Genomic DNA, 144,179 nt, shown 5'->3' on the forward strand with positions numbered 1-144,179 from the left:
TGTGTGTGTGTGTGTGTGTGTGTGTAAGATTTATTTACTTTTATTATATCTGTATGAGTGCTTGCCTGCATGTAATTGTGTGTACCATGTGTATGCCTGGTACCCATGAAGGCCAGAAGAGGGTGCCAGATCCCCCTGGAACTGGAGTTAAAGATGGTTATGAGTCACCATGTGGCACTGGGAACTGACCATGGGTCCTCTGCAAGAAGAAGAACAGCCAGTGGGTTTTTTTTTTTTTTTTTTTTTTTTTTTTTTTTTTTTTTTCTGAAACAGGGTTTCTCCATGTAGTTTTGGTGCCTGTCCTGGATCTCGCTCTGTAGATCAGGCTGGCCTCGAACTCACAGAGATCCACCTCTGCCTCTTGAGTGCTGGAATTAAAGGCTTGTGCCACCACTGCCCGGCCAGCCAGTGTTCTTAACCACTGAGCCCCTCTGGTGATATTTGGATGTGTTAAGGTTGAGTGGAAGCACTCCAGAGCCTTCCTCCTGAAGTTCGAATCCAGGAGCTTCTCTCCTCCTCTGTAAGAATGGGAGTAACAAGGATATATATCTACTAGGTAGGCTTCCTCAGTGCCAGGAGACAGACTGCGTAATGTATTTGAAATGGTACTGAGAGATGGTAATTGTTCACTGCCAACTGCCTGTTGTTACTACAACCTGTGCATCCAGAGCATCAATTCTTCCTCTGACTAGCATGTGGCGGTGTCTATTGGGTGGTCCTTCTGTATGCAGCAACTAGAGAGTGGACACGGGAAGCCTACTCAAGTATCTACTAAAGTGAAGGCTATCCAGTGTGTACTAAGTGAAACACACCCGGCTTCAGGCCTTAAATATGATTTGTCCTGCTGGGTATCTAGGGACTGTCACAGATACTGGCTTCTGTCTTGGGCTGATTGGCTTCCGAGGGGAGCTAGAGGCACTGTCCTCCCAGGGAGGCATTTTAGGCAGCTAGGAGGGCTGGCGGGATGGAGGAGGGCGGGCGTATGTGAGGCAGTTGCTGAGTGTCCCAGCAGCCTGCCAACTCATTCTCAGATAGGGTCAGGTATCAGAGTTTGATCAAAGGAAACCGCCCCAACTTCAAAAAAATCCAGGTTAGATCATTATTAGAATGAAATTCGGGATCCAGAATTGATGGGGATTGTCAAATCTGTCGCTTAAAAAATTTCCTAAACAACATCTTACCTAAAATATCGTGCTCGAATGTGTGTGTGTGTGTGTGTGTGTGTGTGTGTGTGTGTGTGTGTGTGTGTGTAGTAATCTCTTTTAGGCTATCCCAGGAGTCTGACATAGTATGTCTTATCATCCTGGGGGGTGGGGGTAGGTGGCCTAGACACCCTCCCCAGCCACTAGGGAACTTGGGTTTTCTTTCCCCAACCACTAACCTGGGGGGGGGATGGGAAGGGCAGAGTTTGGGCTAGTATTCAGCACCTGCTTTATTAACCTTAGGAGAAGGTTCACACTGTCTCTTAACACGGCTTTCATTGCCCCTGGGAACCCGCTGATCTGGGCCATGTGACTATACAAGGTGCCAGCTGGGTCTTTCATTACAGTTTACACCAACCATGCATGGAAGGCCTGCTTTACAGACGAAGAAACTGAGGCACGGAGGCGGGAGGCACCTTCCAGTGTAGCTCTCGGTGGCATTTCCCAGTCTATCCTTCTCAGCACGGTTTCATCCAGGCCTTTCTCCCTCTTGACGGCTCTAGAACAAAGGACTTGAGGAGCTTCCGGGTTTGTCCTCTGTTTCTCTGCTACCTGTCAACCCCACTACACCTTAACTTCCTGTACCTTGAGCAGCAGCTGGGGGCGGGGAGGGGGATAGAAGTGAGATTTGGCCCGAGAGAGTGACTTGCCCTTATAGAAGACTCCACGGCATCAAAGAAAGTGCCATCATCTCTACCATGCCCCCTTCCCCATGCCTCTGAATCCGTTCCCTGGTTCACTCACTACTACTGGGCAAGAACTCCCACAATGCCCCTGTAACTGTGGCGTATCTCAGAGAGCCTAAGGATCTGAGAATACCAATTCCACATCCTGGAGCCAGGCTCTGTTTTCTGAGCTGAGAGATCTTTTTGTTTGTTTTAGAGATGGCTCAATCATCTAAAAATGCATGCTTGCACACATAAGCAGGTGCACACACTGGTTCATGTTTGTTCAGCCAATGTGTCCACCCTTCCCCCTCTTCCCGCCCCACCCGCGTCTGCACTGGGTGCCAGGACAGCTTCTCATGGGGATACAGAAAAGACTGACACACAGAAAATGATGCCTGAGTTCGGTAGCGCCCCCATCACGCCCCTGTCCTGAGCGCGGAGCATTTGGCATCGCAGCTGATCACAAGAGATACCGCCTCAAAACAGAAAGCCAGCCTCCCCCATTCACAGAGAGGGGAGGTCACAGAGACCGGGCCACTGACCTGCTGGCCTCTCACTCCCTGGTCTGATCACGTGCAGCTCCCAGGGGACCCCATTGTCTGCAGGGACAAGCCGGGGTTCATTTGGGAAACGGTCCCTGGGAATGGAAAAGGAGACTTCAACCATGGAGTTACACTTTTGTGTTAATACAACTGTGTTTTGTTTGGGGGGTTTTTGTCCTTTTTCAAATAACACTACACAGAGAACCCTAAGAAAGTCCCCAGGCTGCAGCAGACAGACGCATCGTTTCTTTTTATTCTATCACTCTGGGGGGAAAGAGTAAAAAAATAAAAAGAGAAAAGAAAGAAAAGCAAGGAGAAAGAAGCCTCCAGAGCCCCCTCCCCGGTCCTTCCCACCAGCCACGTGGGTTTGCACAATTAAATCTCAATAGCTCCTTCCTGGGCTTTGTGAGAGCTGTGACTGCCCCATAAGGAGGGTCCCTGTGGCTTGCAGAGTGACTTGGCTCTCCACAGTCGTCTCTTGGGTCACACTGTCCCCTGCAGCTCCTTCCGGCCGGCCGCACCTACCCACACAGACTCCTTCCAGGTCTGAGCTGTTCCCAGCAGCAGGGGAGCCCCCTGCCTGGCAGGAAGTGACTTGGGCTCCAGCCATGAAAAAACCTGTCTGGCCATAAAGGACGCCAAGGAAACTGCCTGCCGGCTTCACTTGCCTGCTTTTGTGGTTACGATGAGTTCATTGCGAGGGCTAAATCGGTTTATAGCAGGAGCAGGGAATTCCTCTTCAATTACGGATCCAGTAGGAACTGTGTACATTCTAAAAAATGTAGTATTTTCCATTTAAGAAATCCTAAATTTCTAATTACCTCTTAACAAAATTGCAAGTGCAGAACTCAGTAACAGAGCATCTTGAATCCGAAGTGCTGTGTCGAGCAGAATCCAGATAAGTCGGGGAGGGCAAAGCTCCCCATCTCTCCCCTTCGATGTCCTCATTTCCTCCAGGTGCCCAGGACCACCTCCGACCCCTCCCACTCATCAGCGACTCTCTGGAGAATTTGTCTAGTCCTACCACCTCCACAGCGGTTCTCTGACCCCATCTCGCTGTCCCTGTCTCCCTGTCTGTCCTTTTTTGCTGTGTTCTTTAATGTGGTGTTTTGCCAGTTGGGTTAACCTGCCCACTCTTCCGCTCAGGCAGTGGGTTCTCAACCTTCTAAGGCTTAAACACAGTCCCTCGTGTTGTGGTGACCCCCAGCCATAAAATTATTTTCATTGTTACTTCATAAATATCATTTTGCTACGGTTATGCATTATAATGTAAATATCTGTGTTTTCCAACCATCTTGGTGACCCCTGGGAAAGGGTTGTTGTGACCCAGAGGTTGAGAACCACTCCAAAGGGAATTAGTATCCCTCAGGAGTGATGTCTGAGATGCTTCTGGGTTCTCGCGTACCAGAGCCTAGCATGGTAAGTCCCAAAGACAGGATTCAAGGTTATTAGGCAGGCTAGCTGCCAGCCCATTTTTACTAGGACTGAGGCTAGCTGGTATACTTGGGAGGTTCCTTGAAGGCTCCTTCAGCAGCCTGTACTAACGACATGAGTCTCCCCAACTTTTGTTCTCAGTTGGGTATGTGTGGCATGTGCTGGGCGGGGACTCCGGGTGTGAGTTACAGAGCCTGAACCTGTGCATCTCTGGACATGTCACTTCACCTCCATGGGGACTGCTTTTCCTGAGTGTCTGTGAGGATGGCTTGTCTGTGGAGAACACTATCTAAAATGACAAATATAAGAGCTAGGCATGGTAGCCCACTAGTAATCCCTACTGGTCCCCACTAGTAATCCCCGCCTTTGGGAGGCGGAGGCAGGAAGATGATGAATTTGAGGCCAATATATATATACATATATATATATAGATAGATAGATAGATAGATAGATAGATAGATAGATAGATAGATACAGAACTGGGTGTGATGGCACATATCTTTAATCCCAGCACTTGGGAAGCAGAGGCAGGCAGATCTCTGTGAGTTCCAGGTCAACCTGGTCTACAGACTGAGTTCTAGGCTAGCCAGGGCTATATAATAAGATCCTATAAAAAAATGTGCATATAAATGATGGTGTTGAGAAGTGTGACTTTCTAAGACATTCCTGCCAATAGGTAGGAGCTGATTTGACAATTTACAGAGTAAGATAATGTGTAAACACACACACACACACGCACACACACACACACACACACACACGCACACACACACACGAGTCATGTCTGCATCTACGTAAAGCTATGGTCTTTCTGGTGTCATGGTCAGGGCACAGCCCTGTGAGAAGAGGAGAAACACCTTCTGGAAGGGAACAGAGCACTTCTGAGTGTGAAATTGACAGTTTTACTGGAGGAGGGAGGAAGCAGGTGTAGTCAGTTTGGACGTGAAAGTCAAGCTGGACTTCAGTGGCCATCCTTGGAAGTGGATGCAGCCTTTGAAGTTTTGAAGAAAGAAGTGGATGCTGAGTATTCGGTTGAGTATAGATTCCTGGCATGATTCCTTGCCTTGGGAGGGGTAACCAGGACACGGGCTGGGAATGCAAATACACATTCTTCCATTCTTCCATTCTTCCGGTGGGGACTTAGGCTGAGGCAGCCTGGACCTCCAGCTCTTTGATAATACCAGGTGTGTCCCAGGTCCTCAGAGTGAACTTTGTGGTTCCTGGCTGTCCCCATCCCTGGAAACAAGCAGCTCCGGGATCCCATGGCTCTGCCTCGACTTCTCTCAGCTACTGTGTGCCAGTAAGAACTCCAAGATGTATGCCGTATGAGACCCTGGTGATGTGACTTGCAACTTGTCAGTGGCAGGAACTGAAGCCCAGACAAGCTCAGTGACTTTTCAGATCTTTGTTGACTTTGCAAGCTCCACATGAGGTCAACTACGGTCTCCGCTCCCACCCCACCACAGCCCCAGTGCAACTTAATGCTATTTATTTAAGGCTCTGCTGCCTCCAAAAAGTGGAAACAATGCAGACCTCCCAGCCTTGGTCCATTTGGGAAGCCTTCTCTCTTTTTGCTAGAAGTCCCCGAATGCCAGGCTGCAGTGCTTACAGACATCTGCAGAACTCAGCTCACAGCTCACCAGAGCCCATTCGTGAGCCAGCCCAGCCCCATGGAGACAGCTCTGCCACCTGCCACCAGGAAAATGGGTACCAGATGCTTTAGCAAGCCGCCTTCACAATGAACACACGGACACAGAGCCTGCCACAGCCACCCCACCCAGCCACCACACCATTGGCTCTTCCTGACCATCTATCTATCTCTGTGGGACCAGGAAGAGTAGTTACTCTGACGCATTACTAAAGTTTCAGCCGCTCCGGCCTCACAGAGCAGGCCTTGTTCTGTCACTGGTCTAGTTTTGTTTCAGGACCGCAGGGACATTAGCAGAGTCTTTGTGGCCAAAGAAACCTCCCCGACAATAGGGTTGCCCTCCCCGAAAGTGCTTGCTCTGTGCTGGAGGAAAAGCGGGCTCCAAACCCCAGCTGTTCCGCATTTGTGGATGTGGAAATTTCCCTACAGGAGAAAAAGACCCCAGTCTGTGCTTAGGCCAGTAATAACTCAGAAGGGACCGCCCCAGGCTTTCCCTGGTGGGGTCGACATCAGCCACACATATGCGGGACAAGATGAAGCCTAGTTGCCGCTGAGCTGCCTGCCACATGCAGAACCCAGAGTTTTCTGCATGATGTAGTTGGTGGCTTTTCTACCAAACAGGGGGTTCAGTAGGGGAAGGGAAGGGGGAGGAAGCACACAACTTTACTGAGCATTTTCCTGAGCACAGGAACTGCAGGAGGCACCGCAATAACAGTTATGGTTTGGGAAGTGTGTGTTGTGTCCCAAGCACTTTGCATGTGTTAGATCACCCTACGTACATCACAGTCTCAGAAGTATTACTATTACTGGATTGCCGAGTTTCAGAAGGTAAGTGACTGGACTAAGGTCACACAGTGTGTAAGGGAAATTTAAATGTAGAATTTGAATTCATGTCCGTGTAACATAGAATCCCATCCTTTTAATCGGAATATAAATGACATATAACGCACTACATATATGTAAAGTATCGATAAGTTTCAGCACATGGGAGCTGTTATGAAGATACATTTCAGCTCCAAAATTCCTTTGTACTCTGTGTAATAATATCTTCTTTCCGCATTCAGGTACCCAGAGATCTGCTATCACTATGTATTAGCTTGCAGTTGTGACTCCTAGGACCATGTAATATGTTCTCTTTTATTGTCAAAACTTGTTCTTGGAGCTGGAGAGATGGCTCAGTAGTTAAGAGCACTGGCTGTTGTTCCTACAAAAGACCTGAGTTTGGTTCCCAACACTCACATGGAAGCTCACAACTATTGTAACTCCAGTCCCAGGGGAATCTGACACCCTAATCTGGCCTCCACTGGTACTGCATACCCTGGTACACATACATAACATGCAGGCAAAACATCCATACACATAAAATAAAAATAAATAAATCTTTAAAAAAAACCCTAGTTCTTTATTTGTATTTCTTTTTTGTTTTTCCACACGTAAGTGATTATGTTGCATTTTTGTTTAGTTTCTAGAAGGCACAAGCCACTTGGTGTTCTAATCCCCAAATGATCATCATTCCCCACTCTTAGAATTCCTTGTTTGAGTTTCTATATCTTTTTATTGCCTTATGAATTTTAGAGTCATATTTATTTTTTCAGAAACTTTTAAAAAAGAAACTCATGGTTTTTGTTTTTTTTGTTTTGTTTTAACAAACATCTGAGGGCTGGGTATAAAGCTTGGTTAACGGCGTGCTTGCCTAACACACACCCATCTTTGAGTTTGACTCACGTCACCACGTAAACCACATCGCTACCTACCTGTAATCCCAGTGTTTGGGAGATAGAGACAAGAGGATCAGAAATTTAAATGCATCATCCATCAAATACAGAGTCAAGCCTAGTCCATCATGCACAGACCCTGTTTAAATGTACACGTAACCCCTGCAAACACACCTGGGCTTAGTGAAGAACATTTTCAATCACATTTTACATGCTATCATATTTAACCCTTTCCACAAACCTAAGATTTAGCCATTATTCTTATCTTTTTTTTTTTTTTTTTAAGGTGAAACCAGGTCTCATACAGGTTATAGCATCTCATTAATGACAATAAAACTTGAACAAAGTCAGCTGTAATTTGTGCCACCAACCACCACCACATTGTAGTACTTGAAAGATCTAGCTGGTCACACAGTGTTCCTGTAATACAGCCCCTCTACCTGTCTTTTCCCATACTCCAGGCAGCTAGTGTCCACAGCAGCAGGGCCCTTTTGGCATCTGTCTTGCCCCGCTGTGGTCCCTCTTACAGAGATTTCTTCTTTCTATTTCTTCCCGAAATGCCTCTACTCCTCCCAAGTAGACCGATCTCAAGTGTCACCCCGTCCCCAAAGTCCTCTGTAATTATCTGAGTAGCATGTGGAGGTTCATCATAGGTCTGACTTGAGGCGTGCCGAGATTAATAGCAGATTAATCCAGGGATTTGATAATCTAGAAACAGATGCATAAAATGAAACCCGAAGTCAGGGAGGAAAACATGGACCTGGCTGTTTAATGTCGGTTCTAGGTACCAACTTTATACCCCCATGCTTGCACGGTGTCCAACTTCTTTGTTGCTGTGATAAAACACTGACCAAAACCACCTTGAAGGAAGAAAGGGTTTATTTGGTTTACACTTCCATGTCATAGTCTATCACTGAAGAATGTCAAGGCAGGAACTCGAGCAGGAACCTGGAGGCAGGAACTGAAGTAGAGGCATGGAGAAATGGCTACTTACTGGCTTGCTCAGCTTACTCTCTTCTACAACCCAGGACCATCTCTGCCCGGGGATGGCACCACCCACGGTGCCGGTCTAGTACCTGCCTCTTCATCTCCAAAATGATTTTTGTCTTCATCCTATGGCAAAAACGATGCTGCCATGGTTTTTAAGCACAGTTTTTAAGAGAAATTTCAAAGAAAAAGTAAGGTCATAGATTTCAACACATCTCCTATCCCTGTGCATGTATAAACCTCCTTAGCAACATCCCCACGCATGATGTGTTGTCAGCGTCCACGTGCGTACCCTTGGTATAAGCATTGACTGTGCTTAGACAGGAGTACAATGGCATGTATTCACCGTGGTAGTACCACATATAGTGACTTGACGGCCCTAAAAGCCCTCTGCGCTCTCCCATTCATTACTGTCTCTTCCTTGACTCTGTGGTCCTCTTATTGTCTCTGTAGTTGGGCTTTTTTAGAATGCCACATAATTAGAGTGGTAGAGTATATACCTTTTTTTTTTCTTTTTGGATGATTCCTTTCAGTCAGTAATATACATTTCAGACTCCATGTCTCTTGACAGCTTGTGTGTGTGGTGTTATTACCCATTGTCTGGATGATCTACAGCTCACCTACTCGCTCACTAAAGAGCATCTTGGTTCACGAGAAGTTTGGGCAATTCTTACGAATAAAGCTCCGAGAGATAGCCCTGTTGAGGTTTTCGTGTGAACACAAATTTCAACTCATTCAGGGAAATACCAAATGTTGACAGCTCATGTGATACGTGTGTTTACTCTCATCAGAGCTTCCATTTTGTCCTAGATGCAGTGTTGAGGTGGAGGAGCCCCGGCTGCCCCCTCCTCAACGGCTTTGGCACTGTCGGATTCTCTCTCTCTCTCTCTCATTAAAAAAAGAAAAAACCAAAAGACAAAAAACATTTTAGTCTTCAGTTAAGCACATAAAACTTGATATATTTCTCCTTGAATATTTTACAAAATTCAGATGGAAGTGCATCGTTTCCAAATCTTTTTTTTTTTTTTTTTTTTTTCCTGATCATCGATACTTGTGCACGGTTCTTTAACATCCCACCTTCTTTTAACCCTGAAGCTGGCACGAGGCTGGGATGAGCCGGGGAGATTAAGGAGAGGGTTTCCTCTCAGGGTATTTTCCATGCGAATTCTCACTTCCTCTGCTTTTGTTCTTGGTCCTTCCCTTCTGCTCTTCAACTCTTTCCTTCATGGTTTCTTCTAGGTCTGCAAGAAGAGCCTCCGTATCACCCGCCATCTCTCTCCTCCTCAAAATCCTCACCTTCCTCATCTGTGAGGTTGGTTGGCATCGAGGCTGGCTGCAGGAATCTGGCCTGAGCAGGGACTCTTTGACACTGAAGAGGAAGGTGTATGTTCTTGGATTGGACGATTCCTGTTCCCCCCCCCCCCCCCCCACACACACACACACACACACAGCAGTTTTCTCTCTCTCTTCTAACTCCCTCCTGAAGTCATGGTTTCAGACCTCTTCCAGGGCATCCTGTGTGGGTTGTCTGTATTTTATCTTTATATGAGAGGGAAGGTCTCTGCTTGAACACCTCAGGTTCCAAAGTTGGCCTGGATGCTGTTGTGGTCTTTTATTTCTAGTGGGGGCCCTGTACTAACAAAGGCTATTAGGGTCCAGCCTCTGATAGTCTTTTCCCAGGGTTTCCAGAAGAGATGTTACCAACAGCGAGAAATAATCTGAGGGAACGAATCTAAGTACAGCAAGCTGTTTGGTCCATCCACTTCATTCTTCTGCGACAAAATTCTATCTGCACAGCTTCAGTTCTGTTCGCGCACTTAGCTCCTCTCTGTCCCTTCTCCTCCGGTCCTCTCATAGTTCTAGTTTCTTCCCATCTCGTTCTCGTCTTCGTCTTCGTTCATATCTCCATCTTTGTTCCTTCCTCTCTTCTTCCCCCGGTCCGTGTCCTACACCTCCCAGCAGCCATGCTGTGTGCCCTGCCACTCTCTGTTGGGACAAGGTGAGTCTGCTCGGTAGCTAGGAAGTGTGTGTCATGGCTTGATGCACCTGGTACCTGAATGCTCTTTTGTTCTGAGTTAAAATGTTAAAAGGGGGAGGTCGAGAGATATCACTTGGGCTATGGAAGAAAGGGTTCAGCTTAATTTGTACAAGAAGCCAAGGTTTGTACCTAACATCTTGCCTTGCTCGTCTGGCCTAGGTGGTGTCTCTGTCTGGATATTTACCTTAATTCAGGAGTGTGGTGATATTTTAATCTGTGTCCCCCAGTAAAGTTTATCTGAGGATCAGGTAAATCAGAAAAAATCCAGCCACTACATCAAACCTAGAAGTAAGGCAATGGTAGCACACGCCTTTAATCCTGTTACTCAGGAGGCAGGGTTATGTCTGGATCTCTGCGAGTTCAAGGCCACACTGGGAACAGAGTCAGGTGTGGTGGCACGTGCCTTAAATTCCAACATTAGTTAACCATAACGGTCTGGAGGTCTGTACAGACAGACAGGAAGTGACGGAGCTGGGTTAGAAGAGGAAGTGATGTAGCTGGGCAGAGAGAGCCAATGAGTTAGCAGAACAGAAGGGCATATAGGCGTGGGTATACAGGAAGTAGGTCTCTTTGGAAGTGGAGGGTCAGTGAGGTGAGGTTGGCTTGTGGCTTGTCCTGTTCCTCTGATCTCTCAGCTTTAACCCCAATTTCTGGCTGTGTGTGTGTGTGTGTGTGTGTGTGTGTGTGTGTGTGTGTGTGTGTGTTTTAATTAAGAAGACTGTTTAGCAATTCGTCTACACAAGAGACCAGCAGGTAGTCTGGAATGCTATTTCTGTCTGCCATTTGTCTTTGGATGTTTGAGAGGTAACTCAGATAAAATACATTGTTAGGAGTTCTTAGAAGAAGAATTAATTGGGAAAGCTACTATAAGGCACAAGAAAATCATTGCAGAAACAGGCTAAAATATATTTAAAAGTTTGGCTTGGCTTTTTCCTCTGGAAGAGCCCTGCTTCTTCTAGATATCAGCCTTTGCTACAGTCAGCTGAATTCCTGCTTCATATTTCTGTGGCCCGCAGCACTATACAGCCCCTTCGGAGGCCCATCCGAACACAATTGCTACTCTTAGTATCTCATTGCTTCTAACTTGCCACTGTTACCAAGGACCAAATCATTTTGTCAAACTCCGTCCTTGGCTGGACAGTCACAATTCCAGTAACTACAATAATTTGTTTTCTAGAAGCAGAGTGACTTGTTTCTCTAGATTCTTGACTGCCTGCCCCAGGAACCCCAGCGATAACCCCCCAGGAGAGATGTTTACGGATCACCTAACATTCTCGAACTGACTCATTAGTTACCCCTGACAATGGCCAGCTATGGGCCACACAAGGAACTGTTTTAGCTTCCTTCTCCACCATCTCCTCTCTGCTCTATAAACTACCCTGGCTGGTAAGAGGATGACAGGCTGGCTCCAGTTCTTAAGAGACCCCTTTTGCAAGTTGTCCCCCAAACACAGACCTGTGCCGACAGCAAGTTGCTCATTCCCTTGTCCATTTTCCTTCTCGGGGGCATCTCGGCAGTTCTCTCGTGGCACATGATGTTGAAGCACCATTTTATACGCCAGTGTACCATCTCTGCCTGTCATCTTTGCTGAGATCTTCCCAGGCCTCTTCCCAGCTGCAGACCTCCGGAACCTCAACCTTCCTAATGCTGTGATCCTTATATAGTGGTGTAAAATTACTTTCATTGCAATTTCATAACTGTAATTTTGCTATTGTTATGAATTGTAATGTAAGCACCTGTGTTTTCTGATGGTTTTAGTGATCCCTGTGGAAAGGTTGTTCAACCTGTCCCCAAAGGGGTTGTGACCCGCAGGTTGAGAACATCTGCTCTGGTCACTAGGCTTGTGGTGTTGCAGCTCCGTGGTTTGGAAGGAAGTGAATCAAAGGCCTCAGGACAAAATAATTTATGAATTTTCCACGATTAAAAGGCTATTTGGCATCTGGTGCCACATGTGGAAGCCTGCGGTGGGGATAAGCTTGCCTCTCCATCTCCAGTGGGTGGAGTCTCTTGGCATTCTGGTATTTGAGGACCGGCACCAGAGTGTATGGTCAGGGAGAGGCTCTGGGTCTAGTGTGCAGAAAATCTGAAGGGGTTGCCCATGACCTCCGAGAGCAGAGCAGATGTATCTCCAGGTCCTCTGCAGCTCCAAGCCAGCTTCTGAGCTAAGCTACAGAATTGACGGCCCAGCTCAAATGCAAAGCTGACGTCCTTGCAGTGGAGACCATGATCATAGAGCCTGGGGTATCTGTTGTCCTGGGGTGAGGTGAGTACTGCAGTAGCCTGTGGGATTAAGGGGATACAAGGGAGAATTGGATGAGATGGAAGATTCTGATGAGAGCTATAGAGAGACAGACAGACAGACAGATAGATAGATGATAGAGAGATAGAGAGATGGATAGAGATAGATGATAGATAGATAATAGATAGGTAGATAGATGGATAGATAGATAGATAGATGATAGATAGATAAATAGATAGATAGATGATAGATAGATGGATGGATGGATGGATAGATAGATAGATAGATAGATAGATAGATAGATAGATAGATAGATGAAATTATTAGGGCCACTCCACATAGTTAAAAGGGAGGTTTATTTTGTGGGATAACTTACAAGTGAAGGGATAGTTTACAGGGTTTGAGAAAGATGTGGCGCAGTCCAGCGGTGTTCTCTGGAGAACTCTGCTCGGTCTACCTCCAGCGTCCAGTGTTCAGGAACCAAGAGAGCTGGCGCATTCGGATCTCGGGTCTTCAGCGTCCTCTCTCAGCCCCGCCTTGTAGGCGTGACAGTTACTGAAGCCTCAATGGGGGTTGGAACTTCCAGGTCAAAGCTGGAATGGCTACCCACTACATAGATACATAGATAGATACATAGATAGATAGATGATAGAATGTCCTTGATAAGGAGAGATTGTTTTTGTCCTTTGACAAGACCCACCAGGTCCTTAGTTTGTTGTGTTGCTGATGATGAAACTTGGGCCTCATGTGTACTAGACAAACCCTGTCCCACTGAGCCAATCAGTCCTTTGAACACCTTCTAAGTTGGGTATGGTGATGAGGTAGGCTTGCCTCAGATACTCTGCATAACCTTGAGCAACTCCCTTCCCTTGGAGGCCCCATTCCCCTACATACACATTGGAAGGAGGCTGAACCCCGGGCTGCACCTACTTGCTCTCAGCTGTTCCCCTCTCCTGCCCCTACCCAAGCACAGAAAAGGCTGCTGGCTAAAGGAGTCAGGGAGAAGGCAATATTGTTCGGAAGGACTTCCTTCTCGAATTCGGCCTGAGACGCTTTTGACATAGACTCAGCACTGAGCCTGTCAGATTCCCTCCCATGATGAGGATGTCGCGTGTTTCCTAGAGATGGAAAGTAGTATGGAGGGAAGAGGCAAGCAGGGCACGATGAGAAAGACGCCAGTTATCTTTTCAACATGGCTCCTGAGGCTGTGTGTGTGTGTGTGTGTGTGTGTGTGTGTGTGTGTGTGTGCGCGCACGGACTCAGAGCCAGTCCTTTGTGGTCGGGCCCCTCTGCATCTCTCATGCTGAAAATGGGATAGAGAAGCCAGCCACTGTGTGCTGGCCCCGGTGGGGAGCAGGGAGACAAGTTCTATCCTTTAATCAGTGTGGGTCCTTGTTGCCAGAGATCAGAGGGGGCTCGCTCACACTAGAGGCTGAATTGCGTTAACATTTGCCTGGCTGTGTAGTAACCATGCCCTGCTGGACAAGCATACACCAAGGGAAAAATATCCAAATCTTGGGGCTTCGAACAGAAACAACTCCACGTTATTCCTGACAGAAGCCATCCTTGCTGGAGATAAAAATGAGTGTACAAGTGGACCTGTGGGGTGCTAGGGATGCTCATGTCCTGGGCCTGGGGGCTCAGTGGTCACAGGGTATGGTAGTTTGTGAAGAATTGTCAGGTCATACTAATGGCTTGTGTACATTACACTTTAACAAACAAATATCTCTAAGAAAAAATGAACCAGGGAGAGGGAAAGAGGCATGCGGCTCAGCCACCGCTCAGCAGCCCCACGGGGCATACGCTTCCATCAGCCCTAGCTGTAACCATGGAGGGGAGAATGTTTGAGGGCCGGCTGCTGGCACGTATTGGCAGAGCAAACACACGGGCTTCCTCACACACCGTCCCTTCTATGTACACAGGGTGTTAGGGCAGCCCCTGCGAGCCGCACTTCATGGTCACAAAGACAACAATGTCCACCATCTCATAGTTGTCAACAGCATGGAGGCACTCGAGTCTTTGGCCCAATATTTACGCAGCCAGAGAAGGCATGTCTACTTTGCGATGTTGACTTAGAATCATTACTCTCCAAGAAAAAAAAAAAAAAAAAAAAGCCAGTGCCCAGGCCTGCTTATGCCCTGTGGCCTTTTGGGAATGCCAATCCTAACTATTTGACTTCACAACTGTCTTGTTATCTTGCCTAGAGTTGCCTGGGGGTCAGGAACTTGCCCACTGCTGCTGAAGTCTGGAGTCCTCAGTCGTGCGACCTGTAAAAGAGAGTTAGGAAGACTGAAATGTGTCTGCGTTATTGAAGTTGCCAGGAAATCACCACCAGTAAGTTCTTTTTCATGACAACATTTTTTTTTCCCCAAGAAACGGTGTTTCTGTTTCATAAATGGCAGGCAATGCTAGCCTCCAGTTGGGAGGGTTTTTTTTTTCCCCCACATGTTTCCTGTTGTTTCTGAGTGAGACACTCAACCATTGACAAGCACAAGAGACTGCTTTCCACACGCTGTTGTCAAGGGAAGTGGCTGTGTTCCTTTGTAAGCTCCAGGGTCCTCAGGCCGAGCCACGACCTGTGACCCTCCCTGAACATCAGCTGGAGAAAGTGAGGGGCCCAGCCTGCATCCGCTGGACAAATGAGGGCTTGGACACGCTGTCGTGGGGCTCCGCTTTGGGTGAGGGGCTGACCCCTCACTGCAGGTGCTGTGTCCCCAGGGCATCTTGGACGCCCGGTCAGGTGGCAAGGAGCTGCCACATGCTTGCTCTGAGGGTGTTTCTCTTTGCCCCCTTTCATCAAAAGAGCTTTGAGGAGCCTCCTTGCCCTGCCCTCTCTCTGCCTCCGGGGGCCCACACAGTCAGTCAGCCCTCCATAACCATTAATTTAGCCAATTTCCTGGGCCACACCATCCCCCAGGGACCCCACTTTGGTGGGCAGCACTGGAACAAGACTCCCCGCTGTTTCCATTCCCTTTTAATTACACAGGGACAAGCTTCCTTGGGCTGACTTTGGGAGGCAAGCCCCTGGCCGGCCTGGCTGCCCTCCACCAAACAATGCACACATGTTCCGGAGAATTCCCTCCTCGCTTAATCCGGGCTGGGAAGAAAAGGGCTTTTCTTCTTGTCGTCAAAGGGGATCTTCGATGCTAAGATACCATTTTGTGTCTCAAGTCATGTCACGGGACTTCTGCCTCAGCCTCGCTGCCTGCTCTTTAGAAATGAAAGACACAGTCCTTGATTCACCTCGAGACAAGTGCCCTCCCCTCCACCCCTGAACATAAAAGAAGGCCGGGGAGCGAGAGAAGCAAGGGACGTGGCCCGCTCCCACTGTTCCTTTCTCATCTTGGCAACCTCGGCTTTCTGGACTGTTTGCCCAAAGGATGAGTAGGGAGGCCTGAGCCTCACCTGCTGATCTCAAGGGTCATGAATATTCCTATAATCCCCGAGGAAGAAGGGCCTTTCATTAGAGGGGTCTGTCCAGGAGGCCTTGAGCCACCTCCTCCACCAGCTCAGCCTCCTCTGCTTCCCGGTTCTGTTCTGCAGCCTACCGTCCCTACCCCTGCTTCTCTGTTCTGCAGCCTCCTACCGCGGCTGCCGTCCGGCCCTGGCTTGACTGACTGGAGAATCGGCATTTCTCTAGGCGGGCTGTGCTGGTCTCTGCCACTAGTTCATGTTCCTATTTTATAAACAAATTAAAGGAAATGAAAAGGAAGTCACAGGCTCGCCTAGTCCCTCCCGGGTGCTTGTTCCCAGTCACACTCACATGCTACCTCCAGTGGGGAACAGACCTGAGGGAGATTTTGTAGTAGCAGCGTGAAACCATGCCAGGGAAAGATTTAATACCATATATGCAACGTATAACCATACGGTTCTATATGAAAGCTAAATTGAAAACTTGGTTTCAGGTTTCTTAGCAGCAGAAGAAAAGTGAACAACAGTCAGTTGTAGTGAGGGGCAGTAGAACTCTCCTAGACTGAGGTACCTTTATCCATCTGAAGACTTCCAAAAAAAAGTCAACTCACCATGTTCTGCATTTAAAGTGCCATCCCCAAACTCTTTGAACTAAACACAAGTTTCTTTTAGTCAGAACAGCCTGAATCTAGATTCTCTGCATATATCCTCATGAGAAATGAACACAGATGTGTGGCAGCCCAATTTTTCTTCAGAATCCGTAACTGCAGCCTCTGGGCTGGAGCTACCCATCCTCAGTGGCCATCCTCAACACACGAGGGTGTGAGAGCTGTTTTGTTCACTCTTGGGCCAAGCCCCACGGCGCCTAGCACAGCACAGGTGCAGCCAGAGAGGAGCCACAGAGCCCAGGAGGGGCCACAGCCGCAGAGCAGCCTGACCCAGGCTGGCTCCAGGAAGCAGGGCACCCAAAGCTTAGGCAGGTCCTTTGCTTGGCCCAATGGAAGAAGCATCTTTGGAAAGTGAGTGGCATTCAGTGCCACTGAGTAGACACTACAGGAGGTGGGTAAGATTCCATTAACATTTCTGGCACCATTCTTGTTTGGTTTGAAAACAACTATTGATTGGATCTTGATTTAGACCTACTTAGGATTGTAATCCTAGCTAATGCTTTTGAACACTCATCCTGGACACTTGGAAAGTTACACAGCACCTTGCTTTGGTTAAAAAAAAAAAACTACCTTGAGATACACACACACACACACACACACACACACACACACACACACACACACACACAGACACCACACACGCACACATACAGAGTTCTATTTTTATTTTTTTAATGAAATGAGAAAATCAAGAATTTGAGAGAAGGATTTGGCACTACATAGTGCTGAAATAGCTTTCCAGAATTTAATCCAGTTGGCTTTTCTTGCAGGACCCACCGTCTCCTCATTACACCCTTCTAGGGGGAAATGGTACTAGACACCAGGAAGTCTGGTAGTATGGTTCAGAGACCATTGCTGTAACAAAACAGCATTGCCATATTCTTCAGGAATTCATTTTCTGAGCAGATATCAAATCTCTAAAATCTTTTATAGTTTCTGCATTCAGATAAACACATTCCTACAATAAAAATTTACTGCACTAGCCACTGTGTTTAGGAAAATCAGGAGTCGCTGGCTGTCATAAAATGCAGTCTATAAGACAGACATGAGTGGTGAGGAAGGGATTCTTAGTAGACATCTCAGGACATGATCTTGAAAAGCTACTGCAAAATCCTGACCCCAGTTTTCACGATAAAGCCTCGATGGAAAACAAAACAAAACAAAACACAATAAGGTGTCCTAATTGGCAGACAGTCATGGGTTCAATCATGGGAACTTGAGTAGTCTAAAAAGGCATTCAGATACCACAGCTTGGGGCTGGAGAGATGGCTCAGTGGTTAAGAGCACTGGCTGCTCTTCCAGAGGACCCAGGTTCAATTCCCAGCACCCACAAGGCAGCTCACAGCTGTCTGTAACTCCAGTTCCAGGGTATCCAAAACCTCAAACAGATTTACATGCAGGCAAAATATCAATGCATATACATTTAGAAAGAAAAAAGAAATCCACAGCTATATTGTTGCAGCTACCAATGGTCAGAACTCCCTTGTCCTTGAGGCTGAGGATAACTTGTTTTAGTTATATAAAGTGTAAGGTGTGCTGGGGATATAACTCAGTTGGTGTAGTACTTATGTCTTAGTGACTTTTCTATTGCCATGACAAACACCATGACCAAGGCAACTTATAAAAAAAGTATTTAATTTGGGAGCTCCTGGTTCCAGAGCCTTAGAGTCCATGACTGTTATGGCGGTGAGCATGGCAGCAGGCAGGCAGGCATGGCTCTGGAGCAGTAGCTGAGAGCTCACATCTGATCCACAAGCAGGAGGCAGCAGAGAGAGAGACACTGGGAATGGCATGGACTTTAGAAACCTCATATCCCACCCCTAATGACACACCTCCTCCAGCATGGCCACACCTCCTCATCCTTCCCAAACAGTTCCACCAACTGAGGACCAACTATTCAAATATCTGAGCCTATGGGGTCACTCCCAAACCACCACAGCTTGCCTACCATGCATAAAGTCCTGGGTACCATCTCTGAACCCCATTAAACCAGACTCAGTGGAAATGCTTGTGATCCCATCATTCAGAAGGTGGAGGCAGAAGGATCAGGAACGTTAGCTGCATAACAAGTTCCAGGCCAGCCTGGGCTACATGGTATTCTATTGTTTAGTGAAATAGGAAGAAATGGAGTGACTGCAGTAGTGGAGGGTGGTAGTCAGATTAGCACTGAGGTATCTTTGAATGTAGCCCATTCGAGGACATTTGCTATGCTGCTTCTGGTACTTGTCATTCATAAGATAGACCTTGATTTTAGGTTAATAGACCAAGAGGGATTATTCATGGGGAGTACAGTTCTGTAGCTATTTAAACACAGATTTATTTGTTTGTTTAATGCAAATCATTGTTATGAGGCTTAGTTATAGGATCAGGCCCTATATAATAAAAGCAACAATTTTTACTTTTAGGAATTTTATTTTTTTAAATCAGCATACAATATGCAGCATGAATGAACAAAGCATATGCCCTTTAATGTCATCTCCGTTGTTGTGACAAATCCCAAGACAAACACCAACATAAGGGAGAAAGGATTTTTTTGCTTTACAATTCCAGGTTATAGACCCTGGTTTCAGGGAAGTCACGGCAGGAACTTAAGCAATTGGTAACATCATATCCATGGTCAAAAGCCAAGAGAGACTGTCCCCATCCTTGTGCTTCAGTTAGCTTTCTTCTCTTAGGGAATGGTACTGCCCACGCTGGACTGGGTCTTCCATTAATTAGAGTCAAGACAATACCACAGCATCCTACACGCCCAAAGGCCAGTTTGATCTAGAAAATTCTTCCTTACGATTCTCCCCAGGTGATTCTGGGTTGTGTCATGTTTAAGTTAAAACTACAAATACATGTACGTGTGCAGTAACAACTGGCAAAAGAAGAGGCCACGAATTTGAAGGAGAGTAGAAAGGGTGTATGGGAGAATTTGGAGGGAGGAAAAGGAAGGGAGAAATGTAATTAAAATACAGTCTCAAAACCAACCAACCAAACAACAGAAACTCAACAACAAACTAACCAATACAACAGCCCCAACCGATACATCTACAACATAAGCTCTCGCACCCAAGGCTCAGGGAACATCTAGAAGGGGGCGTGGGAAGCCTGTGAGAGCCAGAGGACCAAGGAAGTCTGCTGTGAGATTTTGTCTTCTAAAGACAAACTATAGCCACAAAGTCCCACCGATGCAGCTGCCTAAACAGGATCTGGACGATGAGGTGATACCAACAGACAGGCTGACATGGAGGGGGGAAGTTCCATGTGTGGATCTGTGTGTCTATAGTGTTAGGATTCTGCTGCCACTCCAGCTGCATGACCGCACATGCGCAGTTCAGTAGCTAAACAAGGGGTCTTATGTCATCAGTGCGTTGTGTGATCGAGCAAATGCGCTCAGCACAGTCACACAATCATGTAGCTCCTTAAGCCCGCCTGCACATGTGCACGGGGATCCTTTAAAAGTTGGACACAGACTCCTCTCTCTTCTCTGCTCTCTCTCCTGTCTCTCCTGTCTCTCTCTCTCTCTCTCTCTCTCTCTCTCTCTCTCTCTCTCTCTCTCTCTCTCTCTCTCTCTCTCTCTCTCTCTCTCTCTCTCTTGCTCTCTCTCTCTCTCTGCACATGCTTCTTCCCAGGCCTGGTCACTCTCTTCTGTCCCCGTCCCCCTCCTCCTAACAAAGCTCTGATACTGGGGTTTTGTCGTGTCTCACGACCTTTTCTCCCAGTAACAGCGCCGCGTGTTACTTTTTAAAACAACACATATGTCACAAACAGTGTGGGAGTGCCCTCTGAGGTTGGAGGAGGGTTGGGATCCCACGGAGCTGGAGTTACAGGTAGCTGGTTGTGAGCTGCCTGACATGGGTGCTGGGAACCCAGGTCCTCTGGAAGAGCAGCGCAGCGTGTGCTCTTAGCTTCTGAGCCATCTCCCCAGCCTCTGAAGCGTGGATTTGGAGGTCAGGGGACAGTCTTCTCTGGAAGCAGGTTCTCTCTGTGTGCCGCGTGTGTCCTGGGGATTGAACTCGGGTTGTCAGGTTCCGCTGCAGGTGGCCTTCACTCCGTGAGTGAGTCATCTTCCTATCCCTGGCACTTTACTCATTTTGTGCGAAGCAGGCTGTTCCGGGACCAAGTGTGAATCACCAGACTGTGTCAGCCACTCATTTAAAGGAAATGGCGGTCCTCACAGAAAATTTTAGTTTCGTTCACGGACCAAACAATGGAATAGGTAAAGACCCTCAAGGTTTCCACCATATCTTGTATGCAAAGTGCTTCATTCAGCTTCCCTAATTTCTCCCCGTGGCCGCTTTTCTCCTTCATGAAAGTTGTGGTCGCGGTGGTGGCCCGCTTCAGGCCGGTGCTGTTGACCCGTTCCCCCGCTAAAGGCTCCAGTGCTCCGCCACGGCTGTTGCTTGGCCAGCAGAAGAGTGAAGCAGACCCTGGCGTTACAAATCCATGTTGCCCTTGGGGTACTGAAAGGATCTGGAAGACCCTGGACCCGCTGCTGGGGCACAAGAGAGTTGGTGTCTGGGCTGGAGAGATGGCTCGGCGGTTAAGAGCACCGGCTGCTCTTCCAGAGGTCCAGAGTTCAGTTTCCAGCAACCACATGGCGGCTCACCACCATCTGTAATGAGATCTGGTGCTTTCTTCCGGCCTGCAGGCGTGCATGCAGAAATAATAAATACATCTTTAAAAAAGAGATCCTTACAATAATATTAATGGTAACAATAATAATAATAAAAACAAAACAAGAGAGTTGGTATCTAAGGGGGCAGTGATTCATGCAGAGACTCTCCTGTGCAAAATGAACTAAAATAAAAAAATGAAGGCACAGTTTTCTTTTTGACGTTTCCTATGTTGAGTGTGGTCGATCGCACACAGGACCAGAAATGTGCTACATTTAGAACCATCTCAAGAAGCTGTAGTGTCAGACTCGAACTGATGGATTAAGGTTTAACTATCTCATTCGATGTTTAATAAGAGAATTGAATCTACTCATTTCCCACAATGACTACCTTATCCACCTGCTTGATATGTCTTGAAGATTACCTGAGATAATAGCGTGAAGGCCACCTGCAGTTTTGTTTACAAAAGGGTGTTTCACAGGAGGCTGATCAAGGCTTCAGCGAGACCAGCAGGACTCTGATTTTTATCAACAGAGGAATAAAGCTATACAGAATCAGATTTTAACAGGCTGGAGGTGGGAGATAAACACAAGGCTTATGGCAACCACAGAGGTGACGTCTATGGGCCACAGTGAGTGTTGAGACAGGAGGCTGGGAATGATTGCCTGGATTCAAAAGGTGAGATAAAAACTGTAGAAACAGGTGACTGGCTTGTTGATTGTACTGAGAGGGACCCTGTCTCGTTTCTCTCTGGTACATAGCGCGGTGCCGGCCTCTAAACAGTACAAGTCAGAGAAGGGACAGTGTCACGGAGAGAGGACTGGTTGTCCTTTGGCTGGGTAAAGTTTAAACCATCTGTGGGATGTGCGAGCAGACTGCTGGAGCCATGGGTTAGGAAGGGAGGGAGAGATGAGTCTGGAGCTGACACAGGGTGGTGACCAGCTGGGGAGGAGATGAGACTGGGGGATTGCCATCCTAGGAGTGCAGACGGCACTATGACATCAGCGGCCACTTTGTCACTCAGGAAGAAACCCAGGCAGAGGTGGCGGCACGGATCCAGGGTGTACAGAAGCAGCCGATCGATTTTTAGGTGTGAGGATTCAGTAACATTTTTAGAAGTTCATTTGCCTTATTTCTGGGTAACTGCATTCACAGTATCCAGGACAGAGAAAGTTAACGTCGTGATAAAGAACCCATCCACATGAAAAAAAAAAAAAAAAGAAAGAAAGAAAAGTAGCTAATGTAACAACTATACTGAATACTCAAGGGCCGCTGAAAGACAAGGCCTCCCCAATACCAAGGCTGTTTGTATAGAGGGGCAGTCTCCTGCTTCTTGGCTATGAACTAAATTTGCTCACACCTCACATGGTGTCTGCACTCAAGGCTGACAGTGCCTTTGGGCCGCTAATCCATGTCTCCTTAGACTCTTCCCTTGGTTTCAGGCCTTTCCACACTTTTCTAGTGTAGACAGCTGAGCCAAGGCTCTCATGCTTTCCCCCTGAGGGGAGGACTCGTCATCTTCAAGCTTGGCATTCATGAGGGACTGGGGGCTCAGTTCTTAGCACTGTGCCCAGAAAAGCTGTGCCAGTGAGTAGGTGAAGGCCCTGCTGCTTCATGGCCCCAGAAGGCAGCCTAACCACAGTCCCATGTGCCTACCTTCTGAACTCCTGACCTCTCCTCACTCTTCTGGACACACTCTTTGCCAATGGCGGCTTCTTCCCCTTGTCTTATAGTGGGTGAGGGTTTTTTTTTTTTTTTTTTTTTTGTGATTAACTGCCTCCAGGTTCTTGCCCTGACTTCCTTTGAGGATGATGAAGTGTCATGTCAAATAAAGCCTTCCTCCCAAACTGTCTTTGGGCATGGTGTTTCGTCACAGCCACAGTAGCCCCAACAAAGCTGACAATCTTCTCCCTAGGCCCGCGGGTTTGAACTGCAGCTCCTGCTGTGATTTGGGAAGGTTGTGGAATCTCTCGGAGGTGGAGCCTCCCTGGAGGAAGGGGCCATCAGGAAGGGGCCTTGGGATTTCCCAGCAGCCCTGCTTCTCCTCCTCCACTCTCTCTTTCCTGACTAGAGGTGTACTATATGACCAGCCGCGTGTCAGGCCTGCTGCAGCTCTGCTCTGTCAGGATGGACCGCGAATCTTCTCACACCTGAGGCGGACGGCGTCTTCCTGTCAGGTACTTGGTCACGGCCATGGTTGGTTTTCTGTGGTGCTCTGACCCTGCGAGGAAAAGTCACGAAACACAACAAAACCCACTCTCAGAGGTTTTATTAGGAGGAGGGAGGGGGATAGGCCAGAATGTGCAATCAGGCCCGCTGAAAAGATGTGTGCTGAGGAGGGAGAGGGGGGACATGGGATCCACCTCTTAAGGACTATGCTGCGCATGCGCACATGGGTCTACGTGGCTACTCCACGCACGCGAGTAGATTATGTGACCACGCTGCATGCAAATTACGTGAGCATGCAGCACATGGTTAACGTAGGACACACGACCCGGAAATGTCTAGGCGGAAATGACTGTCTCTACAGGGCATGTGTGATCATGGGGGCGTGGCTAGAAGTCCTATCAGCCATCAGTTCCTGTTCTTCCTGTTCGTTCTCGCCTCCGGTGTGGAGGAGGAAGGGCTCTCCCAAGGCCTAACCTGACGGTGGAGTCCCAGAACAGGCGCGCTCCCCTCATGTCCTGTGAGCTGCTCTTTTGACCCACAAGTCAGAACTCTGTATGTGCCCACGGTGCTGCCTCTCCCTGCTCAGCAGCAGCCCCTCCTCGCCTACTTTCAGGTCGGCTTGCGCCTTTTAGCACAAGGAGCGAACTCTGTGGTGAGTCCTGATTCCACAGCTACATCCTTCGAGGTTTAAGGGCGACACTGAAGAGGGCTGTCCTTTTGGGTAAGAGATTTATTAGAAGAGCTATTAACACTGTAGGCAAATGGACAGATGGCGTGGTCTGGGCTCTGAGAAGATTTCAGGCCCATGTGGCAGAGTAAGGGTCACCTCTTAAGAGGTTTCAGGAGGGTCTATGCCATGTGATGGATGGGTGATCCATAGAAGGGCTGTCCCTCACTCCAGGGAATGGGTGGCAGGTATTTGGTGGGCACATTTGCAGGAATGTGGCTTTGAGGGTGGTGTGTGTGTGTGTGTGTGTGTGTGTGTGTGTGTGTGTGTGTGTGTGTGTAGGAGTGACTCATTTGGCTAATGTGTATCCATCATACAGCTGTACCACAGGTAGCTCCTGATAGTTTGGAGCTTGTCAGCCTGGGGTCTGTGTGCAGAATCAGCTATTCCAGCTGCAGATGAGCATGACTCAGACAGCAGCTGGGATCTAACACACCCCCACACTGCACAGACAACTGGCTTTATTGGTGGGGTAGTTTTATGTAAGGGGTGCATCAAATATAAAAAAAGAATTCCTAAGATTTTTGGGTTGCCTTTTTCATAGTAACTTATAAAAATGCAACATCCTCTTGACAGAACTTGTTAAAACCAATGAACTGGCATGGTAAGTGCCAATTTTGCCCGCTGAAGCTCACCAGTCTGTCTTTTAGAACCGGAACAGTTGACACCAAGAGCAAAAGGCTTTTTTATACATACCTGTGCGTCTCATCCAATCGAGGTTTTCCCTTAGTACCTGCTGATGTATGTGCTGGAAGCAGCATCTGCAACTTATTCTTACAAATATATGCACTTTAAGCCGGGCAGTGGTGGCGCACGCCTTTAATCCCAGCACTCGGGAGGCAGAGGCAGGCGGATCTCTGTGAGTTCAAGACCAGCCTGGGCTACAGAGCAAGATCCAGGAAAGGCGCAAAGCTACACAGTGAAACCCTGTCTCAAAAAAAACCAAAAATAAATAAATTAACAAATATATGCACTTTAAAAAAAAATGTGTGAGCACTCACTCAACCTTGCGTGAGTCGGCCAGGGGCTGATGATGGACCCATGGGTGCCGTCCTCTGTTGATCTTTGCAGCATGCACTTGATCAGCTGAGCTCTCTCTTCAGCACCCACCACCTTTAAGCTTGCCATAGTGTCTCTCTCTGAACCTGGAGCTTAAAGCCAGCAAGCCCCCAGGGCCTCTCTGGTCCTGCCCTTCCCCAAGTGCTAGGATTGGAAAGGTGACTGGTTATAGCTGGCTTTTTCCAGGGTGCTGGGAATCCAACTTTGCACACCGACCTTCAGAATATACAAACCTCTTTGTTTTTAAATCTAATGGTCTGCCTCATAAAAAGGCACTGATGCCTCAGGAGAGAACAGATTAGGAAGCTCCGAGCACGTGCCCAGTCCTTTCTGCACTTGCTTTTTCAGGGCTTTTCAGCTACATCAGCTCCCACAGATGCCTTGTCAGCTGGCTAGCATGGACTTCATACAGCCCCAGTCAGGCACGCTGGTAAGACACGGGCAATGCCTGCACCAAGAAGTTGTGAAAAGCAGGGCAGTATATCTGGAACACAGCAGTTATTTAATGAATAATCCATCTCCCTCCGGGCCAGCCTCATGAGAAAGCTGCATCTCCAAGAACAACTAGAAGTCGTGTTATTTTCAGGTCCCAGAAGCTCCCGAGTCCACAGACGGACAGACTGCTAGAGCTGAAGGCTTCAGACAGTGACTCATGGGTGGGCAGCACACGGAGTGTCGATACTTCTGACTCATATGTGTCTTGATCTCAAAACTTAGCTTCAAGCATTTAAAAATAAAATGTCACCTGATGATCTCAACCCCCCAACTTCCTTAATAAGCTGCCTGCTTGTGGAGGCATTGTCCTGTGCCCGTGGAAATTCACAGAACAGAGCAGAATTTGCTGGAATCAGGAACCAGCTCTTGCTGTAGCATTAGCTGAGCAAACAGCATCTTTGGGCATTTTCTCTCTCTCTCTCTCTCTCTCTCTCTCTCTCTCTCTCTCTCTCTCTCTCTCTCTCTCTGTGTGTGTGTGTGTAAAATATGAGGTATTGGGGCTCTGAAGCTGTAGTTCATCTTTTAGGTATAAAAAGAAAACCTTTTCTTTCTTTCTTTCTTTTTTTTTTTTTTAAAGAAGTCTTCCATCATACCATACTATATAGCCACTTAGTCAGGTCCTCGGACACACACACATACACACACACACACACACACACACACACACACACACACACACACACACGATTATCCTAACTGTAGGCATCCAAGGCTATGATTTTTCTGGTAAAGAACTTCCCTATGCAGAAACACTGGCAAGACTTAAGCTTTCCAGCAGCAGATGTTGAACATGCCGACGTGTGGCATATCCATCTGCTCTAGAAAGTTCCCCATTTCCATATTCTCATCGTGTTTTTTTTTTTTTTTTTTCCGAGGTTGAACATGCCACGCCTCATCTGCACAGACTTTCTGCTTGGCTGGCCTCAGACAAAGTTACCATTAACTCCCCAACCTGCAAGAAAATGATTTGGCACAAAGGATTCCAAAATGTCCTCCTCTCCCCCTACAAGCCTGCAAACAAATAGTACAGGAATGAGGTCAGAAAGGAAGCCCCCACCCACCAGGCCCTGAATTCATTTACCTACCTCAGTGCCCATTCAGAGAAAGGGGTGGGACAGGGAACAAGGGCTGCTTGGAGGCCAAGCAGAGTTTTGGGGTCGCACTACATTACAAGATTTGACAGGCCTTTGCCAGCCTTCAGCTTCTTTGTATCTTTCACATAATGGAGCAACACAAACTGAGCAGCCGCGATCTGTGGTGCGGCCCTCGCCCAGAGCACCCTCTTTGCAAATGCTAATAGTATTGCAGCATCCTGTCACCCGCTTACACAAAAAAGGATGTTGATTTTCACATGAACCAGAACAGCCTCATTGTACACAAGTTTGTGACCAACTTGTACTATCTGCACATCAAAAGCCCAGCCAATCATACAATACACAGCTGGCGGATCGCACCAAAGGGAGGCGCCCATGGGGAGAACATCCCGGTCCCAGTGCCTCATGCCACATGAATAAAATCACACTCTGTGATCTTGATTCAGCTATGACCATAGTAATTAGTATAATTAGCAAGAATGTAAATGTGTCAAGATGTTTGGAAAGAGGAGTCTTGATGCGTAAGGATGGGAGTGGCTTTGTGTTGATGCTGAGACCCTCTGAAAGTGTCTGAAAGACATACTCTGAAGAGTCTTGGCAGGAAAAGTTGCCATTTCCATATTAAGGCTTGAGAAGCCTGATGTATCTCAGAGCAAGAGAACCAAGGGGCGTATATGAGATTTCTGGAAATAAATTAGTTGAAATTGTACAGGCTTCTGTTAACACCTTTCCTTTCAAAAGTGTTAGATTTGTAAGTAACAAAAAGACAGCCAAAAGGAGAAACTTAGGAAAACTAAATTTGGTACCATGGAAGAGAGAAAAAAAAAGTTTTAAAAGCTCGGGTAAAAATAAGTCTGCATCTTAGGAGATTAACTCAAAAAGATCAATAACCACAAAAGTAAGGGGTGGAAATTCATAAGGTGAAGGGAAACCGCCCAGGAGGCTCAGGGCTCACAGGAGCTCCGAACCCAAGCCCTGCCCACTGCGGCCGCAGCACACCTCTGCTCAGAGCTGTTCCTGCAGCACAGGCAGCCTCATGGGAACTTTCCTGAGCCATTTGTTCCAATGATGAGCTCATCGTGCACTTTTTGGTATATCGAGTACCCAGGACTCCCAATACCACTCAAATCCTCACTTTCCTCAAAGCATTTTGTAGAGAGGTTACTTTGCAAAGTGGCTTGTACCAAGCCTGACTTTGCTACCACAGTGACTTTGTCAAAGTCACTCATAAATTATTCCCCAGCCATAAAATGGAAAGAGTTCTGCTAGTGATAAAAACACAAGGCATACTGGATCTTTTGCTCTGGATTCCGGTTTTCTCAATCAATTCACAGGCACAATCTTTTGGCGAGATAGGATCCTGACCATTAGTGCTTCCGGGGAGTTCTAGACGGATCTCACTATGCTCATGACTAGTTCACAGGGCTCTTTGCAGTACTGAGCCCAGCTCGGACCTTTGATAGGCAGGCCTTCCTCCTAACACACTTCCGGCACCTCACCCTCTTATGCTGTTCAGTGAGGAGGTAGGTTCACTATCGTCTCTGGGTGTGTGTGGTTTGTTGCTGAAGCATTAGTATGGCGACTTCTGGCTATTGCTATCTATAAATAACAGAAAAAAAATCATATGTATTTGGCATTGCAGGGGTCTGGCTGGTAGGTTCATTATTGTCTGTGTGGACATTTTCAATTTACAGCCACTAGACAAACATGTTCTTAACAGAGTCGAGTGAGCCTACTTTGGGCTGGGTGTGGTTCAGTGGTCGAGTCTTCAATCTCCAGCACCATGGAGAAAGAAGTGGGAAAAGAAAAGAGAGAGGGAGAGGTGGGAAGAGGTGGGGGAGGGCACAGAAAATAACAGAGATAGAAGGGGTGGGAAGACCTGGCCAGCTCACTCCTCCAGTTGAGAGGCCATGGATTTGCAGAACTTCTTAGTGGCTGAAGCAGGAGGCTGGTACAGTCTCAGTTCTTGCAGAAACAACAGAATATCCATTGTCTTTATTGGAAGCTTTGCAGGCTCAAAATTATCTAGTGATTCTGACACTGATGATCTCAGGGCAAGAGTGACAAGCACTAGACCTTCGCAGAAGATACTGTCACCTTCCTTGAGCAGACACACATGTATCATCTGCACATGAAAGCCAGGGCGTTCCATTGTGGAGGAAGGTGAGTCATCTAGATAGTACTGCAGGAAGATGGAGCTGACCTCTTCCTTTCCAGTCCCTTCACAAAACCTTCAAGGTCTCACAAGCCTTTGGTATGAGCTACAGTGGATAAAATCCCGACTTCCAGGCTGCTGCTCTGTGACCCAGTGTATGCAAGACCAGCGGTGGACCTGTCCCCAGGAGGAGCAGGGGACCTGTCCCTGGAAGGCTGCTGCCAGCAATACTGTGTGGTGACTGGGTCTTTAGTGGGGTCTCTGGTCTCCGCTTTGATCTCAAATACTTGCACAGGAATCAGTTTACATCTGAATTAGTTTATACTACCAATAAAAATAGCAGCAACAATTCTTTACCACGAAGAGGTACGGAAGAGCTGACTTAAACACTTAAGAGTAGTTACTTCCTTCCAAAAGAATCCTAACACTGGTTTTACAGAACTTGAGTCACTCACTAAAGTCTTTTCACGAGGAATCATGTACGTTTGCCACTCTGTTTTAAGACAGGCGAACATGTTTTAAGACATGTAGCTCAGACTGGCTTTGGACTCCCTTTTTGAGACAGGGTTTCTTTACATATCCTTGGCTGTCCTCGAACTCACTCTGCAGACCAGGTTGGCCTCGAACTCAGAGATCTGTGCTGTGGGATGTTCTGTATGGCAGATGTGTTGCTAATTAGTCAATAAATAAAACACTGATTGGCCATTGGCTAGGCAGGAAGTGTAGGCGGGACAAGGAGGAGAATAAAGCTGGGAAGTGGAAGGCTGAGTCAGAGAGACACTGCCAGCCGCCATGATGAGAAACAGCATGTGAAGATGCCGGTAAGCCACGAGCCATGTGGCAAGGTATAGATTAATGGAAATGGATTAATTTAAGCTATAAGAACAGTTAGCAAGAAGCCTGCCATGGCCATACAGTTTGTAACCAATATAAGTCTCTGTGTTTACTTGGTCGGGTCTGAGTGGCTGTGGGACTAGCAGGTGAGAGAGATTTGTCCTGACTGTGGGCCAGGCAGGAAAACTCTAGCTACAGATCTGCCTGCATCTGCCTCCTGAGTGCTGGGATTCCAGAAGGTACCACCGCATCTGGTCATGTTTCTAATTTTTAAGGTGGTAACTCAATTCTGCCATTTTAGGAAGACAATTGAATGACTTATGAGGAACATTTTTCTTACCCCTAATTTTATGAACTGTGTTCCCCAGGACAAAGGTCATCTAATTAGTCTTTATAATGTTACTTTTTAGCCTCTAACAATTCTGTAGTTCTTGCAGGTTAAGACCTTCCAGTTTTCTGCAAATGTCTAATTAGTCTAATTAATGTACAACCTGTGACCAACATATTTACCACAAGCTGGGTATACATTTTTTCTAATATAATGAAACACACTTGCGTTATCCTTAGCACACTGTAACTATATTAATTCCTTAACTGAATAAATAGGCTAAAAGAAAACAAATTGTTCGACTGAATCTTTAGTAACTAAACTCTTCACTTTTGGATAAAGATTTGGAACTTGAATCACAGAAAGGACAAAAGTTTGAATTACAACAAAGGATCTTATATTTGCTGACTAGAAATAGTCTTTCTGCACCTTCTCCCAGGGTTGACTTCACCGAGCACACAAGTTTGTAGGAGGGTTCAACACTACAGTACTCTGCACAGCTAACCACCAGTGAGTTACTTTACAAGCATCACTCAGGAGCAAAGTGTGGTGGCAATGGGAGATTTTAATCAGGACGGAGAGAAGGGATCTTTACAGCTCCCTCCAGGCCTCAGTTAGTTAAGCCCCTTAGCAAGCCTCCGGTGGGACTGAACTCGTCAGCATCATTAATGGAAGCGAGGGTCACAGCAGCACAGTGTAACTAGAAAACTGTCCTTTTTTATATTTTACCCAAGAAAATACCAAAGTGTTTTGACAAATATCAAGACAGGAAAAGAAGCATCAGCTGAACATGGATTACGACTGTGAAATGCAAGGTCCATGACATTCAAGCCTTCTGAGAAAAGCCACTCTGAAAGCTTCTTAGGTCACGGATTTGGCCATACTATGGGGCCAAATCACGACCCTTGGTACAGAGGCCTCTCTTCCTCATTAAAACAAAGAAAATGGAAAAGATGCTCTCCAATAATAGAATTATAATTTCACTTCAGTATCTTTTAATTACCCATCTACACAAATGACCTTAGATTAAGCACAGGCAAATATAAGTCGAAGTAACATTTACATCCAGTGTACGGTTTAAAAAAATAATACAAAGTCCATTCACAGTGCACATGAAGACATGGTTAAGTTTTAAATATTTAGATATCAAATAGCCATGATGTTTAGAAGGTAAGCATATTTCTAAGCACATTTCTACTTGCTATAGCATTTGACAGTCTACCATATGCCAGCGTAGAGGATGGAGATACGCCAGCACCGTGATTTCATTTACTGGAAAGAAAAGGATACCATGTTCCTTTTATCAGATAAATACATCTGAAATAAATAAATACAAAATTAACTAGAAATTTGACTGTTAAGTCTACACTCTTAATTGTATTATTTTTGTTTTAGAGACAGGGCCTCCCTGCGTAGCTCTGGATTGCCTTTAACTCATGATAGTCCTGCTCTGCCACCCGAGGGCTGCGACTACTGGGGTGTGACATCCCAGAACTGCACAGTTAGGAAGTCCCACTTGCTGTCTCCCCATGCACTTTCACAGCGTCCATTTCCACTTGGTTCCTAGGTCATCCGTGGGCGTCCACTGACTACGGCCTGGAAACCGCAATCCGAGGGACTAGGAGTAAGACCCAGGAGGGCTGGCCGCTCCCCCTGGAGTGGCAGCCTGGTCGCTGGGCGGGGAAAGCAGCAGGCTTGCTTCCTCTGGTTCACGCTGTACACAGGCTGGGGATTTATAATCGACATCCCGACCAATTCGGTTTGCTTATCATCTACTTGAAATCCCTTAGTTCTCCAAACAGAATTTCGTTCACTCCTTCTTTGCAAATTTGGATGTGAAAAACAAATGATTTCTTGTCCAGTTAGACTTTAACTTCTGTACATCAAGCAGCTGAACTAGACAGGACACACAGGGTCGACTGCTGGACTGAACTTCATTTCCTTTCCTAGCTTCTGCATTTGATAAATACCTTGTTTTTGAGAGGTGTGTGTGGAAAGACATGTTTAGCATGAAACCAGATTAAAAATAACCCATGGGGATGTGAAGAATGACAGGGATTTTTGGTAATCTCCTTTTAGGTTGAGGTTACAAATACTGACCCCCTCAAAGAAATAAAAGTTCTCTTTCCCTAAAAAACAAAAACAAACAAATGAAAAAAAAAAAAAAAAAAAAAAACCAAGTATACAAAGGGATACAATGCCTAACATCAGATTTATCCTGCTGGCCTGAGCCAGAGCCTACAGCCACAGTTAGGTTAACATGGCTTAGGGGGACCATTCCCTGACCCCTGCGTGGATCAGCACAGGGCTCTACTTAGCTCCTGTCACTAGGGTCCCACACCTAAAAGAGACACAAGGCACCTCAGCACTCGTGTCCTAGGAAACGGTAGATGCTGCTCTTCACTGCTGAGAAGAGTACCTCAATTTCTTATCTGATAATTTAAATAAAATACTTACTGAATTTACAGTTTTGGGAATATTTTGCCTTCCATTCTGTCAGATTTTCAGAGAATCACAATGATCAGTGTGTGTGTGTGTGTATATATATATATACACATACATATACACACACACATATATATGTATATATATATAAAAAGTATGTGTGTGGGTAGAGAATTGTTACCAAAAAAAATTCCAAGAAAACTGGTTAAAAAATTAACTGTGAAATAAAAACTGCAACACTGGGCATTTTTACCAGCACAATAAAGCCTTAGTTTAAAAAAAAAAAGGTAGCAAATGAAAAAGATGTTTAAGTAAAATATGGCATATTTGTTTCCCTTAAAGTCTTCTAACCAATATAATTTTAACACATGAAAATACTGTGAGGGTTACTACTGTAACTGAACTACAATGAATTAAACAGAATTTTCAGCTTGAAGAGGGGTGGGTCAATATTCTCCCACGTTAGAATAATTTTTATTTAAACTAATGTATGAAAGCCGTGATGCAGTCCTTCCCTGATGCCGTTTGACAGCACTCTAAATGAAACTGGTCAACTGATTACCTTTAATCTTCTCCATCTTGGGTTATAATTCAATGGCTCTGTCAACAGGAGAGCCCCTACTATTACTATAAAGCCTGACGTAAAGCTCACAATAATCAACAAGAATTAATTACAAATGGATACAGAGAGTGTAAAATCAGCAACCGAGGTAAGTTGCTGCTATCGGCTTCCAAGGCGAGTTTTCTAAGCTGGCAATGGAGGGCTGATATTTCTCTCATTGAATACACATTGAATTATCCAACACAAGTTAACCTGTCTGAAGTGTTCTTTTACAAACCAGCTTTCTGTCATGTGGTGAACATAAACTGAATTATTACAGCCAAACAGTCCTGGATACAGAACACTGCAGACAGATGACGGCCTAGCAGGCAACCGTCACCATATACACAATTTATGTCTTTAAAAAAATTACCGTAAGTTTTATTCCAAAGCAACTACCATTATATGTCTGATGACATCCACAATGAATCCCATTGGTGCCACCGTGAATAAGACTCGAGAGATAACCTCCTCATCTTTGAGGAGTAAGTCTAACGGCCATGCCAATTATGTTTTCCCAATCAGTACAAGCACATAGACTGTGGGCGCCATTTTTGCTGTTCTTCTGGGGTTGAAGTGCCTGTGACACACGTATGTTATTTTTACCCTATGACTTTATTTTGCATTGAAAAGGTAGAACAGGAGAAAGGAGGCAGGACAAAGACTCTGAAGTTTTCCTTCTTCGAATGTATGCAGAGGTGATTATGAGCATGATTCTGTAAAAATAAATCCATTAGATAAATTCAGATTTGGCAAGACAAATGAAAAGACTTAACTTTATCATAGCTTAATTGTTCAAATCTGTTAGATTTATTAAAATATATTATGTAAATAAACGTACACTAGAGTTCATTTCTTTTTTTCTTCAAATTTTTTCCCTAACATTTATTTGTGTGTGTGTGTGTGTGTGTGTGTGTGTGTGTGTGTGTGTGTGTGTGTGTGAAAGCCAGAGGACAAGAAGAGTCAGTTCTTGGCTTCTATCTTGTGGGTCCTGCGGACTGAACTCAGATTGTCAGACTTGGTGGCAAGCTCCTTTACCTGCTGACCCATCTTGCCAGCCCCAGAATCCATTTCTTTCTTTTTCTTCTTTTGAGAAGAGCTTCTCTAATGTATCCCTGGCTGGCCTAGAACTTACAGAAAAGTGTCTGTCTCTACCTCCTGAGTGTGTCGCCACACCCAAATCCTAGAATTCTTTCTTAAAACATTGGAACTAATGCACAGAAAAGCAAAACTACTATTCTGAGGTATGCCACACATGCGGAAATTACAATGGAGAATACAGTCTAGTTCTCCTGGTGAAGAGCTTCAATGAGATGGATAAAGAAGCTCTCTAAGTTGAATTAATTACCTACTGTGAGCACAAGGGTAAGACAAAGACAAATGCAGGTCAGTTTTTCAATGTACAAAAGGATTCACCCACGTCAGAAAATCATCATTATAAAATATTTTCATTAACCTTGGTTCTGTCCGAAATGGGTTCTAGAGAACACTTAGTTTAGCCAGAAGGTAATCAAATGATTTAAAGGTGTGGCACAACACAAAGGAGCTGGTCCCGAGAGTCATGCTCACAAGAGGATCACGTCACAGAGAAGCAAGCCGGATGCTGTCACGCAGAACCAGGAATTATTAAGAAAAGCTTCCGAAACATGCTTTGTATTTAGTGCACCCCAGTCTCAGAGTTACTCACGTAGTACAGTCTACTTCTCCTGGTGAAGAGCTTCAATGAAAGCATCAAGTTTTTCTTGAATTTCTCTAACTTTCTCTGTGGAGATAAATACAAACACATTTACTTTTCAATGGCAGCAAAAATTATTAGAGAGAATTATTATTAAATCGTCTATAAAACTTCTTGAACTATTTGAGGAAGAGGAGAAACTCATTCTCATCAAACCCCCCGTAGTTCACGTCCAGGTGGTCAGAAGAGCAGCAAGCAGCCCCTTCCGGGAAGTGGAGGAGGAGGAGAACACTTGCAGACCCGCTGGGAAACTATTAATAAAGCTGTAGATGCTTACACAGAACAATGCCTGTCCGCCTACCCACAGAACTGCTTCACTGCATTCTTAGATTCTTCCAAGCTCTATCAAAAAACGATAAGGCTATTTTTAGGAATTAATAAGCAGAAATGGTGGCTGATGTCTTACCCAGCACGTGGGAGGCTGACTGTGAAAGGAATACCAGCCTGGGTTGCACCGTCAGACCCTACTATCTCAACAACGACAGCGAGAGAACAAAACTGTCCCCTTGTCTGGAAAAGGACCTTTTAAAAGTAATGTGAAGTTACCAGAAGGTCAGGCAACATCACCACGATGAGATGCATACTTCATTTATAACTTCAAAATGCCAAGAAATAAAGGCAAAGGAAACTGGGGAATATTTTTAACATATGAAAATACTTTTCTAGGTATGAATGTGAAAAGTTAAGAAATATAAACAACCACTGAAAGTAGATTTGTATTTATTTGAATTTTTATTTTTTTTGTTTATTGGATTCCACATACCACCTTTAATTTTTCTCTGAAATGTACACTTCTTCCACTAATCTGTATGTATTGCTGCTGACTCAGTCATGGACCTCCTGTCTGAGAATATAGTTACACTAGGCAGTATGAGAAATGCTTCCATCCCTTCAACATAACTTATCAGTGGGAATTACCAATTGATGGGAGCCGTCTAGTTCAAGGCTGGTGACCGAGACGAGAGTCTGGCAAGCATCCTACTCTCTACTCAGAGGAAAGATCATACAAGGCATCTCTAATGGTCAACATTTATATCTTCCGTGATTAAACAAGCTTTATTGGAAGATATAAATTTTACTAGCAGTGTGCACTGGCGATGAGTGCCCAGCCAAAGGAAGGACGGTCCTTCTGCACCTTCCACAGCACTGTAGAACTCCAATGGCGGCTACTACAGTCCCATACAAGGAATGGTGTTTGCAGATGTTCTGTAATTTAGTATTTCTAATTCTTGGTATTATATTAAGAGTAAGAAAGTATGTGGAGAAGAAAGCTCTATTGTTTTGATCAAACCACTGAGACAATCTATTAACAGTTAAGGCAAGGGTGGCATTTCCTCCTTCTACAGATGAGTGAACCAGAGAAGCTAAGACAATACCAATCTCTCTCTTATAATTTTAAATTTTGTGTGTGTGTGTGCATGTGTGTGTTGTTAGGGAGTGTTTAGTTAGCCAGAAGACACAACAAACATTCCATTGAACTAAAGCTCAGTCTTCTCTTGGGCCACTCTGGGCTTCTGATGCCCCTAAGCCAACAGGCTAAGACAGGAATAATAGTGTTAGGAGGAATGATTGATCCGGACGACTGCTGGGGAAGGGGACTGCTTCTCTACAGTGGAGGTAAGGAAGATTATGTCTGGGATACAGGAGATCCTTTAGGACACATCGGTGTTACCATGTCCTCTGAGTAAGAACAATGGGAAACGACAACAACCCAGTCCAAGCAGATGACAAACGGCCCGGACCCTTCAGGGATGAAGGTACTGGTCATTTTTCCAGGGAAAGAATTAGCCCTGCTGACGTACTTGCTGAGGGTGGAGGAAATAAAGAATGAATAGTAGAGGAAGGTAGTTATGAATACCAGACACAAAAATGAAGACGGTAACTGACATTCATGCTTCTGTACTATTCTGTTGGAAGGACTGTGCATGTATGCATGCATATAAGCAGATACTCGTGCTTTCTTCCTCTCTATGTGCTGGAACATCAATGGAGATGATATCAGTGCTTAAGTGTACTACGACATCAACTGAGATATCAATTAGTGTTATCAATCTGTTTTTCATATTTGTTATGAGATACTCAAAGACTAAGCATTCCTCAAGGTGACTTTGCCACCTATTTTAAGAAAAACATAAGTGTGGTTGTAAGTGGGAAAGTTACATCATGTTAGGTAGAATTATAACCTTGTTACCGTCTTAATTTTGAAATTAAGTATGACATAAAGGGATGTGACTGGGTGTCAAGTTGACAAGGGCAGACTTGTGATGGCTAATCTTGGTTGCCAACTGGACACAACCTAGAGTCACATGGGAAGAGGTAACCTCAACTGAAGAATTGCCTTGGTCAGACTGGCTTGTAGAAGATTTCTTGGTTGATGATTGATGTGGGAAGGCCCAGCCTACTGTGGGTGGCACCATCCCTAGTTAGGTAGGCCTGAGCTGAATAAGAAAGGAAGCTGAGCATGAGCCAGTGAGTAAGCCACACGGCAAGCCAGTGAGCAACATTCTGGTCCTTTACGGTTTCTACTTCAGGCTCTCGCCTTGACTCTCAATGATGGACTGTGACCTGGAAGTGTAAGCCAAACAAACTTTTCCTCTCCAAGTTGCTTTTGCTTAGAGTGTTTTAGCACTGAAACAGAGAAGTAGAGTACAATACTTCCTGAGTCACCGTGCAGGCCCTTAGAACTTCAATCTGACTTTTCTGGAAGGCTAGCTTCCATTTCTTAATCAGCAGCCAAACTAGCAAACATATTTGTTTTTCCAAATGAAGACAGTCTTAGTTTTACAACTAATTCATTTAGTTGTTTAAAAACAGGTGATTTACAAAAAAATGAGTATTTTTCAGAGTTTCGTATACATGCAGATCTCTAAATCATTCTTTAAAAGAGTAGAAGAAAAGAGCTTTTCAAATTATCTCACAGCAGTTCTAGAGCAGGTGATCACGGTCTTCATAAAAACCAAAACAATAAAAACCAACCAAAACCCCGCCGAGCTTAAAAAGCATAACACCAGGGAAATCCCACAAAGGCATTTCCAGCCTCGGCAGCCTCTGATCACTCCCTGGTGGGCAGTCTATTTGGGAATGGCATGCCATATGCAGAAAGAATAATCCAATTTTATTCCATACATAATCTGAGTGTAAGTGGGCAGCCACAGGGTTAGTTTGCCAGCCTCTGCCCCACCAGCGGCCTCCATCCTCCGAGGAGCGGACTGACCGGAGGTGTATGGTACAGCGGTGTCACCCGCAGCAGACAGGTCAGAGCAAAGAGCTATTTGTATGAAGAGACAGAGCCCCACTGAGGAAGGTGTCTAATTCTGTCAGGTCTAAAGGGAAGTCCAGTTTTTAGAAAATAAAGAGGTAAGCAATATTTTTTCCCTAAATGAAAGTTATGGCACTATTTAACACAAAAATACAGACAATTCTAAGTTTCCCTTAAAAGGTTACGCTTTTATGAACAGTTTTACAATTGTAATGTCAGGACATGGTATTGCCTTGCCACACCACCTTAAGAATGCCCCAAAGAGCATTTGAGAAGTAATGGAGGTGGGTAGTACGAGGAGAGGGGATGGCTGACACCAGGACAAAGAGCGGTCAGCACCAGCATCGCTCCCACCCTAAAGAACTTCAGCTGACTTTCTCCCCTGTGAGGGGGTGCTGCTAAGTGCAGCTGTGAGCTCTTGGTGGGTCCTCCACTCTTAACTGCTCAGCTGCTTTCCTCCAGTCCCAAGAGATTCCTCCTTAGTCTTTAATCCCAGCACTGGGAGGTAGAGGCAGGCTGATCTCTGTAAGGTTCGGGGCCAGCCTGGTCTATAGAGTGAGTTCTAGGACAGCCAGGGCTACACAGAGAAACCCTGTCTCAAAAATCCAAAAACCCTAAAACCAAACCAAAATGAAACAAATAAACTAAACCCAAAACCAAACCAAAAATCAACCAACCAAACAAAATGCATTCCTTGCTTATTTATTCTCTTACTTTCAATCAAAGAATGTCTACTCTTTTGAAGTGATTTCAAATTTGACATTTTGAAATGTCTCCTTCAGTCCTGTAGGCATCCCTGCTAAGGATGAGCCCCGCTCCCCTTCCTCTGATCTAGAAACACACAGGTCTGCTGCTTCACGCCGAAGCAGAGGAGCAAGAGAGCAAACAGCACTGTCTCAAGTCTACTGGAGTACCGCCTTCTGTGTAAAATAGGATACATTTGGTAAAAATCGGAACCGAGCACAAATCAGCACAGCCAGTTGTAAAGCAAACTCCAGGTTCTCTCCAATATTTGGATTAAATATTCACATAGAGAATTCTTATAAAATCTGTGGCCTCTTTTGATAAATGAAATGGCCTCAGGGAGGGCTTAACTATTCTGTTACACAGTTCTACATGGAGTGAATTCGGAGACTCGCTCCCATTTACCCAATGTTTACTTAAAAGATGAGCCGTCTCAAACATCAATTCATTGTGCATCTTGATTGAGTCATGAATATTCCCATAATCCTCAACTCATAAACCGCCAGTCTCAGTGAATGATGCTCCTTCTCTTTTTTCTTCTCTTCAGATGACTTGACACCCATTCACATTTTAGGTCTCTTTATCCCCACATGAAATGGCACTGCTCTTCTCAGAGCTTTCTGAGTCTTCTGATACTTGCTCTAAGAGTCCCCAGTACAGACTAATCTGTAATTAGGTTTTGAATACACTGACTGCCAAAAGCCCTAACCTGGGAGAGGGTTCACTTCAGTGGCTAATATCAGTTTAGAACACGAACAAAGAGCCACCCACAAAACACTGCGCTGAAACAACCCTTAGGCGTCGTTTGATGTCTTTAAAGAAAGCATGAAGAAATTAGCTGAGGAACTAACACGATGCACTTTAAGTAACCCATGTACCCAAAGATTCAAGCCACCTAACAGCTACCCCGTCAGAGGCTGCACGAGCACTCTAGGCTAGGCTTTAGGACACCTTGTGGGTGAAGTTCTTCAGTAAAGGGCTGTTCAACGAAGGGCTGGGAATTCCTGGAACCTTTCTACCTTGGAGCTCACTTACTGCTTCTGAAAACGTTTTCTGTTTACTGCAGAACTGTACCATGAAATACTGACATAGGCAATTACTTGAGAAGATGGATAAAGTCAGCAAATTATTCTGTTCCAACAAATAAAATATGACTTTAAAAATGTTATAGTTTGTCTTTCCTACTTTTCTATTTTTAAAAGTACATTTTAAAAGGTACATTTTAAAAGGTATTTTTAAAAGGACAACCAGAACTGTGTAGCTCTGGCTGTCCTGGAACTTGCTCTGCAGACTAGGCTGGCCTCGAACTCAGAGATCCTCTTGCTTCTGTCTCCCAGAGTGCTGGGATTAAAGGCGTGCGTCACTACTGCCCAGCACTTTTAAAAACCACTTTAAGGCAAGGTAAACATTCCTATCAGGCTCCTTTGGTGGATACAATAGAACCTATTCATATAATTTCTAAACGTTTTGAAGTCTATTCTCCAAAAGACTTTGGCATGACCACAGAGCAGCCTTGCATTTAGGTCTTATAGCTGTTAGACTCTGGAATCTTCCTAGATGGATGGTAATACTAATTTCAGCGCAGCTACCTATGAATGATTATGGGTCTGTCTTAGTCAACAACAAAGAATAGTATCATTCAGGGTGTGGCCAGTGTCCGTAGGTATAAAACGTTAACTTTTGATTATATCACACTCACTGAAAGGCTGTGCTGCTCAATGAAAGAGCTTGTATGTGGGATGGAAATTCATCTACTTCTTGAGATATATTTTATCTTTGGACAAGCCAAATTAAAAAACTGTGTATTTGGGCAATATTGTGCCTTCTCCCAGGAGTGCTATACTACCAGCCCACACCGAGGACGGGACACTGAAGACCCAGGGCCGGGACACAGCTTAGCTGGTAGAGTGCTGCCTCACCTGCAGGGAGCCCTGGGTTCCATTTCCAACACTGCATAAATCAGGGGGAGGTGCAGACAGGGGACTGGAAGTGCAGCCACCTTTGTCCTTGGGCTACAGAACCAATTCAAGGTTAACCTGGGCTACCTGAGACTTACATCACCCCCACCCCTAGAAACCGAGGGTCCACTCTGAAAGGACTGAGGAGAGACATTTCTATCAGGTGTGTGTAGCAGATACATCCATCCTTCTCCTGAGCTAAAGCCGTGTGGTGGTCTGGTGGCCACAGAACCAGTTATCCAGCCTTACTTTCCACTGGGCCCCGGCACTTTACGTCTAGGGAGTATACAGGGCCTTCTGAAGTATGTACCTGCAGTGTTACCAGCCTTAATCAAGTTCCACCTTTGTAGAAGACATTCAGAGACTCACACAGTCCAACAGACTATTCTAAATGTGGTCCTTTTCTGTTGCTGATGCTTTTAAAATCATAATTTCAAAGCATTTTGCAGGCAATGGTGGAAATGTTAGTATCTGTCTGTCACATTCAACCTTTAGGGAATTCTTTTTTATGGAAGGAAAAATTATTTACATTGAATTCTTTTCTTTTTATTTTAAAACTTTTTTGAAAAAGGCTTGGCTATGTAGCCCAAGTTGGTCTTGAACTGGCAATCCTTGTGCCTTAGCTTCCTGAGTAGTGTATAATATATATATGCCACCCCATGCTTTGCTATGCTCAATTCTTAGAAAAGCCAACATTAGAAGTATCTATAGCACTTACTTTCAGGACCAGAAATAACAAAAAATAAGCTGTTATGGCATTCATGACCATCATTTTCTAGTAAAGGCCACAGAATCTATCATGAGGTTATAACTGTCTAGTGTGAGTCATTTTTTTTGTGTCCAGCACACAAAGTATTTCAAATTATATCAGTTCACATTATGATAACAAAAATTTAAAGTTATTTGATATTCTAATTTATTAGTGATACACTGTTTTCTTTTTTCCTCTAATAGCTAAAATATACTTTGTCAAAATGAATCATTGTATTTGCCCATGTATTGCCAGTGTAGGAAATCTAATATCATATTTCAAAGAAATACTGACATAGGCAATTACTTGAGAAGATGGATAAAGTCAGCAAATTATTCTGTTCCAACAAATAAAATATGACTTTAAAAATGTTATAGTCTGTCTTTTCTACTTTTCTCCTATTTTTAAAAGTACATTTTACTTTGAGTTTTGTTAAGAGGAAAGCTGAAACATTTTAAGAAAAGAAAAACCACCCAGGCAGCCCTTAAAGAGCTAGGGCATCATTTATCACTTGCAAAGACAGATTTATAAGAAGAGGGCCCCTTCTGTTCCTTTAAGAGTGCAAAACAGATGGGAAGTGAATGGGTAGTCAATAGGACAAGGAAATGCATGGGAGGTGCTGCTGCGTGCATGTTCCCAGCGTAAGAAAGGAGGCCAAGATTGTAACTGCATGACCGGGTCCTGGAGAGGGTCTTTCTTCAAGCTGTTCCAAAGACAAACGTTGCTCCTCATCCTGCTGTCAAACTGTTATAAATATTGCTTTGTCAAAAGACCTTCAGGACCGAAGCTTGAAAAAGGAGTTGTAGCAGATAAATGAATCACGGGAACGAGTCTCAAACAGCTCATTAATGTAATTTTAAGAATAGAAGAACAAATATAAGCTCAGAGAGTGTAATTCTGACTTAGGAATTGAAAGCTTTAGTCAAGCTTATGCTGAGATGAAATGAAAAATGAAATACAAGTTATAGCTCTTAAATACGATGCTCCATTAGGCAAAGTCCTGTCCGGCTTGTTGGAAGTACAGTGCCTAGGAGGTCTAGTTACTAATACAAGTTGACTTTTCCCAATTGGAAATGCTTGGGACCAGAAATATAGATTTCTGCTTTTCTAGTTGAACTCTCCAAATCTAAACATCTAAAATCTAAAACGCGTCCAAATCTGAGAGTCACAGAGTATCACGTGAGCACTCAAGTTTCCGATCTTACAGCCTTTGAATTAGAAGTGTCTGACCTGTACTGGGGCAGTAAGAGCAAGAGGCGGGCAGATTACAGTGATTCAGAATTGATGTCACCTACTATATAAATTAGAAGTCATCCTCAAATTTTAATTACACTTTCTTTTCCTCAGCTGCCTGACGTGGGTGCTGGAATCAAGCTCAGGTCCTCCCTAGGAGCAGTACATATTCTTAACCACTAAGTCATCTCTCTAGCCCCAAATTCTGTATTCTTTTTTTAAAAAAAAAAAAACAATTCATATTTTAATTAAAAAATAACAGGTGTGTGTGTGTGTGTGTGTGTGTGTGTGTGTGTGTGTGTGTGTGTGTGTACAGGGAATATCCATGTCTAGATTCTTTTGTTTGTTTTTGTTTTTTGAGACAGGGTTTCTCTGTGAAACAGTCCTGGCTGTCCTGGGACTCACTCTGTAGACTCGGCTGGCCTCAAACTCAGAGATCCACCAGCCTCTGCCTCCCCAGTGCTGAGATTAAAGACATGCGCCACCCCCACTGGCACAGACTCTAGATTTTGGACGCTTTGTTTCACTAAGAAACAGGCTCTGAAACACTTACTAACAATACAAACTAAGAAGCCAAACTACAGGAACTGTGTCGACAGTCCTCACCAGCAGAAACCAGACTCAAGACAAACAGGATCACCAAGCAATGCTAAAAAGGTATCAGAGCTAACAGAGGAAGCTCAGCTTTGCCATAAACATTCATGTAAATGGCTAAGTTATTAATTCAACGAGTATCCCTTTCTAACTATGAGCAATGGGAGGACCACCTCTCAAGTCTTGCACAACTTTAAAAGATGGTCTGTGAACTGTACAAGCATGAGGGACAGGTGAGTTTGAAGCAGGACATAGAATCCAAAATAAGAAATGATGCAGTTACGTGGAAAAATTCTCTATTTCTGAATAGAGTATGTCACCGCTTTCTCTTGATTTTAGTAATCCATGGGAAAAATTTCAGTAAAGATGAAATTAGGAAGAAACAAGTAGATCCCGAGAGAAGCAGGGCAGCAGGCAAACTTTTTTTTTCCCCCTGAACATAAGAGAATCAAGATAAAAAGTGGTTAGTCTATAAAGAAGGGCTGGTCCATTAATTATAAGATGGAAATAGTTGGGCATCCCTGGAGAAGGAAGACAGGATAAGGCACAAACACATGCAGGAAGGCCAGGGTCCTGAACAGGCGGAGGACTCTCAAGGAGTGACCATTAGTACACCGTATGCTACAACATGGCCCGGGATCCCACGGCTCTATAAAGTACCTGCTCAGAGCTTTTAGCTGTATCGATGCTGCTTGTTCTCTGGATGAGTACTTAAAACTAAGTTTGTACAAAGAAAAGGAAGTGCACTACAGCCACCTGCCAGATGAGAAGCTCGATACAAGTGCTCTAACAGCGAGATCAAGGTGTGTGAGCACTCCAGGCTAACCCAGAGCCTGCAAGAAACCGGCTCTAGAAACGGCCCAAGGTCACTTCCATAGCCTATTCAGTTACAATGGTAAGGGTAATAATCTCTGGTTGGGGCATTTTTCATAATGTATATGTACTAGCTTTTCCTGATAATAATAAAAGAAGACTTAAAAATTAAAACCTAAATCCTGGTAGTATACCTGCTGGAACTGTTTAAAGACAGAGCTGTGTACACAGCTCAGAGTAAGAAGTTTTGCAAAAAAAAAGAGGAGATAAAAGATTAAAAACAAAATAAAACAAAACAATCTTGAATTCCTGTCCCAGAAAAGGGGCAAGAATTTATTTCACTTACTTAGGTGAAGTAAAAAATAGCAACCTTCTTCTACAATTCAAAATATTAAACTGGAACAGATCAAAGAGATGTATAAGGAATAATTAAAATGGACTATGGAAGGGGTAAGAGTGAAAGAACAATCTCCCTAAAGTGAACCTTCAAAGCAACACTTGAATACGTCCCACAGGACAAGTCAGATGGCTCAGGAAACAGAATACACTGACTTCCACAATGGAGGCGAGCCATCCTCATACAGGCCTATGCAATGTCTCCTGGTGATACTCCATGGAGACCTTCTCTGGAGAAATATCATATCATGTCTAGATTTCACCATTCCCATGATAGGGTAATTCAGATGCTGAAATTTTTAAGGGAATTTTGCACTGTATTCATTGGGAGGAAAAGTTTAGAAATATGATAGTAAAATATCATATATTTTTTATATCTTTTGGCCTTAACTGACATCTTCACCTACTCCAAGAATTGTGCTTTACACTGAGCACGCCTTTAATCCTAGCACTCAGAGGCAGAGGCAGGTGGATCTCTATGAATTCCAGGCCAGCCCAGACCGCATAGTGAGACCTTGTCTCACAAACCCAAGGGGTGGGGGGAGCAGTGTACTTCCCACACACTGGTGTAGGCGTCTCTAGTGGGTCTGTAACCCACCGAGCTCTCTTTTTCACAGTATCTGTTCATGGCTTGCTCAATTTTATTTTTTATGTACTTTCCTAAGTCAGCAGACTGTGGTGTGATTAGATTTGCATTCCCACTACTAGCTTCTGTTTTTTGCATTTTAGAATTGGAGAGAACACACAAAAACATAAAATTTGAAAAGGTAGGGCTGAAGAAATGGCTCGGAGGTTAAGAGCCCTGGCTGCCCTTCCAGAGGGCAACATATACTCAGGCACGAGGCATGCATATACTGCACTTACATACTGCAGGTAAAACATTTATATACATAAAATAAAATGATTAAAAAAAAAATCTTTAGCCGGGCGGTGGTGGCGCACGCCTTTAATCCCAGCACTCGGGAGGCAGAGCCAGGCGGATCTCTGTGAGTTCGAGGCCAGCCTGGGCTACAAAGTGAGTTCCAGGAAAAGGCGCAAAGCTACACAGAGAAACCCTGTCTCGAAAAACCAAAAAAAAAACAAACAAACAAACAAAAAAAACCCAAAAAACTTTAAAAGAAATTTTGAAAAAGATTAACCCCAACTTTAAATTTATTATTTCATTCTAATATTGCTCATTAAGGAAATGGTAAGCATTATTAGAAAGGGAGAAAAAACCCCAAATGTCTAGTTTTAAATATGTATACTGGCTTCCATAATAGTATATAAATAGAACTTCCTTTAAAGCAATGGTTCTCAACCTGTGGGTTGTGGCCCCTTTGGAAACCCTTTATCTCAAATACATTTACATTATGATTCATAATAGTAGCAAAATTACCATTATGAAGTAACAATGAAATAATTGTATGGTGGGGGCCACCACAGCATGAGGAACCAGATTCAAGGGTTGCGCAGCATTAGGAAGGTTGAGAAGCACTGCCCTAAAGTGATAAAGTGTGTTGGTGTGGTTATGCATACCTTTAATCTCATCACTTGGGGTTGGAGGACAGAGGCAGGCAGATTTCTGAGTTCCAGGACAGTCAGAGATATACAGTGACTGTCTTACAACAAAACAAACAAACAAAAATCCCCAATTCATAGATTATTGAAAGGAGCATTGTTTTTATTCTCATTTAGAATCACAGTCTCATTTATAATAATGAATTATAAATTATAATTTTAAAATATCTATAATAATTTAAAATTGCACTTAAAGCAATAAAGGAGATATTTAATAACAGTGTTGAACATAGCAGCCTATACAATATAAAGTAAATATCCTTTTAATTATACACCAATTTATTCCTCAATCGTGACCTTAAAAGAAAGAACTGGGCCATGAACAGTGTACTTTCACCTGAAGACTCAGTTTGCGTCTGCATGTCCTCATCAGTAACGGGAAAGCACACTTTGGAGGCCTCGTCCGGGAACTGTGTGTAAATAACTACTTCTCAAACCAGAGGTCTCTTCCTCAGGGTCACTTTACTCTTTGTCAGCTCCAGCAGTCTTTGGCTGGAACACAAAGCAGAGCCCGCCTCGCGCATGCAGACTCCAGGTAAAAATAATTCTTTACTGCTTCCCTCAGATGATCTATTTCACCTTAGTATGAGAAATACCTCACAATGGCAGAACTTACAAAAGTAGAGACTTTTACCCAGAAAAGATGGTTTCAAGAGTTACCAGTAACATAAAACAGAAATGCTTATTCTGTAGTAAAAAGTATTAATCTTTCCTTTTTACAAACATACATATATCTAGAAATTACCATTTCAAAACACTTGAATGCCAAAGAAAATGTGTTTCAATAAACTTAAATTCTTAATGTTAAAAATTATTAATTTTTTTGTATGTGAACCTGATGGGCTGGCTATTAGGAAATCACTGGGGGCCCATAAATCAGTGGTTTCCACACAGTGGAGCCAGACTACAAGGAGTAAGGGAGGTGTGGGTACCAGAGTGAATACAGCAAATGTGAGCTGCTCGCAAGGGATGAAACCGGAGCTTCTGGCGAGACAGAGAAGAAAGGTCTCTGGCACCTCCAGTCTCCCCCTTTGAAGTCTAGAGAAGGGCTAATGAAAGTCAGTATTAAGATCGTGATCAAGCATCCACTGACTGTGTGATATATAACACAGGCTACAGCAGTCATAAATGAACCAAATCATTCTGCTAGGGTGGGTCAATCATAACAGACCCGAGAATATTTTCTTGAAATGATTCTTTTGGCTGACTTACTGGTATGTAGTGGGAAGGCAGTATTCTTTCTGCTCAATTAGACAACTGTGGCAGTAGCTGAGTATGCTTCTAACCACCGAGGAAAGGCAAGTAAGCAGGGAGGAGGAAAAATATTGGTTTAGGTCAAATGATAATGACCTAGAAGAAGATGTGAGAAAGAAAGCGAAAGGAAAGATGAAACTGTACTGGGACCCAAGAAACGCAAGAGGGCTGAGAGAGAAAGGAGGACGGAGGTCTAGTCCTGACTGCTCACGTGCTCTTCCCCATTATTCTGATTGGACCTGGCCTTTCTCTGTCTTTTTAAAAGGCTTATTTCTTTTGATTTTAGTGTGTGTCTGAGTGCCTGCATGTGTGTGCGCACACCGCTTGTGTGACTGGTGCCTACAGAGGCCAGAAGAGGGTGTTGGATCTCCTGGAGCTGGAGTTACAGGCAGTTGTGAGCTGCTTGCTCTGAGTCGTGGGACCTGAGCCTGGGGCCTTTGCAAGAGCAATGAAGAGCCACCTCTCCAGTGCCCTCTTTTCTTCTCTGGAGCTAGGAACCTAAAACTCAGTGCTATCCTCTTCTTCCAAATGTGTTAAAGCTGACTTCCTTTGTTAAGTCTGCAGAAGGAAAACAGACATTCGACCGCATCTGGAGCTCAAAGGCTTAAATTCGTGACAGTCACATACTATGCCAACCAATGAAGAGAAAATTGCCTTGCTGTGAATAGAAGAACTCTCCAGAATACATGGGGTGGGGAAGTAAGTGATGGTGGTGAAGGATCACAGAGAACTTTCCTTTCATGCTACTTAGGGTCCACATTCAGAATAAAGTAACCCTTGTGGGATGGTGTTTACCCCCACATTTTCAGGACCACTGATCTCATCTGTGACAGCAGCAGGCACCAGCCAGATTAGAAACAGAAAGTTTCTAATCAACAATCAACAGAAACTAAATCTCAGGCACACCTGACATTTTTCCTTTCTAGATATACTAGAATAAAAACATTCCAGCTAACTATGCTTCTATTAGCTATGTCCGACCTGCTTTTTAATTGAGACTTTAACAAAACATGAAGAAATTCTTACAGTTATCCTATAAATTAGGATGGTGTTTGAGTCACTGAAAGCATCTTTGTACACCTAGGTGGCTTTGATAAATTTCTGATCTTGGGTTTACAAATGAAGTCTTAGGTAATTCTGTTGCTTTCCTTTTGTCATAATTTAAAAAAATGAACAAATACATGTGTTCTGTCATTAAGTAATATTACACCATGAACAGAGTTCTCCTAGCAAACGTGACTTATGTTGTTAAATACCTGGTAATTCAGAGACAAACCCTTGTGTCTGCAGTCTCTATGGCCAAGTGTTAGCGTCACCAGGGACTGTCACACAGCCTAAGACACAAAGATTGTCTCTTTGCTCTTTTCTAATTATCAAGAGAAAGCACAGGATGGCGGATAAGAGGAGACTGGGAATGTGAAGAAACACAAAGAGGAGCCCGAACAGCATTGTATACGCTCAAGAGAAACAAACTCCAAGTTTCCAGTAACAATTGCTTGCTGTCTGGGAGATGCTCAGGCATCAAACAATAAAGAACAGTCAACAGAGGCAAGAGGCCGAGCACGCTGCTGCTCTCCTGCTCTCTAATCCCTCTGAGCTCTGGTAAAAAGGCCAGCTGTTGCCACCTCGTGTAGGATGGAGGCAGTCAGCAGAGCAGATTAACTGGGGGCGGGGAGAGGGGATATTGCAAAATTCTAAATTAACAGCCACTTTGATTTTACTGCTTTTAACAGGAAGGTCATTCAACTATAGCATTACAATAAGTCTGCACAATGACAGCCAGAGTTCATTATTGTTTTTATATTCCATATATATTTTTATTTTATATTTATAGTGGTAAATGAGAAGGAATGCACAGAAACTTGGTGGAGAACATTTCAACACTCTCAATCCTGTTCAACCCAAACCATGAAGCTAGAAGGACAGCCAGTTAAAGTTGAAAGGGTTGGTATATCTCCTAGCTCAGGTATGGACACCAGCACACTGGAGAGCTCTTAGTATAGGGTCTGGGGCTGTGGTTCACTTGGGAGAGTTTGATAAGCATGGGAGAAGCCCTGGGGTTTTGGGCCTGGAACCCTTAATCAGAAGGTGAGAGCAAATCGCAAGTTGAGCGTGAAGTTCAAAGTCATTCTAGACACATAGCGAGTTTGAGAGCAGCACAGGGGTAGCATCTAGGTTTTGGGCAACTCTGATTATAGTGGGATCTGGCAGTCTGGAGACAGTTTACACGTCATATAAGATGCATGTTGGTGTTTCTTTAGCCAGATGTTTTCACAGAGTGAAAGCCTTAGCTCCAAAGCTTCTTACATGGCAGGAAGGACGGAGGACAAACTACTGTGTACACATCCCAATACAAAGAGTACACACGTACACACACACACACACACACACACACACACACACACACACACACACACACACACACTTTCCAAAGCTGTAATAAGTTAAAAAATCTGGGATCAGATAGTACGTGTTTCTAAGTCTCCATTTTTTAATCTGTAAAATGAAAAAAATAGCTACTTCAAAAGGCTGCAGTGGAGACCCCAGTGAGAACTTACGGAAAGCAGTTTTCTGGCCTAAGACAAGTGCACAAATATCAGTTCATATCCATCAACAACTAACTTCATGTTTTATTAGAGAGCCAGAAAGTTTATAACATAAACAGGAAAAGAATCCTTTCTAGGAACAAGCTGTCTAAATGCCTGCAAATATCCCTTTAATTCTTTGCTGACTCTGAATACACAAGGAATCAAAAGAATAACTTGGAGCCTGGTAGTGGTGGCGCACGCCTTTAATCCCAGCACTGGGAGGCAGAGGCAGGCGAATCTCTGTGAGTTCGAGGCCAGCCTGGGCTACAAGCGAGATCCAGGACAGCCAGGGCTACACAGAGAAACACTGTCTCAAAAAGACAAACAAACAAACAACAACAACAACAAAGCAATCCAAACCAAACCAAACCAAAAACCAACGAAGTATAACTTGTGTTTTAGTGAACAGGAATTAAGTAAAAGAATTTCACCCTGTACTGATGAAACTTTCCCATTGTTACTATTGCCCAGATATTCAGTTTTCAAGGTGGGAAAACAGAATCAACAAATCTCAGAATATAAGCACTCTTATTTTATATGGTGACAATCATAAAATCCAACGTTATAGGAGGGACAACTTTTGTCATGTCATAAAGGTATTTTAACAGAACTCTCTCCATTTTAATAGATGGGGCATACTGCTAAAAATTTCATAGGTAATCCAAATAGCTACCTTCACAGTCGCTACTGCATTTAGACACTGTAACAATCTGTTGACCTCTTACTACAGAATCAAGGTTCTCATGAAGGTCACAGTGGGCTGTTTATACACTGTGGAGAGACACCGTGAATAAGAATTGAGGTAGGAAGACAAGCTGTGTATCTCACTCAGTGGTCCATGAGGTATTCAGTCTTTTGACATCTTCACAGATTATGTCTATGAGTCTCACTTTCTGTAATGTATTTTCACACGACACTGATCTTTAGCTAGAAACAAACTTTCTTTTCCTGTTTTATCAAAAAACAAAACACCTGGCTCACAGAAAGGCTGTAACAACACTACAAACTGCTTACATCTCTCCAGAAACAGTTACTGTTACTAGGCTTCTTCACATCTAAATGTTGCTGTAAACTAGCTGGAAGCCAGTGCCTTTCCTTAAATGACCACAACCGAATAATGAAGCCTTAGAAACCAACGCGGATGTAGTACTCCTAAGAAACACCAGCCTGACTCTCTGACTGCCTGCTGATGCCCTTGGAACAGACTCGGTATTTTAGGTCCTCTGGCTGCTCCCAGTGTAGACTACTTCTTTAGTCTTGTCTAGTCTCTGATGCATTAACAACTGCAGGCCAGGTACTCGTTCTGCAGAGGACTCTTTACCTTGGCTTTGTCTGATGCCCCGTGACACTAAAGTAATGTGTCTTTAGGAAGAATGGCCTCTTCTCAGTGGCCAGTCCATACGGTGTCTTAGGATTTTGATTTGACCATACAATTCATGTGGTGACTGCTCAGTTTCTCCGTGACACTTACCTTTCACTTTAAAAATTAATAGCTATTTTCTTTGGAAACAATTTTTGAATAGGTATTTTCTTTTCTTTTTTAAAAATTATTTATTTATTTTTATTTTATGTGCATTGGTGTTCTGCCTGTTTGCATGTCTGGGTCAGGGTGTCAGATCTTATAGTTACAGACAGCTGTGAGCTGCCATGTGGGTGCTGGGAATTGAACTCAGGACCTCTGGAAGAGCAGTCAGTGCTCTTAACCGCTGAGCCATCTCTCCAGTCCCTGAATGGGTATTTTCTATTGAGATATTTTGAGAATATTCTATTCTTCACCACTACTTGCATTCCCTCCCGATATAATTCCCAACTCATGGATCTGTGTTTCACTCAATAAGCTACAATTTGTCACTATTCCAATATCCTGAGGTCTAGCCAGCTGCAGATCAAACAGTGCCTGTGTCATGTGACACAGACACACCACACTTCAAACACATCCTTACTTCTTACTCCAACGTGGTCCAGGCTCATCCTGTCCTTCCCACGCTCCAGCTATGGAGACCACTGTGTGTCCAAAGTCTTGGCTTCTCTCAACAAGCCTCCTCCCACAAGAAGTGGGCTCTATTCCCAATTCTTCGTTCTCCTAACTGCAGTTTCCCTGCTTTACTTTGGCAGAGAATGCTGCACGACTTACAAACGCACTTACAAACCATCAGGTGGTGAGCATCCAGAGTGATGATCGAAGGACAGGTCAATTACGACTGGCAAAACATGAATGTCACCAACATTTTAGTCAATTCTATGTGACACCATTCTTTACAATTTTGAACTTAGAGTTAAATCTCGACTGTCCCATACTATATCTTGAATGCATCTGCGATACTAGATACCTTGTTCGCTACAATACAGCTGTGACTAATAAACCTAGAGAGCAGTCTGGCTGGAAGCATCTACGACTATATTCCCAGTCCTCAGACCGAAGAGCAACAGTGAGGAAAGGCGCTTTCAGAACTCTCAACTCCAGGGTAGTCATGGCTCATCTCCCTTAGTGTGACTGATGAAGCTGAGTCATGGGTGAGACCCCTGCTTTTAAGAACATTATTTGGAACATTAACACCATAACTCTATTTGCACGCAAGACACAAATCACTTCATATGACTGCTTTCTTAGGAAAACTACCAGAACACGGAACTTAGCTTGACAGAGCACAGATCTGAGTTACTAGTGTACTTTCTTTAAATAATCAAATTACAACTGGAGAGTAATGGGTAACTGTATAGGCTCTATTACAAGTCATGAAAACGCACATTACTTTTCTGTCACTTAAAAATGTAGAGGCTGGTAAAACTCACTGAAGTAAGTCACAATCTAATAGTTATGTCCTGCAGGACACAGAATTGTACACACTGTGACAAGAACAAGCCTTTTCCTGTAACAGTACGGACAGCATGGGATTATGAGTCCGGACTTCCAAACGCTCGCTGGATGGACTTCCCTATGAATCACAACAGGCGTCTCACAGTAAGGGAGGGGCTCTGAGGACCCCTATGTACGACACAGCAAAGAGCGGATCAGCATGCACCCGGGGGCTTCTGCACAGCACAAACAGGAAGACATGGAAATAAATGAGATACATTAAAAAAGTAAAGAGAAGAAAGCAAGAGTGCCCAGGGAAAGCAGTGGGAGCTCAACAGCAGAAAGAGAAACCAGGATGAGGTGGTGCAGACGAGAAAGGGAGCGTGGCGCTGCAGCAGGGCACAAAAGCGAAAACCCTGCCTGCTTCCCGACATGTTCGTGACTGACCGCAGAACTAGACTCAGCTTACACACTGTTCCCAAACTAGAAACGCTTCTTCCCATCCAGTGTTCGCGTTCTTTCACGCCAGAGGGCATACAGAGTTAAGTACACTCTGAAAGGAAACCGTTTCATAAGCTCAGAGAAGGGGCACTTAGGAATATAAGGTAGACTCTGACAGAGCCCTGACTACCAACAGTTGTATATAATGTTAATGCTTCTCTGATCACCGTGGGCTCTCAAAAATCCAAGCAAGTCTTCATGCTAGGAACTAATCAGCCTTTAAGAACCAACCATGCTTCAAACAGGCAAGGTTGTGGGCCGGATGATACAGATGCATGTCCAGCCGGGGCTAATAGGATGTTGGCAGCCTGGCCCCACGATGCAGATCTGTGTGTGGTAACCTGATGCAGGGTGCTGGACTACAAGCAGGACAAAGCCTGCTCTGGCTTCAGGGAGAGGACTCACAGGAGGTGGGGAAGGGGCTGGGAAAGACAAGATGGGGAGTTCTGGACACAAAGGTCAGAGCACGAGCTGGGTGAGAGAACTCCCTGAGGAAGAGCAGTCTCTAACATGATGTCCCAGCCTGCAAGGTAAAAAGTGCATTGATCGGCACAGGGTGTAAGGCACTGTGCTGGTGATCTGGCATAGGACGGCCAAGAGTCCACGCTGGATGAAAAGACCGTTTTTGTGAGGAAGCGGGCAGCAAAAAGTTTGGTTATACATCACGAGGACTGATCAAAATAATAACTATGCTAAGGAGTCTAGAAGCTGGTTTCTCCCTGTCAGGAGTTACAAGTATGGGAAAGAGCAAAGCCAAGAAAGAACAAACCTGACAGGATTGGATACAACTTGGAAGCATTAGCATTCACTTCAGTCTTTGATAGACACACACAGTTAGGAGTGGGTATGTGTGTGTGTGCATCTGTGCGTACACACATACGCATGAGCACACACGTACACACCTTTCTACTGAGAAGATCTGGGAACTCACATAACAAGCGTATCTAGTTCTCAGACCTTGATTCCTAAATACCATTCTTTAAAAGAAAGAATGAATGAGCCTGAACACTGTGGTATGGCAGGACAATACTGAGTAAGAGATGAATGAGTCTAAGGATTAGATACAGTGACGCTCTGACTTTGGGACTTGCTAGGAGAAAAATCTTTATTCCTAGGAAACACGTTCAAGTATTTGGAAGTGATAAGATTTCAGGTCAATGTCGTATTTTAGCACTTCAGAAGAAAACAAGTTCTTCCTAGGGAGCTGTAACTTTTTTTAAGCTTGAGATCAGGAAGCAGGGGTGGGAGGAAGGAAGTACTTACTGAGGTCTTCAGCCAGCTGAACCCGTTTGCCGGTCAGCAATTTAATCTTCTTCTCCCCGTCTTCAGCAAAGTCTTCTAATACCTCTTTAACATTTTTCTCTAGTCGCCGAACTGTTCAAAGCAAATAAAAACCCAGAAGAGCACTGTTTTTATGAATGCACAGAATGAAAAATCCCGCATATAATGAAAACTCTATATCGCCATGTTAGCTCTACACTTGAACTCACATTTCTCACTTCCTAGTGCATTTGTCAGCACAAACCTGACCCATATTCTGAGGACCACATGTTCTATAGCCATAGCACTTAACAGACACACAGACTCCAAAAACACAGAGCAATGCTCAGGACGCCACTCTCTTTATCATAATTTTTATCTAATGGAAGTACATAAATAGCATCTCTTATCCCTACCATTTTCTAATTGTAATTTCTTTTTTATTAATATTTTAAAGCAAATTACAATTCTGAGGTTTCTAATTCAATCTGTGTTTTAGGAATTACCTTACCTTCAGTGTTTGTAAGCTGCTGTCTTAATGTATTGGCAGTGATAGCCAGCATACGCTGTATTCGCCAGAACAGGACCACATCATTGCATTCCAGCTGAAGTAGTAAACAGTTAAGATCAGATGCAAAGTTAAAAACAAAGCCTTTACTAAACACATAGAACTTACTTCCTAAGCTTTAGTAAAGACATCAGTGCTTATCTAATAATACATACATACATGTTTCCTTTAAGCTGAAATAAACCAGAAAAACACTTAGAAGCTTCAATTTAATAACAACACAGATTAGCAGAGCTTCTGCAAGGGCTATTTTAAAGAACTTCTGTTTGTAAGAAAGTGCTCGAAAGGCATCAGTCTGCTGCCACCTAGGGGTTACTTTAAAAGGTGTGAGAGCTATGTCCATTACAAGAACTAGTTCAAGAGTCCAGTGATGTGAGAAAAGAATTATGACACATAAAAAATACATAATAAAGTAGTTTTGCTATATGGCTCCCACCACACATGTGGTTGGCTATGCTCTACACACATCTTCCCCTTACAGAAAAACATAAAAATGCTTCAAATCACTCTGGGGTACACATGACTGCCCCCTTTCCCTTGCCCCTGATGATACACGTGGAAGTCAGTTATTCCTAAACTGGCAAATCTCTGAAAAGATACACTTTGAAGTCACACATTCTTTCCCCAGATGCTCAAGGACTTCAGGTGAACAGGAAAGCCCAAGTTCACTTTTTACTATCTTTCAACAGCACACAGGAGCTAAAGTGACTTCTTATGCTTTGTGAAGCCTCACCTCAGAATCTATAAAATGCCTCTGGTAGTAATAAAACCCTCTTCGACAAAGGTTACAATGATTTAGAGCTGTTTTTAAGAAATGTCTTCTATAAACTTGATGCCAAGTATCCTTAATCTAAAATGAGAAAAGAAAAATCAAAGCGTTATGATAGATGTTGTTGACCACTGAGTAGTTAGTTATATACAAAATTTACTTTTAAACGTTAATTGAAAGCCATAGCAACGTTCTTATTCTAGCAACCTTTTTAATCCACTTACATCATTTTTCAAGTCAGATATCAGATTTACGAGTTTCCACTCTTTCAAATCCACGAAGTTCTAAGCAAGCATGGTGGCTACAGTTACACAATCATTGTAGAATAGGCTGGTAAGGGACGATCTGTCCACAGCCAGAAGTGGAAAAACCCAGGCAAGAGGAGTTTGAAAGCCTGGTCTAAGGACCACGTTAGGCCCTGGGAGCTGGTCTCAGACCATGCCCACCGATGTCAACAGTCAGAAAGCAATCCTTTCTGTTGCCACACTGTCACCACAAGTGTCCCTCCCCAATACCGTGGCATTGTGGTCTGTCGAGTATTGAATGCTCAGCACATCTAGTAACAATCACAATGCTAGTAGGCAGAACAAGTACCGATCCCATTGGACAGATGAAGAAAGTGAGACTCGAATTATCAATTACTAAGGGAGTAGTACTAGTAATACAGCGCAACTCCGTGAGGATCCACATCTCCTGACAGCCCATATTCTTGGCCGTTATGACAGCCTTAGAGACTAGACTAAACAAAGTATCACTAGAAGAAAAACTCAGATGTTCTTGCCTGCAGAAAGTAGCAACTTGTTCCACTCTACTTCCAAGAGACAATCCCTACTGCATTAACTTACATGCCATAAAATTAAAAGTACCACAGCACACAAAGCTTGAGTATCCCTGACCAACATACATGGGACAGACCTGTTTGCAGATGGGATTTTTGGGTGGAATGGTTTTGTAATATTTACATATACACCTTGGAGGTGGGATAAAGGTCTAAACACAAAATTCACTTCTGCTTTATATATACCTTACACACATAGTCTAAAAGTAATTTTATGCACTACAATAGTGTGCCTGGATTTTGAATACAACCAGTCCCATGAAGAATTTTCTTGTGATATCAAGTCGAAGTGGAAAAAGTTTCCAGTTTTGGAACATTTTGATTTTCCCCCTTTGAATCAGGGGATGCTCAATATGCATGGCCTTTGTCCCCCCCCTCCCCCCCTTTTTATCTTTTTTGAGACAGGGTTTCTCTGTGTAGCCCTGGCTGTCCTGGAACTTGCTCTGTAGACCAGGCTGGCCTTGAACTCATCACGCACGACTGACTGGCATTTTATTAATGAGAGTTAGGACCACGTAGACAAGTTGGATATGCACCCAACTAGAAGTTTCATTTCAGTTTATAGAAAATGTTACATGTACAGCAGCTTAAGCATTCTTCCCAGTTTTGCTGTTCTGACCTCAGGCAGAACTTAAAGTACATACAGAAACATAAAAGCAGGCAGTATTTAGAAGTAGTCATGTGCTTGGAAGGTTTTCAGGCTGTTTTCCTCACTAGGTTGATTTTCTCATTGGGTTTTCTTGGGTGCTCTGCTGCCATGTCTGTCAGAGCACCACACGGGTGCAGTGCCTCAAGAGGCTATCAGATTCCCTGGAACTGGAGTTAGGGGTTTAGATGGCGAGCACGTGGGGGATGGGAACCAGACCCAGGCCACCTGTGAGAACAAGTGCTCTTAACTGCTGGAGCCACCTCTCTAGCCCCTAAGCTAACTTTTAAAGGTTTTCAGGCCCCTACATTCTAACTTCCAAGCAGCAGGAAACATAGATCCAGTAATTGTTTTAAAATTGTGCTGCAAAGTAAGTATCATGAAGCTACGAACAAAGATGGTCAAATGTGTAGTGCAGACTGTCTTTGTTCTCTTATCAGAAATCAGAGAATGAGATTAGATCCAAAGGTCTTATCAAATTCAATAAAAAATTAAAATGCATACCCCCCCCCCCCCCCCCCCCCCCCCCCCCGCCCCAATCTACTTATATCTAATTGAGCTACATTGACTGTAAACACTATAAACATCACCTATGTTGCTGGGAATGGTGGCATGCCCCCATTTAATCCTGGCACAGCACTTGGGAGGCCGAGGCAGGTGGGTCTTTGTAACTTTGTGGCTAGCCTGGCCTACATAGTGAGTTCCAGGTCAGCCAAGGCTATATAGTGAGGCCCTGTCTAAAACAACAAACAACCCTTACCAAAACCATTACAACTACACTCCCCCAGCACACACACACACAGATATCTGTCTGTACAAGCGGGCCATATTCAGACAAAAGTCAGTTGTTGTACTCTAAAAATATAAAACAGAGCCAAGACAAGGTCTGGGTGCTTTTATCCCTTTTGTAGGAATTGCTATAATGAGCCATGTAAACCTAATTTTCTAAATCTTAATTTTTTGAGTTACCCTTCAAGAAGCAAACTGAAATAAAAATTGCTTTTCCTCATATAATCAAAATGACTGTAATTATACCAGCAAATGTGCACATGATCACAGTAGAATTCAGCCCTTAGATCTTTAGACAGCTCATTAGAGGAAGGAATACTGTACTGTAGGGAACACTGATTTAGAAGCACACTCTATCCTCTTTCTTTTTCCAAGACAGAGTCTCTTGTAGTCTGGGCTATCTCAGCCTCACTTTGTTGTAGCTGAGGATGACCTTGCACTCCTGCCTCCAAATTCCAAGTATTGCATCCGTCACCACAGCTGGCTGTCAGTGGTGGGTGTCGTCCCCCCCCTCCCCCGCAGAGCTGAGGACTGAACCCAGGGCCTTGTGCTTGCTAGACAAGCAACCTACCACTGAGCTAATCCCCAACTCCTGTATGGTATTTCTTACCAAACTTGGATCGACTTCGACTCCTCGAGATTCCAGGTTCTTCCGGACTGTGGTAATCTCATCGCTTGCAAGATAAGCTGGGTGCTCCTCATTACATTTCAGCATCTTCTCCAATTCATTCTTGGTTTCATTGTGAACACCCTTTAAAGTTAAAAGAAGGCTGTTTAGACAGTTCAGGCTTGGCACGTGTGAAAACAGAGGCCAGGGGAAGGACATGGACTCTGGGAACTGAACTCTGGAGGAGTAGCAAGCACTCTTAACCACTGAGCTACCTCCCCGGCCCCCTGGTTTCTCATCTTTAACAAAGGAAGACCTTACGTTTCTTTTCTTGCTAAGCCCTGTCACTCATGAAGGCAGAAGGAACTGTACACAGCATTCTAAACTGACCTGGGGATACCTTCTGCCTCTCCTGAAATATGGTCCTCACTGTATCTTCTAGGTAAGAGGGACACATGAGCAGCTTTCAACTGGGAGTGGATGGATAGAAAGATTAGGGGAGAGAACTCCAGTCAGTCACTATGTTAAAGGAAAAAGCAAACCTGGTACACGGACACCTCCCAGGTGACTCTGGTGTCTTTCTCCATATCTAAACCATCAGCCTCAATACATATGCTGCCCCCAGCCTGGGCTTGGCACAGGGGTGAAGGCTCATCTAGGAAGGGCTCCCAGATTCCTCTTCTAGGGGTACAGATCCTTTGCAATGACTTTAAATGCATTTGTTACTTCTCTTAAATGGATTCTGGAGAAAAACAACTTGTGAGCAGGAGTTGTCTCTCTGTTTGGTTAGTCTATTTACCAGGAGTTGCTGAGCAAAGTACTTGTCACTGATTGCTCTGGAGGCTTCTAACCCTATGCTGAGTTTGGCTGCCATATACCAGCTGCTTCTACTCCATGTCTCTTCCAGACAGCTCTGATGGAGAGCCTCACAAGGTCTTTTGGACAGACCTTTTCTCAGCCCATCTGTGTGGCAAACACATGCATGGCTGACTTAGGGTCAACTCACTTATCCATCAGGAAACAAGGAGTGAGGGCATGGGAAAAACCAGGGTACTGATCATGTACCTCACTATCTTTATCTAAAATGTAAAGAAAAACATGGGGATAAGGTTATGCTCTTCGGGAGTGCTTTATCCTCTTTACCTCTGAATTTTTCCATTTAGCATCCTTTTTTTGCTAATTAAGTAGATTCAGGGAACACAGGAAACAACAGCAAGTGGACTGGATACCACCTCCTTTTCTTCTTATTTCATCATTTACATGATTTTGATTCGATATTCTATTTATGCACTTCCCTTTAAGAACTGAAGGATGAGACTGATATTACAGGAAAAGAAGCTGTGGTGGCGCACGCCTTTAATCCCAGCACTCGGGAGGCAGAGGCAGGCGGATCTCTGTGAGTTCGAGGCCAGCCTGGTCTACAGAGTGAGCTCCAGGAAAGGCGCAAAGCTACACAGAGAAACCCTGTCTCGAAAAACTAAAAAGAGTTCAAAGGAGTGAAAAGGGGTGAGTGCGGAAGTGACACACATTTTTTTTATAATTACTGATTTATAAAGTTCTTATATTTAGCTTTGCCATTTTGTTCTGAAGTGCTCATTCAATATTTACTAAAGGATGAGTTCTATCATACTTTCCATCTGAATTTTCATATTTATTTTGGATGCATTTTAACAAGCTACTACAAAAAGGTAAAACTCTTTGAATGAACTTCCAACAGAAAAACTCAGAGATAATATAATAAACTATATATATATACATATATATATGCACACACACATACATACATAAACGTATATATGTATATAAAAATCAGTATTCTTCCTAAGCACAATTGTCACATAGCCTTTGATTTCTGTTTCATGTTTTTTGTTCGTAACTACTCTTTACTTAAAGAGATTTTATTTATTTTACTTTGTGTATGGGTGTTTTGCCTACATGTATGTATGTGCACCACGTATATGTCTGGTGCCCTCAGAGGCCAGCGTTTGTGGTGGGTGTGAGCTGTCCTGGGGTCCTGGGACCTGACCAAGCCCATGTCCTCTGTAAGGGCAGCAAGCGTTCTTACCCACCAGCCACCTCTCCAGTCCAACTACTCTGTTTTGAACCTCAGTCAGGGAACAGAAATAAATAGAGTGGTCAACCACAGGGAAGTACAGTTTATTGATTTTTTAATCTTTTAATAAAACATTCATTATATTTTAAAAAGGTTTATGCAACTAAAACTCTAAAGAATGTTCTAGAGCCATGAGAATACTGTGTATACATATGAACATGTACGTGTGTGCACGCACACATATGTGCACATGTGAGTATCTGTGAGTGTGGCCCTGGTGGATGCATGTGGTTGCTGGCACCTGTGGACACACGCAGAGGTCAAAGGAGGACATCAGGTACCCTGTGCTGCCTTTCCCAGTGAACTTGGAGCTAGGCTGGCAGGCAGTGGCCCCAGAGATCCTCCTGGCTCCATCCCCAGAGCTACGGGTGCTCAGGCAGCCATGCTGGGCTTCTTTGGGGGCCTGGGATCTGAACTCAGGTCCCACGCTTGCACAGCAAGAGCTCTTACCCACTGAGTCATCTTCCCCAGCCCCACGACCGTGTTAACGCTGGAACTGAAATGGACAGAATGCAGGCAGATGGGCCGGCACATGCCTATGATATCAGCAGGAGGCTGAAGGAGAAGTTCTCTGAGTTCAAGGCCAGCCTGGGCTACAGAAAACCAAAGCAAACTAAACCATGAACAAAATGCCACCATGAGGATGGAGATGTTTTTGTTCCTACCTGTTCTTGGGTCCGATTCTTCCAGTACAACCACCGCTTTTTCCAGTCTGGGCCTATCATGTTTTCAATAGCATTTTCAGCTAGAAGAAAGATAAAAATTAATTCAGTAGGAATTTTATCATTTACCAAGGCTATAAATTATAACTAATAATGTTCATGAATTTTTAATTATTTCTAAATGCTATATTAATATGAAATTAATTAAAATAAACAATTATATGATTAGTATGGCAAAAGTATGACAATTATGTACTTAAAATATATGAAAAGTATGGGCTGGAGAGATGGCTCAGAGGTTAAGAACACTGACTGCTCTTCCAGAGGTCCTGAGTTTAATTCCCAGCAACCACATGGTGGTTCACAACCATCTGTAATGAGATCTGGTGCCCTCTTCTGGTCATACTTGCTGTATACAAAATAAATAAATAAATCTTTTAAAAAAAAAAAAAAAAAAAAAAAAAAAAAAAAAAAAAAAAAAAAAAAAAAAAAAAAAAAAAAAAAAGCCGGGCGGTGGTGGCGCACGCCTTTAATCCCAGCACTCGGGAGGCAGAGCCAGGCGGATCTCTGTGAGTTCGAGGCCAGCCTGGTCTCCAAAGCGAGTTCCAGGGGCGCAAAGCTACACAGAGAAACCCTGTCTCGAAAAACCAAAAAAAAAAAAAAAAAAAAAAAAAAAAATATATGAAAAGTATAATTGTTTACAGAATTCCTATGTGTAAGGAATAAATATAAGTATCCACTGTCTAGCCTAATTATTCTCTTTATTAGCCACAAAGCAACTCATAAAAAAATAAAAAATCCCACAATTAAATATTTAACTGTATTTAGGACAAAGACTTTGAAGTGTTAGCTATATATTAAAATTAACTTATTATATATGTATATTGTGGGGGGTCCCTGAACCTAAGTCCCCTGTTCACAGCACCATCTATGGGAGGCCAGCTCCCACCTTTTTAAGGGTTCCTATGAGGAGGAGAGAGGGATAAGAAACTTTTAGATAGAAAGATAGAGGAGAGGAGACAGACAGAAACATAGGACAGCTTCGGGAGGACCTGGATCAAAATCCACCAGTCCCCTCTGTCTCTTCAAAAGGACTTTTTATAACAATGTCAAGGGGCGGAGCAAAAGACCTCCCCCTTGCTAGATCACAGCATATCGTACAGTCAAGTGCAGACCCTTCCAAACAGCTGGTAACTATGCCAGTGGTCAAATCATCCCCTTAGGCAGTCCTGCTGGGTAAAGCAAGGTCAGAGTCTCACTAGGAAACCTCTGTGGTCTCCACAGTGTACACATGGCATGTGTGTGAGTCTGGAAGTGCATGAGTGGAGGTCAGAAGACAACTTTTAGGCGTCTTTTCTGTCTCCACCATGGGTTCCAGGGATCCAACCCAGGTTCTCAGCTTTCATGGCAACTGCTTTACCCAATGAGCTATCTCGCTAGCCCACTGATTATATTTTACAATGCTTACGACTCCAGATCTTAAGTCCCTACTTACTATCCTTGAGCCGAGCTTGAAGTGCCTCTTCCATAAAGTAAATGGCTGCATCCCACTGCTGCTTGTCTGATATGGACCGGTCTTCCAAAGCATTGTGCTGAATGACCCTCTGAAACGGTTAGGGCAGAAAAAGCTAATTTAATTTATGTTCCCACATGTCAGTCATTTTATTTAAGGTGGTGACTTAGTAAATATTGAACATAACAAATAACCACAAAGGGGAAGTTATTCTCACAGAAGCGCAGAAGAAGCCCCTTTTATCTGGCTACACCTGTCAGTTTTTATCTGAACAAAAGTGGAGTCTCCTGTGGCTAAAATTCAAGAGCTAACTGAGGGGGATGACAGAAGAACGTAAATAGTACATTTGACTAAATAAATCATAAGAGTTAGAATCCTAATATCCAGAGGATCATATTCCCATCTGTATTTATTTATTTATTTCCATATTAACTATGCAGAAATATTTTAAAACAGAAATTATTAATCATTTTCTTGTTGTTAACAGAAATACAGTGACAGGGCAAAGGCTCAACCACTTTGTCAATCATAAATATTAGCTATTATTTTTATAATTAAAAACTAGTTTCTAAATTTTATAACTTTTGAGTGAATGAATGAAACTGGCCCTTCTTTTAGAAACCCAGCCTTCCAGGCAATGAAGTAAGGATATGGTTTTCAAATACAAAGACAAATATTTCTCAAAATGAAATTATAATTACAAATAGTGCACAGTGAGATCTTTGCTTTTCTAAAAAATGGTCCAGTCCTTTCAACAGTTCCCCTTGTGCCCTGGCCCCGCTAGCAGAAGGGCCGACTAATAAAGGCCTGACTGTGGCAGGAGCATGCTCATTATGAAAGGAGCAGAAGGGCCGACTAATAAAGGCCTGACTGTGGCAGGAGCACGCTCATTATGACAGGAGCAGAAGGGCCGACTAATAAAGGCCTGACTGTGGCAGGAGCATGCTCACTATGAAAGGAGCAGAAGGGCCGACTAATAAAGGCCTTACTGTGGTAGGAGCATGCTCACTATGAAAGGAGCAGAAGCCAGGAGTAGTCAGAGGAGGTGGTGAGTCCAGCTCTGTCAAAGAGCATGACAGGCCTGTGGCTGGCTGTCCTGAGGTGTCACCAAAGAGCATGACAGGCCTGTGGCTGTCTGTCCTGACGTGTCACCAAAGAGCATGACAGGCCTGTGGCTGTCTGTCCTGAGGTGTCACCAAAAGGCTTGGCCCCTGATGCTGGTCCTACTGAGAGGTGACTGGATCACGAGGGTGCTAACTCCATCAATGAATGAATCCATTGGTGACTAAATACCTTCGGGGCCACTGGATGGGGGGGCCTGGGGAGGAAAGCAGGCTGCTGTGGGGTTCCTCTGAAGGCTGTTCCCTCCCCTCTGTGCTTGGCTGTTATGAACGAGCAGCTTTGTTCCACCATGCCTGCCTTTCAGAGCCTCGCTGCACAGGCCAACAGCAATGGAACCAAACCACCCACAGATGGAGACATACCCAAGTAAACCTTTCCTTCCTGTCACTCGGGTGTCTGACCCAGCAACAAAACCTCACTAACACAACTGCTTCAGAAGTCAATCAAGCTTTGGGTTCGGCGGGTCAAACCCATAACCCCAGCTATTCAGGGGATGTAGGCAGAACTGACCGTTCAAGGATTGCCGGGGTCACAGACTCAAGGTCATCCTGGGCAACTTAACAAGACCCTATTTAAAGCAAAAGAGGCTGAGGATATAGCTCGGTGACAGAGGCCTTCCCTAGCACATATAAGGTCAACCAAACAATGCTTATAAAACACTTAAGGGTTGTTCTGGCCCCCGGCAGACCTTCAATCCATGGTAGGTAGTGCTATGATTTTACACCAAGGTATCTACAGACAGCCCCCAATAACTAAGAGACGGCAATCCGTGGAAACGTCTGGGGACCTGCTAACTGCATCACTGCTTTTCTTCAGAAGTGGAGGTCAAGAGAAAAAGGGCAGAGGGTTATTTTAGAAGAGCCAGAGGCATGCTGAGGGCGGGTTACAAATCATAAATCTATTACTTTCCATTGCAGTCATATAGACCTCCATGAGAGTCAGTTTGGGACACCCTGTGAAAACGATGCTGCTGGCGTCCTGATGGACAGGCAGAGGCGCAGCAAGTCTACCCAGGCCGCGGGCGTACCAAGCTATCCTCTGCAAAGTCATTCCACTTGTGCCGCTTGATGCTCTCCTCCTTCACGGCCTCCTTGAGCTTGTCAAATATGTCGTCGTGCTCCTTTCCTTTGGGTTCTGTCATGAAGCGGGAAAATTCCTCTTGGAGTGTCTCCCAAGCCACCTAGGTATAAAAGAAAAAAGCTGTATTTAGACTGCTTATCCTTAATTAATATGCAACATGAAAAAAATAACACGAAAGCAAACCGATGTGATAGAGCAGCTGATCGGGAAATGCAAGTTCATTGGTAGATGTATGCACACCAATAAAAGGACACAAGTTGTGTCTTAGGCCTTTAACCCTATCACTCAGGACGGGGAGGTAGGTGGATCTCTGTGAGCTCAGGGCCAGCCTGGTGTACATAGTGAGTTCCAGGACAGAGAGGGTGACATACAGTGGTCCCGTTAAAAAAAGAAAGCTGCCAATTTTAAAAACTGAGACTTATCCATCTGCACCTCCAGTGCTTGAGAACAACCTGGAAATAATCAACTCACATCCCCACAGGACGCACTCGCTGAGCCGAGCAGGGTTGGCTCCTTTTGGCCAGTCCTACACCCTAAGTCTGCCAACACATTTACTTGACTTATTTCAGCACGTCTGAGTCTGCGTGCTGCCGCCACACCACACTAAATCTCAGTGCTTACTCACTGAGCCAATCGTCTTTAAGCTCTGCCTGCAAGCGAACACTCATATTGAAAGCTCCAAGTCCTATGAAGTATTGCTAGCTGACTTTTATTCCATGTCGACTGTGAAAGGAAGCGCACAGGACAAAGGTAATTTCAGTGCACATAGATGGTGGGGCGAGGAGGCTTTCGTTTTGTCCTGTGGTGAACTGGAAGGCAATCCCCTGCTTAGTTAGCCTCCCTAGAGCTAGGATTGCAGGCATGCACCTCCATGCCTGCACAGGATGGGAATGAACCCACTCGCTGCCTACCCTCATCAGCTCCACTCCTTCCCCCAACAGAAAGCCCAGGGCAGAAAGGACACAATTCCTGGAGTCACAAAGACTCGGTTCACTGCGGGAAGCTTTGACTATGCAAATGTCTCAGGCCAGGACACACCCAGACAGGGTGAGAACTGACGGACAGGCACAGCTCTCCAGTTCTTTCCATGTAAGTGGTCCAGCAGCGTCAACACAGGCCGAGGCTGCAGGGCTGCAGGACATGGGCCCAGGCTGTGAGGACTGTGGTACAGAGGCCAGGCTGGGGCCGGACACAAGGAGCCAATGCCTCTTCCAAGGCAGGTATGCAGAATAAAATCACACTTAGTACCAACCACATGCTGTTGAGCATCTCTCAGAGTCCAGGACATACTGGCTCTCAGCTGGAGTGCAGGACAAATGTGGCTAATGTTGATAATCCTGAGTGGCTCTTATGGATGGACCAGGTGTTACCTAAGTACGTAACAGTAACTCCCCTAATTCTGACAGCAACCCTGGCAGGTGGGTAGCATTGTCACCCCAGCTTCTCAGAGGAAGCTGCGGGAAGGTTGAGCCAGTGGGCGGCTATCAGTTTTCACAGGGTCGGGGCAAGATGCCTCAGGACAGAAATGGATTCTTCAAACTGCTTTAATTTTGTAAATAATTCCTAGTAAAACTAGCAGGACCCTAACACAATGCATATGCAAGGGTTATAGGGTCCTGGAGAAAATGTACAAATGGTAACGTTTAGTCCATTTGAAGATATTCCTTATAGAAGCTCAATTCATAGAAGTTCAAAATATTTCACTGCCAAGCCAGTTTTGCTGGTCTCAGTAAATGTCATCTTTGGAAGGCAAACAGCATCCCGATTAGTAAACTTTTATGTTAGCAGCACCTGAGAACATATCAAGGTTAGTCCAACAGAGGCAGGCGCAGAGCGTACCGGAAGTGTTAGGCTGAGAAAGATAGTGACTACCAGGGAAATAAGGCCCCAATCCACAGCACCGATTCCCTCCATACAATGCTTCTTACCCATTTAATTAAATCATATCCTAACCTCTACTGCTTTATTAGGAAGCTGCTTGTCAGTCCACTGTTTCAGCTTGATGTCCACTGTGGTGTTAAATGTTCCTGAATTCATGGTCTGTGCGGCCGGAAGGTAGATGTTCTCAATCACGTGAGTTGACACTCTTTCCCACAGAGTCTGCTGAAGGATTTCCTCCCTAAAATTGAAGTTTCAAGAAACAGGTTAAAAATAGCTTGATTTAAGTATCACTAACTACGGTAATAAACTACACATATTTGAAGGGCTGACAAATTTGGGATGTGTACACATCTGTGAATCACAGGAATCAAGATAAACGCCTCTCATCAGATCTATAACCACTCTATTTGCTGTTATTACAATTACTTGTAGTTTCTAGAACTTCACATACATGTAATCATGTGGCATGTACTCTTTCCACCTACCTTTTTTCACTCAACATACTTAGTTTGAAATCTGTGGTGTATTGCTAAGCACCACTGATGGGGTATAATCTACTCGGTTATTGATGGTCGTGCACTCTTTCTAGTTGTTGGCTGCTACAAACAAAGCTGCTGTGACCATTCTGTCACAAATCTTTAGAAGGATGCATGCCTTTCCTCTCCGTGGGGACACATCTACGAGTGGAGTGGGTGAACGAACATAGAGCAGTTTTTGAAGATGCCATTTTTTTCTAAAACACCTCAGTGGTTTACATTCCTACTAGCAGAGAAGGAGGGTCTTAGATACTCTACACTCATGGCGCTGTCTCAGCTCTCAGCCAGTCTAGTGGGTTTCCAGTACCTCCTCACTGTGGCTACAGGTCTTTGTGTATTTTCATGTGCTCATTAACTTAGCCCTAACATACACTGTACATGTTTACTGGAGTCTAAGGCGAAAACTTTTTGAATAATTTTTACAATTTAGCAAACCGTATCACAAAGCGTAGAGATACAGGATATCACCATATATGATGCTTCAGGACTTCATGGCTAAGACAATAATATAAAGGATGCAGACTTAAGCTGAAAATTCTGCCTTTAGGTGTTCTTTAAGAATAAGATCTCGAGCCGGGCGGTGGTGGTGCACGCCTTTAATCCCAGCACTCGGGAGGCAGAGCCAGGCGGATCTCTGTGAGTTCGAGGCCAGCCTGGGCTACCAAGTGAGTTCCAGGAAAGGCGCAAAGCTACACAGAGAAACCCTGTCTCGAAAAACCAAAAAAAAAAAAAAAAAAAAAAAAAAAAAAAAAAAAAAAAAAAAAAAGAATAAGATCTCTAAATAAGAAAAAAACAACCATTTCCACTACGAAAGTACTTAAAATCTCAAGAAAGTATTTATTTGGCTTCCACTGGAATAAACTCTGTTACAGAATACAAGGTAAAACCAAAATAAAATCCAACAACAAGAAAACCCAAACTACCCTGTTATGATCTGGTCCATCTGGAGCGCAACCACAACCCAGTGAGAGCAGAGACACTCCTGCTGACAAGGCAAAGGTACTCTCCTAGTCCTCTGAACCACTGGGTTAGCTGCTGGGGTCACCTTGTCAATGGTCAGATGACTGTTCAGTTACCACAAAAGGGAAGGTTATGAGAAGACATATTACTTAGTGATGAGATAGCATGGCTGGATGTAAAAAAAAAAAAGCATTCTTCTTTATCACTTTTATCCAGCCACGAATCTGTCAATTCTATTTCCTGTGTCACCTTTCAAACACCTCAAGACTCTCTCCCACCTGCACTACTACATGTTCAAGTCACCCGACCTCTTAAGTGCTTCCTGGCTGAGCGCTTTCCTTCCTTGACCAGCCTTAGAGAACTGGCTTACAGCTCCCGGGTTATCGCTGACCTCTACCTCTCTCTACGGGACAGCCACGGACACAAACATCAAGTTTTCTCTCCTCCTCTCACCTCCTGCCTCTGCAACCCTTTGCTCTCCTCTTTTCTTAACACCAATCCACTCTTTAAATTCCACTTCATGAGGCCACAAAGCTCAGATTCCTCACCTTTGAGTCAGGGGATTCAACTGTGTGTTTTCCCCACTTTTGTTTTAGTCTATTGAACTAACCAAAGAAAACATAATACTTTCATCAAAAATTGCACAATACCATAATACTGGATTTTATAAAGTGTATTTCTATAAGGTCAGTCAATTGCTGTGCTAGAAAAGATGGTTACGCGTTAATGACATACCAGCCTCTCATTTAATGTAGTAGCTGTATCTTTAAGATCACTTCCATTGCTGGACAAATGCAGTGTGCATATATTTACTACTCTAACACATTATATGTCAATTTGAACTCTCAGGATTCCTTTCTTAAAACATGACTAAAGCATGCAGAATGTCTGTAAGTAAATGACAAATTATCCTCTTAGGAAATACAGTACTTACTACGCAGTCCTGGGACTTCAATAATTCAGAGCTAAGGCCCCCATCTTAAAGTGCTCATGTAACCTCTAAGGTAATCCTAACTATGCTCCAGAAATTCTTTGGTGCAATGCAGTTAAATCCATTGCAGCATCAACAGTTAAGGCTGGGATTGGCTACTCTGATCTTTGTGTCAAATTCTAGAGTCTAAAAGCACAAGCTGAGCAAGAAAACTCACTAGAGGGCATCTGATCAGGCAGCTAAGAATTCTCAGCCACCCACCAAATGTTCTAGTTCTCAGCTGTGTCTTCTCCACTGGAATCTCACTTCTTGTCTTTTCACAACTCTGTTAAGTGTCTTGTGTAGTAAACAAACACATTTACCTTTCAGGCTTATTTCAGTGTGGCTATGTATAAAATTTTAGCATTTTAGCATTGCTCTACGTAAACAAAACTAATCATACTTAAGGTAATACATTAATTTGCAGTAGGGTCACTTTTTTTTCCTACCATAAATAATATTACTAGTTATAGGCTCCCCACCTCTTTAAGTAGCACTGAAGAGCACCCAGGGCCTTGGCTTGTTAAGCAGGCACTCTACCACTGAGTTGCATCCTCAGTCCATCAGTTATGATTTATAAATCACCTCTTCCGTATATTACCCTCATACAATCTAGGAAGTCAACTAGTATTATATTAATTAGTTATACTTAGGTACATTTAAAATTTACTTATGTACATATCTACATGTCTGTATCTCTCTTGTAATTTTTTTTAAAAGATTTATTTATTTACTTATTGCGTATACAGTGTTCTGCCTGCGTATATGCCTGCACGCCAGAAGAGGGCACAGATCTCATTTTAGATGGCTGTGAGCCACCATGTATGTGGTTGCTGGGAATTGAACTCAGGACTTCAGGAAGAAGAGCCAGTACTCTTAACCTTTGAACCATCTCTCCAGGCCCCCTCTCTTATAATTTTATGAGCTAACTGAATTGTACAAAGTCACTGAACTGGTTTAAAATATAAATAAGAAACAAAACAGTTTGTGTCATATATATTTGACTAATCAGTCAACAGTAAAAATAAGACCAGATACCTTTTTCTTAACAAGGAGAGTAAGGAATCTGGCAAATATCGATGACTTAAGAAAGAGGAAGATAGGGCCCCCGAGATGGGGAAACCAGTGAGAACAAATTCAAACTCAGGCTGCTGTCGACTCCATGTGACAATCAGTGACTGAGCAAACAGAGGTACTAAAACTATGTATCATGAATGGTGGTAAGGATAGTTTTGCGCCAAGAGTGATACGTTCTTAAATACCACAGGCTTACTGGAAGGTAATTTAGGCATGAGGAATTTGTTAATTAAAATATAACTACAGAACTTTGAGGCTCTTTATATGCAGCTCACTCGAGCTGCAGGCAGCCTGTCTTGCTGCGGTATACGGTCACCGATGCAGCACAGGCTGCCTTGGAATTTGTGTTCTCCTGCATGCTGGGATTACAAGCACCTGCCACCATCCCTGGTTTAGTCTGTTTATAATGCCCTGTTTCAATAAATTTAAGAATGCCTGCAATTACATAAACATAAGTTGAAGATGATAGCTTGCCCTAGGATTCCTATGACAATTTTCAAAAGAATGAATTTGTTTAAAAAAGTAGGAAGCAATGAAAACCTAACACATAGTGGGTCTGGAGAGATGGCTAGTGATGAAAGCGCTGGCGGCTACATCAGAGGAAACGAGTTCTATTCCCAGCACCGTAAGGCAGCACACGGCCATCTGCAACCCCAGTTCCAGGGGACCCAGCGTCCTCTTCTGGCCTCTGTGGGCAACAGGTATGCATGTGGTACACAGACACATGCAGGCAAAACACCCACACACACAAAAATTAAAAAAATGTTATTGTACACAGCACACTGCATACATGTCACAGAAATCACCAGTTACTTCTGGTCTTGAATGACATCTAAAAAGCATATACCCTTGTTCCTTTACAGATCAATGTTCCCTATGATGCTATTCTCCGGTTAGTAATAACTGGTCCTGATAGGTTACTTTGTGACAATTTTATGAAATTATATGTAAATGAGTCTATAGAAATAACAAAGCAGATTCAAAGGGGCCTTGAGTAAGCTACTGTCCAGACGGTCAGCTGACAGACTACAACTGCAGCTATTTCTACAGGAGACACACTTTACTGTTTGCCTGCTGCAGCTGCATCTCGAGAGATGAACCCAGGCAACAAAACTCACTGCTTTCTTCTACTTTAGAGCGAAAAGACACCGAGACAAAGGTTAATACTCACCAGTGTTTTGGAGTAACCTGGCTCAGGCTGATAACTTCATCAAGGATCTCGTTTTTAGCTTTTTCAAATAGTTCATTCTAGGCAACAGAGAGACAAGTTAGGATTGTCACGAGCCACTACATCTGTCCCGTCTGATCTTCAGAGACAACCAAAAGGAGGACATGGACAAGGTGTGTTGACTAAGTTTTGGTTTGAAGATGTGAGAGCAGCAAATGACTTTCTAGTCTCCTTTAGGAACGTCATTACTCAGATAAGGAGCAAGAGGCAGCAGTCACCATGTCTACCCTTTCCAATTCTGACTGCAGTTTTTTAATATAACATTTCCACATAACAAATGCTAAAGAACCAACACACACAATTTAGTGATCAGTAATAGTAAGATAATGTTGGATCTTACAACTAATGCTATTTTAAAATCAAAGAAAAACATATTTAGTTCCCGTTAGACTCTACATGTCCAATATAAATACCAACAAAGTAAAAAGCTAATGTATAACTAAAAACAAAAAATAGATTACCTAAGTATACATCAACAAGACTACTAAAGAATATTTATAATTTTTTCAGAAATCATTTTAACATGTTTTACATTCTATGATTCCGAATTATTTTAAAATGTTACGATAGTTAAAATTACTGTAGAAAAGATAAATACTCCTATGTAATTATCACGAAGACCATAGCAATTTCGCTCAGCAGATAACAACTCTGTAAGCACACAGTGAATTAAAGTATATACCAGACCGTGGGGCACTCAGATATTATTACCCTGTCGAGCTCTCGCAGGCGAGGGTAGTTATTCTTCCACTCCGTCTCCAGGTTAAAACGTGTGGCTGTGGAGAAAGGAAGATGGCCAGTCTGACTGTGAAGAAGGTTACCTCTCTACTTGTGTATCAGCCGGGTTTCCGAGCACGTCTTGGTGCCCTGACGTTCTGATGCTATTACTGTTACAGTTGTCTCAACTATTCTTCTCACTTCTTGTTTCTCCATGTTCAGCTCACAAAGCCACAGCTGGAGCAGTTTAGTGTAGCTGCCAGGAAAATGGACCCTGGCGCTGTAATTCAGATCCTGGTCTAACGCTATGTGGCACTGGCTATGTAAATTACCCTGCACCTCTGTTTTCTCATCTGTGAAATGGAAATAAAGACGACATGAAATTGCTGTAGGACTAAGTGGGATAAACAGTAAGTGAACTTTCCGAATGGCAAGAGGGGAGGAGAACGTGCTCTCAGTGGATGCAGCTATGTGGGCTTGGGGGACAGTACAACACAGGCCTCGCGGTTTCCCTTCTTCCTGTAAGGGAGGATCCAAGTTCTCCACAGGCTATGAAGCTTTCTCTAAACACTGCTGCAAAGCCGCTGCTTCTGAGAACTCTGTAATGGTGCCTCCGAAGGGGAAAATCGGATCTTGTAAAACAGAAGGTTTGGTTTCTCTTTTTTCCACATGCTGTCCAATAGTAAATCACATGCCTGGATTTGTGGGTCTGCTTCAAGAAGCCAGCTTACCTTTGAAGCTATCAGCCTGTTGCTCAACTGACTCGCGAACCATTTTCCAAAAGCAGTCGGACACAGCAAGGCTTAGATTTCTCGTGGTGACCTGATGTGCCTTTAGCATACTCGTCCTACAAGAGACCAGAGCTAGTGTGTCAGAATGACAAAGGAGCACTTACTCCACACTAACACTGCCCAGAAAACTTTCTGCAGTGAGGAAATGGGGCACCTGACCTGTCCAGCAAGGCGAGCACCAGCCACATGTAGTGCTGAGCTCTCGAAGCATGGCTGTGTTTGTCCTATCAGACACCGGCCAGTCTGGCGTGTGCACATGACACCACAGGGAGCACCACAGGGAGCACCACAGGGAGCACCACAGGGAGCACCACAGGGGGCACCACAGGGGGCAGCACGGTTCTACAGGCTCGTTGTTCCTTTCCTAAAGAGAATCCTTGGCTATGGCTGCAGAACTGTCCTTCCTTCCTTCTGTACAAATATGAGCAAACATGCTTGTCTATTTCCAGAAAAACGAAGAAACTTTCAGTGAAATTCTGAAATGGCTGCTTTAGTCCCTCTATTTTGATTTGTGGTTTAGTGTCTTATTTTCTGTCAATTTCTTCCAGCATCTATTCAGGAACAGCCTGTTGTCACCTCCCACTCCAACTTTTTCTATTATAAGAGAAATGCGCACACATATTTAAAATAGGAAAAATTAATCAAAAAATCACTTTCTAGGGAAACGGATGTAAGAGGTGTGAGGGTTGTCTCTCAGTCCACACCTGCAGAGGCAGTCTGTCCTGCCATCTGCTGCACCATGTGATAGACAGACTGCTTCTACTCTATCCAAGAGCGCCCCAGGACAGCCTCATTGGGTACAGACCACTGCGTGGATGGAGAGCCCACAGAAGGCTAGCTGTTCCCAGACAAGGTCGGTGCAGCTGAAGCAGCCCAGTGTAAGCTGCGCTCTCACTGTAGAGACTCTGAATACTGCTACATGACACCTACTTCAGGAGTTTGGAGTTCTGAAAAAACTCTTCTTCATATTCCCTTATAGCTTCAATGCTTTCAGAGCTGTTTCCTAGGAAAGACGATGACCAAATTTTCATCAAGAAAAATAATTTTTATTATCTGAAAACAACAAAAGCTAAAAATAAGTTATAATGATCCATCTTTGCATACCTTTTCCTGTTACAACAGCAAAATAACCCAGAGCTTTCATTGGGAAGAGCTTGCCTTCAATTATCTGTTGTATCTGTTTTAACAAATGGGAAAAATAAATGTGAAATATAGACTTATTAATTTTTAAAAGCACGACATGCAATTTAGAAAGCAAAATATTAAAAAACTCTATACATATATATACTTATCAGCATATATAAATCTGTTCAAAAACATATGTGTTCTGATTGTTATCTGAGGGAAATAGACTTAACTTTACTCTATTAAAAATGCCATATTAAAATGTGCATACCTAGATCAAAACTTGGAGCGATCAAGTCACAGTGCTGCTGAGTCAGACCTGAGAGCTTGTTCTACCGTTTCCTAGCTATGTGACCGTAAGTGACATAATATCAGTGAGATAATTTTAATACAAGGTTACTGAGGTTATGAGATAATGGCACTGAGCACAAAGCCTGGCAGAGAGAAGCACTCAAGAAATAGCTTCATTACTTTCTCCTTATAGTTGCTTTGAATATTTAAAAATTTAAATTGTTCTATTAAATTAAAAAATGACATTTGTTTATCTGTATATGTATGTTTGGGCATGCATGTAGAGGTCAGAAGACAATTCATAGGAGTCAGCTCTCTCCTTCTACTCTGTGGGTTTCAGGAATCAAACTCAGATTTGGCTACAGCACCTTTATCTGCTGATACATTTTGTGGGCCCTGATTATCTACATTCTCACCAAGCTGGATTATCTTTTACTAATTTCTCTTCTTATCCCTACTTGAAACAATATATTTTAGACTGGTTTTAAACTCTTTTAAGGACAAAAATCCTTTTTCTAAGTGACATAAAAATCTATGGAGTCTGGGCCCAGGAAAATGCATATTTACATAAATCTATCATTCATACACGATGTGAGAATTTCCGCTTCCGGACGCCCATTCAGATTGCCACGGTGGTGAGACAAGGCAAAGGTAGACTAAAACCGAGTCTTCGCCATGGAAAGGCCTGAAGTAAGCTTCAACTGCATCTCCAGTGAAATCCAAAGTGACTGCCCCACAGAAGAAGGAGTGGGAGCATTGGGGAGAAAGGAGGCCACAGACACTGTCTCTACTTTGCTCCTCCTCTTCCCACGAGCACCAACACCACCACAACAATACTGCCGTGCTCTTAAAATAAGGCAAGGAGGGCTGGAGAGGTGGCGCGGCCGTTAAAGGCTAGGCTCACAAACAAAAACACAAAGCAAGGCAGAGGGGCAGAGGCTCAAGGACAAGTTGCCACGGCAGCCCAAGAGGACCCTACAAAAGGTCTGCTGGTCTGTGTCTGGCATTCCTGGGCAAGCCATGTGGTATGTGCTGACCAGTTTTCTTCTGGGAATTTGGAATTTTGGTACTGCCTCTCTGACCAGCCTCTGAGAGAAGGCTTCTGGAAACATGAGCAGGCTGCCTCTAGACTGTATCCTACGCATGTTCTCCCTCATGGCTCTGTAATGTGTCTTCGAGGCATCTATGACTATGTGGTGACCCTGTGGGTCCTTTGAAAGAATCACCTGCTATGTCTGGGGACCCTGACACAGAGGCAGCCCCACAGGTTTAAGGTGGGAAAGAGAGACAGCCTCTGCAGTAGCAGTGAGGAGAAGGACCCGATGCCACTGTTCCACAGGGACTACAGAATACGAATTTATCATTTGTAAACAAGCCAGTCACCAGTTATGCAGCACTTGGTGCCCGAGAACCATTCTAACCACCGTGTATTATTTGACTAGTAACTCATCACAACCTATGTGATCCTATCATAAATGTCTTCATTCCCACTAGATGAGGAGCCTAAAGCACTGACACAGACAGACAGACAGACAGACACACACACACACACACACACACACACACACACACACACACACACACACACACACAGAGACAGACAGACACACACATACAACTTGCCCTCACCCTGCTTGGACTGGCTACATTTTTTTCTGCCAGGTCTACTTTGGTCAAAACAAATATGGTTCTTCTTCCATGAGGATCCATTTGACTAACCAAGTCTGTAACAATACTGCGCTCAGCATCTACAGATCCATCTGAAAAAAGGAAATAACAGTGTAATAATTACAAAGCTGAGTGTGAAAATGTAGTCTTGATACATTTACTTTAGGAATGTAGCCAATAAAAATCCCAATGATGTCAAAAGTGACATCTTCAATTCCATTTACTACTAAGATGACAGGCGCAGTGAGAACACACGTGCGTGTATGCTTACATGACAGATACTGCAGCAATACTTCAAGTTCTAAGAGGAGAGGCTGGCTGCAGTTGAGTGTCCCTGGGAACTTACCCTGAATACACAGGATGATGGCATTAGGGTTCTGCATATAAGCTTTGCTGATACTGAAAATAGTTTCCTTTGTGTCAGGAGCCATGCCTGATGTCACAGTCTTGAAGAAAAAAATTTTGTGTCATTATAAATGGCTTCCACAGCAGGAATAAAATGAAACACATCTTCTGTATGGACTTACATTGATCACACCGGGTAGGTCCACAAGCACCATCCTCTGCAGCCCAGGGCCTTTGACGTTTAAAGAGATGGTCTATTAAGGAAAGGAAAAAAAAAAAAAATCAGTCTCTTGGAGGGTGAATTTCTTGAGAATATTTGTGGTGATAAATATTTTGAAAAATTTCGATCTTGTTCATTCAGATATTTTATTTATTTTTTATTCAGAAAAGTTATTTTTTTTTTGATTCCAAAGTAATTATTCTAGAAAATTCTCCCTTCAATGATACATTATTTAGAATATTAAAAAAAAAATGCAGAGTGTGGTGGTACACGCCTTTTATCCCAGCATTTGTGAGGCAGGTGGATCTCTGTAAGTTCAAGGCTAGCTTCATCTACATACTTAGTTCCAGCCCAGACTACATAGTGAGACTGTCTCAAAAAAAAAGGAAAAACAAATCAAGAAACTAAAAAAAAAAAGACATCTTGGAAAAGCTGCAATCTAAACAGCATACCCATGTTAATTATTAATATCCGTAAGAATTTGCTATCTCCAAACCGCGCTGAAAGGATTGCTGCCCTACCTCAGGGCTAACTGTACAGCCTTCTTTCACATTTTTCCTCATTCGGAGTTCGATCTCATGTCTTAACGCCGCAAGCTATCAATGGAAAAGAACAAAGTCCTGTGACAATCTGAACGACAAATGTTTCACTTCTTTGTCTTGGAGCACAGCCATGAATCTGGTTTGAATTCTACTTACGTCTTCCTCCTTGGTAAGGTCAAACTCCCGAGAGCTATCTTTAAACAAGGCCACATGGTGAGGACCTTCGCTGAGAGTCACCTGAAAGGACAGGAACATATAAGGCGCATTCACACTGACATTAATTCACAGCACCTGCCCAGTGCCGACAGGCCCACCACTGCACCTTTATGCTACAGTCAGGAGCAGTCAGCACAGCTGCTCTGCACTGTGGCAGCACCTTGCTGACACTCTGCAAGGAGACTGGGGAGTTCTCCGTCTCTTATGACCTAGGGTGCTGCTGGCCCCTCTCCCCTAGGCGATGCTCTGCAGACACCAGGCAGAGAACCTGTCCCTCCACAGCCTGAAGAATTCAGAGATGAATTCAGGGAGAGGACCGTTCATTTAGTCACCGTTCCTCAATCCATTAACTATACAAGTGTTACAGATGGGGAAACAGCCTGATGGCCTCTGCTTCAGGTCTCACTCCACACAGACAGGAAGAGTGTGGTGGAAGGAAGGTATGGTACTACAGACAGACTGACCCTGGCTGCCAGGGGTCACCGCAGGCTTCTTAGGAAAGGCATTCGGATGGAGTATTTAACAAAATGTGGTGACAGTGAGACATTAGTGTACACATTTCAGGGTATCATAATTATACTGTTAACACTGACAATGTATTTGTTTCCCTGAGATAAGCTAGGCAGGTTACACAAGAAAACAAAAACCAGCTGCTAAAAGCAGCTCTGGTGGCTTGGCCTAAGTACCCCAGATCCCAAAGGCCTTCGGGGGATTGTCCTGCACCCCAGATCCCAAAGGCCTAAGGGGGATTGTCCTGCACCCCAGATCCCAAAGGCCTTCGGGGGATTGTCCTGCACCCCAGATCCCAAAGGCCTAAGGGGGATTATTGTCCTGCACCCCAGATCCCAAAGGTCTAAGGGGGATTATTGTCCTGCACCCCAGATCCCAAAGGCCTTAGGGAGATTGTCCTGCACCCCAGATCCCAAAGGCCTAAGGGGGATTATTGTCCTGCACCCCAGATCCCAAAGGCCTTCGGGGATTGTCCTGCACCCCAGATCCCAAAGGCCTTCGGGGATTGTCCTGCACCCCAGATCCCAAAGGCCTAAGGGGGATTGTCCTGCACCCCAGATCCCAAAGGCCTCAGGGGGATTGTCCTGCACCCCAGATCCCAAAGGCCTTAGGGGGATTGTCCTGCACCCCAGATCCCAAAGGCCTTTGGGGACTGTCCTGCACCCCAGACCCCAAAGGCCTTCAGGGATTGTCCTGTAGCTATTTTCCTTGAGTACTTGCTCATTTGTGGTGCAGGACAAAGGCTAAGAGAAAAACTGAAACTCCACAGCAATTACATCGTCAAACAGACCCAAACAAACAAACAAACAAACAAACAAACAAATAAATGGAATTAGGGGTTTTAAGCAACTGTGACCTCAAGTGCCAAGACTGTAGCAAAAAATGAGCTGCAGAAATCAATCACCAGAAACCAACACTCATCTTATGTGCAATGTCCCTTCAAGACATGGATATTTGGACCCAAGCAGAAAGCTGGGGTAAAGAAGCTGAAATACTAAGTCCAGATTTGCCAATTTCACTGATCTGAGGAGACACAAGTAGGAGTACATCAAGACGTAGGAGTCCTGATGAACAGAAGGCCAATGGCCTTGTCTATTTGAAGGCAGCCTCCTCCCAGGGCCGTTAATTTCCCAAAACCTCTAGAGTTGCAGGATATTTGACCACACTGTAAACCCCGAGATTGCGTTATTTACTGGAAAAACCTGTTTCTAGTTGTGGTGTGGCTCAGCCCTAGAACACACCTTTAGTCCAAGAGTATTCTGCTTAATGTAAACAGGATTAAATAAAGTCAACCATAAGTCAAAAGTTGAAGCAAGCAACCAGTTGACAGGAAGTGAACAAGAAAAAAACATAGAGGGTAAGAGGGAGTCAGGAGGATGGAGAGAGAGCCACACAGGAAGTAGAAGGGAGGGGCACTGAGTTGGAGGAGTCTTGTTTGAGCTGGCTAGGAGAAAGGTCTTTTTCTGGAATGTCAGCAGAGGAGGAAGGTGCTTTCTCTATCTCTCTGAGTTAGCAGGCTTTCACCCCAGCATCTGGCTCCTGAGTCTTTATTGTTAAAATTGAATGAATGAGATTTTGATAAAAACAAGACTCTACAATTATGGTACCTGTAGCAAAGTAAAAGATAAACTCCCCATGTTTTTATATTGGTTACTGGGCGTGATATGAAGCACAGGTTCACTCTGGGCTTCACCTGTCTAAACTGGAAGTACACTAGACTCCCATTGATGCATAATGGATGTAGGAAGGATGCGCACCAAATACCACTAATCAATGAAGGAAGAACCACTAACACACAGCATGGTCCAGCTCACAGCCAGACCCCACAGAATACTGTGACTCACACTATAATGCTCACTACTCCACCTTGTTGCAGGTCCACCCAGACATCACTGGAAGATTTTAATACCCGCCTCACTGTCTCCCTTTCTACCACAATTCTGATCACACTTCTTGGTGATTTCAATTTTCTCATTCTGAATTACTTTATCTCGACCTCTATCAGATGAATGTGAAAGAAAAACAATAACCAATCCCCTAGCCACACAGATTCACTTGAAATTTATGCCCACAGCCTTCCTGGTGACTTCATTTACCCAACTTTCTCAGCAGAGTTACTTCAATCTCCTAGAAAGACTCTGCATTTGTTCTCCTGCCTCAGTCTTCTCTTTTCTCTTAACAGCTGATAACCTGGCGACTTATTTCACCAAGGACACAGAAGCAGCAGAAAGCCTCTACACCACCCAGCCACTTAACTTGGCCCCACGGTAAACCAAATGCCTGGTGCTCAGCCTTGCTGAGCTGGTCCCTTGCTCCTCAGATCCCTTCCTCTTGGACACTTCTTTTCCCGACTCCCAGTTGATACCATGGTTCTGGTTCTGGCTGACCAGATTCTCAAGCTCCAAACTGCTTCCTTTTCCTTAACCTAGCAGGTCCTGCATCTTAATATCCATTCACTCCTTTGAGATCTTAGCCAGTAGATATTTCATCTTGACTCCAAAATGTATGTCTCCAGTCCAGACCACTCCCTAAATCTGTACATCCAGCTACCTATTTATTATCTCCCTTTAGCAAGAAAATCCAACTCTGGAACATCTTTCTCAAACTGGACCTACCTAGATGTTTCAATGCAAATAACACCCTTTAATCTGTTCAGGTCAAAACCCAAGTCCTAGATGATTGGTCTCTTCTTATCAATCTGTCAACAAATCCTGTTGGTTGTACTTTAAAAATCGTTTCATGAGCCCACCAATTCTTTTCACCCTCATTAGTACTTCCTGCATCCAAGTATCATCTAATCCAGCTGCCCTTCATCTGATCTCCGTGATTTGACCCACTTGCCAACACCTCTTTTCAACACAGCAGCCAGAGTCTTTTAGAAGGTACTAGAACTCTGTTCGAGACTTCACTGGCTTCCCATTTTATTTAAAATAAAAATCCCACTCTGTAAACCGGTCTGGCAGGCCCTAATGATCTGCTTATCCCTGCCATTCATTATCTCTCTGTCACTGAGGACGTCACTGTGGCCCATTCCACGGGCCTCTTCACTATTCCTCAGACAGGATTAACCCCATCGCTTTAGGAGCTGTGCACCAGCTAGTCTCTGCTTGGAACCTAACTGTACCAGACTGCAACATGACTACTTCCCTCACTCTGTAAATCTTAGTTCAAATGCCACCTTAGCTACACCACCTACAAGGATCCTGTCACCCCCACTGGCTCCATTTCTAACATACTAAATAGTGTAAATATTTAGATATTTATTATGCTTATGGCAAGAATCTTCTTTAATTTACTGCACACTGTCTAATGCCAGGTATATCCCAACTGTGGCCTATGGGCTACATGTACCCTAGAATAACTGTGAGTGTGGCCCAACACCAAACCATAAACTTACTTAAGACATTGATATACTTATTTATTTACTTATTTGGTAACATGGCTGCATGGTTCTCAAGTGTTTTGTATATAATACCACAATGTCAAAAGGTTGCACATGCCCGGTACACCAATGCTGGCATATATTAAGAGCTGAATAAATATTTGCTTAATCAAACAGTCTACAGTCATTTACTATCTCCCTGTCTCCGTTGGTGAGATGTTAGTAGTTTTATATATGGGCAATGAGTGTGTACACACACACACACACACACACACACACACACACACACACACACACACTGATACAAGCCTCCTTTACTTCAGTGACTTTGTTCTTGCAATGTTTCCTTTTATCATTTTTTCTAGCTTAATACATCCTGATACCCAGCATATAAACACTATGGGAAATTATCTATTGATTGAGTTGAGTCCACTTCCAACATTCTCTTTCTCAGCCTCCGTATCCTATTCCGAATACCATCAAGAGGACTTAGGGTATCACCTGGACAACCACTGGCCCCCGACGTCCTTTCTCTTCCACCCCTCTCCCTTCACTTACCCTCTCAGCTCTGCACATGTGCCCTGGCGGTGCCTCCCACTCACTGCCACAGTGGGAATGCTTCCAAATGCGGTGTCAGAAGCCCTCTTACTGAAGTGAAGTAGGGAAGTGGAAGAAGTCTCCACTTGAACGCTCAAGTGGTGCCTTCTCTAAGGTCCTTCAGTGAGACGGCCCTTCCCTACCTTCACTGGAGAACGGGTCATCATCTCCCCGGAGCCTCGTGGGAATATCCGTGCTTGAGCAATCATTTCCAGCACACTTGTTTTCCCAGCACTCTGATCTCCAACCACAACAACCTAATCACAAGACAAACAGCACTTACTAGTATTATTCTGATGCCAAATTAAATGTGAGTAGAGTTTGAATGACATCATTTAAAAAATCTTTTAAGATAATTATAGCCAAAAGAAGTGTTTTTTTTTTTTTAAAGAATGAGGGTTGATGCATGTAGGCACTCTGAAGATACACACAGCAAAAGCATTAATTGGATCCATTATTTATAGTCAAATTTTTAGCTAACTAAGAGTTATTTCTACAACTAGATCATTAACTTTCCACAAATATTTTCCATAGCCAGTTTACATTTTACTAACATACTTTGGATTCTATTAGATTAAATTTCATCCATATATGTTTAATTTTTTGCTCAGGTATTTAAAGATTATAAAGAATGTATAATGGCAAATATCTGACAGTTTTCTGTCAAAACACATTTATTTACTTTTATGGTCCCCCTATAAGGAGCCAGCAATGCTTAGTGGTTAAGGTATCTCAGGAAGGCAGGATTATGAGGACACAGGCAGAGGAGGTTCTGATGACAGCAGGTCCCCGTCCATCCTCCCTTACCCGTGGTAGATGGTCTTGTGTATTGTAACTGGCATCGTAATCGGAGAGAACATCCAGAACTTCAGAGTACATATCAATCAAAGATTTCTGCAAAAAAATTAAAATTGGCAAAACTCAGTGAAAAAAAAATCTAACAATAAAAGACTACAGATACACCAAGAGAAAACATGTGGATAAATTCAAATTTGCATTGCTTTTTCTAATTACAGAGATATATTTTCATGGTAGAACCAGTATAAGAATAAAAATTCCACTTCTTCAGTTTATTTAAAAATACACCCGACTTAATAAAAAGTTCATTAATTTAGGATTTTACAATCTAATTAGATGGTAAAAGGGAAAGCTCATTAACATTAATAAGCTAACTAATGCCATATAAGTCAAATAAGGGGCAAGGTGACCAAGTGACAGAGAAACTACTCTGTCAGACTCGGGTGTGAGAACAGCAGAGGAGAAGGTGGAAAGCAGGAAGCACACGACAGAGTGAAGAGGGGCAGGAAGCACGCGCAGGAAGCACGCATGTGAGAGCCTGAGGACAGACAGGGACGGGGAAGCTGTTAAGGCAGCAGAGTATCTGAGTGCCCTAGGGATGGCAAAGGCTGTAATGGGAGTCAAGGACAAACGTCCTGTATTGCTGTTCTCTGGAGACCAGGACGGAGCATGGCGTCCCGAACACAACAGTGTCAAGTAAAATCTCTACGGGAGAAGAAAGGGTAACCATCAAGCATTTACTAAGTTAAGTTTTAATACTGAGGTGGGAACATTATGAGAGTTTAAGGATATTTTTGCCACTTAATTCATAGAAACACCTGAAGGGCAAACAGCTGCTCTCACATCTGCCTAAAAATGCACACATTTCATTACCACTGTATCTCATGAGGAAAAACACCACGTCTAAGGCAACTCTCTATATTTCCTAATACTGGAGCGTGACTTTTCAGTGGCAAACAGCACTTGTAAATTACGACAGTCAAGCTTTCAGGCAGTGGTGATAATTCAGAGTCCAAGCTACTACACCATGCTTATTAAACCAGAGTGACATCTTTGGATCTTGGTTCTAGAATGTGTGCCATGATTCACCATGGTTCTGGTATGCTGCAGCAACTCATCTTTACTTTTTCTGAGACACTGATTATAGTGTTAAACTTTCAAGTTAAAAGAATCACGTCAACTCAACACATCTGGCTTGGGTCTATGGTGAAAGCAGAACTTAATTTATTGATAGTGGTAATTAACAAGATGTTGGTTACAATAATACCAACATATACTTATTTTAAAACTTTATTTTAGTTGCTGTAGTAGAAAACTTACCTTGGAAAGAAAGTGTCAAATTTCAAAACTGAAGACAAATCGAAGTGGAAATACTAGTGAGATGGCAGTAGCAGGTACTCCTTAAGGAGTCAACAAACTAACAATCCTAATTTGGGGCAGCCAAGACAGCTCAGCAAGTACAGGCACAGCACATAGCATGCAAGCCTGGCACCCTGAACTCAATTCCTCGAACCCAGTAAATGGGAAAAGAGAGAACCAACCTCACAGATTTGTTCCCTGTCCTACACACACACACACACACACACACACACACACACACACACAGACACACACAGACACACACACACCCCACCCATGGCACATACACATAGCTGCATACACATACACACACACCACACGATAATTTTTAAAAAGCATTTAAAAGAATCCCAATTTTATAGATATGGATATTAAGCCTGAAGATAAACTAGGTATTTTATGAAAACAGATTGATTCATAAGAAAGTCCTCTTTAAATATGAAGATTTTTATGGGCATACTATATGATGAATTTGGAAACTACAATTTATGAAATATTTACATTGGCTAGAATTGAGAAAGACGATAAAACACTCCATAATTTATTAAAATTTTTTATCACCTCGGGGATGGAGAGATGGCTCAGTGGTTAAGAGCACTGGCTGCTCTTCCAGAGAACCCAGGTTCAATTCCCAGTACCTACAAGTCAGCTTTCACAACCACCTGTAACTGTAGGTTTCAAGGGATCTGATGCCCTCTTCTGGCCTCCACAGGCACCAGGCATTCATGTGGTAGGTACATAGACATACATTCAGGCAAAACACCAGTACATACAATATTTTCAAAAGAAGATAAACTAAAAATACACAATGTGAAACGTCAAAGTTCCGAGACCTACCAAATTCAGATAAAGTACCTTAAGTTTCCTATGATGGATGCCTTTGTCATCCTTCTGCAGTACCAATTTTCTCAGCTCTTTGTTCTCCTTTTCCAAACGCTCCAAGATCCTCTGATACTTTAACTGCAACAAGACAATACACAGGACTGTGTAAGAAAAAGATGGGTTAACAAATAAATATTAAGTCTAATTAAAATCTTTCAAAGTTCTGAAGTTATATGACTTAACTAGTTACACTTAAAATTATTATTATACTTAAAATATTCCATGATAATGTGGAGAAAATAAAATTATGATTATTTCAAGCAAGCAGTGAAATCCATAATTTCCATTATAATTTAGCATTTAACTTAAAATTTTATTTGCTTATGTTGAAGAAATAACTTAAAAATACTAAAAATTTGAGAACTTAAAGAAGTCTGGACTATACCTAATATTTCCTACAATTTCAAAATTAAGTCTCCAATATAAGGCTATTTGGCCAAAATTATTCTCATTTGACATTATTAAGAAAGATGGTATGATATAAAACATGAGTGAGTAACACCTACGCATGCATCGTGCAATGACCCTTTACAGAAAGCCCCCTGAGTAGAGGTTTTACAGACAGGAAGCTTAAGGTTAGCAACACCTGCTAGCTTGTCCTAAGGTCACCAAGGAAAGAGCATTTAAACAGGTCTGTTAAGTGAGAGGCTTAAATTCTTCCAGGTTTGGTCAAATGTCCAAGTCTGGAGAAGTTTGTACTTAGAATACTGATATAAAAACAAATACTCAAGAAAATCAATTCATTTAGGGTTATTATTTCAAAGTAGCTAAATGGTAACATAACTTTGCTTTTCAGGGTGAGCTGTTCAAATTGGTCATCTTAGTTTATACAGGAAATTAAGAATTAAACTTCCCCCTAATCAGCAGAATGCGTAGATGTACAACTTATATCACATCAGGGAAAACATTTCTTATACTTGTTTAGGTTTTAAACTCCTGAGAAAATGGTCAATAACAGGAAATCAAGGTCCTATCCTTACAGAACATGCAAGTTAGGCCTAATTAGAGAAAACATCTCTAGTTAACTATATGGCACAACACAAAGAGAACTACCGGATTGTGTGATAAACATATTTAATAAAGCATATCTTCCCAGCCTGTAAGGATATAGTAAGAGTCTAATATTTCTTGGCTGTTTAAAGTCACTAGTCACCCAGTCACTGAGCACTTGAAATAGTGTGCTATCTGCTATATGGACAACATGTTGAAATGATTTGGAACACATTGCATTAAGTAAAATACATTGTTAACATTAATTCCCATCTGTTACCCCTTTCAAATGGAAATTAAAGACTTCCCATGCAGCCCGTGTATTTCCTTTACTCGAGAATCACGGGTAAAGGGGCTGACTGCACAGTTCCGTATAGTACACGTTCCTCACACAGTGTAGCCACACTAAGTGGCTACAACTGGAACTGCCTAACTGCGGGGTACAGTTCCATGGCAGATTTCTTTGAACATATGGAATCAATTAGGGGAATCTACGTTTTCTTTCCTTGACACAAGTGTCAACCTGCAGCCACTTCCCAGAAGCACAAATGAGCTAACAGGTGTGTCCTACCTGTGGTCAGTTGTGAATACAGGTGTACACAAAACTGTAAAACATTATAAATTCTTTTGTGTGTGATTTCATTTTGTAACTTGATTGTGTGGTTCTTCAGTGTGAACCTTGTAGACAACTAGGTTGTGTGACAAAGTCAGAAGGTTTCGCATGCTTATGTAGAACAAAAAAATTCTCAAAATTTAGGGTGTATCATAATTACCTTAAGGGCTTTAAAAATGAAGACTGTATGTAGCTAGGTTTAATGGTGAGTAGGCATTTAGGAGACTAAGGCAAGAGGATTTGAGTTCCAGATCAGCTACCCAGTGAGACCCTCTCCCAAACACAAACCATATAAACAAAAAAGAACTGCAAAATACTCCAAAGACCACTGAGTTCCACTGTCAGAGACTCTGACCCAGTGGGTTTAGGATGGGCTAAGAATCTGCACTTCTAATGAGCTCCCAGGGATACTGATGCTATGGCTCCAGGGACCAACTCTCAAAACAGTGTTCTTCTTCTTTTTTTTTTTAAAGAATAATTTACTGAGTATACTGAAAGGGAACAGTGGTCTGAGCAGTAAGTAGAGTAACAAGTCTTAACTCACGGCAGAGAAGCCTCGAGAAAGACAGGTGCCAAAGCACAGGTCAATTATACAGGAGACTCCATGAACAGATCAAGGAAAATCACGGATCAGAAATACATAGTTGCTTGATTTCAATTAGACTGCCCCTTCTTTTAATTTTTCCCTAAAAACACCCAAGATGATAAATACGCCTTGTGGCTTATAAAAATAAGTCTTAACTACTAGATGTTATTAGTACAGAATAACCACTGTTGGCAAATCTTCTACCAGCAAGGAAGGTTGGAACTCATTATATTGTATAGAACTGATTTTTAAATCATCATTTCTATCATTAACCCTAAGAGATAGGCTTATACCAGCAGAATTATCTTTAGGAAGAAATTTTATAATGGTTTCAGAGAAGCAAAGGAAGGCTTTTGGGGACTCAGTAGAGATATGTGAAACTCAAATCTCTTTATTTTATATTTAGCCAAGCAAAGTGAAAATATTTTTATCCATTCCCCTCCTACAATAATTTATCCTTAAAATGAGGATAAGAATCACTCAAAATAGGAATCTCTACATAATGAATTAACCTGGTATTCACTTGGTGTCTTTTTTATTCCCTGTTTCTCAATTAGCTTTGGTAGATACAAAAATTACTGTTAGCGCTAAGGGTCTGTCACTAAGTATTCCAACTTTTGCTTTGCTGGAAAAAGAAGCTGCTGTCCATATCCCAAAGAAGTCTCTGGGGTTGAGGATGCTGCTCAGTGTCAGGACACTTGCCCATCATGTATGATACCCTGGGCTCAGCAGCCCCCAGCAGCTCACAAGGAAAAGAGTGCTGGGTTCTCTTCCTGACTAGAGTTACCTGAGTATGCAGAAGTTCCTCTTGAAGTTGGTCAATCTTCTCTTTGTCTGACACCTAAATATTTAAGATGGATTAATTTTAGCTGAGTAGGTTTAGGATTACATAGAATATACAATAAGCTACAGTTTTAAAGAAGCACCGAGTATATGCATATTTAAAATAAAATTTAAAACAAGTGAATATTTAAGATAATAAAAATACTTGTACTTATCAATAAAATCAGTTCATCAAAATCTTATGAAATAGAAGCATCAAGGAGTCACTGTCTTGTCACCATTCTAGTCATTTGTTATGAAAGATTTGTTAGAAAAAGCAGACATGGACATGGGGGTTTGCTCTATCGGGAGGTTGTTTTGTACTAAGGCACAGGAACCTAACATCCAGAGCACTGCATTTCTCCAGACACAAGTCCGGGGATTCCCTGTCCAAGTCACTGTTCCCAGCACTGCAAAAGCTCATGGCTACAGCAGATCTTCTAAAGAACAACTTTCCTTCCTTACTATCAGCAGAGATGTGCACACCCAACGGACACAGGGACTGACTGGCATCTTCAGAGTTAATGGAGCCAGAGCTTTTTTTTTTTTTTTTTTTGGTTTTTCGAGACAGGGTTTCTCTGTGTAGCTTTGTGCCTTTCCTGGAACTCACTTGGTAGTCCAGGCTGGCCTCGAACTCACAGAGATCCGCCTGGCTCTGCCTCCCGAGTGCTGGGATTAAAGGCGTGCGCCACCACCGCCCGGCCAGAGCTTGTTTTTAAGTTCAATTCCAATGCAACATCCACTAACTCTCAAAAGAACAAATATATCTGTAGAAATGAAACCAAGTTAAGCAACTAAAGCTGATTTGAACATGAAAATACAATTTACAGCACTGTGTAAACTACTTCAAATTGTTATCAATAGTTCTCAGACTTTTAAAAGTCTCCAGATTTCACTGTATAATAGTTTAAAGTCATCCCAATACAATTATAAACAGAACATACAACAGTGTCACGTATGACAAGTTCATGTACATGTGCACTGACTTCTTGACAGGGCACAGAGTTGTCTTCCTCAGGTTTTAAATGATAATTTTTGTATTGACATAGACATTAATAAATCTTGTCCGTGCTACAGAATGTTATTTTTAGATTTTTAACTAATTCCAAATAACTTTTCCAAATTTCCTCATGTTTTCATAGGTGATAATACTTGCTAGGAATGACAGGTACATTTTTCTCCCTAATGTCTGTGTTTGAAAACCTCCTAACATTATTTTGTAATGAGATCAGTGACACAGATTTTGTTTTTAGCCTTGATTGGTGACAGAGACTTGCTGGTGTAATCTACTTTTCCATTTTGATTATGTGTGCTCAGGTAGACTGGACAAGAATTATTAAGTCTCTTAAAGTGTGAGGAATTAGGCAAATCGAAGAGCCCACGACCCAAAGACAAAGAAGAACCAGATCACTCCATATTAAGACCACATAGTAAGATCATCATTCTGTAATGTATGAGCATAGAAATTTGTGATGCAGATTAAATTCCTGACTCATTTCAAAGGTACTGGGATGTACTTTCTTCCACTAAATATCCATGCAATTGTAGCAAATTTACAGTAAGATATATAAGCACAAATACTTCCAACTATTCTTGCTTTACTTTTTTCTTCTTGAGACAGGGTCTTTCTATGTAGACTAGGCTGGCCTTAAACTCAACAAAGATTGGCCTGCTTCTGCCTCCCAAGGGCTGGGGTTAAAGGTTTTTTGCCACCATGATCTACTTTGTTTTGGTTTTAGTTATAAATGTAAATCGAGTGATTTCTTGCCATAAATATATCCTGAATTACTATAAAAAATTCAACATTACTCAGCATGTGGGACAATAATTAAGAAACTAATATAATTAAATTAAAAAGTTAAAATGTTAATATAAGCCAAGGTCTATAAAAGGTTAACTTAGTAGCTGGGTTAAAAAAAGACTACATAAGAAGTCAAAACAATCAATTAGAATATTACAAAATGGCATACTTTCTAGCTGCTTCATTTAATAAGGATCCAAATTAATGTTTTAAGGTAGGCAGTAGAGTAAAAACTGAGATCTCACTGTTTTTTCCCCTAAGATATAGGATAAAAAATTTTAGGTTTATAATACTAAGTATTAAAGATTGGTAAGAAGGCAATTTTTATAGGCTTTCTTAAGAGACTAGCATGAGCTACTTCTACTCTGTCATTTACTGTAGTTGTTTTTTAAATGCGTATGTGTTTTTTAAATACGTATGCACGTGGAGGTCAGAAGCTTAGCTTGGTGTCACCCTCAGGGACATTGTAACCTCCTTAGAGCCAGGGTTTCTCATTGCTCTAGAGCTCTCCAGTTAGACTAGGCCAGCTAGCCAGGGAGCCCCAGGAGCCCTAGGCCTCCTTAGCACTGGGATTACAAGAGCGTGCCACCATACCTGACATTTTGGGTTCTGGGGATCAAACTCAGGTCCTCATGCGTGTGGACCTGTACCCCACCTCTTTAGACAAGTCAGTATGTTTTCCTCAGCTACTTGCAACATGCGACTCACATTTTGTGGTGTAATATATTTAGTTTTCATTATGAAATTAATTTTAAAGTCACCCTGACAGGAATGAAACAACGGTCTTCCACAATCCCAAGGCTGTGAAACTGAGGGAGAAAGAGTGGGATCTTCCACACAAATGAGCTCAAGTGAAGAGAACCTTAGCTCCTCCTGAGAACACTGACTTTAGAACTGATTTCCTTCTAGTAAGTCCTCGTGGCTGTTCTGAAATAGTCAAATACGGATCTGAGAATCTCTGGAAAATTCTATCTGCACACATTCCTAGGAGGAAAACAACCAATACCTATGGCCTCTGGTGATCTCTTTGCTCAGAAGATACAGCCAAAAATTTTACTTCTAACAAAATACTAAAAAACGAAGACCTAGGTTCTTCAAGAACAGAGAATAAATATTTAAAGGAATTAAAAGTGCCTGTGGTTTATTTAGGCCTCCTGCTAACCTCAAATGTCTGGAATGATAGTTGCAGGAACACAGATTTGGCCATGATGGTGAAGAGCTGACGGCATCTCTGTCCTAACCATAGTGGAGCAGAGGAAGAAAGAATGGAACCGGGCTTTCAGGACGGCACCAACGGGGCCAGTATGGGCTGGCATCAAGTATTTTTAATGTGCCATTAACGTTCCCACAACTAACTACACAGTGGGCAGGACCAAGCCCTGGCTGGGGTCCCACTAAGTGTTCCTGTATAGACAAAGCAGACAGAAGGCCAGCTCTGTCACTCTAGTCACAAACCCCAAAGAGAGGAACAAAGGGGTTGAGTAAACAACCAGTCAATAGAACAGGAATGATATCCTGAAGTCTGAAGACTTGTAAAGCAGGCATGTCTGCTATTGCAGAAGATCAACCGGTACATCCCCGGGAAGGTCAGGATTAGCAGCATGCTGGTATAATGTTAAACTGCATCTTAGGTCTTGAGATGGCAGACAGAAGGGTCGCATTTCAATCCTATCATTATGAAAAGAGACCAGATTGTGCTTGGCACTCTATTGATATTTCTAACGTTCCAGAACACACAAACTCCTCCCACTTCTTTTCTGTAACCAACCTAAGGGATGGACAGCTCAGTGACAGCATCTGACTTCTTAGAGTATCTAAATGATATAGTCACAACACAAGGAATTAGAGGATGGTTAAATAAGTCCTTCCTCAAGATATCTACTTTAACCACAAAGATGAAATAACTTGTTTTCTTCTTCTACTTATTTTATCCATCCATTGAAAACTGAACAATAGTTAGTTGTTGGTTGCACAGCCATGGGATTGAGAAAAGCCAGGAAGTGACACTGAGTGAACTATGATGGACACTCTCAAACATTAACCACCACCAAGATTAGCCAGTAGAAGCATTGCATCGAGTGTGTATCTGTAATATCCCTTGATTTAGATGTAAGAGCAAACAAGAATCTAACTAGATATGACTGACTCTTTTCCTGGGTAAGGTTTGTACATAGCTTTAAAACTGATCTACACACTGAATTAGTTTAAGATCTGCATATAAATGCATAATCATTACACTTCCTTCATTGTACAGAACCCAGAGACTGACCCTCTGGGGCTTTGACCTCATAGTTAAAAGCATGTTTTTCAGAACTTCATGACAGCTTCAAAAGCCAAGTATCTGAGTGATTCAACTGGATCACATAAACAATAGTTCAGTTTCATCCTAAATACAAATCCATGGATGCTCAGGGATAACCTAATCCTCCGAACCTAACTTCCTGTACTTGAGCTTATGTTTTGGGCTTTGTCTATACTATCCACTTTAGGGGGTATGATGTATCTTTTGAATTGAATTTGTTAAAGATAATTTCCCATGATGGAGCCCATCAACAGATTAAGGCGACATGATCTTGGCAGAAATGGCTGATTAGTGCGATGCATCAGTAGCCCCCATAACCATCCATCACCTTGCGCTTCTGGTGGGCATAGCTCGTGCTATACTGGCCAGCGGCTCTGCGGGCTTCCTCTTCGTGCTCTTGAATTTGCTGTTGTAAGAGAATGAGCTCACCAAGCAGACCCTGCCATGAGTTTACAATGAGGAGAAGAGGAAAATTGGGGAGGAGAACAATGTTAAACCAAAGGGTACAACAGAAGAATAGATGCAAGACAGGGAGGGATGGAGAGCTTAAACCACAAATGGAAACTCATGCACCCACAGTGCCATCCCACAAATGGGCTCTGCACTGCACTTCCATCTCCCTCAGGAAAAATAAAATAGCATGGTTTACAGAGTGAAGGTGAGCGTGCAGAGACTGCTGACTTAATGGCCGGCCAGACAATGGCAACACACAGGGGAACTAGACTAACGGGCATGCCCAAGGAAGGCAGCATGGCAGCTCCCTGGACTCCTTGGTAAAACTCGTTATAAAATTGCCAATGTATACTAACTAATGTATGCTGCTGACTTGAAACATTACATAACCAGTTTGACTGCATTTTCACTTTTTATGAGCTGTTTTGACATAAAATAGAATAGCCTCTGAGAAAGTAACTGAGTACATATCAATTACTAAAACAAAACAAAACAAAACAAAAAAACATAATTAAGATACAGAGACAATACAGTTATTATGAAAACTGACAAATAAAAGCTAGCTGGACCGTATTACTTTTTTTCCCCCCCAACACTGATTCTACTCAACCATTAAAGGTTAAGCTGGTACACTGTGAGTATATGTGTTCACACGTGGTACAATGGCACAATACTAAAACACACGTGACCTTCTGCCTACTGAGCTAAGGGGTCCCTTTATGTTGTAAACTGCTGGCCTATGAGCTAGCCAACTTTGAGGTAAGTGAAGAAAAGACAACTGAGAATCAACAGTGACATTAGACTGATGTTTTCTCAGTCAGAAAAACTAAATGGTGACATTCCAACAAACAATCAATTTGGACAGTGTAGTGTGTTCAAAAACAAGGGGCTCTGACTTACCAAGTCAAAACTAAAGGGAGCAAAGCTAGTAATCACTAAACCAGCCTAAACCAGTACTTTAGCTTTAGATTTCAAAAAATAATTGTCAAAAATACTGATTTGTAGTATTAGAAAGTCTCTTAAAATAAAAAGGCTGGCTGACAGTACTTTCAAATTTTAGTTTGTAGAAAGCTTAATTTACCCTACATAGCCACGATATTAGGTAACCATAAAAAGAGTTCCTAAAAATAATACAGGCATAGGGGTAGGGGTGGGGCTGCATTACAGTAAAACGTTTTAAGTTATAGAAAAACGGGTAGAAAATTTGGGGATTTTTGTTTCATTTTTGTTTTGATACTATGATTACTGTTAGTATGAGACAATGAACGAGACTGATTTACGGCAAATCACAGGATGAAAGCAGCTGACGAGAGAGATGTCAGCACTTGTTCCCGATTCAGTAGTGAAAAGGACTCATCGATGACCTATCTACTGACGCTCTCAAGACACATATATATATATGTATGTGTATATATATATGTATATGTAGATTTATGATCACTGACAAACTTATCAAAGTCACTGCCAACGATCTTAATTTTTCCCATCATTCTTATCATTCCATACGTCAAAGAACAGAAAGTCATTTAGCAGGGTTGTGCACTAGCACATTTATCTTGACCATCACGTCTTCTAATCACCCAGTATTCGGATGACACAAACAAGTGCTTAAAGAAGGCTTCCTGTGTTAGTCTGCAGGTGTGTCCAACACAACACCCATGGACCACGGGCAGCACAAACTTACTTAAAACACTGTGTGTGTTTGACTTTTTGTAAGTCAATTGTGCAGTTTTCAAGTGTGAATTTTGTAAATGACAACCAGTGTCACAGTGCCAAAAGGTTAGACATGCCTGGTGGAACACCTGTTAATATTTACACACCACTGATACTGACTTCTAAAAGGCCAAGTGATTTTGACTTAGCTTAACTACCCCACCCTGAGTCACTGCTTATATCTATACACAGCTATACAGTTAATTTGTAATATCTATTAGACTACCCGAAACCACTCTTTCTAGCGACACCTCACTTTCCTTCCAAGTCTGTTACTGAAGCACTGTTACTGAAGACTGGTGAAATTAACTGTTACCTCCTAAAAAAAAGTAGGAGAAAACAAGAATTAGACACAGAAAAAAACGGCTTACACTAAGCTATGCATCTTAAGCTCAGTTCCCCAACTTTGAGGACCAACTAATAGGCTGTGCAGCTGCCAGTCTTTGAGCATCACAACAGCCAAGAGACAGATGGACCAGACACACAGATGTACAAAACACACCTTTGCCAGCAACACTCTTCTGAGCATGAACTCTTTTCTCTCAAGGAATCATCATTTAAAAAATATTATATATAGATCACAGTGATGGTTACAAATCACAATAATTATGATTAACAATTACGGAAGATAACTTCTACAATTTACCTTCTGTAATTTATCAAAAAAAGAAAAGAACTCCCCTATTTTTTGGAGACAGATCTCACTATGTAACTCTGGCTGGCTGTGTAGACCAGGTGGTCTGGAACTAACAGAGATCCGCCTGCCTCTGCCTCCCAAGTGCTGGGATTAAAGGTGTGTCCCACCAATACTCTTTAACACTATTTTTGTTGTTGTTAATTTCACACTATAATTTTGTCTCATGTTTCAGGTACAACATTCACAATTGTAAAAAAATGACAGCATTAAATCAAGAAACTTGGTTATGGCTAGAGTTCTAAAAACCAACTGAAAATGCTAGCCTAAAATTTAATGAGTTTGGTGGAAAAGATTTTTAATAAATTTGGTCTATTATGCTAGGGTCTAAATACTAGCTCCCACAAATTCCTAGTGAAACCTAACCCTCATTGTGGTAGTAAGAGAACCAGGGCCGCAGCATGGTGATGAGGTCACAGGCCTCCAGGTCAAGTGTTCTTGTAAGACAGACGCCAGCAGCTGCCTAGCCCTGCCTGCCTTGTATACAGACAGTGCTCACCACACGTCACCCCAGCAGGCACCTTGCTCTTGTAGTTCAGCTCGAGGACTGTGAGAAATACACTTCTGTTGTTTGTGGCCTTTCTTTTATAAAGCTTGAACAGGTTAAGATAATTACCTCACTTGCTATGTTACCCAGACCGGTCTCAAAGGCCTGGCTTCCAGTGAGCCTCCTATCTCAGCCTCCTGAGTACCTGGGGTCATAGATATGCTCCACTCTGTTTATTTTAATGCCTAGCATCTTAACTAAGGCCTGACGTATCTGAGATGGGTTATCACCCAGGTAGAGCAAGAGTTGGCACATGTTGCTTGAGTGAGTCAAAACAGCTGATTTTTACCTATTAATCACCTGTAGTTTCTAGTTAAAGATAATTTAAAAACTCTTTAGAAGCTACCAGGTCAGTCCTACAAATCATTTTCCCACTTTCCACGATCTCCAGAAGACTTCATAACAAAACAAGGAGAAGAAAGTAATCCAATGTTAATGTACCATTAACACCTAACAGCTCACAGCATGTTGTCATTGTCCCCTCAACAGCTTTGTTTATTGACTTTTACTCCTCACACTCTTTCAAGGGGATCTCCTTTTCCAAGAGAGGAAATGAGGAACTCAGAAAAGCTAAGCCATTTGTAGAAGGTTACAGTCTAGAACAGGAAAAACGGGACCTGTGATTCCAAAGTCTGCATCAGTACCACCCAGAATAGTGCACAGCTATTTTCAAAGTGCCTTTGACCCATTACAGTCAACCTGCCTTGCCAAGAGCACAATGGCAGGTATACGCAGATTACTGCAGAGCAGAGTTGGCGGCTACAGTGGGCCGGCTGAGTAGCTGAGAGACATTATGGTCTGCAAACCTAAATAAACTATTTCATATCGGGACCCAAAACATAACATTGGCAGGCTGAGTAGCTGAGAGACATTATGGTCTGCAAACCCAAATAAACTATTTCACATGGGGACCCAAAACATAACATTTGCCATACTACGTTTTTGTTTAGTAAAAGAACTTTAGGCAATATTCCTAGTTTTTGTTTAGTAAAAGAACTTTAGGCAATATTCCTAAGCACTACTTTCCAAACTTTGAATAATTCTGCTATTTGTTTAGCTAAAAACAACTGGTTTCCTAATATATAACTGCTCCAGATATTTATGAATGCAAATTTGTTACTGGTTGTCAAAATGAAACGTCTCCCCACTTTGGGTTATTTAATTTGCTTCAATCAGAAACAGCATACTATTCATTTTACTACTTGGACATTTTCTATAAATAGTTTTAAGAGATAAAACAACTATCAGTAATTATGGGTATTTCCCTACTTCTGATCGCTCAGTTTCTGATCTACTAACTATACACGAGCTGTGGATTCTTGTCAAGAACTAGCTCATCTACACTTGCAGTTGTTAGCTGCGCAGGAAACAAGAATTCTTCAAACCTGTGGCTACTTTATGGTGCTGGCTTACAAATCTTGAGTCCACTCACTCACTAAAACAGGCTCACTTCTCCAGTCCCTAATTTGGCTTCTGGAAGTTTTAAGTTCTCCAGATCTCAAGGATTTTACCAAGTTCACATGAATATTTCCTCCAGTGAATAAAAATATAAAACTTTTTTCCAAATTTTAAACTTTTGATTAACACGACCATTTATTATAAAGTAGTATTACTATATGCCAATCATACCTCAATAAAGTAGTTCAAGCTGAAAGTCAATTTGCTACCCTTTTCAATGTTTATTAACGAAGACACATATCAGACCTTTTGATCAACACAGCGTAAACAGTGTCCCCAGTCTAAACAGAAGTTCAAGTAGAAGCAGATGATTGCTCAGGCTGAGCAGTCACATGGCTTCTATGCTTTCTGAAGATCTCCACTGTAATTCCCCAGACACAGACAAGTCTAGTGAGCTCAGGACAGGAAGCACAAGCCATCAGCTCATGGTGTTGTTCATTCTCAGGCCACATTACGTGATACCTGTGTTCCCTAACTCCCTTTACTTTCATCTGGCTCTGAGCGGTCCTAACTATTCCTCTACGGCCAAGACTTTTCCAGTCTGTCCTATCAGAAAGGACAGATCTTCATCTCCGTTCTAGCTGTAGAAATGTATTCCACTTACTACTTTGTTTGTTTGTTTTTTATTTTTTGTTTTTAGAGACAGGGTTTCTTCGTGTAGTTTTTGGTGCCTGTCCTGGATCTCACTCCGTAGACCAGGCTGGCCATTTACCTTGAACTCACAGAGATCCGCTTGGCTCTTCCTCCCTAGTGCTGGGATTAAAGGCGTGCGCTACCACATCTGGCTATATTAGCATGTACTACAATTTGATTTAACCTGAATTAAAAGCAGCATGGGTGCAATTCTATATTTAATACTCTATACTTAATATTTACAATAAACCACTGGAAAATTGATAAGCTTAAACAATTCAATAAATATTTTAAAATTATATGTGTATGTATGTATCTGCAAGTGGAAACGTACACATGCAAGTGCACTACCCAAGGACTCCAGAAGAGAGTGCCAGACCTCTTTCACTAGAGTTTCAGGTGGTTGCATGGGAAGTCCAGGAAGTGCCCTCAAACAGCTGAGTCATACCTCCAGCCCCCATTAATAAGCTTTAATTGGGGAAAGCAATTACCATAAATTAAGAAAAAATTTAAGGAAAGAGGCTACAAGGGGCATTTACTGTCAAAGAGGCAAGGGAGTACATTTTAAAAAAAAGCAACAGATTTATTTTCATGTCAATTGGATAAAACCAAATCTACAAGAATAATTAAAATCCCAAAGATACATTCTGTTGCTTCATCTACACTGTAGAGGTCAATTACAGATCATTCATTTATCATCATGCAGAGTTTAGGGGAGTCATCTGAGCTGAGTCTAAAATCAGTTCTCTATTTACTAACGCGATCCCACGCAGTGTCAGTGAGGAAGCAGACACCGACATACCCAATCGATTAGGCAAAGGCACTGCCATCGCCGCTCAAGGGTCTCCTGGCCACACCTGGAGCGAGGGTGACTTGATCTCTGCACCTTAAGTTTATTATTTCTTGGCCAAGGCTTCTCCTGGCTCAAAGTAGTCACATTTGATAAGCTATTTTCTTCCCTTCCTTCCTTCTTTCTTTCTTTCCTTCCTTTTTTCTTTTTTTTTGTTTTTTTGAGACAAGATTTCTCTGTGTAGTTTTGGTGCCTGTCCTGGATCTTGCTTTGTAGACCAGGTTGGTCTCGAACTCACAGAGATCCAACTTTAATCCCTGAGTGCTGGGATTAAAGGCGTGCGCCACAGCCGCCCGGCCAATAAGCTATTTTCTAATCCTACTGCTCAATGCGCAAACCATCAAGAGTGTTCCTTGATTAAAATTATGTGTGTTAAAAACAGGTCAAAATGAAAGCAAATACATATTCTATAGTATGTTTTACCTAAAAGGTGAAGGAAAATAAATCTTGGAAAAATATTTAAAATTTGGAATAGTGTAAAAAAAGTCCAAGTTGAAAGAAATGGAAATACAGAAATTATTTCTTCTTCCTGCTCAATAATCATAAAATTATTTCTTTCCCATGATGCTTTAAAATTCAGTATAAACTACATAGTGCATATTTAACTTAAAATGTTTATAGAATATTTTGCTTATAAATTTATTTATCGAGGCATTATTTTTATAAAACTTTACATGTAATTATTTCTTTTTCCAGTTCAAAAAGATGAAAGTAAAACCTAAGAATAAGATAGCGGGGCATGTGATTAGAAACGCAGAGTAACTCCTGTTAACGCCTGTTCTGTACCATTCATATGGATTTGTCTGAGAATGTACTAAAACTGATGTACTCTTAATGGACTCATCCATACACAACCATGTAGGTTCTCAATGTATAAGAACTGACTTATCTGCTAATAACTCACTTTCTATTCTCTCATATCTTTTCTCTAAGCTAACGTAAGTCTCCAGAAAAGGAAGTAGGTTCTGTGCATAAATCTGGTATGCCCTGCACATTCTCAGGCCTTGTGGAGATCTGTGAACATGTATGAATGAATATATGCTGGTCTGTGAAGTCCCAAGAAAGAGAAGACTGCTTAAACGTCTCCACCATCCTTTCCCACATGTATTTGCTAACAAACCTGGGATGGTTATTTCTCAGAGCATACCCAGAGGGGATGGGCGCCCCTGATTCTATTCCAGAGCTGCTGCAGCTATACCTGTAGTTTTCACTTAGTAAGCAGACAGTTTTTTATTTTCTAGTAATTTTAGCGTTTTCAAATCTTTGAAAGAGAAAGGAAAAGTCACGTTTTTCGGGCCTCCATACTTACCTTCCTATAATGCTTGTCACTTTCGGATCCATGATCTGTTGCTCGAAATGCTGTTTCTCCAGGTGACCCTTAAAGATAAACACGCGCTTCTTTAAATTCCCCGGTGATGTCACCAGCCCAAGCTAAATTCCAAATGACATCTAAGCAATTAAAGTCAGTGGGGTGGGGAGACAGGACACAGTGGCAGAGTGCTTGCCTGGTATGTATTGGATCCCCAGCTTTGTGAAATCCAACCCAATCAAAACAAACCCAGACAGGCCAGGTGTGTGCCTGCAGTCCCAGCACCTATGCTCAGGAGATGGAGCCTGGGCTCCACAGCGAGCATGGCTCAAAGGAAACCAAACAAGGTTCGAAGAATATGTTTTTATTTTTAAGAAAATGACTGGCAATTAATGACAAAAATTTTCAAAATCAATCCGTTTTTAAAATATAAATGAAAATTATAATAAAAATGAGACAATCTTTGGTAAGGACTTTTTTCTTTAAAAAACAAGGGAGTACTTACAATTTAGCCAAGTACCACTGCCATCAGACAACGTATATAATACAATCAAATTTAAATGTCACTATGACAGGGCAGATGAGACAAGCTAAAATTACTTTTCATTTCAATTATCAAAAATAATTTTTTTCAAGAAAACACTTCAGCTAAGCAAATTTTCTTTTAATAATTTTAAGTCATGTATTTAGCAATTTTAGTTTTGTCATAAATGTAATTCTTTTATTATTTCCACCAAAAGGATATAAGTTTGTCTAATATAGTTCTAGGTTTAAAGATCAGCATACATAAGCAGGATTATAAATTTGGTCTGCAATTTTATTCGTGACTAGTTTATTAGAAGCATGTAAAAGGCATGTTAAGGTCAGCAAAAATGTCTGGTTACACACCTAACAAGAGAAGTGGGCCAGAAGCTTCTATGACTTCACTAACCAATTTGTGACCTGTGAAAATCAGCAAAAGGGGAAATACAAATTTAATAAGAATAAGCAAAAATGTCTGAGATCTCAGACTTATATCATATTAGGGCAACACTTGGGCAACTACGTCAGGAGAACCCTCATAAACTGTATCTTATATGGCCTATAACAATTAGGTTTTGTCTAAAGGCACAATAGTGGCTCTAAGCAGTCATGAAAAGCAAATGCATAGGTGGTCTCATCTACTTGTCAAGAAGCACCATTTGTTTATTCACCGACTAAAAGCTAAGCACACATTTTCTTACAAATTTTCATTCGATTAGGCTAATGATTAAAAGTATTGTGCAAACTTTGTGTTTATCTTGTGTTAAAATGCTTTTGGGTTTACAATGTTTTAATTTAAAAGATGAGAACAAATATGACCATCCATGCCTTTTCCCTGAGGTTCCTAAGTCTTGACGTTAGGTGAAAAGTCCCTCCTTACCTGTGGTGAAGAAATCCTTCAGTAAGCTGAAGCTTTCAGCCAGCTTGTCCAGGTCGGGAGCTAACTTAGCAAGGTCTTCCGAACTGGGAAGGGCTTTTCTAATTTTCTCTGGAGAAGAGCAAAACAGGAGTCACCAACAGTCTCAAAGTAGGACAGAGCAAACAAATGAGGACTATAAGTGTGTCAACCTGTTTACACCTCACGCCAGTCCTACCAAACACTTCCTACTGTCAACTCTACTTACAGATGAAAATCTAGAGCACACAGCCAGGAAGTGAGGGGGCCAGGCAGGGTTCAAGACCCGGCAGCCCAGTTTAGAATCTAGATCCTCAGTCACTACACCGAGATACTGGCAAATACATTCTGTTGCACAGTACTAACATGAATTCTTTTTTAAAAAACGGAATTGTCCCTTTCCTAAAAATACCTCTGTTAACATGGTTACCTTTAAGAAGCACCATGATAAAGCACTTGTGCAGATTAATTCCACCTCCGTATGTCTTAAAAAGGGACTGAAGGAAATACTCCGAACTTTTTAAGCTCATCTTGAGTTACTTGCAATCAGCTATTGAACTTCACCCTTTTCTCACCTACTTGTTAAGGGAGGGGCGGGGGTTTCTAGGGCTGAAGCCACTTTGCATACTAACAGACTTTTAAGGAACTTGGCTGCAGAAAGTACAAATAACCAAGGTAGTCAACCAAAGAGAGGGGTTTTTGGTTAGGGTCCTAGTATGTATGATGCAGGCAATATTGCATAATACTGAAAATGGTGTTTAGAAAGGCTGCTGGCAACATGGAAATGCAGAGGATGTGCTAGGTAGCAAAACACAAAATACCAAGGTACATATCCCCATGACGGTACAATTTTTAAATAAGAAACCAAAATGTTAGCCACAGTCAACTAACAAGCAAAACCAGAAGAAAATATTCCATAAGAGTGGTGGCAGCCATGTTCAATGACAGACCGTTGGATACTTCAGTCTCATACTTTTTTCCCTCTGGGTTGGTGAAATGGTTGAGTGGGTAGAAGTACTCACTCCCAGGCCTGACAACCTGAGCTTGTCCCTGTTCCTATAGGATCCCTTTCAATTACAAAAAAACCCCAAAATGTCTTTTGACCTTTACATGCATGCCTTGGCATGCACATGTGTTTCTGTATGTGTGTACACACAACTGTAATGCATACTCACACACATAAATAAATGTAATCAAAATTAATTTCTTTTACAGATTATTACTTTCAGTATTTAAACTATCACATATTAAACTCAAAAGTTAAAACTATCAGTGCAACTACTTCTATCCCACCACCACCCCCCAATCCAAAAGCTATTTTTAATGTTGATGATACAAACCCAAATCAATATACTCATCAATTTCCCATATAAAGTCAGGCACAATCCACTTATAGTCACTAAGGTCTGGTATCATATCTTTCCACTCATCGAAGGTCTAAAAGACAAGAACATATGTCAATTAGATATTCTAAATGCCAATATAAAGAGAAAGCATGTTGATTAAAACAATTTACTAGGAAATGTATCACTTGCAGAACCTTTACGGCACGAATTTATGTGAGCCCAGGTCTTTTAAGAACAAATCTGTAGGTGAGTATGTAGAATGAAAGTAAGTACTCTTCTATCAAATGTGGGAAATGTAAAAACTCACAACATTCCTACTTCAAACAGGGCTCATGTTGGCATTAAGTAACACCATGAAGCAAGGAAGATGGATGGGGAGAGGTCACCTTGCCTCTGAACCCAGGGCTCTCAGAAAGAGTCCCGTGAACATGCCACTGACTTTCTCTCCTGTGCTACTAAGTGGCAATGTCCAGAACCAAACTTAAGTGTTCTTACTCCCAGACCAGGGCTCCATCTTCCAGATCATCGATAATTATAGTTAATATTTAAATGGGACCATTGAAACAACACAGGACATTGCAAATATGTACAGTTAATGTTTCAACAGCTAATCATATTTTACTCACTAAAGAAAAAATGACAATTTCTTTCTACCATGCTATACACATTTACGGTACTTGGAATAATTAGATCTGTAGTAAGAAAGTCAACTCACTTTTTTGGCTGTATAGCCACCTCCAACAGCAGATCCCAGTATGATATATCGAAGTTTTAAGAGCCTTGCAGCTAACCTTGCTGGCCAAAAGTTCCTGCGGGGCTGGTAGCCATATTTAATCGGAGACAGTTTTAATTTATGTAAAGAAAGGTTAGTCAGAGAAGAGAACTGCTGAAATGATGTCCTTAATTGGGGTCTTTGAAGCTTTAGGGCGGGATGATGTGAACGATAAATACTTCGTGAAACCAGATGTAGTTTTTGGACTGGGAAGTTTCTTTGTATGCCAGAGCTGTGTTTCACTAGTGATTGGCAGACTTCACTGAAAAAACAAAAAGGATGGGAAAACATCAGAGAAGGTGACAATGCCTAGGAACCGAAAGAGAAGAACACACATGCATACTGACCCTCCATGCCCCATCACATGATAGTTTACACTTGCTGTGTGCCAGCTCATTCAATCCTGTTGAAAACCCTGCCATGAAAATAATTACACTAGCTCCATTCCACAGACGAGGAAAAATGTGGGACAAAGAAATAAACACCACTGCCCAAGAAGACACTGACCGAGGAATAAAGGTGGAATGTAAGTCCAGGCATAGGGACTCCTGACTCTACATGTTAATTTACTATATGTGGGCTGTAATATTACTCGTCCAAGGAATTGAAACCAAAGAAGGAAGAGGTGGGTACTAGTTTTCCAACAGCTGTGCACTGTAACAGCTGGTAACAAAAGGGCATGCAAAATTCTGCTTTTAAGGACAAAAATTCTAGCAGTCAAGAATATCTGCTTGTTCTGCCTCCCAATCCTAAATTAGCGCAGAAATGGAAATTAAGTTAATCTTGGTTCCTTAGGAAAATGCAAGTAGCAGAACAGCCCTCAAGAGACGAGATCTCACTGTACAGGCTAAGGGCTCCACCCTACCTTCCTTCCTGCACAGAAGAGAGCATTCACACAAGAAGCCTACATGCCCTATCTTTTTCAACCACATCTGGTTCCATCCTGTGGGGAGGTGCAATGCTAAGTAGTGTTAGAATGTCCATTTGTCTAGTTACACGAAGCTGAGAACTTCTCACACAAAAGGCATCACAGGCTGTAGCTCATTTCCAGTTATGTCAGAGACATTATGTTAGACGCTTTCCCAAACCCAAGATGGGAATGAGAGAGACCAGCTCCCTCTTATTCCCCCAGGGTACTCTTGAACAGGGAGAAATGAGGAATTTGTAGATAGAAGGATAGAGATAGAGATAGAGACAGAGAGAGAGAGAGAGAGAGAGAGAGAGAGAGAGAGAGAGGGAGGGAGGGAGGGAGGGAGGGAGGGAGGGAGGGAGGGAGGGAGGAAGGAAGGAAGGAAGGAAGGAAGGAAGGAAGGAAGGAAGGAAGGAAACACAGAATAGCCTTCTCAGGAGGGCTTGGGTCCAAACCCACCAGCCCCCTCTGTCTCCACTATAGGGCTTTTTAAAGGAATGCCAAGGGGTGGAGCAAAAGACCCACTCCAGCCCAGCTAAGTGTAGCGCATCCCAAACACCTGGTGATCTTGCACGTGGTCCAGCCATCCCCTAATGCAGCCCTGCTGTGTAAAGCAAGCTCGGATCTCACTAGGAAACCTTTGTGGGCTCCCACATGGGAAAACTTGAAAGAATAGATAGCTCCTTTTATAAACTGTTTAAAAAAACGATGTCTTGTCTAACAGTGAAAGAGAGGCTGAAACTAGGTTCAGTTGGGTAATAAAGCCTGAGCTCTTTCCACAAGAGATGATGCTGGACAAGTGAGGAGAGCAGCACACGTGTAAACAGCTGCAACACTGGAAATGGGGCTGTGGGGACACTCTGGAGGTCTAATACCTCCTCTGGATTCCTCAGGACACAGCCTTGCTGTGATCCAGTGTTTTAACTGCATTACCCTCCCTCTCACCTTGGGGCCTGCAAAGAACATAGCAAAGACTAGCCCAGAGTAAGGGCTTAATGTCACTTTAGTATTAATTTGTATTTAACTTTTGTATGAATGAGTGAATAGCCTTTTAACCTTCAAGAGGTTATTTCTACTTTTTAGAACGGTGCTAACCCGAATATAACCCCACCTAGATGAACTCTAAGACCAAGTGCTGCCCTAGGGCATTTACATCTTTATTTTCTCCCTCATTTCTGTCCAAATCCTCAAATATTCCTATTTTCACAATGGTGGCAGCAATAAGCGTAAGACACAGGAACAGGATGTTCCAGGTCAGTAGTTAGACGTAGAGTACTCCTCAATTGCCCTCTGGAGGCATAACGGACTCAAAGCAAATCCCTGTACTTAAGACAGGCATTGTTCAGAGCTTCCAGTTCAAAGACAGATAAAAGCTCACCCAGGGGAAGGCTAGTCTTCATCAGGTATTCTAATTTTTTTAAGTGTTAAAAAATCTTACTATTACTTATTTTATATGTATTGGTACTTTGCCTGCATGTATGTCTGGGTACCACATGTGTGCACAGTATCAGCAGAAGCCAGATGAGGCATTGGATTTCCTGGAACTGGAGTTACAGATGGTTGTGGGCTGTCAGGTGGGTGATGGAAATCGAACCCAGATCCCCTGGAAGAGCAGCCATCTTTCCAGCCCCACATCGTGGTATTCGTAATATATATAGGTAAAAGAGTAGAAGGAGGAGGAGGAGGAGGAGGAGGAGGAGGAGGAGGAGGAGGAGGAGAGCAATTGCCTCTGGAAGCTGAGCAATCTGTCAGGGAAGACCTGGGGATCCTAAGTGCATGTGTATATGCGGAGGAGGCTCCCCAGAGTGAGCTGTCATCAATACTGGCATTCAGAACAGGCTCAAATCACCTGTCCACTCCATAAAAGCCAGAAGAGGAAAGTTGTAGGTGAAATAATCAAAAAACACTAAGCCTGCTTAGTCATCCGTCCCTCTCATTAAGAAGCAGCATGGAAGCCGGGCGGTGGTGGCGAACGCCTTTAATCCCAGCACTCGGGAGGCAGAGCCAGGCGGATCTCTGTGAGTTCGAGGCCAGCCTGGGCTGCCAAGTGAGTGCCAGGAAAGACGCAAAGCTACACAGAGAAACCCTGTCTCGAAAAACCAAAAAAAAAAAAAAAAAAAAAAAAAAAAAGAAAAAAAAGAAGCAGCATGGACAAAGCATTTGCATCAGTCATTGGCCCTTCATATTTAAAAGTCCCCAGACAACCAGACCCTTATAGCAAACCAGCGGCTCTTAGCATGCTATCACTTGTATTGACAGCATTCCTGAAAATACTGCAACTTCAATAAGAGTATGTTCAAAGATATTAGAGAATACAATGTTTATAGATTTAAACATTAAAAAAGAGCTTAGTGAATATTTAAAAAAGCAAAGCTGCATTTATATACATCAATAGCAGAAAATAAATTGAGGACACTGGCTAGGATGCAGAATAAAGAAAAATGCAGAAAACAAAAGCTATGATGCAAAGAAGTGGTATCAACGTGGGGGATGGGAGGTATAATGCAGCCCATGGGGTACACTGCAGTGGTCGGTCCACTGGGATCAGGGAATCACGTACTGGATATGAATATGCCTATGCACCTCTTGGGAGGCTTCCTGTTTGTTTTCAGTAGAGTTCCCCTTTTATTGGGCATACTCAGAAACAGACTGTAATATAAAAAGGACTTTACAACATGTAGTTTTGTGACTTGGCTTACAGCTTAGTACATTACAAACACTCTCTCTTTTACAATGGTTAAGATAATTGTGCAGTTTGGAGAAAACATCAACTAATCTTGCAGAGAGAGGTATATTTTATGTCTTCCAAGATGACCTCATATCTTTTAATATATATGGAGAAAAAAGGGAGTCCATGTCTTTATTTTGGAAATGAAGAAATACTGAACCTACCTAAGCAATCTCATATTCTTTCAAAAGTATTTAGAAAGAAAAAGAACAGATGCAATGGAAGGAAGAAAATAAAGTTGAAGAAAAATTTTGCAGAACTGAAGAAAGATTTTTTTTTTTAAAAAAAATCAAAGGTCAAGCCATACAAGTAATGAACAAGAAAACCCACAGTTGAACAAAGCCTTAAGAAATCTGAGACAAAGGACAAAGTCAAGAATGATCCTAACAGAGGCAATGAAGAGAAAAAGACTTCTGTCTCTAAAGAAGCATGAAAACAAAATTCAAATGTGATGCAAAGCAGATCACAAGTCATCTCGTGCTCCACGACCACATCTTTTACCTATATAGAACTGTCTAATATGAACTTTTTTCATTATTTTTACACAAACACTTATTGCACCCCCCAAATGTTGGTCATCAGTCTTCCATTTTTGTGTGTATATAGAAAGTCTGTTTCCACCTTATGACTAGAGTAGGACTAGCTGCAGTATTTCAGAACTTGCATAGGAACTACAGCAAAAGGCAAATTCCAGGGCTTGGGGCTTTCCAGCTTTCCATATACCCAATTTAAAATTAGCTAAGCTGTGTTTTGGCATGAGACATGCTAAAGCCATGACTGTGGAACCCATAATTTCAGAAACAATTCACCATAATGGTAAACAACTGATTAAACAAACAATGCAAACTATACATCTGTTTATCTGTATACTCAACTTAAAGTGTTTCCTACATACTTTGGTGTTTAAAAAGAATATGCTATCTTGTGCAGTTTTTTCTGTTTTACAGAAAATTAGATGTCTCCACATTAGTTATAAAATAGTAGAAAAGTTGTAAATAGCTTATTTCAATACCAAAGGTTGTGAATTGAAATTAAAATCCCACAATATTAAAAATAACAACATTGTAGCAGAGGCAGCTCCACTTTTGGACTCATAATTAACTCTGACAAAACAAATGGGTTCCATTCCTTTTAAGTATAATAAATCATTTACACCACTAAAAAAAGTTCCTAGCTGGGCGGGGGTGGCACACGCCTTTAATCCCAGTACTTGTGAGGCAGAGGCAGGTGGATCTCTGCCTGGTCTACAGATTGAGTTCCAGAACAGGCTCCAAAGCTACACAGAGAAATCCTGTCTTGAAAAACCAAAAAAACCGCAAAAACAACAACAACAAACCCAAAAACAAACAAAACTCAATCAATCAATCAATAAGATAAGTTCCTGAGGGAGGGCTGGAGAGACGGTTTATTGCTTAAGAAAAAGGGCTGCTTTTTCCTAAGACAGATTTGGATTCCCAGCAGCGACATGACGACTCACAACTGTTACTCCAGTCCCTGGAGACTGAATGCTGTGATCTGGTCGCTCGGTTAGCAGACACAAGTGGCACACAGACAGACAGACATGCTGGCAAAACAGATATACCCATTAAAAAAAAAGTTCCAGGGAGCTGCAGAGATGAATGGAAGGGTTAGAAATGCTTGTCGTATCTGCAGAGGACCTTAGTTCAGTCCCTAGTATCCACTTCAGGCCGCTCAACCGCTTGTTCTCCATTTCCAGGGGGATCTCACCCCTCTACCCAAACAGGGCACCTGAACTCTTGTGCACATACCGCCCTCTCCCATACACACAATTAAAACAAAATCCTTTAAAAATTCTAAATACATTTAAGATTCATATCTAAAGGTGAAGTTAATTCAGGAGAGCTACATTTTTCCAATCTTCCTTGGTACATATAACTTCCTAATAATCAAATGTCTGAAACAATGTGTTAAGCTTGGAACAAATATCATATTATTGGAACACATTACATATATAACATTAAATTTAATATCATTAAAGTGCATACAGCAAACAATTCACATAAATCAAAATACTTTATGATTTTTCTACTTCAAAACCAGACTAGGGCGACAACAGCAGCGTGATTAGAAAAGTGGCGCCACACGCAGCACGCTGTATCTAGAAGTGTACCTCAGCACTCAACTAGATCTTCTCTGAGGAGGATATCTCTTCATGTGCGTCACTGCTCTAGACCTGACTCCAGCCAGAGGGTCAGGCAAAAAGGCAGAGCCCTTTCGTACACAAGAGCCCAAGCAGCTGTAAGTGCAAAGTATACATGGCGTACGGCTGGGAGAAGACAGTTAAGTGAAATGCACAGATAGAGACACAAGGACAGAGCCAGGCGAAGAGAGAATAGCAACAATAACAGCAGCAAACAGAGTCAGAGATAGCAGCGAGATCACAAGGGCAGGGGCGAAAGGGACACCGATGATGGGCCAAGACTGAAGGCGTCCAACACCTTCGAGTTGCACAAGGAGTGGTCACCGGCCAGCGCCTGTCATTTCGGGTGCTCAAACATTTGTGGGAATTTTCTTTTAAGAGCCTCGGCCTGTTCTGAGGGTCATCTGCACATTCAGGAAGTAATGATGGGACAACCCCGCTGTCCAAATGGCCCAGAACATGACATAACGGGGCCAGGTCGCAGGCCGCACTTACCAGGCCACGGCCGCCCGGCGTGCTCGCCACATCCCGCCAGCGCAGACCACACACAGGCGCCTAGACGGCCACGTGGGAGCCCCGTGTCGGCCTCAGTCCGACTCCTGCTCCCGCAGTGACCCGGGAAAAGGCCCTCGGCAACAAGGGCATAGAGCAGCCGCCGAGTCCCTCCCAACGGCGCATGGACTTCCGCAAGAGCCGGCCGAGCACCCGTAGTCAGTCCGTCACCGAAATGATCACCCGCAGGAATACTAGGAAGGCTGCACAAACGGGCCGCGGAGGACGTGCGCATGCACCGGAAGCCTCTGGGCGGGGCTCATTTAGCCGCCCCGCCCCCAGCCCCAGCCCCGCCCTCCCAATGTCCCGGTTGGAATTCTGAAAATGAACTTCCCGTCTTACGGATTCCGAGCGAGAAGGTTGGGCGAGCTGGGTGCATGAAATACACACGACGAATGTTTATTGGGAGCAGCCAATCAATGAGATCTGTTTAAAAGCATTTTCGTAACCGAACAATCATACAGTCGGGAGGTCGAGTCGTGGTGGACCATCCGAAAGGGACTTCGGACAGTTAAGCTCTTGGTTTGGAATAAACACATAATGGTATTTAATGAAGGCGCAAACGATTTTGTTCATTTTCTCTTTAGCTGGCTTTCATTTGAATTTTATTGGCGTTGATTTATTGAAATGGTCCTTGTCAAGTCTCTTAACAGCTCTGTATCTCGGATAATGGCCCTTCAGCACCGTTCAGTTAAGCTCTCTTAAGTCTTCTTTTGACTTTCAAAAACGTCAGATTCATCCTCCCCTTTCCTTGTAGCCCATCCCTTCCTATTTCCTCCCTACCACCCCCTCTTCAGACACAGTCGATTTCTAGATCCCTAGCTATCTGTTTCTCCCAACTATTTCTTAATGTTCAAAAGTTCCAGTTAAGTTTTGGGCATCATGGATTCTTTCCTTTCTCTAGCTACATTTTCTCCTTGATAATCTAAATTAGTTGCATTACTCTAAATATCTCTTTCATCTTCAAGTCAATCATTTTGTATTTTTAAAAGGAAACGGGGGCTTATAAAAGGGATATTGCCTGTGATAGGTTATGAAGCCAATAAATGGCATTAGTGGGAACTAACGTCAAAGGGTCTTGTACTCATCTCATTTCAAGGACATGTTTCTTTCACTCCCACTCACACACATGCACCCCCCTTTTCACTTAGTTTTCAAAATCATAAATCTGGGTCCACCTACTCACAATAACATCAAGTATATAAACCCAACTGCCTGACAGTAAACTTTCCTATTGCAGGACTCAAGGGATGTATTTACTGCGGTGCTTGTTCCAGATAGAAACCTACTATGATGACCATTATAAACCATGACGTTTCCTAATATTGTACGAAAATGTATTTGTTACTGTTGCTTCCTAATTTTTGTTTGGAAAAAACAAAAGAGAAATGAAGGAAGAGCTGCTTCCCCGTGTAACTTCTCTTTGTATTTTGCATAGTCCTTGTTTTGTAATTCCACTTGTTGGCTACTGAACCAGTCCTATGTGCAGACCATGGCTTCTATTATATGGAATAGCAAAATAGCAGAATCAACCTAAAAGTCTCTGGATAGTTAGCTAATTAAGTGTATTGTATTCATACTAGCCACAAAAACTTACGGGCTCTCTGTATCCTAATAGAGAATAATATCTGAAATAGATGGTTGTAATTTGAAATGGCTTTAATCTAGGTTTTGTTTGGTTTTAACTTCAATGGCGCCAAAGAAATGTGACTTCAAGAGAAGCCATGGTTCACGTACTTGTTTTTTGTTTGTTTTGTTTTTTGAGACAGGGTTTCTCTGTGTAGCTTTGTGCCTTTCTTGGAACTCCCTCTGTAGCCCAGACTGGCCTTGAACTCATAGAGATCCGCCTGTCTCTACCTCCCGAGTGCTGGGATTAAAGGCGTACACCACCACTGCCCAGCCCACATACTTGTTTTGACTAGCCTGTTTTTTTTTTTAATTAAATTTATTTACTTTACATCCTGACCACAATTTCTCCTCCCTCCTCTTCTCCCAATTCCCCTTCCCGCAATCCACTCCTCTGTTTTTGTTCAGAAAGGGGCAAGCTTCCCATGGGTATCAACAAAGTATGGTGTAACAAGCTGCAGTAAGCTCTTCCCCTTGTATTAAGACTGGGCAAGGCAATCCAGTATAAGGAATAGGTTCCCAAAAGCCAGCTAAAGCATTTTATACACACACACACACACACACACACACACACACACACACACACACACACATATACAGGGCCTAGGTCAGTCCCGTACAGGCTCCCTGCTTGTCAGTTCAGACTCTGTGAGCGCCTATGAGCTCAGGTTAGTTGTTTCTGTGGGTTTCCCGAGCTCAGCCCAATGCTTGACTGTGGTCTCTGCATCTGTTTCCATCAGTTACTGGATAAAGGCTCTCTGATGACAATTGGGGTAGTCACCAATCTATGAGTATAGCATAATATCAGGGGTTGGGGATTCAGCTCAGTGGTAGAGCGCTTGCCTAGCAAGTGCAAGGCCCTGGGTTCGATCCTCAGCTCTGAAAAAAAAAAAGACAAAAGAAAATAGCATAATATCATTAGGCTTCATTATATTGATTTTTTTTTCCTCCTCTAGTCTTGTTTGGTTCTATCCTAGGTCTCTGGGCCATCCAGCCTCAGGGTCTTAGCACCCCAGTGCTAAGGAGTGTCACAGGTGGGCTCACTCTTGTGGCATGGGTCTGAGGCTGGACCAGTCATTGGTTGGCCACTCCTACAATCTCTGTGCCACCCTTACCCCAGCACACTCTATAGGCAGGACAGACTGTAGGTCAAAGGTTGTGTGGCTGCTTAGTGTCTCAGTCCCTCCTCTGGAAGTCTTGCCTGGCCACAGGAAATGGCCAGTTCAGGCTAAAGTATCCACTAATTGCTAGAAGTCTTAGCTGGGGTCATCCTTGTAGATTCCTGGGAGTTTCCCTTGTACCAGGTTTCTATATGACCCCCAAATCTCAGTATTCTCATCCTCCACCCACCCTACAACTTGATCCCTCATGTTTACATCTCCACCCACCCCTCGTCCACCCACAGATCTCTTCTATTTCCTCTTCCCAGGGAGATCCATGCATCTGCTCATGGACCCTCCTTGTTACCTAGTCTCTAGTCTGTGCATTATAGTATGGTTATCCTTTAGTTTACAACTAATGTCCACTTATAAGTGAATACATACCATGTTTGTCTTTCTAGGTCTGGGTTTCCTTACTCAGGATAAATTTTTCTAGTTCCATGTATTTGCCTTCAAATTTCATGGTGTCATTGTTTTTAACAGCTGTTTTCTATAGTCAGTATTCTATCCAATAATGACATGAGTTACTCAACACTCTGTAAAATAGGCCTTGTGTCCGACACTTTTGCCTCCTGTCTGCTAATGTCTCTATTGTGAGCATATTTAAGATAAGTAGGTGTCTTAGTAAGGGTTTCTATTGCTGTGAAGAGACACCATGATTACAGCAACTCTTTGAAAGGAAAACATTTGAGGTGGCAGCTTACAGTTCAGAGGTTTAGTCCATTATCACCACGGTGGAACATTGTGGCATGTAGGCAGACATGATGCTGGAGAGGTAGCTTAGAGTTCTACATCTTGCAGGTAACAGGAAGTGGTCTCAGACACCAGGCATGGCTTGAGCATATATGAGACCTCAAAGCCTGCTTCCACAGTGACACACTTCCTCCTACAAGGCCATACCCACTCCAACAAAGCCACACCTCCTAATAGTGCCAATTTGGCGGGGGTGGGGGGGGATTTTCTTTCAAACCACCACAGTAGGCCAGACTAAGGTAGGAAGTTTGGGAGGCGGGGTGCCTCAAGTGATATTTACAAATTATAGTAGGTTTACATGATGTCAGCCTCATTGTATGCACATTGAGGAACACCTCTTTACAGTGCTGGATAAGACAACTAGTCAATTTGTTATGATTAAACCACAACCATCAGTCCAAATTCAGGCCACAGAATTTTTTGTTTGGTTATACAGTGTGAAATAATATTGGACTCCTTACTGTCATTTAAAAACAGATAAATTTTACATTTAAATAAGCCAGTTACACTTAAAATACCAGATGACATTAAGTCCTAATCTTAACATTTTCTGAGTAGGGTTTTATACTCCTTCCTGAAGTTAAGCGTGTCAATTGCTATGATTGTGGTTTTACTTTATTATTTTTTTTTTAGGGAACTCAAGATAATTTTTCAATATAAACCATTGTTTATAACAAAAATTAACTAATGTACTTAAAGAGTCGGATGTTTCTCAAGCAATAAGAATCCCACTTCCGGAGTTGAACATAGCTACACAAATAAACTATATGATGTTCAAGGAATAGAGTTGAATGTGTTATACAACAAATACTTGTGTTACTTGTTCACATTGCATACATATGACCCAAGAGAGTATTCAGAGTAATAAGCCGTACTGAAAAGCAGAGTGAGAAAAGGACTCATTGCTGCCTAAGTGGGAGAGAGACCTACCTTTGTTTTTTATTTATTAACTTGTATATTATTTAATACACACAAAGATGTTAATTCTATCTTCTGGTCTAGGAGTCATGAAATAATTTTACTGTTAGACTAAAATTTCAGGTTCAGTTAGGTGTTGTCCTTTTTTAAATGGTTGCTGCCTTTTAAGCCACAGCTGTCTGAACCAGGAACTGCAACGCCACTGCTACCAGCAGTGTTTAGGCCGCATAGGCTGTAACCGGAGGGAATTCTGTTCCCTCAGGCTCCAACTCTTGCAAAGCTATGAAGGAAACTTAACTAAACCTCTCTCCCTCTAGAGAGCTCAAGTTCAAAGGTTAAGGTGGAATTCTGCTCCCCAGAGAGGCTGAATAGCAAGTAGCTCACCTCCTCTCCTTGTTCAAGTCCTCCAAAAAGCCCTCCTGCTTCTCCTTGCCCCCCCTTATAAACCCTTTTTCACCTTGTTCCTCCCTACCACTTCCTGTCAGCTAGTTGCTGACTCAGCCTGCTGAGTGCAGGTGAATTTTATTTAATCAAACATCTTTACATCATTAAACAAACGTTCCAGAGCATAAACAAAAGTAACATACCTTGAAATAATATCCTACATCATTTCTCCCTTTTTGTCTAAAAAAAATGAAAGGTTTTAACTTTAACATAAGACTGTACACAGTAAGAACAATTGCCAAGTAAAGATTACATTCACAATGTAATGAATTCCAGTTCATTTGTGTTTGGCAACTTAAAAGAAAATACTCCATTATCTATCCTATCTTAATGAATCTAAAGTTTTATACCTAATTTACTCTCTATCATAACTAAGGAAAACTGCAACTATAACTATCTAGTCTTCAACTCCATCAAAGACCCAGAAGGATGTAATATTATCTAACAGCAGTGATATTTGGCTGTCTGGACAGAAACCGAAAGTTCCTCAGCAACACTGGGGCATCTATCTTCAGCCTACAGGCCTGGAGTGTCTGGCAGACTTTTCTATGAAGCAGGAATTCTGCTGCAGGCCACAGGAATATATCATAAGAACTCAGCTGGTTATGGCAAAGTCACTATCTGGAAGGATCAGGGAATTCTTCCAGAGGAAGTCAAATCCCAAGGAGTTCTTGGTGTTACTTGGCTTGTTATATATCAGCTGTATTCTGTTATGAAAATCATGTGTGCCTTCATAGTTTTCCGAATTGACTTTTCCCTAAGAAGGACTAACAGTGTGGACTGATCACTCTAGCTTTACACAATTTAGCTCGGACCCTCCCTTTATATACCGGGACTTCCAGGGCAGAGGATGGAGAAGAGAAAAGCGAATGGAAGAACTAGATGGGTAAGAACTTGAGAGGAACAAACTGAGATGGGGAAGAACTAGATTGGGTTGCTTGAAGAAAGGACTAGAGGAATGAGATGGAAGATGAGGAAGAGCCAGATGGGGAAGAACAAGATGAGGAAGAGCCAGATGAGAGAGAAGGAGATGGGAGAGGAGCTGATAGGGGAGAGAACTAGATGGATGAGAACCTAGAAGGGACAGAACTAGATGAAGGAATTAAGATAGAACCTAGAGGGGACAGTAGATAAATATAGAGAGAAATCAGGCAAGAAAGGAGCTAGACACGAGAGCAGAATAGAAGCTGTGCAGAGAGAGAGAACTATCACAGAATAATAAAGTGTATGGACTAAGGAGTTTCTTGTACATAGATTCATTTCTTTTCATCAAAGATTAATTATCAGCTGGTTGTAGATTCTTCCTGGACTCTGGGAGGGGACTATCGAGGGGCTGGACCCCCATAGTCCCCAATAGAATTCTGGACTTTCCCACCTTATTTTGACAAAGTTCATCAGTCACTTTCCTCTGTGTCCTGTAGAATATTTGACAGACTCTTCTGCGAAGCAGAAATTTGAAGGAGTGTCCTGCCTTGTTTTGGCAAAGTTCAACAGTCTTTCTCCTGTGTGTCCTGCATGTCCAGTCTGCACACCACATTGTCAGCAGTAAAAGGCAAGAACAATTTCTTTAACCAGTGGCTAACTTTGCCACAATGAAAGCAAACTCCATAAAGAGTTTCTTCAATGCCCATCATCTTCTCTGAAGTAAATTGGTACTGCCAGGAGCAGATGTGTCTCATTGTCATAAAAAACCCTAAGTTAACAAAACATTTTAAATGTCATATTCTGTATGTCTTTGAAATATTTGAAGACTGTCTATTTAAAATATATATCTATATGATCTGGAAAGCATACCTAACATATCCACAATTTTGATTGTTATAAATCATAGATACAATAACCTTAAATAAGAATAGAAACATATATACAATATGTTGTAACAAAAATAACCTTAAATTTTTATCAATATACAAAAATCCTTTAAACAAGAGTAGAAACATATATATAGTGTAAAAAAACCTTTAAATTTGCATCAATATCCTATATTCCCCTAAATGATAACAAATATCCATAACCCACTAAATAACCCAAAACCACTCACATCCCCCAACTCTTGGGAATATGGGAATAGTTTTCTCCATACTTCTTCTTGCTGTCTGTGGACTAAGTATCTTTAGGATCCCAGAGAGAAAATTTTGAAATAATGACCAAGTCCTGGGAAGACCAGCAATAACCCTTGTTGATAGATATCACCTGTCAAGTTTCAAGAGGTCTCACCTGATCAAACCTGATCCATACTAACCCTGAAGGAATCCACAGCCTCTCATCTCCTGTGGGAACAAAATTCCAGAGCATTTTTTATTTCCACTTGACAGATATGTTTTTTGACTTTTTAAAAGTTAAGGCATTCCTAAAGTATATAGGCTGATTTATTTCAACAGTCCCTCTTTCAATTCCAGGTCTCTTTGCAGCTGTCATTTGCTTTTCAACAATCAAAAAATTCAAAATTAACACAATAACATACAGGAACCAGACTCCCTGTATATTTCCCATTTTATGTGACTTTTTTCTTTTACTCTCTCTTTAAAGACTGTTATTTTTATACTATTTCTTTCTATGACTGTCCATACCCTTATTTTCTTTTTTTCTTAAGCTTATGTACGTTGTAAAACACACTGGAACATGTTTAGAGGTTTTTCTGTCTGAATCTCTTTTACCGTGTATCTTTTAGCCTTTTTTTTTGACTGCACTAGCAAACTTTTAACTGATAAAGTACTCCTGGATTCTCTGAGTGAGCGGCTCTCAGCTGGCTCCGCCCACTTCTCTGGTCGTGAAAGCCAAGCGTGAAACTTGAGGCTGGTTGGAGGTTTATCTGACCAGGAACTGCATCAACCTTCCTAGAGCTCTAGAATGCCAATGCTTGCACTTAGTTTTTTGTTCCTACTTAGGGTACTAGCTGCTCAAGGGCTCAGTGACTTGCAGAAACCGTATGGCCGAAACTCTTAAAGGAGCCGCATCCCTTTTTTGTTGATCAGCTTTCTCAGGCTTTATATAAATATACGAGAGCCCCAAGTTGGTACGCCAATTTGTTATTTGTCTTTTTCCTTTTTTTGGGGGGCCCACCACCCAGTTCCCAAATAAATTCACACACGAAGGCTTAGCCTTAACTTATAAATTCCCGGCCTCATCTTGGCTTAGTTTCTTGCCAGCTTTCCTTAACTTATTCCAACTACCTTTTTCCTCTGAGCTTTTCCTGTTCTCTTCCATAAATCGTACTCTTACTTCATAGCTTGCTGGTGTGTAGCTGAGTGGCTGGTGCCTGAACTCCTCTTCCTTCTCTGGCTCCTAGATCTCTCTCTAGCTCAGATTTCTCCTTCTCACTGCCTTTCAGCCCTACCTATCCTTTCTCCTGCCTTGCTATTGGCCAGCTATTTATTAGACCATCAGGTGTTTTACACAGGCACAGTAACACAGCTTCACAGAGTTAAACAAATGCAACATAAACAAAAGTAACACACCTTGAAATAATATTCTACAACAGTTAGGAACTGAACAGCCCAACAGTTAAAACTCTCAAGGCATTTACCTTATTGTGCAAAGCAACACTGTTCAGTTATCCAGTGAGTCAGAGATCTTTAAAAAGAGTAAAGAAATGTTACTGGAAATCTAGACATTTGTGCTTGTCCGTGGGTGTGAATTTAAGGTTTTATTAAGTTTTTCTTTTGCAAAGTTCTTCTTGGAAGGTATCCAAGATCCCTGGCATTACATTTTTCGTCTGTGGTTTCCTGGAGAAAGAAGCATCCGAAGGCACATGCTTTTGCATATCATCATTATCAACCTCCCCCAGTGCTCAGAAAATCATGTTACAATCATCAGCAGACATGTGTAAGTCTCTTTTCATCAATATTACCTGAAAATATGAAAAATCTCAAAGTTGTTAGGATGGCGCCTTTCCTCAAATTAGTCTCTTTATTTGATAAAAGATTTATTTTACTCTTATTTATATAATAAATATATATATAAATGTGCTTGTGTCCATGTCTGTAGTTCGCGTATGTGCAGTTGCCTGAGCAGGACAGCAGAGGGCAGAAGCTCCCTTAGAGCTGGAGTTATAGGCACTTGGGAGCTGCCCAGTGTGGATGCTAGATAAAAATTCAGCTCCTCTGCAAGAGCAGCAAGCACTTATAACTATTGAGACGTCTCTCCCACCCTCACCTATGTGTTTATAAATCATTATAGGAAGTTGACAAAATATCCTAAAATTTACTTGGAAATGTAAAAGACCAAAATATTTAAAAAAAAAAATTGAGGATGGAGCATTTATAACTACCTGCCCTCAAAACTCACAACAAAATAGCTGGGAAGGAGACAATGTGGTAGGTATAAGGATAAATACACCCATGGACAAGAATAGAGGATTCAGAAACAGATTTCAAGTTGTGTAGTGTGATGGCTAATCTTAACAACCTGATTGGACCAAGAAATACATAGGAGCCGATCACTCACACCTCTGAGCACATCTGTGTGTTTCCAGATGCAATGAGATCCAAGGGGGCTGGCTGACACAGTGAACAGTTTAGCTCTTTGGTGGACTCAGAATTTGAAGAGCCCCTTAGGAAGTGGTGGAGCCGTGGAAGACGGGGCCTGGGGGACATGTAGAATCACTGGGATTGTGTCCTTGCCCTGTCCACTTCCTGTCACTGCTCCACTCTGCTTCCTGTACACCAGAAGGTAAGTGTCCTGCTCTGTATGCTCCAGCCACCATGCTGTGCTGGTCAAGACCATGGAAATCCTGAGATAAAATAAATCTCACATATTTTGGTAACAGCTAAAAGTAACTGGTTCATGACAAAAACACCAAAACAGTTTAATGGAGAAGGGAATATTTTTTTTTTCTGAATGATTCTGGAATAAATGAAGATCCATATGGAAAAATATACTCCCCCACACTACATGCAGCATCTAGCATACATTTATACCATATACAAAAGTTAGTATGTATACACAAAATTTTATTACCTGGATTATAATTATGACTGTAAAAGCAAGGATAAAAGCCAACTGAAGAAAACCTATTGGTAACCTATGAGCAGGCAAACATTTCTTAAGCCACCATAAGGAATACCATAAAAACTTAAAATTCACTAGACTTCATCAAACTAAAATATTCCTGCCCATCAAATAACACAGAGAAAATAAAAAAGCAAGGCTTAAATTAGAAGTAAATATTTTATTATGCATATCTGATGAAGAACTTAGACTTAAGACTGTATAAGAAACTCATTGCTATGGATTTGTGGGTACCCCCAAGAACTCCAATGCTTACGTTTAATTCCTGTTGTGAGGCATTGAGAGGGTAACTTAATACAACTTTGGTGTGTGGAGACAGAGCCTTAGGAAGTGATGAGGATGCAGAGGAGTCAAGAGGCTAGATCCCGTGACTGAACATTGGGTCTTAGAGGAAGAGAAAGAGGCATCAGAGGAGATGCATGCTCCCACATGCTTCCTGCCTCTGATTATGTGATGGCCTGCACAGCCTCAGTGCTCCTCCAGCACAGGGGCCATTACCAAATGCAGCCTTTCCACCTTGGGTCCGAAGTGTGAACCAAAATAAACCTCTTTTCCTTAAAGTGCCTCCCACGAACCAACCAATTATGCACAGGCAAAAACGATCAGATGTAGGACCATATCATATAGATCCTCAGAGACACAGAGTGATGTTATTAATTCTCAAGAAAATGAAAAGTAAAACCACAATACTATCACTAAGACTGCTAAAAATAAAAAGATGGACATTACCAATTTGGCGAGGACGTGGAGCAATCAGAACTATCAGGTACTATTGGTGGAATGCAATGATACAGGCCCATTAGAAAAATACTTGACAGTTTCTATCAGATTAAGCATGGGCTCCTCTTGATCAGGCAGTTCTGCTCCTAGGGGTTTATGTAAGAGAAACAAGAGCATAGGTCCATGAAGAGATGTGCACAAAAATATTCGTGAAATTTTATTTACAATGACTTCAAAACTGGAACTAAATGTCCACGAACAATAAAATGAATAACTGGTGTGTAAACAGTGGACTAATACTCAACAGTGAGTGGGGATGTACTATATGGATACATTCAATAATATGATCCAACATAAATGATCTAACAGACACGCCCAAATCAAAATATGATACACTGTGTGACTCCAATTATACAATGTTCTAGAAGAGGAGGAATTAGTGTGGAGAATAAAAACAAACACTGGGACATGGTCAGTGGAAATAGCTTTTGTCATGATAAGACTCTGAATTACGTGAGCATATCCATTTGTCAAAATGTACAGATAAGGTTTATGTATTTGTGGGTCCTGTATCCAAAGTACATGGCGTCTTAAGCAACTTTCAACCTCTGGGTGGACACTAAGAGCAACAGCAATAGCCTATATTGTTTTGGAAGTCTCTTGGATTTGACTGACCAACAACTTGAAAAGAGGTTTCTCATGCCTGGTGCTGGGATTTCTGTTAGATGCTCTCTGGCTCTGTGGGTGAGTGCTGGATCCGACCTGAAAGCCTCGCTGAGGACCAGCTTTTCTAGCACCAGAAGGTGCTCTGTAAGCTGTCCAAGGGAGAAAGCAATCCTAGCCCCACCGGTGGTGATCGGTCACCTACGAGCCACAACAATGACCAGCCCTGCAAGGTACACCCGACGGGGGACTGGAGAGATGGCTCAGCGGTTAAGGTGACCTCTTCCAGAGGATCTGGGTTCAATTCCCAGGACCCACATGGCAGCTCACAACTGTCTGTAAGCCCTGTTCCAGGGGATCTGACACCTTCACACCAATGTACATAAGTCAAATAAATATTAAAAAAAAAGATACACCTGATGGGAATAGCAACATTCAAATCTTGATGATAATTATTGGCTCCCTAATTGACTTATAGTCCACACAACAGGAGGGAAATCAGGCCTGGTCTGAGAACCTAGCCAACTACCTGGAGCTGAAGATGGAATCTTAGAGGAAGATCCTACTACCACCACTTACTAAACCAGCACGATTCCTAACTGCATTGTCAATGCTTATCTTATACTCCCAGGTAAGTAGAGCTCTCATCCTCCATCAAAGAAGCTTCTCACTGCAGCAGAGAGGACCACAGAAAACCGCAACTGGTCAAAATTGAGAGAATAACTGACAGTGAGGAGCCCAGCTCTACTAGATACATCTACAGTACAACTCCTGCATCCAAGGCACACCAGAGTTCATTACCTTTTCTGTTTGTTTCTCTTCTAAGAATGCTGAACAGAAGGTAGGGCACTAAACGCTTTGTGAGTGCTGAAGAACTGGCTACAGTGTGTATTAGTTTCCTTTTGCTGCTGTAACAAATCACTAATTTTTCATCTGACTGCTCTGGAGGTCAGAAGCAAAAACAAACAAAACAACAACAACAACAACAAAACAAGTCTCGCTGTGATTCAAGACAGGTGTTCATCATTCTGGTTTCACACTGAGGCACACACTTTCCTTTGTGACTCATTTGTGTCCTCAAAGCCAGCAGTGGCTGGTCATGGTCAATCTCGACATGACTCTTCTCTGTCTTCCACATATAATAAACCCTCTTGTTAGGTGGAGGCCATAGAGAATCAAGGACGACCTCAAAGATGGGGTCCTCATTTTAAGGGCGACAGATCAGCCACCCAAATCGCCCTTGGCACCCACAGGTCTTGAGATTAGGACTGCAGACCTCTTTCTGAAGTGCATTGTTCTAATTTCTCTCTAAGTATACTGAGGGGGAGAAAAAAGTGTGTGTGTGTGTGTGTGTGTGTGTGTGTGTGTGTGGTGGGGGATGGGTTCTTTAACATGCCCACATCTGGAAATAGCTGTAGTTTAAGATTACACCCCTCGGGTGAGTACCCTTCCTTGCCCCAGACCCCATCCCTGGGCACCAGCCACTCCAGGGAAGACCTGCCCAACTTGGCCCCAGGTTCTGGCCACCAGGCAGGTTCCCTGCTAGCCGCACCGGGAAGGATCCCCTTCTCCAAGACCCCTGGCAGACCCTGCAGTCTCCACGCCCTGCCCCCACGCCCATCCGCCTGAGCCCCAAGCCTCTTCCTGAGACTTAGAGGCTGGCCCCCAGCTCCCATCTTGCTCCGGACTTCCCTTTTACAACACTGGTGAGTGCCCGTCCTTGCCCCAGACCCCATCCCTGGGCACCAGCCACTCCAGGGAAGACCTGCCCAACTCGGCCCCAGGTTCTGGCCACCGGGCAGGCTCCCTGCTAGCCCCACTGGGAAGGATCCCCTTCTCCAAGACCCCTGGCAGACCCTGCAGTCTCCACGCCCTGCCCCCACGCCCATCCGCCTGAGCCCCAAGCCTCTTCCTGAGACTCAGAGGCCGGCCCCCACCTCCCATCTTGCTCCGGACTTCCCTTTTGGAATACTGGTGAGTACCCTTCCTTGCCCCAGACCCCATCCCTGGACACCAGCCACTCCAGGGAAGACCTGCCCAACTCGGCCCCAGGTTCTGGCCACCGGGCAGGTTCCCTGCTAGCCCCACCAGGAAGGATCCCCTTCTCCAAGACCCCTGGCAGACCCTGCAGTCTCCACGCCCTGCCCCCACGCCCATCCGCCTGAGCCCCAAGCCTCTTCCTGAGACTCAGAGGCCGGCCCCCAGCTCCCATCTTGCTCCGGACTTCCCTTTTGGAATACTGGTGAGTACCCTTCCTTGCCCCAGACCCCATCCCTGGACACCAGCCACTCCAGGGAAGACCTGCCCAACTTGGCCCTAGGTTCTGGCCACCAGGCAGGTTCCCTGCTAGCCGCACCGGGAAGGATCCCCTTCTCCAAGACCCCTGGCAGACCCTGCAGTCTCCACGCCCTGCCCCCACGCCCATCCGCCTGAGCCCCAAGCCTCTTCCTGAGACTTAGAGGCCGGCCCCCAGCTCCCATCTTGCTCCGGACGTCCCTTTTGGAACACTCGTGAGTACCCTTCCTTGCCCCAGACCCCATCCCTGGGCACCAGCCACTCCAGGGAAGACCTGCCCAACTCGGCCCCAGGTTCTGGCCACCGGGCAGGTTCCCTGCTAGCCCCACCGGGAAGGATCCCCTTCTCCAAGACCCCTGGCAGACCCTGCAGTCTCCACGCCCTGCCCCCACCCCCATCCGCCTGAGCCCCAAGCCTCTTCCTGAGACTCAGAGGCCGGCCCCCAGCTCCCATCTTGCTCCGGACTTCCCTTTTGGAACACTGACTTCCCTTTTGGAACACTGGTCTGTCTGAACCAAGTGTGCGGATAAGGCCAAGAACGAACCACAAGGAGATGGGCAGACGTCAAGGCAGAAATATATACAACAAAATGAATAGCAATACAGCATCACCTGGCCCTAGCCCTCCTCCAACACCTAGACCTGAACATCAGAAATTGGAAGAAGCAGAAGAAAACAGCCTTATGAATGACATCATGAAGAAGCTAGAGGCTTGCGTAGAGGAAAAGACAAAAAAATGTGAAGAACGCTGTAAACAACTAGAGGAAAGGGCAAACAAATTAGAAGAAATCAATAAAGTCCTGGAAGAAAACAATAAAATACTGAGAGAAAATCAAGAAAAATCAATGAAACAAATGAAGGAAACAGTCCAAGACCTGAAAAGGGAAATAGAAAAAATGAAGAAGACACAAACAGAGGGAATGCTGGAAATAGAAAATCTGAGAAAACGATTGGGAACTTCACATGCAAGTATAATCAACAGAATGCAAGAGATGGAAGAGAGGATCTCTAGCATTGAAGATACAGTAGAAGAAATACATTCATCAGTCAAAGAAAACACTAAAGCCAACAAAGTCATGAACCAAAATGTCCAAGAAATTTGGGACACCATGAAAAGACCAAACCTAAGAATAATAGGGGTCGAAGAAGGAGAAGAATACCAACTCAAGGGCACAGAAAATATATTCAACAAGATCATAGAAGAAAACTTTCCCAACTTAAAGAAGGAAATGCCTATGAAGATACAAGAAGCTTATAGAACACCAAACAGACTAGACCCCCAAAAAAAGTCCCCTCGCCACATAATAGTTAAACAACTAAACGTACAGAATAAAGAAAGAATATTAAGAGCAGCAAAGGAAAAAGGCCAAGTGACATATAAAGGCAAACCCATCAGAATAACACCCGATTTCTCAATGGAGACTTTGAAAGCCAGAAGAACCTGGACAGATGTAATGCAGACACTAAGAGACCATGGAAGTCAAACTAGACTAATATACCCAGCAAAACTTTCAATCACCATAGATGGAGTGAACAAGACATTCCATGACAAAGCCAGATTTAAACAATACTTATCCACAAACCCAGCCCTACAGAAAGCACTAGAAGGAAAATTCCAACCTAAGGAAGTCAGATACACCCTCGAAAACACAGGCAACAGATAAAGCCACAGCAGTAAACCCCAACGTATAGAAGTACCCACACATCACCACCAAAAAATAACAGGAATGAACAATCACTGGTCATTAATTTCCCTCAATATCAATGGACTTAATTCACCTATAAAAAGACATAGGCTTACAGAATGGATACGAAAGCAGGACCCATCTTTCTGCTGCATACAAGAAACACATCTCAAATTCAAAGATAGACACTACCTAAAAATAAAAGGCTGGGAAAAGACTTTCCAATCAAACGGTCTTAAGAAACAAGCGGGTGTAGCCATCCTGATATCCAGCAAAATAGACTTCAAACTAAAATCAATCAAAAGAGATCAAGAAGGGCATTACATACTCATCACAGGAAAGATCCACCAAGATGAAGTCTCAATTCTGAATATTTATGCCCCAAACACAAGGGCACCCACATATGTAAAAGAAACATTACTAAAGCTTAAATCACATATAAAACCCCACACATTAATAGTGGGAGACCTCAACACCCCACTTTCACCACTGGACAGATCTCCCAAATTGAAACTTAACAGAGAAATAAAGGACTTAACTGATGTCATGACTCAAATGGACTTAATCGATATCTACAGAACATTCCATCCTAACAAAAAAGAATATACCTTCTTCTCAGCACCCCATGGAACCTTCTCTAAAATTGACCACATACTTGGCCACAAAACAAATCTAAACAGATACAAAACAATTGGAATAACCTCCTGTGCTCTATCAGACCACCATGGTCTAAAGTTGGATTTCAACAACAACAAAAACTACAGAAAACCTGCAATCTCATGGAAACTGAATAATACCCAACTGAATCACCAATGGGTTAAGGAAGAAATAAAGAAAGAAATTAAAGACTTCTTAGAGATCAATGAAAATGAAGACACCACATATCCAAATTTATGGGACACTATGAAAGCAGTACTAAGAGGGAAATTCATAGCACTAAATGCCCACATAAATAAGTTGGAGAAATCTCACACTAGAGACTTAACAGCATACCTGAAAGCTCTAGAACAAGAAGAAGCACAGTCTCCCAGGAAAAATAGACGCCAGGAAATTATCAAAGTGAGAGCTGAAATCAATAAAATAGAAACAAAGAGAACAATACAAAAAATTAATGAAACAAAGAGTTGGTTCTTTGAGAAAATCAACAAGATAGACAAGCCCTTATCCAAACTAACCAAAAGACAGAGAGAGAGCATCCAAATCAACAAAATCAGAAATGAAAAGGGGGACATAACAACAGACATTGAGGAAATCCAGAGAATTATCAGGTCATACTTCAAAAACCTCTATTCGACAAAACTGGAAAACCTAAAAGAAATGGATAACTTTCTGGATAGGTACCACATACCTAAGTTAAATCAAGACCAGATAAACTATTTAAATAGTCCAATAACCCCTAACGAAATAGAAACAGTCATTAAAAGTCTCCCAACCGCCGGGCGGTGGTGGCGCACGCCTTTAATCCCAGCACTCGGGAGGCAGAGCCAGGCGGATCTCTGTGAGTTCGAGGCCAGCCTGGTCTACAAAGCGAGTTCCAGGAAAGGCGCAAAGCTACACAGAGAAACCCTGTCTCGAAAAAACCAAAAAAAAAAAAAAAAAAAAAAAAAAAGTCTCCCAACCAAAAAAAGCCCAGGACCAGATGGTTTCAGCGCAGAATTCTACCAGATCTTCAAAGAAGAGTTAATACCAATACTCTCTAAATTGTTCCACACAATAGAAACAGAAGGAACATTACCAAACTCCTTCTACGAGGCTACAATTACCCTAATTCCTAAACCAAACAAGGATACAACAAAGAAAGAGAACTACAGACCGATCTCCCTCATGAACATTGATGCAAAAATACTCAATAAAATACTGGCAAACAGACTCCAAGAACACATCAAAACAATTATCCACCATGATCAAGTAGGATTCATTCCAGGGATGCAAGGGTGGTTCAACATACGAAAGTCCGTCAATGTAATACACCATATAAACAAACTCAAAGAAAAAAACCATATGATCATCTCACTGGATGCAGAAAAGGCATTTGACAAAATCCAACACCCCTTCATGATAAAGGTATTGGAGCGATCAGGAATACAGGGAACATACCTAAACATAATAAAGGCAATTTACAGCAAGCCAACAGCCAACATCAAATTAAATGGAGAGAAACTCAAAGCAATTCCACTAAAATCAGGAACGAGGCAAGGCTGTCCACTCTCCCCATACTTATTCAATATAGTACTTGAAGTTCTAGCCAGAGCAATAAGACAACATAAGGAGATTAAGGGGATACAAATTGGAAAGGAAGAAGTCAAGCTTTCCCTATTTGCAGATGACATGATAGTATACTTGAGCGACCCTAAAGATTCCACCAAGGAACTGATACAGCTTATAAACACCTTCAGCAACATAGCAGGATACAAGATCAACTCAAAAAAATCAGTAGCCCTCCTATATACAATGGACAAAGAAGCGGAGAAGGAAATTAGAGATACATCACCCTTTACTATAGCCACAAATGACATAAAATACCTTGGGGTAACACTAACCAAGCAAGTGAAGGACCTATATGACAAGAACTTTAAGTCCCTGAAAAAAGAAATTGAAGAAGATGTCAGAAAATGGAAAGATCTCCCATGCTCATGGATAGGCAGGACTAACATAGTAAAAATGGCAATCCTACCAAAAGCAATCTACAGATTCAATGCAATCCCCATCAAAATACCAACACAATTCTTCACAGACCTGGAAAAAATAATACTCAACTTCATATGGAAAAACAAAAAACCCAGGATAGCCAAAGGAATCCTGTACAATAACACAACTTCTGGAGGCATCACGATCCCTGACTTCAAGCTCTACTATAGAGCTACAGTAATAAAAACAGCTTGGTACTGGCATAAAAACCGACATGTGGACCAATGGAATCGAATTGAAGACCCTGACATTAATCCACACACCTATGAACATATAATTTTTGACAAAGAAGCCAAAAGTGCACAATGGAAAAAAGAAAGCATCTTCAACAAATGGTGCTGGCAAAACTGGATATCAACATGTAGAAGGCTGCAAATAGATCCATATCTATCACCGTGCACAAAACTTAAGTCCAAGTGGATCAAGGACCCCAACATAAATCCAGCTACTCTGAACCTGCTAGAAGAGAAAGTAGGAAGTAGTCTTGAACGCATTGGCATTGGAGACTACTTCCTAAATAGAACACCAGTAGCACAGACTCTGAGACAAACAATCAATCAATGGGACCTCTTGAAACTGAGAAGCTTTTGTAGAGCAAAGGATACGGTCAACAAGGCAAAGCGACAGCCTACAGAATGGGAAAAGATCTTCACCAACCCCACATCTGACAGAGGACTGATATCCAGAATATATAAGGAATTCAAGAAATTAGACATCAAAATGCCCAACAGTCCAATTAAGAAATGGGCTATAGAGCTAAACAGAGAATTCTCAACAGAGGAAACTCAAATGGCCGAAAGACATTTAAGGAACTGCTCAACATCCCTAATCATCAGGGAAATGCAAATCAAAATAACTCTGAGATACCACCTTACGCCTGTCAGAATGGCTAAGATCAAAAACACTGAAGACACCTTATGCTGGAGAGGATGTGGAGCTAGGGGAACTCTCCTCCACTGCTGGTGGGAATGCAAGCTTGTACAACCACTTTGGAAATCAATATGGCGCTTTCTTAGAAAATTGGGAATCAATCTCCCCCAAGATCCAGCTATACCACTCTTGGGCATATACCCAAGAAATGCTCAACCACACCATAAGAGCACTTGTTCAGTTATGTTCATATCAGCATTGTTTGTAATAGCCAGAACATGGAAACAACCCAGATGCCCTTCAACTGAAGAATGGATAAACAAAATGTGGTACATATACACAATGGAATACTACTCAGCAGAGAAAAACAATGGCATCATGAGGTTTACAGACAAATGGATGGATCTAGAAAAAATCATCCTGAGTGAGGTAACCCAGACTCAGAAAGACAAACATGGTATGTACTCACTCATAGCAAGATACTAGACATGAAACAAGGATGACTTGTCTGCTACTCACATCACCAGGGAGGCTACCTGGAAAACAGGACCCCAAGAAAGACACAGGGATCACCCAATGACAGAGAAATGGAATGAGATCTACATGAACAGCCTGGACATGAGTGGGGGTAATGAAAGGCGAGGGTCGAGGGAAAGAGAGCTTGGGGGAGCGGGAGATCCCAGCTGGATCAACAACAGAGAGGGAGAACAAGGAATAGGAGACCATGGTAAATAAAGACCACATGAGAATAGGAAGAAGCAAAGTGCTAGAGAGGCCCACAGAAATCCACAAAGATACCCACACAACAGACTGCTGGCAGTGGTCGAGAGACAGCCCGAACTGACCTACTCTGGTGATGGGATGGCCAAACACCCTAATTGTTGTGCTAGAAACCTAATCCAACTACTGAGGGATCTGGATGCAGAGATCCATGACTAGGCCCCGGGTGGATCGCTGGGAATCCAATTAGCGAGAATGAGGAGGGTTTATATGAGCGAGAATTGTTGAGACCAAGGTTGGATAAAGCACAGGGACAAATAGCCAAATGAATGGAAACACATGAACTATGAACCAATGGCTGAGGGGTCCCCACTGGATCAGGCCCTCTGAATGGATGAGACAGTTGATTGGCTTGATCTGTTTGGGAGGCATCCAGGCAGTGGGACCAGATCTTGTGCTCATTGCATGAGTTGGCTGTTTGAAACCTGGGGCCTATGCAGGATTGTTTGGCTCGGCCTGGGAGGAGGGGACTAGACCTACCTGGACTGAGTCTACCAGGTTGACCTCAGTCTGTGGGGAAGGCTTTGCCCTGGAGGAGATGGGAATGGGCGGGGGGGTCTGGGGGAAGGTGAGGGGGACGGGAGGGGGGAGAACAAGGGAATCCGTGGCTGATATATAGAACTGAATTGTATTGCAAAATAAATTAATAAAAAAAAAAAAAAGATTACACCCCTCACCTTTGTCCTCTTTATTGTTTTCTCCTTTTAATGATTTTTACACTGTGGTCTCTCTTTTTTGTTCCACACCACAGATTTTTGCCTTCTAGAGTTGGCATTTTAAAAAGCCTTTTTCTAAATTCTGAGTGGTTGTTTTAAAAAGGCACTCTTGTACTATAAATCCTGAATTATTTTCATTATTTGTCTTTACTGCTTTTAGTGTCTTTGTCTTGAAGATCAAGCTTCTTTCATTTTACTGAAGTTATCAACATATTGTCTAGCTTTTTTTCTTGCTCATATAGTAAATGAATACTTATGTAATAAGTTCATAGATATGAACATTTGTAGCTGGAAGTTTTTCTGTGTCCCGCCTGGTCCTCCACTTAGACTCAAATAAGCACATAGAGGTTTATATTATTTTCAGACTGTATGATCTAATGGCTCAGACTTCTCACTATCTAGCTCTTACATCTTAAATTAACCCATTTCTATAAATCTATACTTTGCCACGTGGCTTGTGGCTTACTGATACTTTATATCTTGCTTCTTCTGGCGGCAGCTAGCAGTGTCTCCTCAGCGCTTCCTTTCTCCTTCCCCTCTCTCTAGTTGGAATGTCCCACCTAACCTTACACCATTGGCCAAACAGCTTTATTTATCAACCAATCAGAGCAACACATATTCATAGCATACAGATTAACATCCCATAGCAAACATTCTTCAGACCTTGGTAAAACAATGGCTATCATGATTGCTGTGATTACTCATTAAGTGGTCTGGTGTGTTGTTACCATTTTGTATTATGTAGCAGTGTATGTATAGAACAATAGTGATAATTTTAATATTGCTATGAAGGTCTCATGCCTAGTACTATTCTTCTATAATTTTGATTAATTTTTTTTGTCATTGTTACAAGTTTTATAGTTTTTACAGGGATTTTAGTAATCAGAAAAACTGGCACTAAAGACTACTATTTGTTCTCAACTGAAAGAAAAGTTACCTGTAACTTTGTAAATATTCAAACCGAAGTCCCGTCTCTGTTCTACTAACGACTGAGGTGGGATAAAACTTTTGAAAGTTAAATATATGTTAATTTATTAGATTCCTCCTTTCCTTCCCATATTGGAAGGATACCCAGATTTTTTTTTTTTTTTTTTTTTTTTTTTGGTTTTTCGAGACAGGGTTTCTCTGTGTAGCTTTGCGCCTTTCCTGGAACTCACTTGGTAGTCCAGGCTGGCCTCGAACTCACAGAGATCCGCCTGGTTCTGCCTCCCGAGTGCTGGGATTAAAGGCGTGCGCCACCACCGCCCGGCTAGATTTTATAATTCCTTTACTTCTTGGATGTCACCAGCACACGTGTGAGGAGTTAGGTGCAGTAGTGACAGGTTTTTGCAAAGATGCCTGGAATATATGCCCCGGGTAAACAAAGATTGGAGAGTAGAGATTCTTAAGCCAGAAAGAGAATGGTGAGTTCCTTTCCCCACCTACCTTGACATATTTCTGGAATCCCCTGAAAGATTAAGACCCCCAAAGGGTTCTTTTCACCCAAGCAGAATGTAAAAGAGCAAACCCACCAGAGTCACAGAATTGTAAACACTAGAATGTAGCATTTGTGAGATTACCTATGTTACATTACTAAGACCTGCTTTCTGCATGCTTGGTTATTTATTTCTGTTGTATCTTTACAGTGGAAAAACTATGGTACTGGTTATTTTTTTTTTTTATCAACTTGATATAAAAAACTAGTCACCTGGGAAGAGGGAACCTCAGTTGAGGAATTGCTTCTGTCAGATTGGCCTGTAGGCGTATCTGTGGAGCATTTTCTTAGCTGCTCATGGATGTTGGAGGGTCTACTGTGGGTGGTGTCATTCCTAGGCAGATGAACCTGGAGTTAGAAGAGAAGTAGCTGAGCAGGTCAGGAGAAGCAAGCCAGTAAGCAGCGCTCCGTCACCATCTCTGCTCCAGTTTCTGCCTCCAGATCCCTGTTTGTGTTTCCGCCTTAGCTTCCCTCCATGATGGAGTGTCACCTGGAAGCGTAAGAGGAAATAACCCTCCCTCTCCAATGTTGTTTTTGGCCAGTGTTTTATCACAGCAATTGAAAAGTAATTAGAACAATGATACAGTGGTGTGCTGCTGTGTGTTTCTTCCAGATCCTCATTAAGCGATGTCTTGCTGGTAGCTTGAAATTAATCACAGTGACAGTGAATACATCACAGAGGTCAGCACACTACAATCAAGGCCTGGTTGACCATTGCGTTGATTATCTCATCGTAAGAAAGTAATGGGAAAACGACAGTACCGCAGATTAAATTTAGAAGTGTGTCTTTGTAGCTGTTGCATTGCGAATAGCACCCAAATATTGAGAAAATACTCGTTGAGTATTAAAAGTATCACTGTCTTGTTCAATAAGGATGTCTTGCATATATTCATGTAAGTTCTCCTATTTGTCTGTTTTTTTCTTCTAATTCAATGTTTAGGAAAATATCAAGCAATATTCATGTCAGATACAAACCTGTAGACTAATAATGCTCGCAACATCTTTGTCAAATTAAAGTAATGAAAGTAACTGAGCATGTACTTAGAGTAAAGTTTACAATGACATTATGCATCTATGTAGACTGTTTAGTCGTGGAGCCAGTGGCTGGGCATGGCCCTGCACTTGTCTCTGAACACATGCCACTGCTTTTCTTCATTGTATTTCGACATTTCCATCTCTGACAATTTTCACCATTTAGTTATTTATCCTGTTCTTGGGTTCTATTTGTTTGGAAGTGTGTACAACTGCCTCTCTCTCTCTTTTATTTTTAGGTCAATCCCATATCTAAGCTCACAGAAGCATCTCACCCTCTCAGGAACTGAAGCCTTCTGACCTGGATTAGAGGCATTTTCTCCTCCACATTTTGGAATATTTTCTTTGTTCCCCTTTAGATTAAAATGCATTCTCTATTTCCTTCCTATTCCCAAACTTAACTCATACAATAAACAAAATATATATCGGTAATGGAGTAACTCTGCCTGGGATTCTCCTTGGCAGCATCTATCTGAAGCAAACTTCTTTCCAGCTTGCCTCCCCTCCCTTACCACAGGTGGGTTCAGGTAATGCAACATAGAGGGACATCTCCCGCCTACTTGATCAGTGTTTCTCAACCTGTGGGTCACGACCTCACTGAGAGTCACGTATCAGATATCCTGCATATCAGATATTTACACTGTGAGTCATAACAGTAGCAAAACTACAGTTATGAAGTAACAATGAAATGATTTTATGGTTGGGGGTCACCACAACATGAAGAACTGTATGAAAGGGTCCCAGCATTAGGAAGGTTGAGAACCACTGGACTTGATGCTCATTATCTTGCACCCTTGAAGCGCTCCTTGCCCTCTCATGCTCTTGGTCTTGAATTTCCTGATGGTAGAAGGGTCAAGATGAGCAGTGGAGGCCCACCACAGCTCACAAACGCCACCAGGAAAGCGTGATCAGCTGCCCCCCAGTTCAGAGACTCATCTAAGCAGCTGTGGTATCTGCATCTAGAAAAAAAGGCAAAATGAGTATTTCTTCAGTGGTTTATTTACTTGATGGTGTGAGTAGGAGAGGTGATTGAACTTTTTTGGTTGTAGTCGTTTGTTTGTTCCCAGTGCTGAAGAATTTACCTGGAACCTGTGCATACTAGTGACTGTTCCTACTCCTGAGCAGTACAGTCAAGTCCTCCCAGGAGTTCTAAAGAAGCAGGTTGTCTTAGTTTGGGTTTTTATTGCTGTGAAGAGACACCATGATCACAGCAACTCCCAGAAATGAAAACATTTAGTTGGGGCTGGCTCGTTTACAGTTTCAGGGGTTCAGTCCATTATCATCACAGTGGAGAGCATGGTGTTGTGCAGGCAGACATGGTGCTGGAGAAGTAGCTGAGGGTCCAACTTCTGCAGGCAACAGGAAGTCAACTGAGACACTGGGTGGTATCCTGAGCATAAGAAACCTCAAAGCCCGCCCCCACAGTGACACACTTCCTCCAACAAGGTCATACCCACTCCAACAAAGCCACACCTCCTAATAGTGCCACTCCCTAGGAGACTACATTTTTTTTCCTTAAAAAGTAATTATTGTGCTGGGTGGTGGCGGCACTCGCCTTTAATCCCAGCACTCGGGAGGCAAAGGCAGGGGATCTCTGTGAGTTTGAGGCCAGCCCGGGCTACAGAATGAGTTCCAGGACAGGCACAGAGCTACACAGAGAAACCCTGTCTCAAAAAACCAAAAAAAGTAATTATTATTATTATTATTATTTTGTTTTTTGTTTTATTATTATTATTATTATTATTATTATTATGCATTTATGTACATTGTGCCTGTGTGTGTGTGTGTGTGTGTGTGTGTGTGTGTGTGTGTGTGTGTGCTCAGTTCACTAGGGTTGTGAGGCAAGCACATTTACCCCACAAGGCATCTCACTGGCTCATTTCTTTACAGAGCCCTGCCATGCCTTCCTTTGGGCCTTCTGCTGGAGAAGTCTTAAATAAAGCCTTTTGAATGATATCCTCTAGTATTACAGATGTGAGAGTGACAGCTCCATACCATACATCTGTGAACATAAAATACCTTGTACCTGCTTTGTGATACACGGTAGTGACCATGCTTTGTCACAGCTCTTTTAGTACTGCCATTCAGAATGTTCTCATTCCAGATGAGGGCTGAGAAGATAATAAGAAAAAGTGCCTGGGACTGTAACAGTAACAGAACTGTGCCATTTTCTGGGATCTTGTTGGTTTATCCTTTTTTTTTAAATGGGGTGTCCTCAGTGTTTTTGGAATGACTGAAGAACCTGGAAAAGGGAGTGCTGCTGTTGGTACACAGCTTACTGCTATGACTGGCCTTTTATGGAAACATAGGATATTACATATGCATATAATTTTAATTTTTGGAAAATTTAGTTGTAATGTAAACCTTGGAAAAAAGTATCTCTGTTTCTCATGTTGAACTAACATTGAACAGAAATTAAGAGTTATATAAGTCTAGAACAGTGGTTCTCAACCTGTGGATCACAACTCCCAGGGGTCCAATGACCCTTTCACAGGGGTCAAATATCAGATATCCTGCATCAGATATTTACATTATGATTCATAACAGCAGAAAAAATTACAGTTATGCAGAAGCAATGCTAATAATTGTATGGTTCGGGGCCAGCACAACACGAAGAACTATATTAAAGGATTGTAGCATTAGGAAGGTTGAGAACCGCTGGTTTAGAACATTAATGTATTTTCCCCCCATTTTTACAAGAGTAACACACTGCATTAAATAGTAAGGTCTTATCTATGTGGGTTTGGGTACTGAAACCAATAAAGTATTCTCTAAATAATAAAGAAAAGAAAATCCAAATGTCATAAAACATATCTTTCCTATTCACAGATTGTATGGAAATTTCGGAGACGTAGAGATTTTTCAGGACGGATACACAATCAACATCAAGATTTCAGACATTATCATACTGCTGCTCTGTGGGGCTATGGCACCCCGTTGGCAAAATCCCTTTTGTGTGTAGTCTGCTTTCTTTAGAGGCCACACATGAAAGTAATGTTGGCTCGTGGGAACAAACTGCAGTATGGTCCCTCCTGGCAGGCCACAGGCTCCGGGCAGATCTTGATTGTTTTGTTTGTTTGTTTATTGTTTTGTTTTTACATCCTGACCACAGTTTCCCCTCTGTCCTCTCCTCCCAGTTCCCCGTCCCCTTCTCCCCATCCTCCTCTGTTTCTGTTCAGATACAGGCAGGCCTCCCACGGATATCAGCCAGTCATGGTATGTCAAGTTGCAGTGAGACTAGGCACCTCTTCTTTTATTGAGAATTGATGAGGCAATCCGGTAGGAAGAATGGGTCCCAAAAGCAGGCAACAGAGTCAGAGACAGCCCCTGCTCCCACTGTTAGGAGTCTCGCAAGAAGACCAAGCGACACAACTGTAACATATTCAATCCCATGCAGGCTCCCTGGTTGTCAGTTCAGTCTCTGTGAGCCTCTATGAGCCCAGGTTAGTTGGTTTTGTGGTGTCCTTGTTCCCACTGGCTCCTACAACCCTTCTTCCTCCTCCTCTTCTGCAGGATTCCCCAATCTAATGGTTGGCTGTGAGTGTCTGCATCTGTTTCCATCAGTTGCTGGGTGAAGCCTCTCTGATGACAGTTGGATTAGGCACCAATCTAGGAGTATAGCAGAATACTGACTGGTAGGAATCATTTTATTGACTTTCCTCCCATGCAAGTTGTGTTTGGTTCTATTCTAGGTCTCTGGGGTATCCTGCCTCTGGGCCTTGGCCATCAGGGGTGAGCCTAATCTCAGGATATGGGTGTCCAGCTGTGCCAATCATTAGTCAGTCAATCCCACAATTTCTGTGCCATCTTTACCCCAGCACATCTTGGAAGCAGGACAAATTGTAGGTCAAAGGGTTTGTGGCTGGGTTGGTGTCCCAATCCCTTCAATGGAAGTCTTGCCTGGTTACAGGAGATGGCCAGTTCAGGCTCCATATCCCCTGTTGCTAGGAGTCCTAGATAAGATCACCCTCATAGATTCCTGGGCGTTTCCATTGTTCTAGGTTTCTAGCTCATCCCAGAGATTCACCCAGGTTCCAGTTGTCTCTACTTCCTCCCCTCCCCCGAGTCTGTTCCCATCTTCATTCTTTGAAAAAGAAAGAAAGAAAGAAAATAAGAAAGAAAGAAAGAATGAATGAATGAAAGAAAGAAAGAAAAGAAAAAAAAAGGAAGCTTGAGGGACGTTCTTGGCTACAAAATGTAGATAGACCATTATGCCACTAGGAGGCATAGTTGTCTCAGTAAACCAAGGTTTATTTGGCTAAAAGCCTGCGTCAGTTTATAACAAATCCAAATCTAGGAGCTCACATTGGCACCAGGCATCTTTGATTGTCTTAATAAGTTGGTAACACAGGGATGCCATGCAGTCACTGTAATGACACACCCTATTCACACTACATTTGACTAAATTTTTAAGAATAACTTTAGTCTTTCCAAAAAATTATAAAGATAGTCCAGAGTTCCCATGGGCTCCAATCAGTGCAGCAGAGTTATCACAAGTAATGAGCCAATCCTGATATGGTAGTAGTAACAAAAACCCCTTTGTTGGCTTGGCATTTTAAAGCAAGTGCCCATCCAGCATACCACGCCACGTCGCATGGCCTGTGTTTCCTTGGGCTCCTTAAGACTAGCATTTTCTCAGAACCCCTGTGTTTCTACTGATCTTAATGACTTTGATGAGATACTTTATACGCTTTCCTGATTCAGTTCACATTTGTCTGATGTTTTTACTCATACTTACACAGCATTCTGGGGTTTGGAGCAAGGATCACAAAAACACAAAGGGCTATTCTTATGACTTATCCGCAGGACATAACAATTTTGGTATTTTAACCTCGATTGCCTCACTGAGAAAAGCTTGTCAGGCTTGTCCTCTGACCTACATTTTATCCTCTTTGGAAGGGAGTCGCTATGCACAGCTCACACCAAGAAATAGAGTTGTGCTGCCCTTGAAGGGGCTCCACACAGCTTATCTGGAAGTCTGTACAGATTTATCTAGTCTTCTCACCTATTTACTTGCTCTATTATTTAATCACTGTGGACCTAGGGATGTATTTTGTGCTTTGCTTTTTCAAATGTGTCTGGCAAATTTAGTACAGTTTTAGTGATAATAGCTACCAGAGCAGAGAGTTTATACATGGCTGTCACTGTGCTAAGCATCCTATATACAATACCTCATTTAATTCAGCAACTATCCTGAGGGAAGAATTACCCTTTAGTCCAGTGCTTCTCAGTCTTCCTAATGCTGTGACCCTTTAGTACAGTTCCTCATGCTATGGCGTCCCTCAACCATAAAATTATTTTTTGTTTCTACTTCATAACTGTAATTTTGCTGCTGTTATGAATTGTACTGTAAATATCTGTTATGCAGGATATCTAATGTGCGATTTCTGTGAAAGGTGTCGCTTGACTTCCAAAAGGGGTCGAGACCCACAGGTTGAGAACTGCTACTTTAGTCCCAAATGAAAAGCTTGAAGCTGGTCAAGGTAAATGGTTTCCTCTGGCCCTGCCATTGCTAACCAGGGTATAAGCACTGCCTGGTGAAAGTTCAAAGCCTGCACATTTCCCAGCCTTTGTTCGAGAACAGGATGTGCGAGGAGATTGAGTTGAGTTGAGGCTAAGGATAGATAGTAAGACAGCTGAAGGCTATGGTTGTTTGAGGCCTAGAACCCAATCCTTTCTTCTTACACCTCTTCATTAACATCTCATTAATTTACTATTTCTATTCGTCAGATATAAGCATTTCAAATATTAATAGAAATGCTTCCCCCCTCGCCCCCTGCCACCTATGACAGGCAAGAGAGCCGACTCTGCCCCTCACAGCTGCAGCACTTGGGAAAGTGGGCCCCGCACCTCTCCTGGGCAGCAGTAGAGCTGACCTTGTTGATGCCCTTCGCCTGGGCAACACAGTAGAGCTGGCCCTGGTGGTGTAGGCGTGAGAGGGTCCCCAAGGGCATGAGAGCAGGAGAACCGGACAACAACCCCCTTGCTGCTTGCTGCATAGAGTGAACTAGCTGGGGGGGTGCTGGAGAGTTCATCCTGGTGGTAAGGACAGGAGAGAGCTGGTGGACTGACCAACTCTGCAATCACCCAGGCCCAGAAACAGGGCTATGACTTGGCCCATCCCAACATCCACCCCATCTGTGATCTGCTGGAGCATGTGAAGGGGCTGGTACTGCAGATCCAGAGCTGCAGGAACTCCATGACACAAGGCAAAAACAGGATATACAAGAAGAGTCTCAGTGAGGTCCAGTATTGATAGGGTAGCAGAAACCAGAGGCCTCGAACCAGACCAATGACTCATTATATTGAACACTTGCAAGTAAAGATATATGGATTAAAGAGTTTACTGTGTGACTCACTGTGTCACACTACAGCTTCCAGATTTTTCTCTTCTTTTTTTTTTTTTGTCCTTCTATTCTCTTAAATTTTACTTCAGCTGGGCAGTGGTGGCGCACGCCTTTAATCCCAGCACTCAGGAGGCAGAGGCAGGCAGTTCTCTGTGAGTTTGAGGCCAGCCTGGGCTACAGAGTGAGTTCCAGGAAAGGCGCAAAGCTACACAGAGAAACCCTGTCTCGAAAAACAAACAAACAAACAAACAAAAAAATTTTACTTCATTTTATTTTGGGAGGAGGTTTTAGGGGTGGATGGTTGATACAAGGGGACAGAGAGATGGGTGGGATCAAGATACATGGTGTGAAAGCCACAAAGAATCAATAAAATGTTTTAAAAAAAGCAAAAAACAATCAATAGAAATGTACTCATATCTTGATAATGAGTTGATATGTGATAAGAAAAACATTTTCTGTAATAATAGCCTACAAATAATCTATCTCAGGAGAGAGAAAAGAGGAAAAAGTATGTTCCGTAGTATATAAAGCATTGAAATGTGTGTGGGTGTGTGGTGCATGTGTGTGTGTGTGTGTGTGTGTGTGGGTGTGTTTCTGGTGTGTGGTGCATGTGTGTGGTGTTGCATGTGTATGATTGTGTCTGTATGTGTTTGTATGTGTTTGTGCATGGTGTATGTGTAAGAGAGAGAGGAGGCACGTGTGTGCCGTGGCCTGCATGTAGGCATTGGAGGGCAGTCTTTCAGGAGGTGGCTCTCTCCATCTACCTTGATTTTGAACCAGCATCTTTCTCGTTTCTGAGACTGCATTGTGCTCTCCAGGCTAGCTGACCTGCACACTTCCAGCTGATTCTCCTGCTCTGCCTCCCATCTTGCTGGTGTTTGGAGGCTACAGATGTGCACATCTGGTCTTTCACATAGTTTCTGGGTATCTAAATCAGGTCACTGAACTTGTGCCGCAAGTACTTCTACCCAACTGAACCATCTCTCCAGCCCATGAAGCATTTTTTAATGCACCTTTTTTTTTTTTTACAGTAAACTTTATTATGGAACAGTTTTAAGTTTAAGAAAAAATGTGAAGACAGTATATTACATTCCTGCATGTATTGATCGTCATGGTTGATTAAGTTGATGTTGGGAATTAGTTTTAACTATAGTCTATAATTTGTTTAGATTCTTTACTTTAATCTATTATTCTCTATGTGCTCCAGGATCTCATGAGGATACCACATTGCATTAAATTGTCACATATACTTAGTGTATTCCTGGCTCTGACATTTCTCAAACTTCTCTTTCTTTTGAGGGCTTTGGCAGTTTGGAGGGGGTCGATCTGGTCTCTTCCAAGGGACCTGGGTTTGATTTCAAGCACCCACATCAGGTAACTCATAAGTGCCTGTAATTCCAGGGGATCTGACACCCTCTTCTGGCTTCAAGGGACACCAGCACACACACATAGCATACAGTTACACAGACAAACACACATGTGTGTTAATTAATAAACTTGAAAAATGTGCGTAATGATACTCTCACACTCAGATGGGAATGATGGCTTAATGGAGGCAGATTCCAGAGGCGCCATGCTCTTCTTTTTGCATTGAGGATGCACATTAGGCATGGCCTGCTATTGTGGGTTTTGATTTAATCACCTGGGCAGAGTGGGCTTCGTCAGATTTCCTGACTGCAAATCTTCCCTTTCTCTGCTGTTAGCTACTTTATGTTGCTGTGGATAAAAAACAAAAACAACAAAAACAAAACAAAACTTGATCAAATCATCTTAAAAGGAGGAAATATTCATTTGGCTCATAGTTTTGGAGACCTTAGTTCATGGTAGGCTTAGTTCATAGCAAAGGTAGTTCCATTGCTATGTGCTGTGATGAGGCAAAGCCCCATAGTAGAAGGAGGAGAAAGATGCTCATCTTATGCAGCCAGAAAAAAAAGAGGGCAAAGGAGAGGGTGTGAGCAAAGCAGTCTGTCCAGGAACAAGACATTCAAATTCAAAGGCATTGCTTCAGTGGCCCATGTCTTTCCACGAGGCTCCACCACCCCCTGACAGTCCATTTGGCTATGAACAACATCTAATTATCTCTCATTTTCTCCAACTGGACACTTAGGCTCCAACATAAGTGCTTGTGGGGGACATTTCCTACCCAAACCATACTATTTTAATTTTCTGTACTGTGCTGTTCGGAAGGAAATCACCACGAGGACTCTACACTTAAAGACGGACAGTACGCAACCCTCCTTCAGGGGTCAGTATTGCACGTATTATTAGGATCCTTCATGAGAAATTTATCTCTTCTCCCTCATATGTTCACTTATTCTATTCTTTATTCCTAGGAGTGAGAACAATGAAGATTTATTTTCAACTCTGAATTACAATTCAGTATGACTACTTATAAATTCATGGCTCAAAGTGCTCCAACGTTGGCCTCCTAAAGCTCTTCCAGTCACAGCTATACCCAGCTGGCATGTATCACCAAGTTTTTAGTACTTTACTTTCTGTAAGAAGCTCCAGGCCCATCTTTTACATTTACTTTCTTAGTCCCAGAGGCAACCATTCCCCTCAGTTGCCCTTCTTGGAGCAGGGTGTGAGAATGTTCTAGATGCTAGGTTTACATCCACTTATGCACACACTTGAGCACACCTTTCATTCTTGTGAGGGTCCTGTCAGTTCTGAACCCTGTTGGGCAGAAAAGCAACCTTTGTAGTCAGCCTTCCACATCTCGTGGCTAGCATAGATTTGGGGTGCCTATGAGACGTTATGTGCAAAAATACCAGCTAAAGCAGAAGGGTGTCATTGTGATCTGTAGTCTGGTGGCAGGTTTTGTGTTGAGTCTCATTTCTTACCTCCCGAAGAAAGAATCAGCTTTGCTCCAGGAATCAACAGTTCTCTGAAGCTCCTTGTCAGTCAAGGCATAGTGGACGAGGCATTTCAAGGGTCTCTTTGTAAGTGAGGGTGCCACCACAGACCAGGGGCTTACATGGTACCACCCTACCCAGACTCACAAGATCAGAGGTGGGGAGGCTTTTAGAGGAAGCTGCCAGGCTGACCTCAGATAGAGCCAGGATCCATCAATCATGTTTGGGAGGCATAGGGGCCAGGTGGAAAGAAAGGATCAAAGGCCAACACTGGGATAAGAAATCTAGGAAGACGGTGCTTTGGTAGAAAAATAGGGGCCCCAGACCGTGCTACCTAAATTCACACTTCTCAGAGTGGAATAGCAACTGCCCCACAGTGTTTTAATATTTCTTTCATAATTAGAATAAACTACGTTACACGTCAGACTCCCCGTCTTTGGGAATAATATTAATGTGTAACTCATGGCCTCTGTCAAAGAGACTGTGATTTGTCTCTCATCAAGACAAACAAAAGACTTAGGCTCTAGTGGACATCCAGTATAATTTAAATAATTTATACTACAATGAAATGTATTTCTAATATATTACTTTGTCTGATTATAACATGGAAGCAACTTTATTACAGAAAATTGGATGACATATTCAAACAAATAAAGCAACAAATTCTCCCATTTAGACGGTCACTGTTAGGATGTTTGCTAGTTCTCACTATCTCCCCATTGGATCCTCATTTTCAGTAAAATTAATGTTGCATATGATAATTTGCATATATCATTTTCCATTTAATATGTTATCCTTTTATATTATTTGGTAGTCCAGAAAAACTTTGTGCTTGGTGACCATAGTATTCTGTCATACGGATATATTCAATTTAAACAATGCTTTGATGCATTTTTATATACATAGATTTTAAATGCAACAAAGATGGTTTCCTTAGGAGCAATCTCTAGAAGCAGAATCAAGTACTTATAATAACAAAGTGCCTGCTTCACTGAGCTGTTGGCCTGACAGTGAGTTGTGGTGACTTACAGGGTGAGGGCAGATGCTCCTAGTAGGTGCAATAATTGCAGTATATGCTATATGATAAATACTATCAAATAATATTTCAGAATATTTTGTTTTTATTTTTAACAAAAGTCTAACATCAAACACTTTAAGAATCAATTGTTTTAACAGGACCCCAAGAAAGACACGGGGATTGCCCAATGACAGAGAAATGGATGAGATCTACATAAACAGCCTGAACATGAGTGGGGGTAGTGAAAGGCGAGGGTCGAGGCAAAGAGAGCTTGGGGGAGCAGGAGATCCCAGCTGGATCAACAACAGAGAGGGAGAACAAGGAGTAGGAGACCATGGTAAATGAAGACCACATGAGAATAGGAAGAAGCAAAGTGCTAGAGAGGCCCACAGAAATCCACAAAGATACCCACACAACAGATTGCTGGCAATGGTCGAGAGACAGCCCGAACTGACCTACTCTGGTGATGGGATGGCCAAACACCCTAATTGTCGTGCTAGAAACCTCATCCAACTACTGAGGGATCTGGATGCAGAGATCCATGGCCAGGCCCCGGGTGGAGCTCTGGGAGTCCAATTAGCGAGAATGAGGAGGGTTTATATGAGCAAGAATTGTTGAGACCAAGGTTGGATAAAGCACAGGGACAAATAGCCAAATGAATGGAAGCACATGAACTATGAACCAATGGCTGAGGGGTCCCCACTGGATCAGGCCCTCTGAATGGGTGAGACAGTTGATTGGCTTGATCTGTTTGGGAGGCATCCAGGCAGTGGGACCGGGTCCTGTGCTCATTGCATGAGTTGGCTGTTTGAAACTTGGGGCCTATGCAGGATTGCTTGGCTCGGCCTGGGAGGAGGGGACTGGACCTGCCTGGACTGAGTCTACCAGGTTGAACTCAGTCTGTGGGGAAGGCTTTGCCCTGGAGGAGATGGGAAGGGGGGTGCTGGGGGGAAGGTGAGGGGGGCGGGAGGGGGGAGAACAAGGGAATCCGTGGCTGATATGTAGAACTGAATTGTATTGCAAAAAAAAAAAAAAAAAAAAAAAAAAAAAAAAAAAGAATCAATTGTTTCAAAATGAAAATTCTGTGACTCACAGCACTCAGCTTTGTGAGTGACTTTCGGGGGCACGATAGGCACATGTGATCAAATCTCAGGCTAGTGTGTG

The 144,179-nt window shown here is 42.8% G+C and overlaps 1 protein-coding gene and 1 pseudogene across 4 annotated transcripts; both read right to left on the bottom strand.

Annotated features, from left to right (window-relative positions):
* Positions 1-9,130: 9,130 nt before the first annotated feature.
* Positions 9,131-11,816, bottom strand: LOC128111685 (spliceosome-associated protein CWC15 homolog; annotated as a pseudogene).
* An 18,743-nt stretch (positions 11,817-30,559) lies between these two features.
* On the bottom strand, positions 30,560-110,128 carry Opa1 (OPA1 mitochondrial dynamin like GTPase). Of its 4 annotated transcripts, XM_052740589.1 has the most exons (31): positions 109,906-110,128; positions 103,555-103,873; positions 102,834-102,930; positions 101,479-101,586; positions 100,965-101,018; positions 100,077-100,144; positions 92,748-92,858; positions 88,282-88,335; positions 85,279-85,383; positions 83,074-83,160; positions 82,410-82,523; positions 77,718-77,798; positions 77,541-77,615; positions 76,982-77,053; positions 76,801-76,900; positions 76,416-76,546; positions 74,475-74,547; positions 74,301-74,373; positions 73,311-73,426; positions 72,574-72,638; positions 71,806-71,882; positions 67,164-67,329; positions 65,158-65,310; positions 62,991-63,099; positions 61,499-61,578; positions 58,724-58,864; positions 55,805-55,921; positions 55,015-55,108; positions 54,507-54,617; positions 34,748-34,822; positions 30,560-33,776 (listed from the first exon to the last, which is right to left on the bottom strand). In XM_052740589.1, exons 1-30 carry the CDS (start codon positions 109,935-109,937, stop codon positions 34,758-34,760), a joined length of 3,048 nt encoding a protein of 1,015 aa, XP_052596549.1. In that variant the 5' UTR covers positions 109,938-110,128; the 3' UTR covers positions 30,560-33,776; positions 34,748-34,757. The 4 variants fall into 4 exon arrangements, with proteins under 4 accessions (XP_052596549.1, XP_052596550.1, XP_052596551.1 ...); XM_052740590.1 differs by lacking the exon at positions 100,965-101,018 and having other exon boundaries at positions 109,906-110,127; XM_052740591.1 differs by lacking the exon at positions 92,748-92,858 and having other exon boundaries at positions 109,906-110,127.
* Between the last annotated feature and the right edge of the window lie 34,051 nt (positions 110,129-144,179).

This window comes from Peromyscus californicus, unplaced genomic scaffold (assembly GCF_007827085.1).
Source record: "Peromyscus californicus insignis strain IS unplaced genomic scaffold, ASM782708v3 Scaffold_16__1_contigs__length_79575227, whole genome shotgun sequence".
NCBI classification, from domain to species: Eukaryota; Metazoa; Chordata; class Mammalia; order Rodentia; family Cricetidae; genus Peromyscus; species Peromyscus californicus.

What these genes read in the sequence shown, in the direction of transcription:
- Opa1 (XM_052740589.1), bottom strand. Translation starts at nt 109,937, where the DNA reads ATGTGGCGAGCACGCCGGGCGGCCGTGGCCTG. An exon ending in ACCTTACCAAGGAGGAAGAC is followed by an intron (nt 77,616 to 77,717) that starts GTAAGTAGAATT and finishes TTCCATTGATAG; the next exon opens with CTTGCGGCGTTAAGACATGA. An exon ending in TCAAGCTCGGCTCAAGGATA is followed by an intron (nt 61,579 to 62,990) that starts GTAAGTAGGGAC and finishes TCTTTCTTCTAG; the next exon opens with CTGAAAATGCTATTGAAAAC.